The following is a 143,494-nucleotide window of genomic DNA, read 5'->3' on the forward strand; positions in this document are numbered from 1 at the left end:
ACATCACCAAGACATTTTCACCCGGAGAACTGCCGCTCGCTGGATATTCTCTCCGTTGTAGACAATTCTCTGTAAATCTCAGACGTACTCGGATCATCTTGTACTAAAAACCATAAGATCGCTTAAATTGCGCATCTTCCAAATTCAATGCTCATTTTGAACTTCAGCAGGTCATCTTGACCATCTCTACACTCCTGAATGCATATAAATAACCTTTAATGCCAAACAACTGCTTCCCCTCTGACTCAACCATTCACAGAAAGCTAAGCAGATAATATAAACGCTGGATGGATTTATTTCCTTGTAGATTTCCTGATACCACACACTGAACCGCACATCAGCACACAGTTGAAGGTTTCATATTTGAAATATGTGGTATGTTTTTGGTGGAATCAAAACATTTCTGTATCACCACTTTAGTTACTTTAACTGTAACTTTGACACCAGTGTTTCTAATTTCTTTGAGAGTGTGCTGAAAGGTTTGCCCATATCAGGATTACTTAAATATTGGGGATTAGCCAAACAAACAGGGGAAAAAAAGCGTAAATCCTGCTCTCTTTTGTGTGTACATACAAGGAGCACATGCAATATAAGAGTGAAGAAGGGCTTGAAACCGCCGAAGTGTGGCGAAGTGTTTTCTTGCAGGACTGTGCAGCTCCCTGGAGAGTCCTGTCTGAAGCACATGCTGTTGAAAACATCCTGCCATCAGGCCCAGCTGCTCTGCAATAGAAAAGATCCGAGTTCAGTGAACACTTGCTTGCAAAGATTGATATTCTACACTTTCATCTGGGAAGCATCTAAAGACAAAAATATGTGTGTGGTAAAGTTAAAATGTAAAAATGTGTATATCGTGTCTCCTAGAGCATCTCTTCCCATTACCCCTCACTCCCAAATCCCTTAGCTTGCACTTTGTATGAGCGTGTATATGCGGGTGTGTATGTGAAATTGTCTCAGTGTCAGCAGTATGGGCGGGGGGTTGAAAACTCCCCACGCCAGCGGGTTCCAGTGCGCCCTCCGCCCGTCCTGCTCCACAAATTTGGGCTTATCCCCACAAAAGGGGGGATAACAGTTACACAGTTGCTGTAGGGAGGAGGGGGTAATCCACAACATAATGGGGCACACCAGCAGTCCTCCTCCCCACCTGCCCAACCAGTTCATTCTGGACTCACTCTGCTAGATTTGAAGGCTTTTGATGCTTGGAGGTATCAGGAAAATCAGATTGGACTCCAAACATTTAGATACTCTAAATGAAAAACAACTAAAAAAAAATAACATGTTAGAAAAAGAAAGAAAGAAAGAAAACAAGCGTCAGAGAGGTGATTAATCTGAGTTTTGACGTAAACCAAAGAATTCTGTCTGCTTTGGTGTGTGTTTCATATCAAAGAGCGAAAATGAAAAGAGTGCATAGACGCAGCATCTCAATAGGTTCTATGGCAACAGCATCATGAAAGGGTTTGTCCCCATGGTGATCAGAGCGGTACCTCACAAGTAGTATGTAGAGAAGGGGGAAAAAACCCTGAGCCTGCCGACATCAAATCTGAGATCTTTGGGTAAAGTGTCAACAAAACAGCAGGCATTTGTTTGCACCTTTAACCTGTAAGTATGCTGCTGCATAAGATGGAAAGAGTCCCTCTGCTTCACATTGGAGCCTGTTGAAACCCAAATTTCCTTCCAGGAGGAAAAGCTTTTATCACATATTTATCCACTGAACAAATGCAGTACATACACCAACAGCCTAAGGTTTTGGTGTTTTCTTGGTGCTCTTGTCACTAATTGGCTCTTTCTATAACTGATATAAAGGCTGAACGTCTGTTTTTCAGGTGCTCAGAACACGCTAACGCAGGTCATCCAACAGGAGAAAGCAGGAACAAAAACAACTTTATCCTGTGGTAATTTTTCCACTGTTGAATGTATCTGTCATGCTGTTGCACAAATGTAATTTAATAAGGAAACAGCCATACCAGCCAGCCCTTTTAAAATGTGCTTTGTAAAAGGAGCGCTAATGTTAGCATGCTGAGATGGTGACAGTGACAATGGTACCATGGTCATCGTAACAGAAATGGCTCTTTTCTAATTATCATAAACACATAATAATGATGTCAGTGTTTTTACTTTCAAGATAAATATAAAACACACAAATATTTAAATTTATAAGCTAGATATAGGTTTCAGGTGTGAAAGGTGTAGCCAAGTGAGTTCCTCAAATGGCCAGCAGGGGGCAACTCTGGTTACAAAAAGAAGTCTGGTTGTATAAAAGTAATTTTTACAGATAAAACAGCCTTTCATTTCTGTTGTCCATATCCTTAGTAAATACCTTAACAATGTCTTTTTAGGTCTCAGGAGTTAGTTTCAAGTCTTACATGATGCAACATGAAGTTTATTTAGAAAGCTGCAGCTCTGAGTAAGGAAGCAGGTCGTGCTTTCAGGTGGGATTCACAATTTGCCTGTGAGCAAAACAAACCAACTAATAAACCAGCGAATAGATTTGCTTACAGGCTTTTTGGAAAACCCACAGCCTATGGGATTAAAAACATTTCCTGGCACTAGAGGGGTTGGGAATCATCAGTTAAATATCTGTGCCAGAGGATTCGGCTTTTGATCCCATAACTCTGTGAATTTGTGGCCTGCCTAGTCTGCAGGTCAACATTACATTAATATTGTCCATAAATCAATACATGACAAAAAAAAAAAGAAAGTGGTCACAAATTTATGATTTATTTCTCATACTGTTTATAATATATAATTTTTTTTTTCATTGAATGGTTTCAACCTTTCACATTCACTTTATAGTGTCATTAAAGTTTGGAGAACTAAAAATGAACAGTATTTTACTTTATGATTAAACTAATTTTCAAAACTGAATGATTCGTTTTTAATAATTTATTGATAAATATTTAATACTTTCCTGCAAAACTTTCACTCTGCTGTGAATCCAGTGGACTGGATTGGGACTGTTTGCAGGTTTGTTATGGCCCTCCGGTCCGATTTTTACCACCTCTGTTTTGCACTTTTCATGGTATATGTCCATAATAAAGAAACATGTGACTTAAATAGACTTAAAGTTTAGTTCAATTTGTCTTCAGGACTATTAATTTTTTTCCCCCTGTCTTTGAAGGCAATCTAGCCTCCTGGGTCTGCATTTCATGTTAAGATATAAACTGAATATAAATGGGTTGCCACAGCAGGTAGCACTGCATGTTTGATTTGACAGCTTTCTTATGCCAGGCATCTGGGTCTCCTCCTGGGATCAAACCAGTGGGTCTTTTGCCTTCTAAACCACTACACGATACATGAACTAGCTGTGAATGTGAGTTATCTGGAAACTGTCCTCTCTATACTGGCCAAAGTGACTCCAGTTAGAAAATCCATGAAATGCTTCTCATAGTTCTTTGAAGATTTTTTTTACAGTAGTGAAGGTCAGTGAATGTTTAGGAGTAAAGTATGCAAATGGACTGATGTGTGTGAATTACTTGATAACGCCTGATGTGCACTAGAAGGAGAGGGCGAGGAGGAGAGAGAGAGAGAGAGGGAGGAGGCTGTTCTCATCAAAGGACCTCTCGCACACTCAGGTTAATCAGGGAGGTAGCAGGAACCTTGAAGTCCTCAGAGACCACCAGTTACACAGAGACACACAGAGAGACCGACCACCAGAAAACTGCCTGAATAAACCTACTTGTTGGGTTTGAAATGACGTGGCGTGAGGTAAGCATGTTAGGTTAATGTATTAATGTTTAAATGTGTTATAATTTACATGGGATGGAGTTTAAATCTTGTCTATTTTAGTAAAAAATGTCTCTTTATTATTAGGCTTTGCGTACAGAATATTAACATTTAAATATAATCAGTAATTTTATAACTAAATGGATTAAAACAACATTAAGCTGGTTACGTTGAGAGTGTTTTTAAGACATATTTTGAAAGAAAAATATGGATAAATATCATTTGCAGCATAGAGATTACATGTTCATCATGCTCTGATGATTAAAATCTTTATTTATTTATTTATTTATTTATTTATTTACCTGTGTTCTGCTTTTATTTACCTAAAAATGTAACAATATATTTAGAGGAGTAGCTAAAGCCCAACTTGTTTACATCCCTTTTCTATGAGGAGCTACGTAGTCGGCAATTCTGGCACGCCATGCTGGCAGAGCTCCTCGGCACCCTGGTGTTGGTGAGCGCTGTGCTGGGTGCCTCTGTGCCAGGCCCTGGAGATGCCCCTGGAGGACCCCTGTATCCAGCGGTGGCAGTGGGTGTGGTGATTGTAGCACTGGGACACTGTTTTGGAGAAATAAGTGGGGCACAGGTAATTATGTCATTTTAACATGTTGTTTTTCATTTTTCTTTCTGAACTGAACTTGACAGAAACGCTTTCAAAGTACTTCAAAGTAGTTCATTTAAGTGAATAGAAGTACGAATGCGACAATGTAAAAAAATGCTTCAAGTAAAAGTCCTGCATTTAAACATCCTCATTTCGAAATTGCTCATTTGTTAAAAAATGTACTCATAATTAGTTAATTATATAATTATATATACTATTAGGTAGTTTTAGTTCAGCGGTTTCAACCTCGGGGGTTGTCTCCTCTCCAAAGGGACATTTGATAAATGTAAGAGAGTATAAATGTTACAAGAAAGGAAAAAACAACCCTGCATAAATTCATATTTCCTTTTTGCACTTTAACGTTTGGCGATCATTGATTTGATCTATTACAATAAACATTAAAGTAGAGAACCGTGAGACCACCGAGCTGTTTATGATTTCTATAGTTTTATATGCCAGTGTGTGCTTGTGTTCCTGCTCAGGTGAACCCTGCTGTGACTCTGGCTCTGTTGGCCACACGGCGGCTTGATGTTCTCCGGGCCCTCGTTTATATCATCGCTCAGTGTTTGGGGGCCTCCTTAGGAGCTGGGGCCCTGTACCTGGCCCTGCCGTTTAAAACCACAGCAGAGCACTTTGTCAACAGGGTCAGTTCCTAGAACGTATGTGTGCCATTTAAAAAAATTCTAACAATCATTTGCATCTTTCTAGAATATGTTTTTACTCTTCTCGCACCTCACCCAGGTACCTTTAGAGCTGAATGCAGCCAAGGCTCTGGGCATTGAGGTCTTGTGCACCTTCCAGATGGTCTTCACCGTCTTCTCGGTGGAGGACCAGCGAAGGAGGGAGAGCCCAGAACCAGGAAACCTGGCCATTGGACTAGCACACACTGCTGGTGTGCTGATAGGGGTGAGATGAGCTTCTTTTATGCCTATAGTGTATTATTTGTATTATTCCCCCCCCCCCCCCCCCCACTGCTACAGCCACTGTGGGTTGCATTTCTCAATATACATAATCTGGAGCTTTTGTTGCTTTCTGTCACACTGACACAGAAAAAAGATCTCCCAGTTAAATATGTGAGTGGAACTAGTTTTACAGGAAGTGTGATCAATTTTAAAGAAGAGCAACAAAAAACAACCAAACCAGAGAAAAACGGAACTAAAATATAATCGACACGAGGAAGTGTGCTTTTAAATCAACATTTGATTTTATTTAAGGTGTTAAATAAAGAATCCATTGCACTTTTTACCAACTTATACATTAAATAACTTCAGAAGTGTTTTTTATGTTATTTAAAATCACTTTTATTTAAGCAAAAGACCTGAGTGGTTGTTGTGTTCCTTTTGCCATAACATTTTTTAAACTTTAATTATTATGATATATGTCTTTAAATCTTAAAGCTACATTATCCTCATGTAGAAAAACAAAAAGCCTTATTGTGATGTTGTTTGTTTTTATTCAGGCTCGGTTCTCTGGCGCGAGTATGAATCCCGCCCGCTCGCTGGGTCCGGCCATCATCACAGGCTTCTGGGAAGACCACTGGGTGAGACAGAAATCCAAAATCCAAATCTTTTTTTTAAACACAGATTTTTGGTCAGTGTACAAAAGTTATGAAGACATGATTTTTAGTGCAACATAAGTAAAGTCAACAAAATTTACATTCACATGGGTTCATTTTGAAGAACTTATTTTCTGATTTTGATTTTTTGCTACACTATAAAGACAAATATTTAACTTCTTACTATTGATTGCTATTGTTATTTTTTTCTTTTCAGATTAAGCTCTTATAACATGGTCACATATTTTAAAAGGTTTTTGTTTGTAATAAAGAATGGTGACATTTCATGTGTCTTTAAGTTGTTTCATAGGAGATATTTTTGTTTTTAAACATCATAAGATAAAAATTAGACATTTAAAGAAAGAAAGGAACATTTGCAGAATTTTATTGTATTTTTTAAAAAAAAATTTCTTCTGTTAATCAGCTCAGCATATTTAAGATCTATCTTGTGATGAGACCAAACTACAGGGTGGATAAAACAGCTAAAAGTAGCTCAAACTTAATCAACTACAACAATGAACTGATCCATGGAACTCAGGGCGGTCCCCATCTCTGGTCCTCATGCAGACGTGTCAAAAACTTTCGGAGTAATCTTTTTAAAAACAGACAAACAAGCCAGATCAATCACATAACCTCACTGGTGGAGGTGATAATGTCAAATCTAACAGTACTTCAGTTTAATGGATTCCTCTATTTGTCTTAGATCATTTAGTTACCATGAAAACTCACATACCTCACTTTTGCCCACCTGCAGGTTTACTGGATCGGGCCGGTGCTCGGCGCCATACTGGCAGGGATGTCCCATGACTTCTTCTTTGCACGCAGCGCCTCTCGTCAGAAGCTGGTGGCCTGTTTGACCTGTAAGGACATCGAGATCGTGGAGACGGCAAGCATGACCGGATCGTCGCTGTCTACAGTCACGCAGAATGCCATGAGAGCCAAGCAGGCCAGCAAGCAGGAAAACAACTGAAGAGACATGTACCAAAAAAGCGCACTCTGTGCAACAGCGATTTTTTAAAAGATGCACTGGTGTACACACCATCAAAGTAAATGGTGATGGGGACAAAAGAAAAGAAAGAAGGTGTGTGAAAGGATGTAATTTATCTCACATGACATGCTGTAATATACAAAAGCAGACAGGAGTGCTCGACCATTTAGAGTTTAATGTCATCTAATAGCAATCGTAACATCCTGATAAAGAAGCAGTTTAACTCACGAATTGCAGTTTGACTGTGGCTATACAGAGACCCGTCTATTAACTGCAAGACTGATGGCTTAATACCCAGGTTGTGAGTGTTGGTGCACCAAAATGCACCACAATGGGATATAATTACTATTTACTTTCACAAATAGTCACTTTTATTTATTTATTTTTAATATTTATATGTCTGATATTGTTTGACCTTCTGTCTAAACAATTTTTAAAACTAGCAGGTCTACATGTACAACCTAACAAAAATAAAAAGCAAAAACAAGCAGTGATTACTCGCAAGTTTCAACACAATAAAAGAAAAATGAGGCCCTATCTCTATCATTATACGGTAAAATGTGTATCATTACAATTAAAAGTACTTTAAAAAATTCAATTGTATCAGCTAAAACATACTCAACAAGTATCGAAAATAAAAACACTAATATTTGAGAAACTCTCCCATAAATAACAAAAAAATCATGTAATATAATACGATATAGTATTAGTATAATCGTTCTGCTTTTAGTAAATATTTTGGAAGATTTCTGCACAAAAACACATCATTTTTTGGAATCAGGTTAGCAAACAGTTCAACAACAACTGTCATAAAACGGTACGAAGCACAAAGCACAGTATTTCTCTCTTAGTGTAGGATAATAAAACATCCTCAACCAAAAATGCCCAGAAAATGAATTTCAATGAGATACTTCACTGTTCGGATTTCTGGGAAAACTGAATTTTCAGCTGAAAGATCTCATCCTAAGTACGCTTGTTTTTTGGAGGTTCGTGTTATATTTGGTCAATTCTTGTTTTACGAGCTGGCCAAAGACTAAGTTAGCTACAGTTACAAGATTAATTTGATTTTGAACGAAGACCTAGCACAAGATGGAAATTAACTGCAGCTTAAAACATGTACTTGGACTTTTTACTGAATAGCAGTCGCTAAATTTGATTCACAGAGAATTATCACATAAATGTGCAGCTCTCCTTACATTTGAAGAGCTTCAGTTTCCAGTCATTCTGGGGCTAATTTCATGAAGGTGATTCAAAAATATAAATATTGGAAATATTCCAATCTTTCCATGTTACAAATGAGCGTACAAATGTACGATTTATACATTCAAATGCCAAATTTTATTCTAAAGAAGATCATCTTAATGTACAAGTCACAGTTTGAAGTTTATGGAAGCTTGTTTACGCCACACTTTGGGGTATTATCTCAAAGTGTTTAGTTGGGTATGTAAAACTTTTGACTTACTCAGAAGTAAGTTTTTCATATTTATTTTGTCTAATTTCACAAAATAGGACTCTGATTTCTCCCTTTTGTCACAGGAGAGAGCTGTTTGCAGATTTACAAAGCAAAATGCTCTAGAAACCTTACAAACTATCTTAAAAACAGCAATCAGGCACAGATAGCGACTCACTAATTCACACAATGGAGTGCTTAGTTAGCAGATATATCCCCTCATAAGTTAATGGAGACCAAAAACAGAGACAAAAGAGAATGATTGTTAGACTTAGACTTACCAGAAAGACAGAAATATGACCCCCAGATGTGTACATGTTAAAGTTATGCATTTACTGTATAAAAGATGATGAAATCTCAGTGTTCACAACTTGTTTCCAATGCTCAGAGTACGTGAAAAAAACTTTATTGCAGGCCTCATGGCACAAAACAGAAATGTCTTAAAGTTGCAGTGACGCAGTAAAATTAGGTAAAAATACAATCTTATTCCTAAATTTGAGAACACTAGCAGTAGTAATACTAACAAAAAGCTATAAGACATGAGTGGGATGGAGAAAAAAGCCCAGACTGTGTGATATGGAGATAAAACCCAGCTTTTCTTTTGTAAATGGCAAAACTTCCCATTTCCTCTTCAGAGTAACACAGTTTTTGGGACGTATGCAGCTAATGTTTTATGTTTTCAAAGAACCAAAGCTAATAAAAAACCCACATGTGATAATGAGGCAACAAAGGGAGGGTTGCAATTCTCACCTTCTGCTGGTGCATTACAAGCACACGATAATTTTTATTTTTCCCACTTTTATCAATGCGCGTGGGGGAGAATTTCATGTAGAAGCTGAATTTTAAAAGGAGTGGATGTGACCTTTGAGGTCCTTGTTGTCTGTCATTAGTGTATGCAAAAGTGTAGCCAATACTGTGAGATTCAGTATTCACTTTCACATTTGCATGTCATTATAATTCTAACAGAGACTCATTGAAATCCTGCTGAAAACACCCTTATGTTTCAGTTGCATCTTGTGTTTGCGAATGCTTTGAAATGCTAAAGAGGTCCTTAGCCTGCACCGTGGGTTCAATGACGCTCTCATCCAGCATCTCTCTCATGTCTGTGCCTGTTAGCGTCTATCTCTTCTCTGAGGTCTCCTATTCACAATCAAATGGACCTTCATTCCTCTGTAATGGCTCTACAGAAAGAACACCTTCAGTCACAACACGCTTTGTAATTTGAAATGGAAACGCTGAGCATACGCGTGTATGTGGGTGAGAGACAATACTTTGATGAAACCTTTAAACATATTTGTGCGTGGGTGTACGCGCCTTTATTTTTGCCTCGCATTAAAATGTGTTTTACGTGTTTGCAGTTTAAATGTTCAGTTGAAATAGAAAAAAGTTGCTCTTTACTGATAATTTGCTTTAGTTTGTCTTAAGTCACAGGCATTGTACAATCAACAACAAATTATATGTAAAGAATTTGGATGAACTAACCCTTTAAAATTGATATTAAATAAAAAAATCGAACCATTTATTGTATACTTTCTGTGTTGATGTGTGTAATTTTCATACACATGCACACACACTCTTAAATTTGCATGCAGCATGCGCACATACACTCGCAGACACACATACAGCATGCACAATAGCTATAACTGCCACTGTGCTGCCAGCATTTTGCATTGTGTGTGTTCTTTCTAACATGTATAAAAGGGAGTTAAAACGGCAAGCTCAGCTATCTGCATTCATCACGCCCCAGCTACACACACACACATGCGCACGCATACACACTCCTCCACCAGTGATGTCGCTCGGCTGGTCGGCGTGACGCCCCGGTGCTGCACAGTAACCCCATCGTTCCCCCGCATCCCCGCTGCCCTTCTCCCCTTTTCCCAACCTCGCGCACACACTGAGAACGTTCAGGGCTTTGGTCGTACGTCCTCCTGCATCACAGCCTCACATACTGCTAACCTCTGCTAAGCACCTCCTCGAAGCTCCTGTCACAACAGAAGGCACAATCTGCTGCGTTGTGTGAATTATTGTTGGTTTGCTGCTTGATTCACTGTTTTCTCTCTGCATTGCTGCTTTCGCCCCTTCTTTGCACACATCAGCCAGATTAACATGTTTCTCCAATATTTTCTAGCGCCACCAAATGGCGCTGGTTGTGGGGCGGTGTCAGTGCACACTGAACCCTGAGGCGGTGTCAAGTTCAGGTTAAAGTGCTCACACTTCCAGGCCTCTGCAATGCTTAATGCCAATTAAAGATCACTGATTCTCACAGGCAGGATTAATTATGTGCACGCCAATAAACAGAAGCTGCAAATTTAAACATGCATTTTGGCACTAAGCTTTGCAAATTTGAGAAAATGCTTTGCCAGCTGTTGTTACTTGTGCTTCAGTTTAATATGTATTTTTGTCTTATCTCTGTCCATATGTAGCCCAGATGCTTGTTACAGACAATGGTTTCACAGGGTCAGGCATTTCAGTGTATCGGTCAGGCCAGCACTGTTAGCTTTGGGCACTTCCGTCCGGGGGCCCCAACTGTATTATTTGAATGTGTGCATGTGTGTTTTTGTGCATACATGTGTGTGTTTTCTGCCCTAATCTATCAGCATGCGTGTCCCCTGATAATGAAAGTTATGATACATCAACAGATGACATACTCCCGAAAGAAAACTCAGCATAACCTGCTCTTCACTGCAACTCTTTCCTCTGTCATTTTTGACTCCTTCTAAAGATGAATACACTCTCTTGTGACTTTTTTCCTGCAAAATGTTACTACCTCACTCTAAAAAAGAATAATTTCTCACTCATTTTCACTTCATATTTTTTTCCTCTTAGATATGCTACATCTCTTTTGGCCATACGCTGTTATGTGGGGGGAGACAGAGGGGTTAAGTTTGTTTGATTTAGGATGTCCAGCACTGCTGCCCCCCGCCCTTGGCCCTACAGGGGGATTATGGCGTCACCTGGGGCCCCTGGGGGGGTATTATAAAGCGCCCGTCTGGCCCTCTCCCCTCCGTCAGAGAGGCTAAAAGGTCCACTGGACGCTATCTATCCCCGTCTCTTTTTAGAAACACCCCTTTAGCATTGATGCCCACCTCTTCTTGACATCCCATTCCACCTGAGATCTCCTCCCACACTCCCACATTATCTCACACCTATGTCTTTGGACAGGTGGACAGAGGTGGCAAGCGAATGCAGCTGAGTTGACTTTACCAACCCAGTCTGGTAAAAGATCTGTTGAGTGGATTCGTCTGTTGACGTTCTGAAATCCTGTTTTGTCTTTAAACTGACTTTCCAGCTGTGTTTGGTCAGCTTAGTGAGCTGACTACAAAAGGGAGACTCTTTTTTAAAGTTTTTGATATCTGAAGAGGATTGAAAAGGTACACATTTGACCTTTTCTAGATTTATTTTTGAAGAATCCTCTTCATCTGGTGGAGAGCCTCAACCGTCACCATGTGGGAGTTCCGGTCTATGAATTTTTGGCGGGCAGTTTTTGCCGAGTTCTTCGGGACCATGTTTTTTGTGTTCTTTGGCATGGGCGCTGCCCTGCGCTGGACCACTGGGCCTCATCATGTCCTTCACGTGGCCCTGTGCTTTGGGCTGGCAGCCGCTACCCTCATCCAGTCCATCGGCCACATCAGCGGCGGCCACATCAACCCTGCCGTCACTTTTGCCTACCTTGTCGGCTCACAGATGTCTCTTTTCCGAGCCATTTTCTACATTGCTGCCCAGTGCCTGGGTGCTGTAGCCGGGGCTGCTGTGCTGTATGGGGTCACACCAGGCAACATGAGAGGCAACATGGCAATGAACACGGTAAAGACCAAAGAGGGATGTTTCAGGAAATAAGTGTAGCAATGTTGGGAAATCCTTTTTGGTTTAGAGTTTGTACTACCAATTCAGGTTTAATGTGGTAAGATATGAAACCATGGTTGGATTCAAATGAAATGCATTCATTCACTGCACCTCTCGGCCCAAATATCACCTTTTATCATATTTGTGTATTTCCAGCTGCAGCCTGGCATCAGCCTGGGGATGGCCACCACTGTGGAGGTCTTCCTCACCATGCAGCTTGTCATCTGCATCTTCGCCGTGACTGATGAGAGGAGAAACGGACGTCTCGGATCTGCTGCCCTCTCCATTGGCTTCTCTGTTACCATCGGACATCTCATGGGGGTAAAGACACACGGTCTTAGCATATAATCTAGTGTTAAATGCATGCATACGGAAGTGTAAATATTAGAAACGTGCTTCTTGTGTTTCAGATGTACTACACGGGTGCTGGAATGAACCCTGCCAGGTCCTTTGCCCCTGCTGTGATCTTCAGAAACTTTATCAACCACTGGGTAAGACCTGAAACGATCGATCTTCCCTCACCTTCCTTCTGTTTTAAGAGGTCTCATAAGTGACTCAACCGCTGATAAATATTAACTTTGCTGCTTACAGGTGTACTGGGTCGGGCCTATGATAGGAGGTGCCATGGGGGCCCTCCTGTATGATTTCATGCTGTTCCCACGCATGAGGGGTCTGTCCGAGCGTCTGGCCACACTGAAGGGCAGTCGACCTCCCGAGAACGAGACCCAGCAGGACACCCGCGGGGAGCCCATCGAGCTCAAGACACAAGCCCTATAAACCTGCCCCTTCTCCCCTTCTCTGACTGGGGCCGAGGGATGAGGGACAAGGCCCTGAGCTACACCAACCCCACCTCCACTGCCCCCACCCAGTGCCTTCACATACACACACACAGACACAAAACTAACCCAGACAACTCACGTGTAGACTAACACCTAACAACATTTTCCGGTGCCACTCTAAAAACATGCAGGTCAATCACCTTTAACCTCAACACACAACAACACTCCTCTACACCCAGTCATCTCTCTGTATTCTGAACTGGACTTTGTGTTTTCATAAATGGTGACCAGAGATTGAACCAGTAGCCGCCCCGTCTCTTCCTGCCCGCCTCTTTCCTCCTCCCAGGCAGGCTTTTGATCTGCAATGCAGAAACGTGTGGAAACCCCTTAAATCCAGCAGAGAAATTTGAGGAGGGGAGGAGACTGGGGGGTAGGACGGAGGTGAGGCGGGGATGTGGGAATGATATGTGAAAGGGATAAGAGAGCATGGGGCAGGTGGGGGTGGAGTAGAGGGGTGGATAGAGAGGGCAGCACTTCTGGGTTTGTGGTCGTTTCAAGTTGGGTTAGACCAGTGAAGATGGGCATGCTTTTCATTATTCACAAGAATTCTTTTTTCTTTCTTTCTCCATTTTAGTTTATTTTTTGTTTTGTTTTCTGCACTTCCCACACAAGACGTGGATGTATGATACCATTAGATTTAACCAGGGTTTCATTATTTTCAATCACTACAATTTATCTGTGGGTTTGTGTTTGTGTGTGCGCGCAAGTGTGTGCGTGAGAGTGAGTGTGTGCCTTTGTGTGCGCCTGCGCCTGTACGTTTGGGTGTATTTGCAAGTGAGTGCGTTTATGTGTGTACGTGTGCGACCGAGATCGCACATACAGTACTTTTTATTTCGTTTTACCGCTCTCATGTTTCGTAACCACTGATTGTGCTCATTTTTTGTCCCCACTTTTTAAGACATTACCATTTCTCCTCCGCCTTCACTGTGCTATTTGGTATGATATTCATTTTTACATAAACCATCTGCTTTTTTGTTCTGAATCAGCGCAATCCAAAGCAAATGTTGTATCCCAGACTTCAAGAGTAGGTCTGCTGATCGGCTGTGCGAGTTTTACATTGAGTCTCCTTTTATTATTTGATCCTTAACTGGGAGCACAAAGCGTTTCAATAAGAATTTCAATGAAAATAAACATAAAAAAAACTTGATACGAGGGTCGGCTCATCTTTGCTTTTTTCGCCTTTAAATGTTATGAATGCAATTTAAATGAATGCAAGAGGAAGTGTGAGTTGTAATAAATAATCTTGGCCAGAAGAGGGCATAAAGAGCACATGGGATAGTCTCACATCTAAAATTAGACTCATAGACTCAAAATCATAAACGACAAACATTCAGAGTGGGCTCTCGTTTTGTGTGGGTGTGGCTTGAGTGACATATTGCTTTAGATTAAGGGAGTGTCTTTTGGGTAAGACAGGATCAACCCCACATCAGGACTATTGCTTGAGTTTGATAAGAAACATGGTTAAAGCTTTTATTGTAGATTACAGCTGATAAACTACAGTATTTACAGACTCAACCTTTTTCAGAGATTTGACACTTTATTAAGCCGCATCACTACAGTGAGCAGTCCCTTCTTTAAGAAGAACTGCTGCACACACAACATACTAAATCCTGCTGCTGGAGTGATAAAAGGAAATCCCCCAATTTAACATTTAATCTAAATAAATCCATCCATCCTCTAGAGTTGTCCTCGCTGTCATGGAGTGAGAGGTGGGGTACTCCATGGAGCTGAGTTAGCTTACTGTTTATAGATGGAGAATTAAGTATGGATATTTTCTTAAGAATGTCAAGTCAATGTCTTCAAAAAAGGGCACTGATATGTCATTGATATGTCTCTTTGAGAATATTATTTTATTATTTTTCTTTTGCAATGGCAAAGAATGCCACCAAATATTCCTTGATCCTGGATTTACCTCCTGATCACCTTCAAGTCAAGACCCACCTCTTGTAAAATATAATTCTCTTACTGTAATTCTTACATTGCTTTTTAAAAAGGTTATTTTCAGAGTAAACATACCAGATCCACAACCTCCTTGACCACCTTAATAGTATCAATCATTAACAATACAGCAAATCATACAAGTTAAAGTTTAGTGAAGTAAAAGTCAGAAATTCCTCTTTGCTTTCTCGACTGAAGTCACATTATATTCATTTTATTCCATATTTTCTGCTCTGTGTGCCACAGTTTGAGAACCACTGGTCTTTTGGATCATTAAACAAAACACATCAGTGCTGTGCAGTAAATATAAAGTAAATGCTTAGTTTAACACTGAGAACCAAAGAAGGAGAAAAAGGCAGGCTTTCTTGAGGCCAAATGTAGCTAAACAAGCAAGACATAATGTGTTGTTTAGTGGCTCTACTGGCTGTGATTGGCTGGTCAAGGTTGATGATTTTTCATTGTAAGAAAGGCAATTAACATATTTGTAAAATCTATTGCCTTCAGCGGGTTTCCAGTTCACCAGTGTAAAGCAGCTCAATGACATAATGAAATGTAAATTTTCCATGCTGCTGGTGTATGTACTGTCCAGAAGTACTCAGATTTGACCTGCTTAAGAAAAAGATAGCACATCTCATTTAGAAATATTCATTTTATTTTTGCATATTTGTTTAAGATGTGATGTATGGCTTGTTTTAAGACTACTAAGATGATGCGGCGGCACCAGGAAACTGCAGTATCACGACTAAAGAATCTCTCTGATTTCTGCATTCGAGGAAAAAACAAAAACAAAGAAACAACTCTGATCAGTACAAGAGGCTAGAAAAGAAGCTCAGACCTGACACCAGCATATACTGCATTATACCGTATGTCTCTCACTCGCTGACACTCACAGAGACCAAACATGGACATACACACACTTTTGGACATCCACATCCAAATACATTTACCTGATCTGTATTGACACCTAAGTAACTGAATAAAGACCGACTCCGAGGATGCTTTTGCTGCAAAAGTTGAGAAAGCCTACAAAGCAGCTACAGGAACTTCATGTGATGGCTAATATGCTTGAAGTGTTAAGAAAGTCGATCTCAGAGTGACAATCTAGCAGTAGCATTACACAAAAATATTACACCAGTGTTGTCTACCTTATTAATGTTCCACCTCTGTCATTAATATTGCATATTCTGTGGTAATTACTACATAACAAATTGCCAGCAGTGGAGAAAACGAACAAAAGGGAACACAATAAACATTTTGTTTGTTTCACATGTGAGACTAATAAAAATGACAAAATGAACTAAGTACAGAGACAGATCTCTAAGGCCATAGACAGAAAGTTAACCTTGAAGAGGAGGTAATTGGAGCTGTGTTTCTGAAGGAGGAACTGACTCCCAGCTTGGCTAGAGCCCAGCATTCAGCTCAGTACCTTTGGAAAAACTGCAGCCACAGCATCATGTCAAACATATTTTCTCGTTGTCTTTACCCCGAAGTCAGACTGCCTCCGAACTCAGCAGCAAGAGAAACATCCAGAAAATTACCAGTCGTCTAATTCCAGTCTCTGAGTGCTGCCACTGATGAAAAACATTCAGAGTGTATGCTGATGACAATAGTAATAGAACGTTTTCTTTAACTATTACAACAACAATAATAATAAAAAAACAGGAACTAGAGTGCTCTTGAGAAGCCCTTTTGATTATATCACACTCTCTTCCACTTCTAGTCTCATCCTGATGATGTCACGAGTCAACAGTCACGCTGTTTCGAATCATCAAGTCAGCAGCTGCAGCCATGCTCAGAGCTGCTCACTGCATGCGGTCTGGCTGGTGCAGAGGGTAGTGGAGGAAGGCCTGCGGTGCAGCAGACACAGCAGTGAGTGCAGCTAGGGGAGGATGGATGGCAGCCGGAGGGGTTGGTGATGCTGTGATAGTGGGCGCTGGCGTACTGGGGGAGAAGGTGTAGCTGAGGTAGCCAGCGGAGGGTGATGGCGATGGGGTGTAGGGGTACTGCTCCAGTCCTGTGGAGGCATAGGGCGTGTAGGCGGGGCTGTAGTCTAGGTAAGGGGAGGTGAGAGCCGCTGCTGTCGGGCTGAGGTGAGAATGGAGCAGCAGGCTGGGCTGGAGGAACGTCTGGGGGTAGACGTACTGCTGAGTGAGCCTGGAGGGACACAGAAACACATGTTTGGTTAGCAAATATTAAGTAATTCATTATCTGGTTTTTACAAAACGGTAATTAAATTACTAATTATTGCAACTCTATTACCATTTCAATTATTTATCATATAAATATTAATTTTTTAGTCAAGAAATCAATTACCATATTGTTCTATAGTAAAAACAGAAATATACACTTAATATGCTTAACACTAAAGCACACATAATAAAATAAACGTGGGACTTCTCGTTTTTAATGTGTTTATATATAAACATATAATATGTTACACACATTTTCTCATGATCTTTCAGTAAATTCTTTAAACTCAATCACTGAAATCATTAAAAAAATTACACTGACTGAAGCACAACTGTTACAAGGATAGGTCTGTAGGACTTTGTTGAAAATTGTCATATCATTTGTAAATGTAACTGATGAGTCTTTATTTATTGTTTCATTATCGTTTATTGTTAAGATCACTCATACCTGTTTAACAGCATCTTTTGGGGTTTAAGAGTTTTGGGGAACTCTTTGGGAGTCATGTGAAAAAGCAAGTTTTTATGGAATTTTGCAGCCTTACTGCTTTCATAGTAGATAAGAGGGAGAGTATGTGCCAGGTGCGTGTAATTAAGTGCATTTGATCAATAAATCAATCATCAATAAATGTGAGAAACTCTTAAAAAGCAGAATTTTGGGTAGTTTGCTAGTCTGCAGCATTCAGCTGTATGTCAACCAAATGCCACAATCTTCCCAGGAGTGGATGTCCCATCAAATTCACTCCAAAGTCTGACGATACAGTGCAGTCAGTCAGGCTCTACAGGCATCGGTTAGCATGTTAAATGTTAAATGTTAAAGTTAATGATAGCACAATCAGATAAAGACTGAATAAGTATTATTTGTTTGACTGACTCTGCCAAGAGAAAGCCTCTTCTCCCCATAAAGTACACGGCAGCAAAGTTGCTTCTGAACAAAGCAGAAGAGTTTTGGAAAGACAAGACCAAAGTGAAGATGTTTGGCCATAATGCACACCACCATATTTGAAGCAAACCAAACACAGCATATCAGCACCGCCCTGTGTTCATATCAACACCTCATTTCAACTGTCAAGCACACCACGGTGGTGGTGGGGGTGATGGTTTGGGTTGTTTGCACTCACAGCACCTGTACACCACGTTGTCATTGAGTCGAACACGATCTCTTCTGTATACCGAAGTATTCTAGACTCAAATGTAGGATCATCTGCCTGAAAGCTAAAGCTTGGTCCAAATTGGGTCATACAACAGGACAATGATCCCAAACACTGGCAAATCTACAACAGCATGGCTGAAAAAGAAAAGAATCAATGGCCCAGTGAAAGCTCATATCTCAGCCTGGTTTCCTCTGTACGCCACAGTAGGTGCTAGAAAAGAAACTTAAATGACATTTTAAGAACTATTGTCCTCAGTTTCTGCGTTGGAAATTATAATTATTTCGGCTTCTACTGTAAATCAGTTGATATTAGCATGTTAGCATGCTAAAATGCTAAACCTTGCTAATGCTAAAAATTAAATAATCCAGCATGTTTTTCATTGCTACTGTAAATACATTAGCATCACGTACTACAAACACATGCTAACTTATGTAATTTGTATGCAAGTCAGTGTGTGGTCTGACATGTAGCTTTGCTTGGCGTTAAGTCTTATTTATTATATCTTTTTAAATGTATATCCTACAAGTTGCACTTGATGTTAGTGCAGATGTCTCAAATTAGCCTATAACGTTATAGTTTCTGGGTCTTTTCTGCCAATTTTAAAACCTTTTTTCATGCAACAAACAAACAAACATACAAATAACCAAAAAAACCATTAAGATATAGAGAAAAACAATAAAAATAATGTAGGTCAGTACATGTTTTGTATGGGCAGAGTGGTTAGCAAAGACAAAAGATGAAGCTGAAATTCCTCTTGAGACTTAAAAGATTGTCGTAAAAATCACACACACAGGCCTGACAACATCCATTTCTGTCTGAATATCCAATGGCAACATCAGGGAAATATGTGTGCAGAGCTGCCACTCTGTATATCACTGAGAGGTCTGATTTTTAAAGCGATGGTAATACGAGATGCTCTACGTTCACAGTTTCTTTAGCAAATGCTCATTTTCTCTATACCCCAAATACTGAGTCCTACAAAAGGTTCTCCTCCTCCTTAAAAAGCAATTATCAGTTCTGCTCCCTTAAAATAGATCGCCTCCCTTGTGTTTAAGTTTAATTAGCACACTGCCTGAAAAAGGTTTAAAAAAAAAAAAAGACGCTTTGATCCTAATGAAACATTTAGGTAAGAAACACTAAATTGCAATAAACTATTCTTATCGGGATTGGCTTATGTTTCAAAAAATCTGTTTTGCTTCCAAAATATGATTTCTGGATTTGACACCTGTGCACACACACACACACACACACACACACACACACACACACACACACACACACACACACACACACACACACACACACACACAAGCTGCCACAATAGATGCATGGTATGAGATTGTCTGCACTTGGAGCCACAACAATAATGAGAGAAAAAAGCGCTCCACTGTCCTCTTGTATTCAATCATGTCCTTGCCTGAGGCTGCCCACTTAACCTGAACATCCTCAGTTACATCTGGCAAAAGCAACAGCGATCATATCAAAGGAACTAGGTTATGCTACGCTGCTTAAGTAAAAACAACAGAACATGACAGTGTTTAACACTACAGCCTGCAGTCAGAGTCATTAACCTGACAGTAACCTTGTCACTGCGTCTGAGCAGGTGATCGGAGCAGTGAGAGGCGGTCTGCCGCTGCTCCTGCTTACCCCTAAACAGAGAGAGCGAGCAGGGATCAGGTGTGATTACACAACAAACACTGAGTCTGCACACAGCCACTGTGCTGTATACACAACACACAGACACACGCCAGTATGTGCAGGATAGCTGCCAGTATAAATACAGCATCCATATATTCATTTTAAGCATTAATCAAATTGAACTCTTCTTTTGAACTTATTTTAACTTATCGTGCCCTCTGATTGGTCACGCTAAACAAAATCCACAAACCTGTTTCCCCCTCATCACCAGAGCTCTAATGCTAGATAGCTGCAGGCTTAGTCTGATTGGCTGGTGTAGGCAATAGAAAGAAAATTTGATATTTTTTTTTCAACTACTGCTGATTCATGATTTCTGAAAGTTGTTTTTGTTTTTTATTTAACTAGTTGTGCGACTGAACTGGACAAAAGGACCAAAAGAAGAACGATGGGTAAATAAAATACCACTAAAATACCACTAAAGGCAGTATAAGTGAAACTGATTCTGAGGTCTGTAATTCAGTTGCTTCTTGAGACTACGAGACTGTCCATGACCATTTTCATGGTTTTGGATTTGTTAGTTTTCCATCCTTCCCTCCCTTATTATTAGTCTCATCTGCGCTGTCTTTCACAGGTATTTCAAATTAACCAGCCACCCTCTTCAGTGTATATCCTTCCTGTGTTCCACCTGTGGCTTTTCAGATTTCCTGTGGGGTTTTGGGTTGTTTTTTTCTTTTCTTGTGTTCATTGGTACTTTCCCACAGATGACCTTTTGCCAGTTTTTGGACCTTGCCTTCGCTGTTTGTCCTCACTGGCAGCCTTTAAGTTTAAGGCCACTGCCTGTTTTTGAAGTTGGTCTTTTGGCTTTTATTCCTGCTTCCTGGTGTCATGCATACACAGGCAGTGTTAAAACATTAACCACAAAAATGTGGGATATTTTCTTATCAGGTGTATTTATAAATTGCAAATATGTGACTCCTCTACTCTGTTGCTTCTTTAAAACCCCTGAAAACCATTCCTTTTCTTCTATAATATTAAAAACTCATTACTAAATTAAAAAGAAAAAAATGAGTTTATAATTTATTAAATATCATTAAAGTTTGATTTGAGTCTTACAAAATTCTGATTTGGTAACTTTTTACAAACTTTACTCAATTTTTTAAAAAAAAAGGAAGGAAGGAAGGGCCAACAAAATTGCTGAAGTTCTGGCTGGCACGACGAAGATCATCATCTGCACGGTTTCAACAACATATAAAGTCAAAACAAAGCTGAAGCTAGCAGCATCCTGCCTCCTCGACCCCTCTCTATCCCATTTCGTATCCCCCCGGAGCAGAAGTGCAGTGTCATTCCCACGGCTGTGTGCCGCTGCCTGCCTGCACCGGCCTGACTGATCCAATGTGACAGTGGCATCGTACGAGTGGGAGCTGTGCCTCGCCTCTCTTCTCCCCGTGCCTGGCATCATCGCATCACTGTCAAACACACATTTATACATGCGCACAAACACGCACAAACTCAAAGGGGACGTAGACAGGCACGCAAACTCTAAATTACAGCGCGCACATTGAATCACACAGTCGAATACGCCACATCCCGAAGAAGTGAACACGCAGGAAACGTAATATATGCACACACTTAACAGGTTGTGTGTAGTTAGTTAAGCAGCTTAGAAGAGTGTGTGTGTCGTGGGGGGAGGGGGGGGGTTCAAGCATGGCAGGACTAATTGGCGCAGCTGCATGGGTGTGCACTCACTAACAGACCCATGAGAGCAGAATAACCTCCACCGACTCTGCTCTCCCTCCCCTCTCTGGGTTCGCTCCCTCACAGCCATCTTCCACGTCTGCACTCCCCCTCGCTGTCCTTTCTCAAAACCAGGCAGCGCCATGAAAGAGAGAGGATGCACTGACCAAAGAGAATAAAAACCCAAACATCCATAAAGGGGTTTATTTGTTTTTTGAGGGTTTTTTTTGTTGTTGCTGAGGTTCAAGGTCGGGACTCCTTAGACGAGGAACGAGCGATGCTGAGAGGTGAAGGATCAGCCATCATGTCCCTCATGCCTTAGGACAGCCTCGCTTATAATAGTACAGATGAGAGAAGTGAGGAGAGTGAGTCAGTCAAAGACACAAACACACACTCATGGAGAGACACACGCATGACCCTCCGTCCTCTGTCGATAAACACACACGCAGCTCGAGGGGGGGTGAGTGATAGAAAGGCCAACATCAGCGCCGGACACTCAGCTCACATGTCAGCAAGCAAGCAAGACATTTAAATCTGATTCATTCAAATAAGGCTGACACGGAGAAGAAAATGTCAAAAAAAGGAAACGTCTCCTGACTTCAACCCATCTCACGCCTGAGTTTTAATCCTGCACATGTCAGTCTAATGAACGCCATCTCACTTCCATCTGACGTTCACTTGTTGCACGAATAAAAAAAACATTCAAAATATCCTGTTCCGGACCTGCATTTATATACTTTAACGGCTTTAACTTTTTCCAGGTTTAAAGCTTTCATTTGAAGTTATTTGTCAGCTTCCTAATGACATCAAATATAATCATCAAGTAAATAAGGAGCTTTCAGCTTTTGATTTCAAGATTTCAAAGGATGTTACATCAGTTTTTTTTTGCCTTCAAGCCATGGCTTCTTTCAAAGTAAGCCCAAATTCATCCATAAAGAAAAGAAAATGTTCAGAACTGTCAAAATGATGTAAAAATTTTACTTCAAACACACATCCAATGAATTGTTCAGAATTTTAATGTGAATGTACCCATTTGTAAGGGTTATAAAGAAGATATCGAAGATATTTAACTCAAAATACATGTTTATAACTTTTCCTTTATAGATTACTCTGTGTTGATACATGTAGCTGGTTCTCAGTGTAATACTGAGAAAACCTGTTATGAATGAAACTGCTCGCTGTTAAGTTATGTGTAGTCCCTAATCTTGCTTCCTCAGGCCAGTGTCTGCAGATGTGTGCACATAAAGTGATTGACATTCATCATGTTGATAAATGAGAGAGTACAGACCATTTGTGGTTGCTCTCTAATGTTGACACAGAGCTAAAAATGAACTGTGGAGACACACTTAAGCAACTGTTGACAATCATATTCAGGTAGGCCGTGGAAGTAAAGCTTTTAACCTATGTGGCCGATGTGTGCCGAGAAAAAATCCCCAGCAGCAGCAGCCTGAACCGTTGATACAAGGCAGCATGGATCCATGACTCTACCTTCTGAATGTGACAGCAGAAACTGAGATTCATCAGACGAGGAAGCATTTTTTCCATTCTAGCTGACAGGAGCGGCACATGGTATGGTCTTCTGCAGCTTCATGTGCAGTTCACTCAAGAGATGGTCTTCTGCACACTTTGGTTACAGTGCTTGTTTATTTGAGTTACTGTCCAGAGATGTGGCCATTTTCCTCTGACATCTAGCATCAACAAGGGATTTTTTAGCTGGAGAACTGCCGCTCACTGGATATTTTCTCTTTTTCAGAAAAACCTAAAGATGTTTGTGTAGGAAAATACCCGCAGACCAGCAGTTTGTGAAATACTCAGACCATCCTGTCTGTCGCCAACAACCTTTGTCATTCTGATGCTCAGATTGAACTTGAGCATGTCGTCTCTTCATAGCCGCATGGCTAAATGCACTGAGCACATGATTGGCTGATTAGATATTTGCATTAATGAGCAGTTAAATGGGTATACCTAATGAAGTGAGCATATTTTGAATATTTTAAATAGTTGTTTATAGCAGCTGGAGCTTCACAACCATAATTGGGAACTTCACTGAGAACAACGTTTGCTATTTTTCTGCTTTTTCTGCTCTGATTAAGACTTAAACCAATAGTTATTTTCATCAATTTCCTAGAATAACCTTCTGGGTGAGTACAATCCCCATTAAAGTCTTCACAGTGGTTTGTTTTAAATTGTTTGCATGTTCAGTTTACCCCTATGTAAACCACAGAGAAGCAGCAAATCCTCACAACTAAGTGGAAGTAATTTACAATGAATCAATATCAGTGGATGGCTAATCAGTTAATTGTCTGACGGTGGCAGCTGTAGCTCTGAGCAGTCATAGGATTACTTTACATGATGCAAACACAAGACATGCCTTTCTCTTGTCACATTTCTGGCAGGTTGGCAGGTTTTTGCTGTGAGGCGCCTGTAGGAACACAGAAGTGTTGATTTAGCCTGAAATGCGAAGTCACTGCTCATTAAAAACTGGCCTCGATCTATATTTTATGCACTTTATTTGTCAGCATCAAGGCATCAGTGGGAGACAGAGGATGGGAAGATGACTTTAGTACTTAAATGCACATCAGAAGAAAAAAAAAAACATAACCCGATGTGGAAGAAGTGGAAAAAGATGCAATCAGAGATCAAAATGTGTCATCTTTTAACAGACAACTGTGCTCTGTGTGCTCTGAAAAGCTTGCAACACCATCTCTTTACATTTTTTGTTAAATGAGGCTTTTCATCCAACAGAGGTGTCGCTCCTAATTGGGTCCCTGGGTAAGAAAAATATCCACCTGAGGGTTCGCCGTCTACCTAAACCCCCCTTCAGAGAAAGAGTGATGACTGCAGACTGAGAGGAAAGAGAAAGAAGGATTATTTAAAGGGGGAAGAAGACAAGAGGAAGAATGGGAAAAGAAAATCAGACAGGGAGAGATACGGAGTTACGGATGTGAACATATTAAACAAGTCGACACGTTGGCGCCCGCTGAGGCCGTTCACTGATTTCCTGATGTTTCATTGAGGAGCGTTTTATAATAAACGCACATCACACGACCCTGAAGCTTCACTGAACCCAGCCACAACTTCATCCACCCACAGGTGTGCTTTAAGTCTATCACCCCCTCCTCCCATCCTCTACTGCTCTGTTCCACTGCTTCAACAGGAAGTCCCCCCTCCCTTCCCCCACGCCTCCACCTTAAATAGACTCACCGCACATCCATCTCCCTCACCCTCCTTTATTTTCACTTAAAAGAAATTAACGAGCAGAAAAAAAAAGAATCTCACTTCTGCCAAGCAACCGCATCGATGTTGCTGCAGCTTCTGGGTGCTGAAGGCAGACAGCAGGCGGCTATGGGCGACAGACGCCTGCCCTCCTCCCTCATATGAGAACATGCTCCCCCACAGCCCTCCACCCTAACTCAGCTGTACCTCAAAGCCACATTTGGCATCAGTCTGTCCTCTGTCCTCTAAAAACTTAAAGCAAATATGCCAAAGCAGCAGACAGCGAGTTGCGCTTTGTTTGAGTTTATTTTTGATATTTGCTGTTTACTGTGTGAGTTTGTGTGAGCAGACAAAGGAAGAAAGCCCACTGGGAGCCCCACAGTGATGATGGTGAAGTGGGAACAGGGGGCAGCAAAAGGCATGGGGATATATTTAGACGAATCTTATGTCTAGTAGTTTGACGTTTGGGAAAAACATGTTTGTTTGCTTTTCTCACACTGAGTTAGATGAGAAGAATTTCATATCTGTCCCTTAAATATGAAATGACGGCCAGCCGCTGATTAACTTTAAAATTCACCCACTAGCTCCTCTAAAGCTCGTAATTATCATGCTAGAACTTGTTTAAGTTACTGCTCTGAGCCAAGAAATAGTCTGATTTGAAACACACCTGGTAGGTTTTTATCACTGGAAGGGAGCTGTCATTCTGGCACATAGATCCTTGTTTTTGCTTTTACAGAATTTTTAATTAGTGACATTTAAAAGTGCTTATAGGTGGACTTTGTTGACAAACCCCCACTTACCACTTAAAATGATAAGAATAACCTTTCTGCTAAAGGAATATGCATAATTTCTTATCACTGAAGCCTCCTTGACTCACTGGTTATTTGTTTTAATAAATCACAATAATTCACCATTTTTTTCAAATTCTAATGAAAGTGCATTCAAAAATAAATTATAAACTACATTTTATCACAATTACAATCAAAGTTGGAGCAGATTTGTCTGTTGCACAAGCATGAGCGCAAAACATTTGAAAATCTTCTATTGTCCAATTTTGGTGAATTGTGGTCTCAGTTTCCAGTTCTTAGCTGATGAGCTAGCTGACTTGGTGATATGCATTTAAAGATTCTCTCCTGCCTTCCCATCAGCTTGAAGCTGTCTAGCCATTCTCCTCTGACCTCTTTCATCAACACGACATTTTCACCCAGAGAACTGGTGCTCACTGGATATATTTTCTCTTTTTTTGGACCATTCTCTGTAAACCCTGGAGATGTTTGTGTGGTAAAATCCCAGCAGATCAGCAGTTTCTGAAATACTCAGAGCAGCCTGTCTGACACCAACCAATATGCCACGTTCAAAGTCACTTAAATAACCTTTGTTTTTTTCTCATTTTGATCCGATGTTTGAACTTCAAGCAGCTTGTCTTGTCCATGTCTACTTGCCTCAATGCACCGATTCGCTGCCATATGATTGGCTGATTATCAACTAGTTGAATGGGTGGAACTAACAAAGTGTATATTTGCATACACAAATGCAAAAATGCAGAATAAAAAAGAAACTGTGACAACGGCAACATCTTACACACACAAAAAAGATCCCAATCAGTTCAATAAATTTAAATATGAAGATCATTAGTTAGGGAAAACAAGTCCTAGATTTATAATCAGAGAGAAAAGACACCCTCAGTTAAAGTGAAAAACGGTGAATGCCCAACTATCTTGTGATTAAAGACTGGAAAAGCTACTGTTCTTTCTCAACAGCATGACCCTGTTTAAACTTTGGACTATTTCTTTTAGTTGAGCCTAAAATAAAAGTCCTTCATGCAGCCAAGAAATGTTTGAAACTGACTGCAGTCATACTGATCATGTCACAGACACATCGAGCCTCGGAGCACAGAGATCTGAGCTGGGACAGATGTGCCCTTTGCACGTAAGAAACTGAAAAATCTAGACATTACTCAGGCTGCAAGGTTTATTTATCCCCAGTTTAAACATGTAATTTCTGTCAAAACTGCTCTCCAGATTAAACAACTTCTCTCACATTTGTTTAAAGAGTCAATATTAGCTCAAGTCTCCTTCTGTCTGCTTGTTTCACTGTGGTGGATTCAGAACAGTAGCAGTGGTATCCTACATTCATCAGAACGCCCTCCTCAAACAGCAGATTTGATTTCTTATCTGCACCAAAGAGATAAAAATCGACGTTAGCAGTAATAGCAGTAATTCAAAAATAGACAGTTTCCTGTTGAGAAAAAGGCAGTAACCTGCAGCTGTGGTGCACTGAGACCTCCTGAGGTTAACGCTGTGGCAGACACTGGTATTGCTTCTTCTTTTGCAACAGATTTTTCCCTAAACACACCCTCGAACAATGAAACTCAACTTTGTTTACAGTGTCGGAGAGGAAAAAACAGAGGGGAATGCTCAAAACGAATGTATTTGTTTCACTTTTTTTCAGCACTGACATGCACACAGTTGTTGCACACATGAGATTAAAAAAACCTGCGTGGTTGAAATCAAAGCAGAACAGGCTGAGATATCTTAAACCAAACCAACAATATTAGTCAGAAATTAGTCATCTTTGTCAGCTATGACACAAAAACAGCCCAGCATTTGCTAGTTTCAGTTCTCAATTGTGACAATTTGCTTTTTAATAGCAACTCTTCAAAATAAAAGCCCACAGCTGGAGTATCATCCGGTCGTCGGTTTGAGTATACCCTCATTCAAATCTAATGCTTTAAATAGAAAAAAACTATAAAATATAAGCGGCTCATAGCAGGTCTTAAAATTAGTAAATACAATCTAAGATTAACTGTAAAATATTAAATATTAAACTGCTATTATATGACATAATGTGAAAAACTAAGTACACCCTTACTGGTTTCATAGCAATTACAAGACGGACGTAAGAGCGGCTTAACAATTTGACAGTCTGGAGTGTTCAGATGTGCGTTAACACAATGCCAAGGAGTAAAGGCATCATCAGTGATCTTAAAGAAGCAGTTGTTGCTGCCCTCTAAAAGTCCATCATTCTACAGTGGAAAAGATTATTCACAAGTGGCAAACATTCAAGGCTGCTGCCAGTTTTCCAGGGTCTGGACATTCCAGCAAATTCGCCATCTCTATTAAAGCAAAGGTTTAGGCAATTTGCTGGTCTGGAGCATTCAGATGTGTGTTAACATAATGTGCCAATAATCTTCCCAGGAGTGAACGTAACAACAAATCCAACTGTGAAATGCTCAGAGAAACTGCAAAAAAACTAAGATTTACATCTCAGACTCTACATGCCTCAGTCATGCCTGGCGAAAGTCCATTTTCTCTATATAGAATCTGGCAACACAGCTTAGGTTTTCAAAGTTGAATCGGAAAACAACACAATAGGAACAATGTCCTTTGAACAGACGAGACCAAAGATGCCATGATGCACACTGTCACATTTAGAGACCGGGGGGGATCTTGGCTTGTTATGCAGCCACAGGACTTGTGAACATTTCAGCCACCTTTCAGTTGACCATGAACTCTTGTATGGTATTCTAGAGTCAAACGTGAGGGGATCTGTTCAACACCTAAACATTGGTCTGTGTGATGGCGACAGGAAAATGATCCCAAACACACCAAAAACTCTAGAATAGCCCAGTCAAAGTCTGCAAATCTCCATAAAGTGATGCAACAGACAGTTATGCTGATAAAGGTGGCTCTATCTATTTAATCATGGAGTGCTTTGTTTGTTTTTCACACACTGCTTCTGCATTTTTGGTTTAGTTTGTGTTGAATAAATAATGACACAATCTAGTATGACATGTTGTTGTTCTTCACAGGCTGCACTTACCTAATTTTAAGAGATGCCAAGGGCCAGATGATGTTTTATGTCCTGATATGTAAGATGACTTTACCTTGACTGTGTTTTAGTATTTTACACCACAGTGTGAAATAAAAAGTATAATTCGATAATTAGGTTTAAAATTACCTGTTGGTGGATTTTGTTAACAGACCAAACAAATGTGCTTTTTAATCCAATGTTTCAGTTCATACTGACAGAAAACAGAAAGTGTTCTTGCTTCACCTCATATGTCTCATTTATTTTCTTCACAGATGTCCCAATAGTTTCTCAGCAAATTAAACCGCCACCTGCAAAACACACACGCATTACACACTGCCTGAATTTGGAGGTGTTTTAACCCTAACAAACAAAGTGCCACCTGTGGTTTGTGTTTGCCTTTGGGCTGTGCCAGGTGATGTTTTCAGCTGTTTTTCTTCAGTCTGAGGTGTCAAACTGTGACTCTTCCTGCAAGCAGAGATTAACAAAAGACTCCCTCTGCGTCAAATCTCCTCTCGCACTCTGGGAGACTTTCTATCAACCCCTCATCACTCATTCATAGACTCATCTGGGTCAGCCTCAATTCCCTCATCACTCATTCAGAAATTGAGGACTGCAATATTAATAGCACTCAGAACAGTTGAGGTTTTTAATGGACTTTTCTGTAGCCGCAGGATCGGAACTTGTCAGCCTTCAGAAAATCAGAGCGAAGAGATCATTTCCAAAACGCTACATCCTGTAAATTCCTTAAAATACCTCTAAAATATAGAAGATCCCATCGCTAAAACTTCAGATTTGTGACAGCCAAAGACCAAAATAGCAGCTATTTGATTTTGAAATGAAGCTCAAAAAGTCAATAGCAGCGCCAGACACACAAAACAAAATCAACAACTGTGACAGTTGGTAACATCTTCTCCTAAGATCACCTCCTCACCGGCGATACACCAAACATCTGAGTCAAGACTAAGTAGGTGTTGACAGAAGAAGAAGAAGAGTCATCCATCCAGTCATCAACAACAACACATCAGCTGGGTTCAACCTGCACCGTCTCTCTACTGTCTGCAGCAGTCTATGATATGAGTCACCCCCCTTGTTTTACTCAGGAACTGAGTCATTAAGATTTCCTTTCTTGTTCACACTGAAACTCTGGGACACTGAATGAGAACGTCTGTCACCCGTGAATTACACAAACCCAGAAAGGTTTGATTCTTTCCAAGAAACCAGCACCAGCTCACCAGCACGATACATCTGTTGCCATTCATCTCTTTAGTAATTTGGCATTAAATCCTTTGTACTCTGATACATGAGATATTGACATACACCGTGACGTTGGAAACCAGTTGCAAAACAGGCCTTTTTCCTGACTTAGTGAAAGTGTACAATATTTCATAAGAAACAACACCTCTGATCAGGTGCAGGGCTGAAGCATCAGTGTGCAAACATCCACACAGATTATAAACTACTTAAAGGGAAATTAAAGTGAAACCGAGTGTTAAAAATACTTAAAAGTGTTTAGTGCAGCTGCTGGCTGTACTTATCATACTGTATTTTCCCCATCTTTTTAACGCTTCTCCTATTCCTGTCCTGGGGTAGCATGTTTGTGTTGGTTAAAAACTCTTTCAGTAGGCAAATACCTAAATGGACACAATTGCAGTGGCATCATTTAATCATTATTTGCAAGATGTGTGAATTTTGAGAGAGTAATCTTGTCAAACATGGAAAGTTCTGTAATAATGTTTGCAGCGTTTGATTATGGTAGTTGCGCTAACTGTTGCATGTTATCTAGGGTTGTGCCACAGCGTACCATCCACAATAATTCCAGCACAATGTTTCAGCATAAAAAGTGTCATCTCATGATACCAATGGTATAGCAATGCCATAGATTAAACATCCCTAACACGCACAAAAGCAAAGCCCAGACATGTCTGAGAGGGAGAGCAGGAGTGCTTAAAAAGGGAGCTACCTAAATTTTTGGAAGTGGAAGGTGGAAGTGGAAACAGCAAACTTGTTTCAACATTTGAGGCAAACATAAACCATTAAATAAAACCAGATTATGAAGGGCTAGGGTTATGAGGACATGTTAGCGGTTTGTGTTGTGCAAGCCAAAAGTAAACAACTCAACCGAGCATCGCTGGAGCGCTTGCTAGCTTCACTCCATATGACAGGAAGACCAAATAGTGTTGAGCAGTTGTGTTACACTTAAAACTTCAGGGAAAACACTGCCTAGGCTACATTTGTGCTTACATTTGACTCACGCTGTGTCACTGGATATTTTATTGTGTCACTACTATTGCGCTATAATGCTGCTGTCTTGTCACCTTGTGGCAATAAATTCACACTTCAAATAAAGGCAGTCTGTCATCAGCGTCAGAATCACGGTGGAAAAAAGGGATGCAAACTGCCCTTCATGTTGTTTGCAGTAATAAATGCTGCTGCCTACAAGCTTGCTGTATTAAATAGACACCAAATAACATAACAACACATAAAATATCTCTGCCTCCATTAACTAGAAGGCACTGGTGTTGCTATATGTAGTGATGACAGACACTTGCCTTTCTCCTACATCGAGGGTCAGCATAACAACCAAGATTAAACTTTTATTGATTGTTATGGGTATCCATATACACAGCTAACTGCAGTGAGCACAGTAAACATGTTAGCACCTGCATGTTTATAGACTCTTGTTTTTCCGGTTTCCTGCCACAGTCTCTATCTTGCAGCCAGTTGGGATCATGTTCAGGGTTTTTAAAGGGTGTTAAAAACACCACTTTCTATTACACAACTACACAGTGACTCATGAGTGGCACTACGGTGATGCAATGAGAGGAAGGAATGTGAGGAAGCGTGTGTGTGTGTGTGTGTGTGTGTGTGTGTGTGTGTGTGTGGAAGTGGGAGAAAAAGAAGGGATGGGGGAAGTTTGACTAAAAAGCTTGTTGCCTCAGTGAAGCCCAACTCATGCATGAGTGAAATTCGGAATTGAGCTTCTCATGGGTTTAATGGACCAGAAAGAGAGAGAGAGACAACAGAAGACATCAAAAGCCAGTGCACCGATATAGAAACGGGCACAGGGTCGAATACATTCTGGAGGCGCTGCAGAGTGCCAGCGACTACCGAGACCCAAGTGCAGAAAAGGAGCGAGTGCTCACAAATGTCAAGGGCGGAGGAGTGAAATGTATTGTGTTGAGGAGGAGGAGGCAGGTAAGAGAGAGTGAGAGAGAGAGTGTTGGAAACAGTGGTATTGATTCTTCCCCGTCTTACCCATACTGCCTCTGAGCCCACGTAGGATGGACTTGCTGAACTCCAACAGAAAGACCTGCAGACAGAGACAAAGACAAAGAGAGAGGCAGCGGTAAGGCGGGATATTTTAGCTACTGGCTATACAAACAACAGAAGAGACGGGCAGACAAGGACAGAGCTGCTCTCTCCCTCTCTGTCTGTTTTTTTCTCTCTCAGAGGTTAGCATGTATACGGGAGTATCACAGACCGACTGTTATTCCCCCAGCATACACACTCATACAAATAATGATGCACTCTATTGCTCACAAACATCTGTGACCTCCCTGCCTCCAGACTTCATCGGGAATCAGCTGAGACTGAGTAAGAAAGGAGAAATGTATCCTCCTCCTCCTCCTCTCTGCACCTCCTCTGACTTCATCTTTACATTCCTGCAGCTATTTATTCCTTCCCATTCCTCGTTTTTACTGTACTGACATGACTTCATCAGCCCTCCTCCTTCGCCAGGACAAAGAGGAGACAGGCACACTGTTATTTGTTGCTCTTAACAGTCCCGTCCCCTTCTTGCTCTTTTTCGCCTTCTCCCCGCTCTCCTATTCTCTCGCTACTCTCGCACACAATAACAAAATACCAAGCGCTGCCATCTCCCATCAGCTGCATGCTTGGGGAGTTGCGTCGCAGCCCTCGCCCAGAAATAAGGACACACAGTCAGTTGTTGTTGGCACCGCTGTTTGTCAATCACACCTACACTCTATGGCATTTCAGCCAGCACGCTTTAAACGGAGTAGTGAGGGAGAGCTGCTGTCAAGGTCTGGTGTGCACCCAGATGTTGAAGGGGAAGCACAAAACATGTGCGGTGGTGGTTATCTCTGAAAAAGCCCAGCAGCGCAAAAGCTTGTGCGTAAACTCAAGCACACAAGGAGCGAATGTATGGTGGGAATAAGCAGCTGGCTGGGGCGACGAGCATGCCAGTGGTCGTCCATGATTTATCCAACTAATGTCACATTTAAGCATATATTTATATTTTTTGTGATTTCTCTTGTCCTCCACAAAGCTCTGGGTCAACATCCCTTTCAGTAAAATGTAAATATGTAGAGATTTGAAGCCTGCTTGAGAGCATTTGCTGCCTTTGTTCATTCAACAACGTAGAAGGCCTTTAGCTGGTTAGAAGCACACTTACTGTAAATCAGTCTGATCCTATTCAGAATGTGCTGTTTACATGGGACACAAGAAGACTTCATATTTCAACAGTATCCAGATTTTTGATTGTCTACCTGCAGCTTTTTTACATTTCACACGACAAACAGTGTGCTGGATTCAGTTTCTCAGTAAAGGAAACTAAAAGTAACAGTACACTTTAAGGCTTACAATATTCTGCTTCCTTTATACTTCCCTATTATGTTTTTTTTATTTTAATGTAGTTGCTAACTACAAGCTGTGACAGAATGAGGTAAAACCTGAATAACATGTTTATAACATGCAGTTTCCCAATCTGCCAACACGTACCCTGGACATGTGATCATAACCAGGGTCTTCATGCAAATAAGTGTTATTCCAAGCCTTCCGTGCAGACTATCACAGGCTGCGATATTCACCTTCATGATCTATCATATTCACATTATTCTTTCAGTAACGTCCGTGTTCGTCAACATCCACAGAACGGTGGCTTGTGAATGAATTTATTCAGCTGGCACCTGGTACCCAAGCATTGAGTGCCAGCTGCTTGTCTTCAGCTGGCACTCAAGGCTTCGACTGATAAACAGTGTCTGCTCTTGAAGTGATGCCCAATTTATGCTTCAGCGGGAAATCTAAGTCGTAACCTACGACGTAACCAAAACCTCCAACGTAGCCTGACGCGCACCTCCCGAGTAACATAACTACATGTCGTGTTGAATCAGCCCGCAGCTACTGTGATTGGCCTGTTCAGCATTGTAGACGCCTCCTGTAGATTTCTGGCTACTTTTTTCTCCAATTTTTGAAAGTTTTTATTCACTGAGAGAATAACAATCATCATCTCAGTATGAGAATTAATAACCACAGCGTTGGTATAAGGACTTACGAATGTTGGCAAATTCCTAGAGAAAGATTCCTGAAAGTAACAGAATGGATATGGGGGAACGTTTGTCTCTGGGAAAAAAACAAAAAAGAGCAGAGACTGCATATGAAACACCGTCAGCCACTTACATGGGCTTCAGAAAGGTTCCCCTGTGCTACTGTCACTGACTAATTCTGCCCCCACCCCCATATAATCTAGAAAACTAAGTATTTGTTGTGGCTTACTATACTGTAAATCTCAAACATGTTATCTCTTCCACGTTGAAGTCTTTAGAAGCCACTGCCTGTCAATTTGCTACATTATATCCCTTTTTTCCACTTATCCAATTCAAGGTCAAAGGCTGTAGGAGAGGGTACATCCGAGACAGGTCGCCAGTCTGTCACAGAGCCACCACAGGGTGACAGACAACCATTCACGCCTACGGTGAATCACCAATTAACCCAACATGCATATCTTTGTACTGTGGGAGGATGCTGGAGAACAGAGAGATCATGCAGGCCTCAGCAGGCTGGTTGCTATGAGGTGATGGTCTTCACCTACACGCGACCATACTGTCCTCAAATTACTAAATTATATTTTTTAAATAAGCCTAGTGATAGTGCACTGTGGAAACCTCATATACCTTATTTGGTGCCATAAATCCTTAAAAACATTCAAGAAGTTTTTAAGCCAGTAGTGAATCTCAGATGCGCAAATACAAGTGGTCCAAACTGCACTTCCACAAAGCAATATTTTCTACTTTTTTAAGCAGCAGCACTCAAAGTCATCCAGAGGTGCCAAATTTAAATCAACTAAGATTTTTGTTTCTCGTGGTTGCAGGACCCCTGCTCTAAATAAGCATTTTTTAAAACTTTTTGTGCCATTCCCAACTTGAAACGTCAAGAAAGTCACGTCTAACCTCCACAATTTTTATCAATCTTTACCAATAAAAAAGTATCGAATTAGAATTTCACACTGGCATCAGCAAATTAGTTTTTTGTTTTTTAAAAAAATGTTAAAAAAACACACTTATTCAAATGAGTTTCACTTCACGTTTTTTATTGGTTGTCCTTCCCCTGCCGGTGGTTGCATGCACCAGTTGTGGGAACCACTGCTCTAAATACTCACCAAACCACCAAAACCACTCACTTAAAGCTCACCTTTTCAAACCTTCAAATAGCATTTGATTAAAAAGAAGCTCGGTGCTACCTCTTGTTTGATGAGTTTTTGAAGAAAGAAAATAGACGCAGATTAACGATGCTTACTTGACTGTGAGCTGCGAGGTTTCGCCCCCAGGTACGCCAGGTTCACATTGGCCTTCCTGCCGTCGATGATGGGGTTTGCGTCTTTGCACGCACGCTCTGCCGCCCCCCTGTCCACCATGGTCACCTGTAGACAGCGTCACAGCATTGCACATTAAGACCACTCATGTAATCTCTTAAACCGACAAAACTGCAACGCATGAAAGCTTCTCTACAGTCTGGATGCCAGCATGAGCACTCGGATGAAGCAACACAGAGGGGTGACCCTGAGGATGCTTCTGTCCTCGTCTCCTTAATCTTTTTTTTCTTCCTTTTTTTGCAGGACAGGACACTGACTCCACTACATGAAAGGAGAAATGAGTGTGTTTTAAAGCTGCCAGTGGAGCTTCAGCTGTGTTGGTGTGGGTTGAAGTGTAGGAGGCAGACTTTTTTTCCTTCACCCTGGCCTGCCAAGGATGAAATGCTAGAATCTACCTTGAGGGACTGAGTTGAGGAGTGGGCAGAAAGAAACTGGGAAGGGGTGATACAGGTTAACACACACACACAGAGTGCAGTTACACCACAATGCAGAACCACAGCTGCAGGCTCCACTGCCAGTAAGTGGAACAGTGAAAGTAAAACAGCTATGCTTGCTTTCATTTTACAGCATCAGACTCTGGACTTTTATGCAAACATAAAGCAGTGAATGGTTTTTAGATCGCTGTGGTTCAAGAATTAAGACCTCTAAAGAGACGTCAAGTATGAAATGAGCACGCTGCTACCCAACTCTCAAAAAAGGGAGGGGGGGAGCTCAACACATGGCTGCTTCAGCTGATCAGCTCATTGGCTGCGCAGTAGGTAGAGATAATCTGAAGTTCAATACACATTAACTCAAAGTCACTCAGACAAACAACCAAAACCCAACCTGGCAGAGGGGGGAAGGGCTGTGAGGGAGGAAGTCAACATGAAACTGCTGCAGCCTTATCTTGCAGAGCCAACTGACATGTCACACCTCCGAGTCCAGGGACCCCCGTCTCCCCACCCTACACACACACACACACACACACTCTCACACACAAACACAAACACACAGACGACACAGACATCTGCCCACAGCTGCAGCAGCTTATTACCAACTCAAGTGTATCTGTGTGGGTGTGTGTGTCCTTGTTTTGTGTCTGTTCGAGCTTCCATTTGTACTTGGGGAGAGTGGAGATAATTGATGACACACTTATAAGTTATAACCTGCTTCTCATGCTTCTGGCATGTGACTGTCACCACCAGACACGCTGCACATGGCTCCTGCTTGAACAAAGTGGCAGTGTCTGCAGCGTGCAAGCCCGAGACACACACATTAAAAAAAGGTTCCGATGAAAAACATAAGAATAATGTAATTAACTATTAAGATAAAGTCACTTTAAACTGATTAGCAGCTACAACAGACGTGGGCTACTGTGCTTTAAGCGCCCTCCGTTTAATTAGATTGGAAGTTGCTGATAAAACCTTAATTAAACGCTCTTTTTTGCTTTGTTTATTCACTCTACATGCGTTGAGTTGCTCTCTGATTCTAGCAGAGAAAAGGCAGATGAACTTAGATTGACTCACAAAGCCGTATCCTCTGGATTTTCCCGTCTGTTTGTCCGTGATCACCACTGCCTCGTCGATGTCCCCGAAAGTCTCGAAATATTTCCGAAGTGAAGCGTCGTTGGTGTGATAAGGAAGCCCGCCGACGAAAATCTTGGTGTAAGTTGTGTCTTTTTCCATGGTGGGGTGCATTATCTCTAACGGAACCCCGACCAGCTGACCTAAAAACAGCGGTGAACTCATGCGGCTTGAAGATAAAGAAAAAAAAAACGCAACACAAAGGAAAAAACAAAAAACACAACACGACAGTAGCGGAAACTTTACGCTCTGTGGTCACCGACAGCCTATAATAACGCCAACAGCGCGTCCATGGCTTGACTCGCAGCCCCCGGTTGCCTCACATATACCGCTTTTAGATGTGTACTTGTCTTGGACCCTCTTGTCTCCCGTCCCTGGAAAAAAAAGGCAAAGTCTCCAGGCTTGGACAGGCGGTTACATGCGCCCACTCTGTTTCTGGTCCAATAGACGAGCGGTGCGTCTTTTCCTATCCGCGCATCCCTCCTCCTGCTCCACCCTACCCCCTGCCGCCACACACACACACACACACACACACACACACACACACACACACACACACACACACACACACAGGAAACCCCCAACTTGGTCAGTGAAATGATGAAACGGAACAGCCGGATAATTTGGGGACCAAATGTCTCCAGGAAAAACCGGATCGTGTGCGCGCCTGAGAATGCGTTTGACTTGAAGCTTCGGAGAAAGTTGGTGCGAGGAAAACAGTGATGAGAATGACAATTAACCAAAAATACACATAAAACCGGCAGTTTGTAAAAAACTTTGGACTTTTTCGTATGGCAAGATTCCCACAGCATGGCTTTAAGGAAGAATTATTTTGAACTAAAGTTCGCAATTAAGGTTTTAACAAAACCAGCCTCCGCGAGTGAAGCAGCCAAAAATGGTGCTACTGTATAATTTACAAGAGATAAAATACTATTAAGGAAATTTGTTCTCGATTAAGCTAAAATATGCCAAGTTCCTCACCCACTACAAAAGCTCTAACTGTCCTGACTGTTTGAACCAAACTAACACTCCACAGAAGTGCTGGCGGCGCTGTGAAGCAATTCACTGCACCCAATAGTTCCCCATTCTGAGTAACTTCATTAACATGCATGCGCTGGAAGTCATCCCCTGAAAATCATTAACCGGTGGACGAAGTTTCATAAAGAGTAGAGGAGACCTTCACATCTCCAACCTGCTGATCACCCATTTCTCCAACTGAAACACTGCGTATTTATTTAACCCTCTGAGGTCTGAATCATCAGAAGTAGTATATTTTGCAGAAAGGCAAAAAGGACCTCGCTGTAAAAACTGTAAATATTCTATGGAGTTTTTAAGGAGTTAGAATGATTTTTTCCTTTGTTCATAGATCGATAAGAAGTGGGAGAATAATCTAATAAAAACAAAACTTACATATTGTAAATGGCTATTGGTTACAGATGGCGTGATTGTGTGATGATTCAGAGCTACGAGGGATAAATAAAATCCCTCGTAGCTCTGATTGATTGTTACGTTACCTTAAAACTGAAGGGAAACGTTAAAAAATGCTTTGCATTTCAGACTTGCAGTTGTTGGAGAATTTAAAAGGGTGAATGAGTCACCCCACAGCAGCAAGTCAATCAAGTGAAAGTTATTTAAAGCTCTAAAAGGCGGATAGAGTCTTTTAAAGTATCTGTACAGTAACAGAAGCTGCAGCACTCGTGGGGATCGGATGGCCTTGCCTGATGTGTGTGTGTGATCCTTTCATTAGAGGGTGGGGGTGGATAATTAAGATGAGGGAAGAAAGCGGGATGATACATGACAAAAGCTCACACGTTTGAGAGAGCGGCGGGGCTCTTGCAGGAAACATCCCTGCAGATGAAAGCGAGACGTAAATGAGAAGAAGCTCTCGTCTTTTGTTTTAGAGGAATGGCCACCCAAACGCCCGAACCCCCTACTACATGTTGATAGCTCTCATCCACACAAAGACACACTCACCTTCCCTCCTCCACACAGACTCACGTCTCATTAATACTTGGACCAGAAGAACGTCTGCTTGTAACATACACTTGTAGCTCCTGAAAGGCTCAGATACTGCAGCAGAAACACAGTTTCAGCGCTTTCTGTAAGTCTGGATTGTTGCTGCAGGGCGTGAAGACTGATGAGTCGTGCACAAAAGCAAACACAGCAGAGCCACTGTAATGTTTAAATATAAATTTGTATTTACATCAATATTAACATCAAGAAACAAGGTAAGAAAAATGCAACAGTATTTTACATCCTGTATTAATGACTGTATGATTCCCAGATGTGTTTTCTCTTTTCTTTAAGCTCCAATGAAGCACTGAGAGGAGTTCCTTTCCGTTAAAGCAGAAACACAGATGTTTTGTTTGAAATGTTTGTGGATAAGTCTTTCATATTCTTCATCGAGAGACAAGGGTTTTAGAAAAAAAGAAATCCAGGCTATTATTCTGAGACATAAATGACATCAATCATGAATGAAGCCTCCCTTTCCCAGCTTAAAAACATTCTCCTGTGTGAAATTTGCAGCACCACGATTCAACTGGCCATAAGGTCTACAGAAAGGAAGAAACGATCACAAACAAAAACCGAAAGCACCTCAGCAGAACCAGACTCATGTCTACTCTATTTCATACAGATGGGGGATATAATATATGCAATTAAACATATTCAGCTCAATGTATATTATAGGTAATGTGCAACAGTAAAAGCACACATGAGTACTTGCACAATCTACATCAGGAACTGTGTCTACGCACTGCAGAATGACAAACAGAAATCTTTGGGTTGAGCGTGTTTTCAAAGGTAGATTTCTCAACAGAAAGTTCCACAGGAAACACATCAGAAATAAAGTTCAAAACTTGAATGTAAAATTAAAAAACACCCTGCCAAGACAGAGGCAGATAATCAGGGGATTTAAATCTCCTTCCTTCTGTTTGTTGCTTTCGTCATGATTAAATATCTGCGGACAAACCGCACAGGCTTACGGACACAGCGGGACTGATTTCCAAAGTCTCGTATATGAGGCTGAACGAAACTGAAAGCACAGAAACCTCAGGAGGGGAAAACAAGTCAGAAATGGAAGCTTGAGGTTAAGTACAGAGAATACACACCTCACATACCGGTAAGACATCTGGGCCTCTTGAAGCCTAACACAATCATGTGTCAACTCTTTTTATATAGGCAATTGTTTTGTTTTAATTAAAAGAAATATAATTTACTTAAAAAAAAAAAAAGTTAACCCACTAGCACCTCTTTAGCTAAGACTATGTCCTCGGAAAAATAAAGAGAAATTCTTGATTCGGAAATCACAAAATAAAAATAAAGGTGCGTTCTGAGAGAGGGAAAGTGGCAGTATGAAAGAAAGTCACACGTACTGCTTACAAAAAGAGGCCCTTCCTTTCCAAACCGATGGTTAAAGTATTGAAAATAAAAGCCGAGCCATGACAGAATAAGAAAATTACACTTTTAAATATCAAGCCTTACAAGCTGTGCAAAAAACAGTATGTGACCTACAAAAGCATATATATATTTATATATAGTACATTTGAAGCATATTTACAATTCATTTTCACAGACGAAAGGAAAAGAAAAGCTCCTAACAAGACACCATGTCTAATACTGCAGTACCGTCGCTTTGAGTAAACAATGCTTCAGCTTTGTCCTCAGAGGAAAACCAGGAGGAAGGATTATTGCTAGAAATATGCACACCTACACTCAAATCTAACACTTTCTTTTAAAATGTTAGGTAATCTAGGCATAATTTCATAACTGGCAATCCATTTTTGATTTACTTACTAGTAGCACTGAAAACGGGTGCAAGGTAACCAAAATATCTGAATCACTTTGAGCTAAAAATCACCTCCTCAATGTAAATGATCACCTTATGACTCTGTAGAAATATAAGTGGAGTGTTTGAATTTTAATAGAAGACTCTTTGTTCCAAGAGTGACTTTAAAGTGGCTTAAAAATTGTCATATTAATAAATCCGCACACTATATACGAGTGTATTGGATCAAATCTGTGCTTACTGCCTTTCTACTGGTTCCCACTAATGAACAAAGAGCATCAAGGTTACCCATTTCCAATCAACAGCGCCTTTTCTTAGATAGGAAACCCTGAAGAACAACGCACACAAAAATAAACAGAAGATGTCTGCTGCTATGCGTTAATTCTCGGGTAAAGGCCTCTATATTGCCACAATCCTTTTGATGTTGGCTTTTCCTTAAAGTGCAATCAGCCAACAAGGAATTCAGTCGTACTTTAGCCCAGGGGCGTCCCAGGGAATGAAACAATGTGCTACTGCTTAATCACATTCGTGTGAGTGTCACAATCTGACGGCTCGTCATCTAGAACCGCTTTGACAGAGATCCTCCAGGAGCAGCAGAAAGACGGCGGATTAAAAAAAGTCCCGAAGAGTTCAGAAACGAGAGAGCAATCTTTTCAGATCTGAATACAGCTTCATGGTACATTCGACAAAGGAGAGGATGTCACAACACGTTTGTCCACGTGGTTTCACTCGAGCGTCCGTCCACCTTCACCGCTTGGTCCGGCGAGTGCGTTCGGCGTGGGCACGCACACACTGCTCACAAAGAGGGGGATATTATACTAAGGTCCGTTAGAGGAATCGCAAAGGTGTCTGTATGACCATCGTTATGTATCTGTGTGTAAAGAAGTCACAGTGTTTCTGATTTTTTTATGTTTTTTATGATCGCTGTGTGTTTTCATGTATGTGACAGAGTCTGTGTTTCCGCAGGTTGCCAGACTGACGGTACTGGCCACGAGTCCAAAGGGAAGTTCACGCCCCCACCTGGTGGGAGTACAGCACAGCACAGACTAACATCGCCCAGTCTGCCCAACACACCCGGTGCTGCAGCCGTCTGCCGTCTCTGAATGGTGATCACAGTGAGGCAAAGGAGTCTGCCACGATGTTCAGCAGTATTTCTAAACGTACAGCAGAGGCAGAGAAGAGAGAAAATGAGACAGGGAAGTGCAATCAACAAGTTTTCCACAAAACACCTGCTAGAAAGAGACACGACAGGTTTAGTCAAGTCTGTCCTAAAAAATACTTACATACTTATATATAGTCATTGGTGTCTGTCATTTAAAGTGGCCGTTTATTAATTTCTGCCCTGTTGAAATTGTGAATAATGAATAAATAAAGGTAATTCTGGACTGTGACTCTTACAGAGCAAAGGTATTCTAAGACTTGACAATATAATGTTTTTCTAGTATGTGAGATACAAGAGCGGAGGTAAGAAGCCCGTTTTGACAAATATGCAACAAAGAGGACCGTCACACCTTTTCATATAAAGTGCAAAGGACTCTGGGATTTATTTGTGTTACAGAAACAAGAAGGTGGAGGCATGCATCTTGATCAAGTTAGCTTAGCTTAAGAAATCTGCACAAAGATAAGATTTTGGGCTCAGTTTGCTTCTCGGGACTTCTAGTTGGATCTTCAAAGAAACTGTAGCAGTCAGTCAGATCTGCAGGTACTTATAAGAGTTTGAGAACCATAAGTGACGACATTAATGTTTCTATACGTTTAAAATAAGCTTATAGTTTAAGCTTCACTTCCCTGTGCTGTAAAAACTATGTATACTATGAATAAGAGGACTTCTTTAGTCAGCAGTTAATAAGCCTTTAACACATATGAGCCTGTTCTTTAGCTTCTCACACCCTCTGAACATACCTGATCAGGCCCCATCGGCATTCGTCCCATCACCATTGGGTTCATACCCATTTGCCCCATGTGACCTCCTCCTCCACTAGGCGGCATGCCCCCGTTCATCATCATGCCTCCATACTGCCCTGGATTCCCCTGCTGGCCAAACTGCTGTTGCCCTGGAGGTCCCTGCTGCGCAAACTGTTGCTGAGGGTACGAACTGGTGACAGAAGGAAGAAGAGTTAAACTGTTCCTCTTCAACAAGAGAAGAACAGAAACTATGCCCATCCCTCTCCCCTCCTCCTGACAGCGAGATGTAGGGGAGTAAATGTGTCGTACCTGTTGCGACCCATGCCTCCCTGTGACCAGCCTTTCATATCAGCACCTTGGTACATGGGGCCACCCTGTGGGTGCTGTTGCATCATGGGATTTTGAGGCCCCAGGCGGCCAGGCATCATGGCATTAGGAGGACTTCCACCTGAGGGGCCAAAAGAGGGGTCTCCTTGCTGGCCTATCCCTGTGGGGAAATCATCAAGCTTCAACTTCTCTCCACTATTGTTTAGGTACCAGTAATGTTCAAGGCACAGTTGATAAATACAGTACCAGCACTCACCACCAGGGAGCAGCAGTATTCTGCCTAGAAAGCAGTTAATTAGACTCACCATAGTTGCCACCATAGCCAAACTGCTGGGGGCCCGGCTGGCCCATGGTTGGCCCTCCCATAGGGTTGTCCATACCGCCAGGAGCTGTAACGTTGGGAGGAGGGCTGAACCCTCCAGCAGCCGCAGCAGCTGCCGCCGCTGCCTGCTGTTGCTGTTGCTGCTGCATCAGCATCATCATGCGTTGCCTCCTCATCTGCATGGTGACCATCTCCCTGCTTCGTTGAGCCATCATCTGAGCGTTCAAGAAGCTCGGCTGGAGAAAATAAATAGATAATCACATTTCCAGAGGAGAACTGTCACCTGCTGTAGTCATATTTAGACCTTTCTGAAAATATGTGATGAAGAATGTGTTAAAACTGATGGGAAAATGGACACGGTGTAATAATATTTTCCTAAATTTTACTAAACTACAACAGCCAATTACACTATTAAAGATGTAGCACTTGAAAACTGCAACAATGCTTCAATAATAGACTGGGTCTAAAATTGCTGCAACTCATCAGAGGTCACTGTAATACTTTTTTTCAACCCCAAATTAAGGCTGAAAGTCTGCACGCGGCTAAATTAACAAAATTTGTGTCGATGGTTAAGAAGAAAAAGATGCAAAAAGGGTGATTTATTATAACACAGTGCCACATTTAAAAAACTGTGCACACACAAAAGGTCTGAGCTTGCACACAGTAACTCTACAGCTACTGCGTCAGCCGTTATATCTATTTGCTTGGTACATAAACACCTTTTTGTGTGTTTATTTAGTCATTAATAAAAGTATGACAGGTAACTGCAGTCACATTAAATCCATTTTCACTTAGATGTAACCAAACAGGTTTTTGACATCTACCTGTCCTCCCATGCCAGGTTGCATGCCAGGCCTCATGCCAGGGTTTCCTCCTGGGTTCTCCATTTTCAAGGCCATGCCCTGCCGTGTCTGATTCATGAACTTCAGGAAAAAACAAAAATCCAGGATGACAAGATGACAAAAGCAAATATTAACACAGAGCTCCAACACAGAGAGACAGACTTAATATTTACATCTATGGCCAACTTTTGGTTACCAGTTAACCTAACAAGCATGTCTTTGGCCTGCAGGGGGAAGCTGCAAGAGCGAGGAAGCTCCAAATTTCAAAATGGACAAAACTATCCACAACAAATACAGGTTTCCAATTTTCCAAGGTAAGACCACCACTGACTTTATTTGCATAATGGTACACTTGCGTTTGTCGTTCTAATTTAAACATACTGCATATCCTGTTTGTATCACAAAAACTACAATACTGGGACAAATCTGACCCAAGTTAATTTGCCTGTAAAACAAATCATGATGGTCTTGTGGTCACACCTGTTGTCCCTGCAGTCTCTGTTGCAGCTGGAGTCTCATTGGTTTGTTTGCACTCATCATCCTGGGTCGCATCATGTTGGCACGAGGGTGGCCCATGCCCACCATTCCACCCATAGCGGGGAAACTGCCGCCTTGGCCCATTTGTGAGAGCATGGGCCCAAATCCCCCCTGCTGGGCCTGACCCTGCATAGGGTTCCCTCCATAGCCAGGCTGCATAGGCATAGTAGGAGGTCCAGGATAGCCCTGCCCATAGAGAGGCTTCTGGTCCACTACCATGGACGGATCCTGCCCTGGAAAAGGTTCTAGCTGCTGCTCTGCTCCCTGTGTCTGGAGGAGATAGGACAAGAGGACAGAAAGAGAAGTCTGTCAAACTTCCAATTGGTTTCCAATTGGTTTGCTCTGTAATTATCTTTTTCTAAGTGCACAGACTGATCCCTCTGGGCTCATCTGTTACCTTTCAGTAAGGGAACAGATTGAACAGGGTGAGTCACGACTGAAATATCAAATGCAAAGATGAATGCTACACTCGCATGCAAGCAATGATATTTTTCTCCTTTTACATCACATATTGAGAGGTCTGGAAGAGCACATGGGTGAACATGTTGTCCTTTTATTGTTTTCTAACCTGGCTGACGAGGTCTGGGATGCCCAGAGCTCTGTCTATCTCCTCCAAAGCGATGCCATCTGTATTGTTCAGCAGGGAGTCTAGCTGGTCCAAAAGCGCCCGTTCATCGCTCTGACCCTCACTCGTGGTGGGAGGCACCAGAAGATCATCTAAGGTGTTGCCAAACTGCCGCCTGCAACAAACGCAGAAAAAGAGAAACTCAGCACAAGGTTCAGGATAAAACATAAGAACATAAGAATTCAATGGAGACCCAGAGGGGTGTTGCACTGACCTGCTTCCCTCCATGCCCATCATTGTGTCCGGCCAGGAGGGCGACTGGTTCGGTTGGCCCTGCTGGCTGAAGGGGCTCATACCCATGCCCATATCAGCAGAACCTCCTAAACCAGCAAGACATGGGTATAGTTATATAGCCAGTCAGCTGCTTAACTGCTAATAAGGTTTCTAGCAGGAAACATTCACATTCCCCCAAGAAATGTAATTACTTTACTTTTCATCTCACACTATCATTCAAACAAAAAGTTAAGTTTCATTTATTCATAGTTAAGTTAAACTATGAATATACATTACAGATACTGAACACAGTATAAATATACCTGCCAATCTCCTTGGCTTGTATTTCTAAAATTTCACCCTTCTGTCTGTGCTTGTAAACATTTCCCTACCACCATCGGCGCCTGGGCCCCGTATGACAGACGTACCCATATCCATGAGCTGTTGCTGCAACATCGACCTTGTGGCTGGTACGCTGTTGGAGCGGCTGACTATGGGCCCTGACATTACGCCCTTGCCGTTGTTGTTGTACTCCATGCCCGGGCGCATGATGGGTGGATATCCTGCTGAGCCCACAGGACTGGCACTGGTGCGGGGCATGCCCCACTCACCTGAACTACCCATGGGGGATCTCTGAGGACCCATCCCTCTATTCATTGGTCCTGGCAACACATAAACACCACATGCATGTGTCAGTATCAGTATCAGTATACACAGAGCAGTTTAGCCCAGTCTTAGTCCTCAATATTATCCATTTAAATTGTGATACAGTCAAGGGCAGAAACTGGTGAACACATACAAAAAAAAACAAACCAAAAACTGAGAGGCAGAGAAAGAGTGAGAGGAAATGTGCGGAGTAAATAAATTCTGAGCTCCATAAACACATAACCACACACCCATGTTTCCTGGATAGCTGTCTGGGCTGCCCATCATGTTTTCCTGCTTGACAAGCATGGGGCGTCTGCCTCCTCCAGGCCCACCAGGAGGCTTTGCATCCATGGACATGGCCCTCTGGAAGGGCACCCGGGGTCCTGAACCCATACCTGGACTCCCTGTACAAGCAGCATAAAAAGATTTCGGTGCTTTATAAAAATGTAAATGTATGACATGAGAAAAAACAGCTCCTATAATAACATATTTGTCTTGAAAAGTATTGATATCCCATTGTTGCACAAGCTTTCTTTTTATGGATTCATAAATGAATAAATGAGAAAATAATGAAAATAAAGAGAAACCCAACAGAAAATCAAATAGAATCGAATGACTAAAATTAAGCTATTTTCCCCCTGCTCCGTTACTCACAGCGGGCTGCCACAGCGGGTAGCTCCACATATTTGATTTGACTGCTGCTTTCAGTTTTTATGCCAGATGCCCTTCCCGATGCAACCCCAAAGGGATTTGTGTCTCCTCCTGGGATCAAACCGGGGATCTTCTGCAAATGTATAAACCACTACACTATGGAGCCACTAACCACTAAAAAATACAGGGACTTAATAAAATAATGCAGTTAATATTGAAAGTATTAAAAATTAAACAGGCTCCAGTCACCTTCAACCCGAAACTGGACAAGCGGTTGAGAAAGTGGACGGATGTTTTACTCTTTCTTCTTTTTAAGACAACTTTTGTAACACTTTTAGAGATTTAGACTCACTCACATTTTATTAATCGTCATTTATTCAGCGAGCGAGGATATACAAGCTTTTTTCACAGGATTCAAAAACAGCAGCTATGACATATAAAACATTTTAACAGCTTATTAAAGTCAGATGCTGCGTGTGAATACAAATCTCTATATGGTCTAAACTAAACTCCAGTGAGAGAGATTATAGTGTTCGCTTCACTTTTGTATTTTTTGGCTTTGAAACTGAAGTTGTACTCTTTGCTACTGTTTTGTCAAAGGATCAGTGTTGCAACATGCAAAATGCTGCAAAGGAGGAGCCCTCTTCAGTACAGCTGAAGAGAAGTGTTTGGGAAACAGCCACACAGACGTTAAGAGTTCAAGAAAACTCTGAATGACAGCATGAGATGCTCAGATGCTATTTCAGTGGCATTTTATCCTGATATCATCACATATGATATCATAACGCCTGCTCTGCGTCTGTCACTTCTCATAAGCTTTGATCTGTAAACCACTCACCCTGCAGGCTGTCGTCAAGGCAACCCGGGGGTTTGCTTCCTGTGTCGTTGGCCCCTCCACCTCCAGCCTGATCGGGGTAAAAGTCAGAGCTTGAACTCCTCAGATCTCCCAGGATAGATTCCAGGTTGTGCAACTAAAAAAAGAAATAAAATAAAAATAGTTACCCAATAAGTCAACAAGACAAGATCAAACATTAATCTTCATGGAAAGCTAAATGTCAGGTCACGACAATAGTACAGTACAGTCAATCTTACATCATCAGGTGGTTCTGACTTGATCTTGCTCTCGGGATGTTCAGGTACAGGGCCGGGCCCAGATCCAGGGATACTCCGTGGTGGGCCGCCAGCAGCCCCCACAGGTCCCTTCCCGTCTAGCTCTTCGAGTTTGGGCTTAACATCCGCTGGCTCTTTGGAATCATCCTTGTTGAGGAGATAATGGAGGAGGGCATGGGTCTTCTCCTTCTTGGGACTATGCTGCTCCTGTTTGGGATCTGTGATCAACCCAGGGCCCGACCCGGCCCCTGAGCCTCCTGTTCCAACCTCAGCGCCCTCCTGGCCCCCGAGAGACACCTTGCCTGTAGCCTCAGCTGTGATCTTAGCCACTTCATCTGGCGTATTGCCGTTCTGCAGCAGCTTGTGGAGGATCTTGTGCTTCTCTTGCAGCGAGCCAGTATAGTGGGCTGATGACATTGATGCTGACACGCCCCCTGGTCCTGTCGCTTGGCCTGAATTTCCACTGGCCGAAGAGGATGAGGTAACCCCAGTTGATGAGGGGCTAGTCATGCCTCCCGTCGCATCCTTACTGTCTGAGCCCGCAGGAGTGTTACTGCTGGTCGGAGGGGGCGGTACAGGGGGCCCCGTTGGCCCACTGCCACCTATTCCCAGCTCCTCTGTAGGAGACGTCAGCAACTGCAGCAGCTTCTTATGTCCCTTACTGTCTGGCACTCTGCGAGGAGGTTCGGAGTTAGCCGCTCCCGCTTCATTGCTTCCGTCTCCAGAGTCTTTAGTCGCTGTTGCTGCCTGGCTATCTGGTCGGTCTCCGGAACTCTCAGCCTGAGGATGCTGATGATGGTGGTGATGGTGCATGGGGTGGTGATGGTCGCTGGGTCCAGGTGCTAAGCCCCCGGCTGGGCTTTTGGAGCCATCCTGGCCTGGTTTGGCTGCCTGACTGGGCTGAGAAGAAGAGGAGGAGGAGTGGATGCTGGGAGAGCTGTCTGGTTTGTGGGCCGGAGAAGGAGATGTTAGGGTAGAGGGGAGTGAGCTCCCTACTCCTTCACTGATGGCTTGTAGGGCATTTAAGGAGCTGCTGGAGAAGGTGGTGGTGCTGCCCCCACTTCCACCATTACTGCCAATGCCACTCATAGGAGAGTGCAACCCTGGAACAGAAAGAGGAGTCACACATTAACTGGATTCAACAATGAATTCAGTAAATTAAAATATGCTGAACACTTGACGCTAACAGACTTACCTCCAGGTGAGAACTGGTTGGAGCCCATTTTTGGGCTTCCCCGGTTCCGAGGTGACATCAGGAGACCCTGCTGAGGAACGCCCATTCTCGGGCTCCCCGAGGGACTGTTCATGCCACTGAGGCCAAAGCCGCCACTGCTCTGAAACGGGGGCTGCTGTTGGTGCTGCGGCATGCCTTGGCCTGGGTGATTCATAGGACCCATCTGATTCATGTGCCCCATCTGATTCATCTGCATCATGCGGTTACCCATGCCTCCTCCTCCTCCACTTCCTCCTCCGCCATTTCCTCCATACATCGAGCCGCCGCCCATCGGACCCATGTGACCCTGCTCATTCATGCCGAAGCCCCTGTTCATGCCCCCCATGCCCCCCATACCCATTCCGCCACCGGTGTTCATTTGGGCATTCGGGTTGGGGCCTCCCATGCCCTGCTGTCGCATCGTGTTTGGCATCATGCTCCCACCCGGTGCTGAGCGGTAACCATTCGGCTCCCTGTGTGGAAGTAGAATAAAAACTAGCACAAGCTTTGAAAAAAAGCACATACCTTGAAAGTGCACTGTCTCCCACAATAACCTCTCAGACTGTAGACTTGAGATAAATGCATATAAAATACTCGCTCCTCTGCGGATTCTTTTCACTGTTCACAGGATGTCGGTGTATATAAAAGCTACTTCAGCTCCCACTTGAGCTATTTATGTGGCATGAATACCTTGGCTGCCTTGCATAGACATGCTTGAAGTGCTCCTTTTTGTTAGTACAATAAATGAAATGCACTTTGCCGAGTATGAATGCAGTGTGTGTATTTTCAGTTTTCTGACCTCTGTAGTAGGTGCGTGGAGATGAAGCCTTGCGGCTCGTTGCTCATAGGGTGACGGTACAGCTTACTCTTGGTCTGGGCTGTGACTGGAGTGCCGTCAGAGAGGGAGAAGCGGTACAAGGGCGTCTCTGCGTGACCCTGCAGAAAGGCTGCACAGACAGATAGAGTAAGATGACCTAAGTCACAACACAGGTCATCAATCACTTCCTATATGATGAAACCGTCTGTTCAAGAGATCAGTACTGGGATGGTAATGCAGGAGGTGTTTGTGTTTAAATAAGTAAGAGTCTTCTTTCTAAAAAGATAAGTAGTAACAATAAACTAAAAACAAAGCCAAAACCAAGATAAATAAATATACAGTTAATTAAATAAAGCCTTTTTAATGTGGATTTCACTGAGATGAATTCACTAAGTCCTTATACGTGCGTTACCCACCCTCATGATAGTGGCGTTTGTGTGACCAGGGCTGCCCATCGCTGTGCTGAAGGAACATCTGAATGCAACGCCTCAACAAATCCTCCCAGCCCGGACGCATCGACGCTCGCAGGGAGTTCTGGTCGATCTGAATCAGTTTACCTGCCAAGCAGGACAGAAGGAGGGCACGCGGAGGGAGGAAGCAAGAAGACGCAAGAAGAAAGAGTCAAACCTGTTCGTGGGTAAAGAAAGACCATCGCGGCCTGTTTGAGCTTCTGTGTTTGTTTAGTGAGTACGCAGCTCCTCACCTGAGAGTTCATGCCTGGTGTTAAAACTCTCCGTCCTCTCCATGGCTGTCACTCGACGGGCCACGCAGATCATACATGACTGAAGGTCTGCAGGCGAAAGGAGATCAGCCTTGACGATACTTCATATTCACTCTGTGCGTTTGAGGCCGATTATTCAGTATTGGTATTTAACATTAATTTTCACCTTTTATTGTTTTATTTATGTTCTGTATTATTCATTTACTTATATCTGATTTTCCACTTTCTTTTAGAGATCCTCTTACAAAAACACAAAATAAGGGATAAGATGTGTCTCATTGAAAAATATATGAATAGACTGTAAATGTGCATGTGAGCCTCTAAATTTGTGAGGTTTCTACAAAACAGTGGATGTTGAGACAAAAACTAAGAAAAACACATTTCTGTGTAGAGACACTATTGTGAATATACTGGCTCCTCCTACCTTCGCCCTCCTCGATCATGGCCTTGGGTTGGGTAAGAGCAAAACATTGCATGGTCTCGTAGCGTGGCCCTCCAGGCCCCTCCTCCATGGGGCCGTGGGCATGGCCAAATTTGACCAGCATCCGGCAAGTAAAGGTGTGACTCTTCTGTCGGGCTGCCTCGCTTCCCCACGACACCCCATTTACTAAAAAAAGGAACACAAACAAAAAGGCGTTTACTCTTGGGAGTAAAATGGAATGAGCCTGACGCTCGTGGGACTGAAAACCACACACAGCTATGAATGGATTGCCTGTCATCAAATATCACAAACAGCTCACACCCTATCCTGCCACAGATCCACACAGACACACAAAGGACGACAAAGGAAGCAAAAAAAATAAATAAAAAATGGCACTGCAACATGTATTGTCCTTCTTTAATTGAGAAGCAGAAGCTCCCGCTGCTGTTCGGATCCCTGGCTAAATGGACCATGGGATTAATCTAGCCAAGGTGTCGATTTCCAATATCTCTCCCTCCCAGTCTGCTCTGCAGTGGGCAGAGGCCAGGGACACTCAGCCATCTATCCTCATTTAGACCCTGACTTCTTATCACGGCATGCACGCACACATTTAGAAGGGGTCACCTTCACAGGGAGATGAAGAAAGAAAGAGGCACAAGGAAATGAAACTTCAGAGAGAGATCCGACTGTTCGCCAAGGTCTGAGTGAAGCCTTATCGGAGCCTTGAGCTGGCCGGAGGTTTCTGTCTGGTAGGTGTGCAGAGGATACAAGAGAGGACCCGGGAGAGCGAGGCACGTCGGGGAGGTAAGCAAGGCAGTGGTGGGGAGGGGCTGTGTGATAGTGAGAGGTGATTTAACAAGGCCTTAGGTTTCTCTCTGAAAAAAACAAACAAACAAAAAAACAGAAAGAAAGAAACACCAGCAGTCACCGGGGCTGACGCCTCCCCTCAGACGCAATTAGCCAACAGCGAGGGAGGACAGAGGGGTCAAAAGCACACCGGCTAACAATGAAAGCTCACTTCATGTTCTGGGGACGAGCGTGTGTGTCTGTTTTTGTTGGTGTATGTGTGTTTCTTGGGTGCTTGTGTGGTGTGTGTGTGTGTATTTAACTGTAGCTGGCACGGTCAGCGGTCATCCCGCAGGAATGTGCAGCGAGAGCGCATTTCATTCACGGCTTCTAAAGATAATGAAGGGGCAGAGCAGCAGAGCGAGACACAATGAGGGGTGGGAGAGCAGAAAGGGAAGCCGGTTGAGAAACAGACAACCACAATATTCGTCTTAGTAGGCAGCCATATTAAGTATGAATGAGGCTGAGAAAGAGCGAGTTGAGGGAGGCACCAGGGACGCTGAGAGGAAAAGTAGATAAAGATGAGTGTTAAAAGATAAAGAGAGCAAGTGAATAAAGGAGCGTGCAGGGGAAGAGGCAGAATAAGTGGGAGAACGTGTCAGTGACATGTCGGAGCCGCCGCCACCACTGCTGCTCGGAGGTTGCTGCTGCTTAGTTAATCGAGTAGCAGGTTCAGTCGAGCACACATATCCATAATTAATCAGCTTTATAAATAGTTCTCCACGCACATGCTCACATACGCGCGCGCGCACACACACACACGGCACCCTGACGAGTGGATTACTGACATAGACGTGTGAAAATACACAATAAGCAGTCGGAGAAAGCAACATTTGCTCGAGTACTGCGCTTAACTCTTTCCTGTTTAGCTATTTCTTGGAGACACGCTCTCAAACGTGGTGATGTGATGCTTTATTTGAGTTTATTTTTTAATAATTTTGAGCCACCGAGTCTGAAAGCGCCACTTATCGTGACGATCACTTCTTATCATTTTTAGAATTTTTTTAGATAACAACACCAAAATAACCAGGAGATGAATTCATAATAGGAGCAATCATCATTTGCACTCCGGTATTAAAGAATTAGCCTCACCTCATCCAACTACACAACAATAAAATGATACTTAGCCCTAACAGAGGGTACTTACATTACTCTGGTTGTACACAAATACTAAAAGTAGAAAGATTTCCCATACTTCGAATGGAGTATTTTTAGGGTGTGGTGGTACTACTTTTAGCTGAGTATAAGTTTTGAGTGCTTGCTCCACAACTGACAATAAGACACACATACGTGCATGCAAACACAGTGAATTAAGTAGAGGAAAGTGAGGAGGTGCATTATTCAGCAGTACGTAGTTTCCAGATGGCTGCCATGGGATCTGAATAGAGCTCGGGCCTGTTTTACACTGTCTGGACCACTGAGTGTGACTGACAGCCGCGCTACGCTCTGCCTGCTTAGCACCGAGTGGGTGGGTGCTCCTGTGCACATGTATGTTTTGTCAGGTGTGTGTGTGTGTGTGTATGCGTGCATGTGTTTCTGAATTGCTCCTATGCACATGAACACGCTTCCCAGGAGCTCCTCATTATAACAGGAGATGGAGTAAAGACCGGAGGTGCAAGAATAAATAACTTTGAGAGTTTACGTTGACGTGTGCGGAGAGTTGTTGTAACCTCTCAAAGTTAGTTTTATACCTCGGCCCTGTGGAAGATGTCAAGCAGGGTTTGCTTTTGAGCAGATGTGTAGCTTTGCAGTGTGTGTGTGTATTGAGATGTGTAGGCTTGTGTGTGTGCGTGTTCCTCACTGTTGGTCTTGGGCAGGTTCTTGTGAAACTCCTCCCTGTCGTCCTCGTGAAGAATGTTGTACACGCTGGTGTTGATGAGCTCCTCCTGTTTGTACTGCAGGTACTGCGTCACGTTGTCCGACACGAACACGATGCTGCCCTCCCGGTTTACCACGAACAGGAAGCCATCCAGAGCCTGGAGCAGAGCGGCCGGAAGTTACCAACGGCCAGGTGGCCAATCGTAAGCATTGATAAAAAGCACGTGATTGACAGGGGAGGAGAGCTGGGCTCACCTGCAGCAGAAGTGGACCCAGGTGGTCCTTGTCGATGACCCCCTGACCAGTTGAGGACACGTCTGACTTTTGAACGTCGTCATCGTTGGATGAAGCTTTACCTGGAGGAGAGGAAATGAATCACAACAAGAAATAAATAAATCGATGACATCACACACAGTCAGTTCAAACCCAGCTGTTTTCAAAGAAGAAAAAAAAAGAGCAAAGGAGAAACAAGGTGAGAGCTATGTTACCTGAGAAGAAGCAGCCAGTCCATCACTACCCAATCTGCATCAGCAGGGGGCAGCGTTTCTCAAGTTTCACTTTTTTTTTTTTTTTTTAATTTAAAAATACAGGTGAGGAGGGAGACGGATAGAGGCAGGTTTCTCTGAGGAGCCCGTCAGGAGGAGAGGAGGGCTGGGTGCATGTGGAGCAGGTAGCTGCCGTCCTCATGCTTTATATTCAGTGTCAGACTGTGAGGGACTGGCTGGTAGGCTGGGGCTGAGAGAGAGAGCGAGCGGGAGAGAGCTAGAGAGGATCTGGAAGCTGTAATGGTGCAGGGGTAGGAGCTAAGACACCTGAATTAATGGAGGTGCTGAGGCTGAGAGCGGGAAACACAGACGGAGAGAAAGATGGAGATGGGGAGGTCCGGGGCTGAGACAGAGAGATGTGGATGGGAAAAATGGATTGTGTTGGCTCGTTGTATTAATGCAGAGCTCGGTCTGAGAAAGAGGCGGGGGCTGCTTGGCTACAGGAATCATTCTATCTGATTAGCTCCCAAGGGGCACTGATACCCACACAAAGAAAAAAAAAAAGCCATTGCTGCCTGCAGCCGGGCGCTGCGAAGTTAGGAAGAGAAGGACGAAAAGAAATGAGGGAAAGGAAGAGGAGAGAGAATGAAACAGAAAGAGAGAGGCTGCGCTCTATCAGTTCATTCAATATCTTAAGATGCTGGGAGCAAACCTGAAGATGCTGCAACTCATTGTGCTGCAATACAGATGAGACATGAGGAGGGAAGAAAAAAAAAGCAGGAGAGCAGAAGTGAAGCAAAAGCAGGGAATCTTACATCCAAGTGAGATGAGAAAACGGGAATGATTGATGGAGAAAAGAGCAAAATGAAGACTGGCAGTAAGACCAACTGAAAGTGAGAAGAGGAGAAGAGGAACAGGTAGAAAGCGAGAGACGAGTCTAAACACCCGTGTCATTTCTGTCTTCACTTCCTGTAACTATGGCAACCTGTCAGCAGCCAGTCAGGGCCAGCTGTAGCCTCTTCCCCTTCCTGTCGAGGTGGCAGACACTGACTGAGCCGAGCAGAAACAAGAAGGAACAAAATTTCACCACCGGCTCTTCCCCCTGATCTCCCTGAAGTTCACCTTGGAAGGAAAAATTGATCCTGACACACGTCCGATTCCAGGAGTTTAAATCTGTCAGTCTGTGCACTGATGGTGCCTCTGCAAGGCAAACGCTTCAGCCTGCAGCTTTCTAGATGGTTTGCTGCAGAAATGACCGCCGCATCACGGAGATGAAACTATGACAACTATGACAAGAGCAGATGTAACTGAACTAATAATTTGGCAGTTCAGCAGAACGGATGGGCATGTGATTACCTGCAAACGTCCAATTAAACAGCCCCTGGCAAGGCCAGCACACAGCTGTGCATGGCAATATTACACACACACAGACACACACACACTCGGAAATGACAGGTTCACAAAGCATTGCCAGTGTTTCCTCCCAAACATAAACAGTCGGGGCTGTGAAATTTGTGGGAGATGAATGACTGATCTGTCCTTGCACCTGGGCTCAGAAGAGGCACGCGTGTGCATGTGCGTGCGTACATGCTAACCCTGCAGCTGTCCATACCGCCGCTATAGCACCATAACACCTTTCCCAGTGTTTCCTACAGACACTTCCTCGCAGTCTACCTAACTTTCAGGGCACCTGTCCGTTTACTGCCCCTCAGTAGCCTTCAGATCACCGTGCCCACTCACCCTGCTCTTTGATCTGGCGGATCTGGCGCACCGTCTCTTTGAGGATGGCACATTTGTCTGGTTTGACATTGAAGCTGTCGATGTCGCTTAGGTTGGCGGAGATCAGCTCCGCCAGTTCCTCTATGTATTTGCTCTCCTGCTCCCGCCGCTTCCTCTCACACCTGCAGGGGGGCAATAAACAAAGATTAAAGCTAAACTACAGCGATGCACTTTTCTCAAAGTGTGATCAAAGTGCTGTTTCTATGTCAGAAAACAATGCAGAGTGGCTGCGAGGTAGATGGCAAGCAGTTTATTTGTGAGACCGATGTCTTCTTTGTGCCGCAAAAAATGACTAGTTGAAATGTCAGCAGTGGTTGTATTGAAGGTTGAGAACAATGGCTATCTTACGAGTTAGTCATTTGCTGATACGGCTAACTGGACATTACTTTCTTTCTTTTTTTAAAAAGCTTGCAGTACGGTCACCTTTCCCGGCAAGACTTAGAAGAGTAGATCAATACCACTTCTAGTATTTTTGGATCATATTTGCCTTTATTTTTCAGCTGCAGTGGAGACAGAGACAGAAAATGTGGAGAAAGATCATCAAACGTAGGGTGAAAGGCCAGTGGAAATAAGCATCAATAACACAAAATTGAGTCTACACACATTAACGTGGCAATGGTCAATTTAATGTGTTTGTCCTGATGAAGACCTAACTGGAATAAAAACACATGACTAAAACAAAGTTAGTACACAGGCACTTTTTATTTCTTGCGTTCCAACCAGGTGAAAATGGCTTTACCTTCTAATTTTCAGAGCGTAAAGTACAAAGAGGAAATAAAATAATTTTTCCAATCAAAACTACTAAAATTTTTTTTGCAGGGTTTCACTGTTACTCATCACGGCAGACATCGACATAATAGCTGTACAGCCAGAGCTCAAGAAGACATTGACCCAGTAGCCCACTTTCCTGCATTTCCCCTCTTGTTTGCTGATCCCACACACTCACCCCATACCAGGCGTGTCACAAGTGGAAAGCTTGCGTTTCCGGTTTTCCGAGCTCAGAGGCTCCATGGAGTTTTCCCCCAGCCCGCTCATCGTGAACACATATCAGCACCTGATAGAAAAAGAGCATAAAAACACACACACACACACAGAGGTGTAAATAAAACTTTAATGCATTGAGTGAAGTGATTACACAGTCCCCTCTTAGCCTTTTAGCTCTCATTATAAAGGTAATTGTGAAGGCAGGAAGGCATGGCAAGCATCCTTTTGAACTCAGCAAAAATAATAAAGGCAGGTTGTAAATGAATAAAGTGCAAAACAGTACACAAGCAGGCTAAAATATGCTTATATCATGCAAATCGTATTCTCCTTGCAGAGACTGACAAACATAAACATGTCTCGTCGGCCGCCTCCTCCTCCTCCTCTTCTTATTTGGAGAATATGAGCGTAAGCATCTGAGGCTGTGTGTGTGTGTGCGTGTGTGTGCGTATGTGTGCGTGTGTGTGTGTGTGTGTGTGTGGCTGTGCATGTATGAGTTCATCAGCTCGCATGGAGTATCCACACGGGCATGCACACACATACACACAAAGACACAGGATTAGCAGTGTCTCTGATGATAAGCCACGCAACACAACTAACCCCGTTAGACAGCCGTCTGTCTCCCATAATGCATCACATTTCGTCTCCAGGAAGTGAGCTGATAAAGGTTGCGGGGATGAGAGGCAGATGGGCCGAAGAGGAGGAGGAGGAGGAGGCTGAGGAGGAGGAGGAAGAGAAGGGAATAGAGGGAAGGAAAGGAAGAAATGAGGAAGGGAGGGAGAAGCCGGTGCAGTGATGTGAGCTCTGATTGGTCATTTTCTTTGCCACAGTGACAGCAGCTGACACTGGGGAAAGGTAGGAGGGAGGGAGGGGAAAGGAGGATAGAGGGAGGGAAGAGAGGAAAGTAAATGAAGGGGAGAGAGAGCACAAATATAGTGGGAGACAGAGGAATTGCAGAGGAAGGAAAAAAAAACAAGGATGAGGGGGGGGAGAAATCAGAGCAAAAAGAGGTGGCGGCAGTAGGAGGGAGCGAGCTGAGAGAAAGAGAGATAAAGGCATGTCAAAGAAAGACAGGAGGGAAGGGGAACAGGTGAAAGGAGGAGGATTCAGTAACATTCAGACAGTCTGGAGTGTGTTTTGAATGCATGTGTGGCACACAGAGTGGGCTGAAAACCGCCTGTACCCCTCTTAACCTTCACAGCCAGAGCAGCTTTTTCATTCCATTGATTACATGGTTATCCTCTGACCAGAGCACTGCCTCTCCTGCATAGAAAATCAGGCCAGCGGCAGGGGAGAGACGCCGGCCTGTTATTTAATCATCATGCGCCATGATCTCTGGTGGGATCGGAGCAAAAGCATCTGATTGTGTTGCCTTTTTATTTTTCGGTTTCAGGACAGAGAAGGTCCCAGTCTTCAGTCGTGTGAACTTGGCTTGCGAGAACGAGAACACACCTTCCTACTGAGACAGAATCAATATGAGGACTGCTTTCACGCATGTCTGCAAGACCAGGTGAACCACAAGTGTATTCTCTTGCAAGACAACAACTGGGAATACTCTCCTAAAAGCATGAGATGCTCTGAAATCTCACAGATACTCTTGCTCAATCCTTCCCTCTTTCAAATTTCTCTTTTAATCTCTCCCTCGAGTCCCTCCCGTCTAACTGACTGACTGTCTGCCTTAGTGCCTTTGTCTGCTTGCCTACCTCTTCTTGCCTATCCTACGATCTGCCTCCCTGCGTGCCCGTCTACCTGCCTCCCCGTCTGCTGCTCTTCGTTAGACAAAACCCCCGCTTGCTGTTGTCTGATGAAACCTACCACGAGGGAGATGAGGAGCAGAAGAAGCTAAAAGCAGCGAGAGGGGGAAGTACAAAGTAAGGAGGTTTCAGAACTCAAAGAGCCAAGACAAAGTGTTCGGGTGAAACTCCTTCTTTGCTCCTACACCAACCAAACCCGCCCGTCCGCCTGCCTGACTGCCAGCCTATTGATGGAGTTCTCAAAGGGGGAGTTGCTCTAATTGCAGAGTGAATGAGGCAGCCCCAGAGAATAGTTGATTAGGAGCCTGCTGAATGCCCCAGGGAAATGGGTCACCTCCAGCCTGGCGCGGGCCGCCCGCTTTTCCAGTGCGGGGAGAAAGTCAATTACACGCCACAGGCAGTGTGGGGCCTGGTGGCAGAGAGGCAGCGGGGCTGCGGTGGGTACAATACAGCAGCAGGGGGCAGTGGGAATGAGCCACGTAAAGAAGGAAATGGAGGGTGATGGCGTTATTGAGGGCAGCAAGAGGGAATGGAGAGATGGGCATGAAGACGGCAATTTGAAGGAGACGTAGGGATACTGGAGATGTGAAAGGGAGTGTGCAGAGCAAAAAACATACTGCAAACTAGCTTCCCTGCACCTGGGTTAATGTGCAGTTTGAATGAGAGTATTAGAGAAACTGGAACAAAAACTGTGGAAATTAAGAGGATATTGTTTTGGGAAATGAAAGAGAAATTTTGGCAGGAAAAACCCCAAAACACACAGTCGCAAAGCACATTTGTTAGTAAAACTTACAAATGTTCAAAAAACTAACAATAGTCAAATCATCCATACTAGGATCTTATAATCTTATCTTAAGAAGACACGATTGAGTCGGTCGAGTTGTGGCAGAAAACAGCACTGGTCATTTACACTCACAGCGAGTGTACAATAACCACATTTCACAAATCAACTGCTTCATGCATGCAGGCAATTATTTAAAGCCCGATTCACAGTCACAGAAATGCATTTAAATGCAATCTCCCCCAAAAAACTAAAAGAAACCAAAAGAAATTGGTTAAAAAGTTGGTTTGAAAAGGAAAGGAAACCGCAACAGAGGTTACGACTAGGATAAAGAAGTTAGGAAAAAAGTAGAGACAGAATCACAACAAACAGCAGGTGTCAACAGTTGGTTTTACTCCAATGTTATAAGTTCCAACTCCTCGGCAGTAGGTGCTAACACTGTCTTTTGACACTGCCTCCAGGTGACAGTGCACAGGTACAACATGTAGACAGGGGCATGCAAAGCTCAGCGTACGGACTACCCAACACAAAATCATGCTGGGATCTTTGTTCCTAATCCAGGTGTGACTTGTGTCCTACGATACTACAATGCGCTCATGTTAGAGGTGTTAAGAGACTGGCATACTCCTTTAGAAATTTTTGTAGGATGGTCGAACAGCTTCAGAAAGCCCCCACCAATTTCCGGTATCATCAATGAGAATTTATGTAACACAAGATCTGACACTTTACACCCACTTCGTCCAGCCACTGTCCAACTGTGCAAAAAAAAAGCAGTCAACATCTTTCTTCTGCCTCAAGCCCCATTTTTTCCATTTCTTATTTTCACTTGTGAATCTCACTCTATAAATCGACTATATCCAAAACAAAGGCATACGTGTGGTAGCCGTTGCTCTCTGATGTGACTGGACAGCATACTGTACATTTCTTTTCTAACCATACATCCGCTGTTTAGCCCCCTAAAGCCTGAATCATGAGCAAATTCATAAAGAATTCTAATTTTTCGAAAGTGGAGTGTTTATTGAGCTTTTTGGTGTGTCTAAAAAAGAAATTAAGTATCAGTTTGTATGTATAAGTTTTAATTTGTCCGGGATTGTTGTGTAATTTGCACCGGTGATCTAGAGGTCTCAAAAAGTCAAACATTCTACGCTTGGAGTTACAGGGTTAGAGAAACAGTAACACAAATGTATTCTTATATACCTCAAATGATGAGGTTAAAGGACACTGGGAAGTAAAATAAGAGCAGAAATCCAAGTTAGACTTCATAAGAAATTTGTATGTTCTCACTATGCCTGCAGAGAGGTTATGAAACAGCACTGGCTTTAGTTCCCATCTGACTGGTCATGGGAAAGTCTCCTCGTTTGATGACAGGTGAAGGTTAGAGGACTCATGCAGGCAAGCAGCTCTGAACTTTGATATTAAGTTTGACCTGATACTCAACCCTGATCTTGAACTGAGTGATTCCAAGAGGCCATCACCTTCATGCTGACAGCTGACCCATATATTATTTGGGTCAATGGGCGAATGAGGCAGGAGGATCGTTCAGGTCAGCTGTGGTGTCACTTAGGGTGAAGCTAAACTTCTGAGGTCTGCTAAAGGACAGTAGCATGCCAATGACCCTGGATCCCGGAGCCCAGTGGGAGCACGACTCACCAGGAACCACAAAGTTTATGGCTTTATGGCAAAACCAGAGGAAATGGCTCACCTCATAAAACAGAAAGCATACAGTCCTGTTGACTAGTGAGGGATCTAATTCACACACAATGTTGCTTTCAAAATATCCCCCTTAACTTTGGAAAAGACCTAAAGAACAGATTTTTTAGTCTTGGCAGGAAGAAAGAAATACATTATTCATTATGGAGAAAATACAGACACCGCACTGACTGATGGGTAAGCTACAATCAAAGCAGTATTGCTAGGCAACTGTCAAAATCCCACGATGAACACGTTCCTACTCATTCTCATGAGTTCTGAACACAAATTGACATTAATGAGAGTTTACTAGATTTTTTTTTAACGCAAGCCCTGCAGAAAAGAGAAAAAAAGATGGATGATGGACAAGAAACTCCACGGAGAAATGGAGTCGTTCTATTACGGTGATGGACCAAATACTAGGTGGAACAAATTTACTTCTGCAGTTTGTGGGCTTTATACATCCTTTAGAGGCACCTTTTGGGGTTCTTTGTTGTTGCTACTATTTTTATCTCTTGCACATATGATGCCAATGTCATAATCTTAGTTAGGATGGTAGGCAGAGACTGGATCAGAAGACAAACAAAAACCACATACTGCTTTTGTCTCCTGGCTATAAAAGCAGACAGTAGAGGATTTACTAATGAACTGACACAAGATGTTCATGGCGCCCAGAGGGAGAATCAAGTCAGAGCATAAGGACAGGGCATTAATCTATTTCATGTGTCCTCACACTTTGTGGTTAAGAGGAGGGGTGGTGCCTGGAAGGAAGCTGCCTGATGTGATGGTGCTTTCTCACAAGCAACCTCTATCAGGTAAGGTATAAGCAAGTTCAGGGCTACGGTGAAGCACGATGTGATTTCCCCGTGCTTTGTGTTGCTCCTAGTAAATCATGACAACGTTGGTCCACATTGCAACTGACCAATCCTGTTGTCTCTGCATTCAGTTAGCATTAGCCAAGAAGTTAGCAAACAGTATTAAAAACTATCACAAGGAAACCAACACAAGCAACCTAAATTTGGCAAACAGCAAATATTACCATTCCAATTTGTTCCAGAAGCTGGCCATGATACGAATCTCTCATACGTACATCATGTTTTGATTTGAGCTACGGAGATGATACTTTTAGTATTGTATTGTATTGTACTTGTAGTATTGGCTATATGAATAATAAAAACCAAACATGTTTTAAACTTTTGTCTAAACATTTTCTTTAATCCAATGACAAAAAGCTCTGAGGTAAACAAATAAGACTGCAAAAGTAATGTAACTCGGCTTTAGATATGAACATTTCAAACTGCTATAACATTTACTTTGAAGACACACGTCTGAAAAGCACAGATTCTAGACAATTATTGAGCACAATCATGGTTTCCACAGATGAATCACCTTAATTTTTAAGACCCAATGGCAGCTGCGGCTCAGGGCTCAGGTTGTCTAATAATTGGACTGTCGTGCTTCCATCCCTGACTACCCTGATCTGCATGTGGAAATACTGAGCCTCTAATTGCCCTCCACGCAAGATACCAAGATACAGTTGTGGTCAGAAGTTAACATAGGCTTTTTCAACGTCTGGAAGAAGACCCAATTTTGTCATCCTCAGATAAAAAGGGAACTGATTAAGATGTTCAGGAAGAACCCAAGAACCACCCAGCATGAAGGGAGTTTTACGCTGCCATGGACTGAGAGGGTGCCGACCAAGAAAAAACTCCCTGCTCCAAAATCGACACCTACATGGGCAAGCCAAATGCCTTCTGGAGAGAAATCTTCACATGAGACAAAGATTGAGTTACTTGTCACAATCACAAGAAGTTTGGTGGACTAAAAGTGAGGCTTTGCATGGTGGTGGTAGCATCACTGGTGTACTGCACAAAGTGAATGAAATGATGAAGAAGGAGGACTACCTCAAAATTCTTCAATCTTTCCTCAAATCAAAAGCTTCAGTTGAAAGTGGGATATAATTGAGTGTTCAAAGGGGACAATGATCCCAAACACACATCAAAACTGGTTTTGGAATAGATAAAGCAAGCTAACATTAAACTTTTAGAATAGCCTTCCCGAAGTCCTGAACTTAAACCTGCAGAAAATTTGTGGACTACTCTTAAAAGCTGGATCTCCGCAAGGAACAACCAATTTAAAGGAACTCTACTAATTCTGCCAAGAAAGGCGATTCAGCCACAATCATGGCAGAAGCTTGTTGATGGTGACCAACTTGCTCCGGGACATTTAACCAACTATCAGTGGTGGTGTATGCACATATTTGAATCTGCATGTGTACTTTTGACCCTGTGTTTATTAGAGAAAATCCAAAATAAATTCAAACTTGCGCACACAATTCTTGTTTTTTTTTATTACAGTTTTTCTCGATTGCTTAAACACTATAACCAGGCCTCTAAACTAAAATTTCAAAACCGTAACGCTATTGTTCAAAAAGCTCACCCATTTCCCTGAACTATAAACACTATTCCCTGCTTTGACACATGACTCAAATTTGGTGAACTGTTACTGCAAAACTCTACACACAAATCCCTACATTTTACAGTGCTTACACCATGTAGTCATTTAGAAAGCACTAGCATGCAATAATGTTAACTTAAGTCAGCATAGCTTGAGCTCAATTAGCACACAATTAACCAGGTGGAAACACTAGGAGTCAAAATTTAGCACACACCAATCAGAACCTGCGATGGATAGATAAAAGGGCCAAAGTCAGCTCATTCAGGTTTGAAACAATGGATCCAAAGAGATGCAAAGGAAGAGGACGTGGTGGAGAAAGAGGACATGGTGAAAGAGGAGGATGTGGTGGAAGAGGAGGAGGAGGTGGTGAAGGAGGAGGACGTGGTGGAGGAAGAGGACATGGTGAAAGAGGAGGACGTGGTGAAAGAGGAGGAGGAGGTGGTCTAGGACAACAGGGAGGAGGGAGAGGTGGAGGAGGACGTGGTGAAGGAGGTGGAGAACGACGGCGACAAGGAAGGGGAAGAGCAAGGGCAAGAAGACAGTCAGTCTCGGATGAAATTCGAGCCACTTTAGTTGACCATGTCCTTGTCCATGGGATGACTATGAGGGAGGCTGGGCAACGAGTACAACCAAATTTGAGTCGCTTCACTGTTGCCTCCATCATCAGAACCTTCAGGGAGGAAAACAGGTAGGTGTACTTGCAGTAAGACTGCTTTGTACAGTAACGTTTAAGTTACTGAACTTATGTGTCTTGAGTTTCAGTATGTTTCCATTATTTGCCTGTAAAATGACTGTGTGACAGTTACAGTAATGAGTGCTTCTATTTTTGTAGGACACAGAGACGACCACCTGGTGGAGGCAGGTTAAGGCTTTTGTCGGAGGAGCAAGAGAGGGAACTTGTAAACATGGTAATTGCAAATAATGTAATCCGCCTGCGAGAGATTCAAAGGAGAGTGATTGAGGATGATCATCTTTTTCGAGGCATACATGCCATCAGCCTCTCCACAATTGACCGCATCCTCCGAAAGAATCAATTCCGGATGAAACAGGCATACCGAGTCCCTTTCGAACGAAACTCTGACAGAGTGAAAAACCAACGTGTGGAATATGTTCAGGTATGAGTTTTGATACTGTATAAAGTATTGTGTACCATCACAGCATGGCAGTTTATGCTGCCATTTCAGCACTCTTGAACTGTGGTTCAGGGTACCGATTGACTCTACTGTGTTATGTGTTTTGCAGAGAATCTTTGAGATTGAAGGACGGCCTGTTCCCCATGAAATAATCTTTGTGGATGAGGCAGGTTTTAACCTGACCAAAAGAAGGAAAAGGGGGAGGAACATAATTGGCCATCGGGCTATTGTAAATGTCCCTGATCAGCGTGGGGGGAATGTCACTATGTGCGCAGCCATCAGCCAACGAGGGGTACTCCACCGCCATGCCGTACTAGGACCCTATAACACTATGCTTCTCCTTGCTTTTCTTGATGGTTTAAGACAACATATGTTCCAGCTGGACTACAGGGAACCAGCACAGCCAGAGCAGCCTCACTACGTTGTTGTGTGGGATAACGTCAGCTTCCATCGCGCTGCTCTGGTTCGTGACTGGTTTACCAATAACCCAAGGTTTTCTAATATCTTTCTGCCTGCATACTCTCCCTTTCTAAACTCGATAGAGGAGTTATTTTCGGCATGGCGGTGGAAAGTGACCGAGAACCTTATGTCCATGTTCACCTCCTTCAGGCCATGGAAGAGGCCTGCCTAGACATATCAAGTTTTTCCTTATGCTACCTTAATTCTTGCATGCCAGGGGTGGATCAGGCATGCAAGAGGATTTTACCCCCGCTGCCTGGCTGGGGCCAATATAGCCTGTGATGTGGATGAGATTCTCTGGCCTGACCCAGACCAAAGACAAGATGCTGAGGTGGGATAATGTTTCTGGTGTGTGTTGTACTGTATAGTACATGAATGACAATGTGCCACTGTACATACATTGGTTGCGTCTTTTGTGTTTATCATGTGACAAGGGTTTTGAAGGGGAGAACCATAAGCAACCTATTTGTTTTGGAACTATTGTTTTGAATTAATTGTACCAGTGTGCAAAACTCTGTTGTAGTGTGTGTGTTTTTGAGGGCTTGTGTTTGATGTCTGTGGGCAAAGTTTGGTTTTTCAGCAGGAGTGAATAGTTTTGGGTGTAGAGCTTCATTTTGACCTGGAAATAGGATGTTTGGGAAATTGAGTGAGATGTTATGGATTTGTGTTTACTGTTGTGAGGATATGAGGCGTAGTTTCAGGAAATGTGTTTTAGCAATCGAGAAAAACTGTAATCAAGGATTCATGCTGTACTGTGATTCCACCCTGGAAAAAGAACAGTTCAAAGAAATAATTAAAAGCCTAAAATCACAGTGACAGTCACGCCCATGATGATGACTGTATGCAAACTTCTGACCACAACTGTAGATGCACAGAATGAAGTGTTGTATGTATATGTGTGAATGTGGTGTAGTGTTCAAGTGCTTAAAGTGGTCAGTAAGACTAAACAGTATCTCATCCATCCATCCCTCAATAACTACACTAACCAAACACTGCTCCCGCTCAGTCACATTTTTGGACTGCGTGAGTGTGTGTTCTTGCAATAAAATTATTTCCAATAAGATGAGCATCACTTCAATATTACTGATGAGTAACACTCGCTGACGCCAGATTAAAATGGATGAACAGCAGAGAAAAACTGAATTAGGTTTGGGAAAATAGCAAACAAAGTGGAGAGTCGACAGACCTCCCACAACACAATGAGTCACAGCAGTGGGGGGAAAAAAGGTGCAACAAACAAGAATGAGTCGGAAAGAGTTAGTGGGGGTAGGCGGCAAGCGAATGGGAAAAGATTAGCAACAGCAAATACAACCTCAATCTATCACCAATCTGTGTTGTACATCATCTGTAGACAGGTGGGATTATTCCCATCTAAACATCATAATAAATATCTTGGGTTTCCCCTGTGTGGATTCAGTCAACGTGCAGGCTCCATTAGAAACTTTTATTGTTTGCTGTGCACAAAAAGCCTCATGGTTAATCTTTCAGTTTATCTAGAAACTAATTCATTTGTCATCTCTCAAATGAGATAACAGATCTGTGGCGCTGCCTGCTATCAAGCTTTCCTTGAGTTTGTTTGAACATCTCTCTTTCCATTTTTTCCTGATTGGAGGCGATAAGACCGTGGCGACAGGGCGGTCTAGCCAGAGTGCTTGTTGCTGGCGACAAAAGGGTGGAGCAGACAGGAAGGGACAGAGAAAAGGGAGAGAGAAGGTGACAGAGTTAGAGGAGCAGGCATGCTCAGCCTGGGTGATGCAAATAGCCCTGCTGTCACCTCCCCCGCCTGCCAGTCTTTCATAATCTCTGTTGACAAAACAGAGGTACACGGCCCATGTCTGGCCGTGTAAACTCACACCAGCAGCACGACAAGCTGCTTCAACTACTCGCACAAGTTGCAAAGACTGTCTTCTGGTTTATCCTAATAATAAAAAAGACCTGGTCCTTAAATGACACAGTGTAAGTTATTTAACAAAAACTAAGACAAAATACTGAAGCATTGTGTGAAAAACTACATACACCTTTAAACCTGGATTATACTTGGTTGTGGACATGGACAACCGAGTAGTCATGCCTGTTATACTTCCTTAAAGTTTGCTTGAAGTCTGCTCTCACGTGCATGCATAGTTGGTGCATTATAATGTAATTTCTCTACAAACAAGTCCTTGTGATCACAAGAAACAGAGCGGTGTGCAGACTTTTGCGTGGACCCTCACACTGACTAGGCAACGGCAAAATTTACATCACAGAGAGCCAAGCGGACTCCCGGATGTGTAAAGTATAAAACCTGCTTTCCTGGTTCCACAGGAATTAAGAGGGTACGTCACAGAAAGGTTATCCACAAGCGGAAAGACAGCTGTCAATCATTTCTTGAGTGGAGGTACCCAAAATTTACAGATCTGTGTGTCTGATCAGGGGCAAGCAGATTCAGAGATACTATGATGATATCAAAGTAGGATATCAAAGGATTGATAAAGATAAATCAAAAAAGTCCAGCACCTCTGCTTAAGAAATTAGCAAATCATTCAATTAATCCTTGAAGTTCTACTGTGTGTGTTACAAACAATTGTACCCACGTGCCTCAACCATGTAATAGTTGAATCTGTTTAATTGTAAAAAAAATGCACATGAAAATGAACCAAAATGGAGCCTCAGCCTAAAAGTACACTGCTGAATGTGTAAATGGGTTTAGATAATACCTTTGTAATTAAAGATCAAGTTTTTTATTTTTATTTTTCTATTGATTCAATGAGTTTTCTGCTCATCCAAAACCCTGAAGTGCCTCAACAACCCATCACCTGACATTTATGCAGAGAAATCAACAAAGCCTTCACCTTAACTCACTGTGGAAGATTCCTGGAAGTATCCTTGCCTCACCTCATTCTTATCCCTCCTATTTTCTTCTGCTTTAGACTGAGTGTCTCCCCTCCTATGGCCTGGACTCTCCTTCCTCCCCTTTCTTACCAACCTCACTCCTCACACAATCACTGCTGCTATAAGTGCAACAGCAGCGAGTTTGCAAAAAAACATGCGTGTGAGAATTCACGTGAACGAAAGAGAGACTGTGGTTTGGTTAAGTGTGGGTACACTTATGTGTTCGCGAGTGGCGGAGTGGCGGCGCGGCAGTAGCACGCAGCGGCCACTCCGGAGCCAAAACTGGTGCTGCATTGTTTATTGTTTACGTTTTTGTGTGTAGCGTGCTTATTTTGCACTATGTATGGATAACGTCGCAACTGGTGTCGGTGTTCGTGCATACAACAGCCAGACACTTTTCAACCTAAATAACCTAGTTGACGACATCCAGGAGGGGCTGCGGGAAACGCTGCGTGAACTCGGCTTGCTCCGCGAACCAGGCCTCGAAGCCTCGGCGTTGCCTGATGCCGGCGGACGGAGGTGGAGACATCGGAAGCGTTGCGCGAGGAAGCGGAAGCGCGGCAAGCGGGCGGGAGTCTGTGCTAGGCTAAAAACAAACCCTAGCCGGCCGGCTCTACCGTCCATCATCTTATCCAATGTCTGCTCCCTGGATAACAAACATCCGACTCCAGCAGGCCACACAGCGTGAGATTAGAGACTGCTGTGTCTTTGTTTTCACGGAAACATGGCTCAGCGAAAGAGTACCGGACGCCGCTATTCAGCTAAACGGGCTGGCCTCGTTTCGCGCCGACAGAAATGCAGCTCTGTGCGGTAAGACTCGCGGTGGCGGCTTGTGTGTTTACATCAACGAGAAATGGTGCAAGAACTCTGTGCTAGTCTCTAGTTATTGCTCATCGCTGGTGGAGTTTGTGACTGTTAGATGCAGACCTTTTTACTTACCACGGGAATTCACCACTGTTTTCATTATCGGAGTGTACATTCCACCTAGCGCTAATGCTAAGGAAGCGCTATGGGAATTGTATACAAAGATCAGTGAACTGCAAAATACACACCCGGATGGACTGTTTATTGTTGCTGGGGACTTCAACCATGCAAATCTCAAGTCAGTGCTTCCTAGATTCCATCAGTATGTGGACTTTGCAACGAGGGGAGAAAACACGCTGGATCTTGTTTACACAAACATCCCCGGCGCATATCGGGCAGAGCCCCGCCCCCACCTCGGCTACTCAGACCACATCTCTGTTATGCTAATTCCAGCATACAGACCACTCGTCAGGCGATCAAAACCGGTTCTGAAGCAGGTGAAAACCTGGCCAGCAGGAGCCATCTCTGCTCTTCAGGACTGTTTTGAGAGCACTGACTGGAACATGTTTAGAGAGGCTGCAACTTACGGCGACTTCACTGACTTGGAGGAGTACACATCATCAGTGTCCAGCTATATCAACAAGTGCACCGATGACGTCACTGTCTCCAAGATCATCATCTCACGACCCAACCAGAAACCGTGGATTACTGCGGAAGTGCGTGCACTTCTAAGGACCCGAGACTCTGCCTTCAAAGAGGGAGATAAGGTGGCGCTTAGAAGAGCGAGGGCTGAACTTTCTCGGGCCATCAGAGAGGCGAAGCGCGCACACGCCCAGAGAATCCACAACCACTTTAAGGACAGCGGCGACACACGACGCATGTGGCAGGGCTTACAAGCCATCGCTAACTACAGGACGACACCACCTGCCTGTGACAGTGACGGCTCCCTCCCAGATGTGCTTAACAACTTCTATGCTCGGTTCGACAGGCAGAACGACGTGGCGGCGAGGAAGACCACCCCTCCTCCGAACGACCAGGTCCTGTGTCTCACTACAGCTGAGGTGAGGAAAACTCTACGCAGAGTCAATCCACGTAAAGCTGCTGGACCAGACAACATCCCAGGCAGAGTGCTCAGAGAATGTGCTGATCAGCTGGCAAATGTTCTCACCGACATCTTCAACATCTCTCTGAGCAGTGCCGTTGTCCCCACGTGCTTCAAGGCCACCACCATCGTCCCCGTGCCCAAGAAGTCTTCTGTGTCCTGTCTCAATGACTACCGCCCTATCGCACTTACACCCACCATCATGAAGTGCTTCGAACGGCTCGTCATGAGACACATCAAGACCCTGCTGCCCCCCTCACTGGACCCAATGCAATTTGCATACCGCCATAACCGCTCAACGGACGACGCCATCTCCACTGCACTCCATCTTGCCCTGACACACTTGGACAAGAAGGACTCACACGTCCGAATGCTGTACATAGATTTCAGCTCAGCATTTAACACGATCATCCCCCAACAACTGATCGGAAAGCTGAGCCTGTTAGGCCTGAACGCCTCCCTCTGCAACTGGATCCTGGACTTTCTGACCGGAAGGCCTCAGTCAGTACGGATCGGGAACTGCACCTCCAGCACCACCACACTGAGCACTGGGGCCCCACAAGGCTGTGTGCTCAGTCCTCTGCTGTTCACACTGCTGACTCATGACTGTGTAGCAACACACAGTTCAAATCACATCATTAAATTCGCTGATGACACGACCGTGGTGGGTCTCATTAGCAAGAACGACGAGTCAGCGTACAGAGAGGAAGTGCAGAGACTAACGGACTGGTGTAAGGACAACAACCTGTCTCTGAATGTTGACAAGACAAAAGAGATGGTTGTTGACTTTAGGAGGACACGAGGCGACCACTCACCGCTGAGCATCAACGGCTCCTCTGTGGAGATCGTTGACAGCACCAAATTCCTGGGTGTACACCTGGAGAAGGACCTCGGCTGGTCCCTCAACACCAGCTCCCTGCACAAGAAAGCCCAACAGCGTCTCTTCTTTCTGAGAAGACTGAGAAAGGCCCGGCTTCCACCACCGATCCTGACCACCTTCTATAGAGGAACTATTGAGAGCATCCTGAGCGGCTGCATCACTGTCTGGTTTGGGAGCTGTGCCATATCAGACCGCAAGACCCTACAGCGGATAGTGGGAACAGCAGAGAAGATCATCGGGGTCTCTCTACCCTCTACTGAGGACATCTACACCACACGCTGCATTCGCAAAGCCACCAGCATTGTGGCTGATCGGACACACCCCTCTCACACACTCTTTACACTCCTGCCATCTGGAAAAAGGTACCGAAGCATTCGGGCACGCACATCCAGACTGTGCAACAGCTTTTTTCCACAAGCCATCCGTCTCCTCAGCAAAAAGGGACTGACTGATAAACACGCACACACACACATACACTAACATTATCACTCAGCTTAACTCAAATACCTCAAAACATTGAGACTGGACTGACTAACCAACACAAAGCGCAAACACACTGACCTACACCACCAAACCATCGCACACACCAACCTGTAAATGCTCTTTTGCACAATATTATTACTAGATATATTATATATTATTATTTTTTTTGCACTAACTTGTCTTGTAGCACCTTGGTTCCTGGAGGAACGTTGTTTCACCTCACTGTGTATTTTTAAACTGTATATGGTTGAAGTGACAATAAAGTTGAACTTGAACTTGAACTTGAGTGTGTGTGTTGTCGTCACCTGCAGACAGGGGTAAAAGATTAATGCTCTCTTTCAGCCTCCGTGGCAGGTAGAGCACAAAGAATAATTTGATTTCTCCTCCTGTCTCCCTGCTGTCTTCCCACTCTTCATTTTCTCATCTCCCTGAAAATCGTTCGCAGCCCTCTTTGTTTCCCTTGTTGCTACCGCCACTACCGGTCTTTTTTCGTAAACTATTCCACCTTCCAAAATTCAACCACACACACACACACGCACTAAAAAAAACAACAAACCCCCCCCCCCACCTCCATAAAATATTTGCCTCAAAAACAGACACACACACACTTTTCTCTGCATTTCAGCGTTCAGGTCAGGAGGATGTTGCAAGAGTGTGGCAACAACAAGAAACTGTCTCTGACAAACCGTTCAACCTGAACTCAGGAGGCCGTTACCATGCCAACCGTGCGGGATGTTAGCTCACCTTTCGACGGCGCCAAGATGATGGACGATCAGGTCCCCCCTCCCCTCGCTTTGGGGGCGCGGTCCTATGTGGGCTGATCAATGGAGTCTGGAGAGAAAAGAAAAAACAAACACACACACACACGCAAAAAAGTTTAACAATCATGCTCAACAGTGCATGTTCATTAGGGCAATATTAATGAATAACAAGCAGCATTATTAATCAGCAGCCTGAAGACACATGCACAGGAAGCACCATTAACGTCTTAATGAGGAGAAGAAACTGCGAGGGAGCCCAGCCTCGCTATGTGCTTTTGTCTTCATTACGGCTGCACACGTACAGAGCAAACACATCATGGCTCCTGTGCATTTGCATTAACATGCAGACCTCTCCCACAACCTGACCAAATACACACACACACACACACACACACACACACACACACACACACACACACACACACACACACACACACACACACACACACACAAAAAGGGATGTTGAGACACAAGTTTTACAGGAAGCCAAAGAGCTGAAACCTGAAAGTGAAGACAGCATGTGATCCACAATTCAGCCACCCAAGTTTTTTTTTTAAAAAAGAAGACAAAGTGAAGTGCTTCCACATCTTTCCCTCTGAATGAATACTTCAAAAACACAACTGGATATAAACACCAAGCCTTTATTGGCAAATATCCACTGTGGCGTAGGGACTTGGAGTAAGAGCACAAAAACAGACTATTAGGCTAAAATCACTGCGCTAATCCCAAAAGCACATAATAGGCTAATTTGTGTCCATTTAGATCCTGATAAGAAACACTGTGTGTGTGTCTGTGTGTGTTCTTTGGCCATGAGTTGTTGTAGAAGCTCAAGTGTTCAGCGTCTGAACAATCCAAGAAGAGTATCCCGTAGGGGTAAACAGTGCGTAACCATGGGGAACGCTGAGCGTTTCCATGACACCCTGTCATCGGTGAAGCACACCACAAGGCTGGCTCATGTTCTTCTGTCCCTGTACCTCAGCACATGTGTGGGTCTGTGTGTGTGAGAGACAGAAAGTAGGTTTACTTTCATTTTTATTAAATGAATGATGAGAGCGTCACGTCGGAGTCTCTGAGTTCAGTTTGAGTGCGTCTGTGTGATTCTATTGTTAATCTCACGTCTACCAGGCTTTAACTGTTATTTTACCGTTTTTGCCTGCTGTTCTTCTTCCTATAAAACAAATGCAAAAAATGTAACGTATGGTTTATTGCAAGTGTTTCAGTCTTAATATATTGTTAAGTATTTCTACTGTAAATTTCATCAACATTTTATTTTAAAATATAATTACTTTAGATTTATTATCTATAGAGCACTGAACAGCAGCAAAATGAGCTCCCGAATTAATTTTTCTAGTCATCCTTCTATAATAGAAAGTTTTTTTATTGCCATCAAAAGCTGATAAATGCCTTAAAGCAGAGATCGGTGGAATGCACTAACAACAGGCTTTGGAATCGAGAAAAAAAGGTTTTCATGAGCTGTTGTGCTGAAAAACTGAGTCTTTCAGGAGACAAATGTAGATTTAAAAACAGCATATTAGGCAACAGCAAGAAGATTTGCAAAAACCATATGAAATATTTCTTCATGTTACGCAATATTAAGTCAAAGAATCCATCCATCATTTTCTGAACCAGCTAGCCTATCCTAGCTGACACATGCTGGGAACACTATCGACGGGTGGCATGGCAAAAACAGAGAGGCAGGAAACCATTCACCCTTAAATTCACACCTACAGCCAATTTTTAAATGACTAAATAATCTAACATGACATGTTACATGACGTGTAATATGTTTCTGTGGGAGAAAGCCTGTTAGCCATATTTAACTTTCTCAGTTAAATATGGATAACGAAGAAAGTTACGATCAGTGACCTTCATCTATGGTCATCTACAGGTCAACCATCAACATCTACGAAGGTTGGCTCCACTCTGCATACCAAAGTATCCTCGGGTAAGATATGGAACCCTGAGTTGGCCCCAGTGCATTCATCAGATCGTCAGTGTGTGCGTGTTAGATCGCTAACACGCACACACTTTGCATTTTGTTTGCACTTCAGCGTTCTGATGTATATTCCTGCGCTAACTAATTTGTCTTTTTCTTATGTCTGATGGACTGTGTCTCTAAAGCAGGATTTACGGTCCAGCACAGGTAGCGGGTTAGTTGTCCGGGGACGGCCCGTCTGCCTGCAGAGAGTTCTGTTGTCAGATGGAGGCAGTGTAGAAAATATGTGGTGCAAGCAGTCTGTGGACCACTCTTTCTTGCGCTGTGATTGGTCTGTCTGCCAGCCACGCAGAAGAGCGAAGCCATACAGAGTGTTACAAACAATGAAAAGCATCCTCTGCAGTCCGTGCTTGAACTTTATATACTATATTTATTGATCTTTATTTATTGAGTGTTTTTGTCACCTCTCCTTCTCTATTCCAGCCCACTTGTCAACCAATCAACATTAGACAGATGCTTACATCATCTGTTTCTACCGGTGCACAGTCAGGATCTAGGAGAACTGTACGGGACCGTGTCTGGGGTGGGTGAAAATACCTCTCCAGCCCCCGTCCAACTGGAAACGCTCCCGGGCACATTAAAGACCTTAAAGATGTTGTATTAGATAGTGCAACCCCCTCAGGATTATTGATGGACAGATGGTGGCCCCATGCTAGCCACACCTTGAGCAATTATTCAAAACACAACCATCAGAATACTTCTAAATTTAAGATTTTCACTTGAACACTGACTGTTTGCTCACCTTCTTTATGTTGCGTGCTAAATAAGACAGCTGGACTTGATTCAATATAATTTTGTGCAGATGAGTTACGACAGAATCAAAAATTAGGGGAAAAAAAGCACCTCAGAGTAATCAGCTTTTGTACTACTTGGTTATACTCACACAAAAACTGTGAATTGCGGAACAAAATGTAATTTTAAAGCAGTTTGTTACACTGTGTATGTTTACGTGTGTGTTATGTGCCTATATGCCATTCACCATCAGCGACCTGACCGCTGGCTGCACCCATGATTGGGAGCAGATGGAGGCTGTCGGTGTGTGCATGTGTGTTAGCAGGCAGGAGACAGGAGGAGGAGGAGGAGGAGGGGTGAGCGCTCTAGTTTAGGTGATGTATGGACTCTCACGCACCAACAAAGACCCTCCTTCAACCGATGTGTTTCCTATTAATTGAAAGGGGAGAAAAATAGAGCCGGAGAATGACTGCTTAAGCAGGGAGAATTTATAGCTCAGCTGCGACAAAGACTAACTGACTCAATTTTTTTGTGCAAAAAGTTTAGGGGGGGAAGAGTCGTTCTTTGTGCTGTGCACGAGCAGGGACAAGAGAGTCTTCAGTGTGATCATTACTGTTCTTTGTGCTCACTTTGAAACAGCCGTGAAAACCAGAATGAATAAAATGGTAGTTAACTGCATGTAGCGCTGCTCATACTGGCGTAAAGCCTTGAATTTAAAAGCAGTGTGAATGAGCTTAAGATTCAGAGTCAATGAAGAAATGTTGAGCTTAGGCCTTTTTACAGTCTGCTCTCCTCTGAACACGTGTCTGTTTATCTCCTCGCGCTCTTCAATTACTCATCACCACAAAGCTAAACAAGGCTTCAGCCTTGTACTGTCTGAATGTTTGCTTGCTTTGTCTTTCATCAATGCAACCCGAGCGACACAATAAATATCGTATACAGCTGCATCTTCTTCTCGTTAAAGCGACTGCGCTTAAAGATGCAACGAAGATGCAGCCGCAGTTCACAGTTTAAAGGGGATGCTCGCACAAGAGCCGTTGACTTCATGAGCACGACATGCGCAGCGCATCGTGAGTTTTACAGAAGGAGCGGGAATTTACGGCAGAGATTTCGTCTCGGCGGCATTTCTGCATTTCAAAGCCGCAATCAGAGAAGCTGATTTAGCTCAGCGGTCAGGCTGTTGTGACTTTTGAGGTTTCTTCCTCTTTACTTGTTGCATGATACTCCAGAATCCACTGAATCATTGTTTATTGGGCCTCCTCTTTGTTCCTGAAAGTCACCTCATTTGGCCTTGAGCGTAAAAACCAGGTGACTTACAGACCTCTTTAACAGCTGCTAAAAGTGCTGGTATTAAGAAGTGAAACAAAAGTAACACTTTCACTCAAATGTATGCAAATCCGAACAAAACCAAAAATAGTCAAATAAGAATTTACCTTCTCAAGTTTTCAGTTTCTCAGCTCAAACACGCGTCCATGGTGATCTACACTAACATCTTCATCTTAAATCGCAGTGGTCTGCAAGCTGAACCACGACATGCTACACCTCCAACTTAATCTAGTTTAGGATGAAGAAAATATAAAGAAACAGACACTTCCTCATCTGGCGTCTTAATTACGACTGTAAAGCTGCGTGCAACCAATGAGCAGTCAGGATAAGATAAAGATGGTAAAACCGGACACGTGCCTTCATCTGGTACCATCAGCTGAACCAGGAAGAAAACCAGGAACGAGGGCCATGCTGTCATGCAAGAAAGTGAAATAATCCCTCTTGCTAACAAAGTCCATTACAGTGTGGATTTATATGAGACTAATCAGTAAGCGGGTGATCTTTCTTAAGTAGACTCAACGTCTACAGACAAATAAGTACAAATAATATTTCAAAATAAGTTCACTGCAGTAAAAGCACTGGGAATCGGTGGTCTAAAATTGTAGAATGAGGTACTAAAAAGTCCAGTGGAAAAATATGAATCCAGGTACAAAGTGCATGAAGCTGCATTAAGATAAAAGAAACACTGTGACAAAGACCCAATGTACCTTTGCTAGATATGGGACCGACTGGACCCTTTTACAAAAAGAACAAGTACATTTTTAAGCCAGAAAAAAAGCCCTGCGTTGTATAAATGGCACTGAACATTTTCCTGCCCTTTCCTCGCTCCAATGTCAAGAAGTGGCACAAAAATTCGGGTTCCAATGAATAAATAGAAACAAATAATGAATAAACAAATAAATACAACAAACACTGGATTAAATGAAATGTAAACCAACACCGACACAAGGCTGGTCAACAGCACCAGCAGCAGTCATCACAAACCCGGGATGTAACTGATACACTAAATGCCCTTCCTGATGCATCCCTCACCTTTTATCCATGGCTGGCATGTGTACAAACTCTAGCTGTCCAAATGAGATGGACAGTTATAGAAGTGAAATGACTCATTTGAATCATATTCAGTCCACTTGCTGTCATAAAGTCAAACTTGCATCGGGTTACTTATGAAATGTAGGATGAACTAAATAATTTGGCTCATAACATTTGTGAGCAGAAATGGCTTCAGCTGAGAAACACATCTACAGCACTCATATAGTTAATTTTTTGGGGTTTTGTTTAGGGCTGTGCGATATGACCAAAATCTCATAATCCAATATAAGACATCTATCGTCCGATAACGATATAAATCACACAAATGTAACATTTTCTGTAAATTCTGTGAATCTCGGGCAGCTCGACTTGCGGGAAGTGTTTCCAGCTGCGCGTCATGTAGCTGGAGTCGAGTGTTTTAACCGATGGATGAAACGATACATTTTTAGACATAAGTTGTAACGGCCGCTGTTTTCTTTGTGAGTATTTATTACACGGCGTGCTGCGGGGAAAAGCCTGTTCTAACGTTTGAGTCTAAGGTTTATTTTTTAGCACCTGGCGGCTCTTTTTTACTTCTCAACCGTAAATAATCTGCTCTTTCACGTGATTCAATTTATTTAGAAAAGTCTCAACAGGATCTTGAGCTTTATTGTTAAAGGTTTATGTGGAACATAAACAAGCGGACACGCGATGGTGTTTCCGTTGTTGTTGCTAACCACAACGCATAAAAACAGGCGCTTGTCCATCCGTAGTGTGGTTATATAAAATATAAGAGAAAGAGAGAACTTTAAGAAATTAATATAACCACTACAGTGACCATCAGAACGATGAAAAAATATTGCCGTAAACAGTTTATTTTGCGACACCACGAAACAAACGATAGCATAAAATGAAACGATAGATGTTTTTATATCGTCATCTGATATATATCGTTATATTGAACGGCCCTAGTTTTGTTTCTGCCAAACAAAAAACTAAATCCAAAGTGAAACCAGCTATACAATCTTAATTAAATAGGACCTATTATGCTCATTTCCAGCTCCGTATTGTTTATTCTTGGACTCTACTACAGTCTAGATACTGGTTTTAAATGTGCTATAGAAACAAATCTAACATTGACATTTACATGTATGCTGACACCATCCACACATGATGGAAAATAAGAAATATTAAGTCCCTTTTAAGTTTTCCTGGAGTTATTTGACAGCTGAAAATCAGTTTTTTTAAACACGCTTTAAAAATGTTTTTTTTCTTTTAAAAAAATCACGTCCAGACGGATCTTTGTCTTCAGGCGTCTGATGGAGGCACAGAAACTTCAGACTGATCCAGGAGTTGTTTCTGTGTGAGCTTTATTCCTTTCCCCCTCTCTCTTCCCTTCTCCTCACATTTTATAACAGGCTTTTTCTCTCCGTGTGTCTATCTTCTGTAATGGCTGTGAATAAGGGAAATTGTGTGCACTAGCCAGCATACACAACAGCACAGTGAAGACAGCATAAAAGTACATTGTGTGGAAAGTGAGTGTGTGTACTCTGGGTGACTCTGCTTTAGTTTTGCTTCACTCAGTCCCCCTCCAACAAACCCGGCGCTCACACTGGAGCAAAATACGAGCCAAGCCACATCTTGGCACCTTACCTCCCCTTAAACAAATCAGACCACAGAGGCTAATAAAAAAAACTCTGAGTCCAAAGCTCGCCTCCACAGACAATGGGGTACAAAGAGGGGAGCCACTCTCAGCTACCCCACTCCGTCTTAAATTAACCCATACAAGACTCAGAGCTTCTATTCACCCCCAACAGCAATAGTTTCACCACTGTCTCCATCATCTACACCCTCTTTTTGTTGCTTTTAAATGGAGCTTTGATGTTATATTGTTCTCAACAGGCCTTGCTTAAAAAACACTAATTGCCACTAAACTAAGAAGCAATTTGCTTCTAAAGTGAGAGAGAACTTTCCATCTTTAGACCAATTACTGCTATCATAGCGCACAGCCTGCTACTTCAAACTTCACACTTCAGAGAGGGGATAGAGGGGGTGGAGGATGAAGAAAAGCAGAGGGAAGGCGTCTGGCTCGGGGCAGAAATAGGCCAAGCAGGTCTAAAAAATAAAACTCATCCAGCCATCCAGGGTGTGTCTGCTGTAGGCTGCCATCAAACATGCATTTACATATTCAAAAAAAGAAACAGGCGTTTGCATGAGTCATCCTTTCCAAGAAGGTAGAGGAAAACCACACAGCACACTGTATCGTGCTACAGTACAGTAGGAAGTGTGCAAGATTTCGTTAGTTCCAACATTAAACATGAATCTGCAGTTAAGCTGCTAAATGAACTGTTAAAGTGAAGCAAATATAAAAAGAATAAAAGAAAAGTTAGCGTATCAGGTTTTTGCACTTTAAAATGATTTTAAAAACATGAATCTTGTAATAAAAATTCTTTTAGAATTCACTTGATAGAAATGCTCAAGATCAAAAACTAAGGAGATCACTTCACACATGCACAGTCTCCTTTATTTGTGTTTAGTCTCATCTCTCCACATAAATTAATCATTTTCAGACAATGACTAAAAACAGTGACCTCGTGAAGTTTGTCGTTTCCTCTTCTTCCATTTAGGGGTCGCCACAACGGGTCATCTGCCTCCATCTCAACCTATCCCTAGCTTCCTCCTCTGTGACACCAACCCGCCGCATGTCCTCCTTCACTACACCAACGAACTTTCTCAGAGGTCAACCTGAGCTGTCCCTCTGATACGTTCATTCCTAAGCTTGTCCATGAGAATCTCAGCATCTTCACCTCCAGCTTGCACCAGTCCTTTTGTTAATGCCACCGCCTCCAAACCATACATCACAGCAAGTCTCACAGTTAACAACAAAAGCCCTACACTTTCACTATTACTGACTTTCATTTTTTTCTCTCCAGAGCACATCTCCACCTCTCCTCTTTCACTACAGATCAGTGTCATCTGCAAACATCACAGTCCACGGAGAACAAGCTTCACTTTTTCAAGCTTCACCATGGCGATCATGGTCTCAGCACTGTAACTGAAACAGGAGTGATAAAAAAGTGGCACGAGAAAAAGCACCACCCTGCTTTGCATCACAGCATTTAGTTTCATTTGTTCAGTAGCTTCTACTGCCAGGCAACTTTGCAGGGGTTTAACTGACACACACTCATGAGCAAAAATTAAGCAAAGAACAAGTATTCAGAATTGTGTTGAAACTTTTCAGGCCTCCTGTTGTAAATCAAACCTTTTTTATGTTTCTCCATTCATTACTCCAGACTTCTCCCGTAATTTTTCACCCGAGAGCACGTTGGTTGTTTTTCTTTGTTAAAACTACACGAACCTTTAATGAAAGTGTAGTCATTGGCTCCGAGTTCAAAACCTCACAGTGTTCGAGTTGACGCTGTGTTTGTGTGCACAGTAAATTAGCAAGTGACAGACGAGAGCCCAAGTTACTTCCAAGAACACGAGCTGCACAGTATCACCATAAATCATTGACGATATGTGTCATTAAAAAAAACTACTTTGCTGAACTGTAATTGTGCATTAATGTCAACAGGGATTGTTGTCAACACCTGAACCTTGCCACGAGCTGAACACATGTGGACAGAGGAGAGTGTGAGACTGGCTAAATAACTACATTAAAGTGCCGATGCATTCTTGCTCATCAGTAATGGCACAGAGCCACAAAGAGTCCTGATAAGATAAGGACAGTAAAACCTCACATGTCCTCATTTGGCACGTTAGGGCTGAGCCGTGAAGAAAACTTGCAGCCACACGGTGACGAACTCTGTGAATGAGCGTGTCGTAAAGACACCTCAGGGTCAAAACATGTTTGGAGCACCAAGTCTGACACGTGCCTACACAGTCAAACACAGTACAGGGTTAAATAAAACACCTCACTGGGAGCCATTAATTATGCAGGGACTATGCATTATCATAACATAGAGGTCTGTTACTGTGAGTTAATTAACAATGAACCAAGAGGCATGGCTGTCATATCAAAGAACGATGAATGACTGGAGCTTTGGTAAATACTTAAAACACTGTTGTCATCACAGAGCATAAATTACCTAGTTACAAGCCTCATGGGGTACAGAAAGAAAAATGCAGGGAAACTGCAGAGAAAACACTCACCTGCTTTCCTTTTGGTGATTGTAAAATGAATTAAAAATGAGGGGAAAAAAATAAGGGCTTTCAATATCGCTGTTAGTGTATGATCTAATTAGTGTGACAGGTCAGTCAATAAGTCACTCCTCTCCATATCTAAACACACCCTTAATTGTTCACCTGCTGCCAACTTCTCACAGCAGAATCCAACTGGAATTAAAAACTGCAGTTTCCACATGACCTAAAAATCATTTATTGTAAGGCAGCAATGTAGGTTTCAATAAAAACTGAAACATGTAACTCTAAAACAAAAGGTTGGCTCAGACTGAAATAATCGTAGATAGGTGTAGCAAATAAAATGCCTTCTCTGCTTCTATAAAGTAAGAAAAAGACCCTAACACACTGCTCAATAAATAAATACATTTGAAAACACATCATACCTCAATGGAAAAAAAAAAATCATGCTGGACATCTATACTGATATGGACAGGGTAATGTGTAAATCAATAGTTTGTGTGCCCTCCACATGCTTGTATGCATGCCTGACAACATTGGGCATTGGGTTTCCAATGAGATGATGGATGTTGTCCTGGGGGATCTCAGATCTGAACCAGGGCATCACTGACCTCCTGGCCAGATTGAGGTGCAGCCTGGTGGATGGACCAAAACGTGATGTCCCAGGGGTGTTCTACTGGATGTAGGTATGGCGAGTCTGTCAGTGGTATCAATTTCTTCAACCCCTAGGAACTGCCTGCAAACTCTCGCCACATGAGGCCGCGCATTATTGCGCACCAGGAAGAACCCAGCACCCACTACTCCAAGGATTTCAAAGACTGCCCTGACTACCTCATGGCCTAGCCTGTAGAGGTCTGTGTATCCGTGGATACGCCTCCAGGACCCACCACCAAATCAGTCATGCTGAACAATGTTACAGGCAGCATAATGATCTCCTTGACTTCTTCATACCTTTAACCATTGTCACATGAGAGCAGGTTCACCCTGAGCACATCTGTGAAAGCACATGGCAAATGCCAGTTGGGCTCCACAATGCCGGCTAGTGAAGTGAGATAATTTTGTATGAGTCTTGCATCCTGTTCCACCTTGCACAAAGGAGCAGATACCAATCCTGCTGATGGATTAACGACCCTCTACAGCCCTGTCCAGCTCTCTTAAGAGTACCTGCCTGTCTACTGGAATCGCCATTGGTCATGGGACTGTACTTGGAGACGTAGCAAACCTTTTGGCTATATATTGGAGGATTTGGACTCGGGTCCAGGTGACCCTGACCGTAGCCAAATGCCAAACTAGTGAAAAAGAGGAAACGATGAGAAGTGGAAAAAATGTCTCCAGTGGCCTCCACCTGTAAAACCATTCCTTTTATGGGGGGTTTCTCATTGTTGCCCCACTAGTGCACTTGTTGTTCATTTCATTAACACTAAAGCAGCTGAAACTGATTAACAACCCCCTTTGCTACTTAGCAGAGCAGATCAATATCCCAGACGTTTAATTGACTTGATGCTATACTCTGATTAAAAAGAGTTATTTTAATTTTTTGAGCAGTATATTATGTGTGTATTACCACCAGCAATAAACACTAGTAGGTTCATCTTTGTAGACTCTCTTCTCAGTTCTCTTTTCTTTAAAAGTCGTTGTGCTTGATAAATAAGAAAAAGGCAAGAGAGAAATAAAGAAAGAGAAATATATCCTGGACATGCACTGCATTGTTCTGTGGGGCTACTGACACTGCTGCTGTTGAGGAGATAACCATCTCTGCATGTACTTCAAATGCATACTTCCTGGATGGCTGAGGCCGCAGACAAATGAGTCCATAAAAAAGCGTTTAGTTGAGATCGCCATTCAAATTTTACCATTTAAATTATCCAAATAGTTTATGCCGTAAAACTGAGCTGGAGAAATAAGCATAATGTCTTCTTGTTGTGATCATTTAAAAGTAAATGTACGTGTATACTGTCGCAGGTGCAAAGGATGTCAGGTAAAAGTACAGGCTGTCAAATACACAATGCTATGAACAGCTCTGATCCACAGCTCTGCACTGATATCACTCATTCAGTGCAGTGTCCTAAAATAAACCTTTGTTTGAGGCTGGTGTGAGCTGGCTCTGCAATCCTGCATCTGAACTCAGATTAACCTGAGTCTTCATGATCCTCTGCTTTGATACGAGAGGCTAAACAAAGTTTTCTCTTACAGATTACTGCAGAGCAGCAGTTGGTTTACTGAATGTCTTCCGCAGCAGATGTCAGGAAGATTTACATGAACCTTTTATGAGGTGACCAACTACATGAAAAATCACATAATACCATCACGCTGAATCTTCACTGTAAAAAACGTTCAAGATGACGACCATGTAAAATAAATCTGATGTATAATTCTTTGAGTCTAGGACAGGATACGAGCTTCCGAGGCAGTGGAAAGCACATTTGTGGAGTAAATGTACTTTGAGACATTTTTTTTAATTTTTAGACACAAATGTCACACCTTGCCACCCGATGCCATACTGTCATATTTATTTAACATATTATTTAACTATTTTATTTATCAGTACAATAACATTTTCATAGTTAACATCAGCAGGCTACTACAATAAAATGCAAAATACTGCCAACTAGAGCGGGGCTATATGGCCCAAAAATATTTATCACGATATATATTTGAAAATTTGCGATAACGGTGTAACTGACGATAATTGATGCGAGACAAAATACAACTCCACAACTTTACTAGCGCAAAAAAAACCCCATCCATTTATTTTCACTTAAACAAGCAGCTGTTTTTTATGCATTTTGTGTATTAAAGATACATAAAAATTTAACAGTGCAAATGCAAATTCCTTGCTGAAAGTTTAACCAAAAGGCATTTCCAGTAGAAATGGGCTGACATATCCTGAGCATAACCATGTATAATATCCACTGAAGTTAAAAAGAGGTGCTTTGCAACATTAAACTGCAGTGTGCAGTATGTATTTTTCGGACCATAAGGTGCACGGGATTATAAGACACATTAAGCGAAACAAAGCAGTCAGAGAAATCAAACTTTATTCAACTCATTCTTCTTGCTTCCTTCACTTCTGTACCATTGATTCATTAATGCTGTATTCTATCACAGCTGCTCTATTCCCATGTTGTTGCAGTATATTAATGACTAACCTTGTATTGTGGATGGATTATTTCAATTGTTCTCATGACTGAAGTTTGGTCCGTTTACAGCATCCTGCCATGCGACTGCATTTGTCCCTAACTATCAGGAACCTTCACGTTAACTTTTATCAAGTGGAAAAGTGTTAGCGTTCATCCTCCAGCTTCACTGTGTTTATGTTATGCTAACATAGCTGTGTAACTAGCGATCACATAGCACATTATTACATACCACCTAGCCCAACTTCAGTAACCTTACAAACGTCTCTGCTGTTTAGTTTTCTGTCTTCATTTATGTTGGAAGTGTTAGCAGAGCTGTACGTTTGAATTTTTTCAGGAATCTCTCAGTCAGAACATGCTATATAATGTTTAGGTAACTAGCGAAACCATCGAGCTAACTTCCGCTAACTTCCTGCGAAATAGACCCAGATTACTCCCAGATTTACGAGCACCTTAGTCTGACAAATACGGCACCATTTTTACAAACCAATTCTGGTTCATTTGTTTTACTCAACGATCTGCCAACGATCTCATTTTCTTATCGTTGCCCAACATTGTACCGGTATTACCGTGAACAGTATAATATGGCCCAGCCCTACTGCCTGTGCTACCCCTCGGCCTCCTAGTCGATGCATGCACGGCATGAGTATCCCAGGCGACTTCCTTGAGTTCTTGACTTATAGCATTCACAAGATTTTCAGAGAACGTGATCTGTGACCTTGTCTTTGAGTTCATGGTCACTGAGATTCAAACTTGTCCAAGATTTTTGGTAGATGCCCCTATGGTATGAATTTCCCCTGCCTGAGCCTGGTTCTCACAGAGGGTTCTTCCTGTTAGAAGGGAGTTTTTCCTTCCCACTGTCATCAAAAGTGCATGCTCAAAGGGGGTTATCTGAGTGTTGGGGTTCTCTCTGCATTATTGTAGGGTCTTTACCTTACAATATAAAGCACCTTGAGGCAACTGTTATTATAATTTGCCACTGTCCAAATAAAATTGAATTGAGGAAAGTTTTCACTGAAGCTTTTCACTAAAGCAGACAGTAACATGTAAAGGAGCGTTACTGCATTGCCACTTTTACTCAACTAAAGGATCAAAAGTTGGAAGCAGACCCAAGTCTCATGTTTCAAATGCAGGTTTCCATGTGCAAGTGTTCTGAGACTTAGAGCTCGATACAAAAAGATAAACTTGGCCAAGTGGAAAAAGATTAAAAACAGGAGGGTGGGGTTTGTGTGAAAAAAAAAACAGTATGTCACTGGAAAGGTGTTTTGTTTTTTTCTTTTATTTCCTCACAAAATAATTGCATGCAGGGAAAACTCAAACTCTTCCGCTGCTTAAGCTGCCAACAGTGAGAACACTTCATCTGCTGATGCATGCATGTGATGATAAGTTTAAGTGTGTGTGTAAGTGAATAAGCTGCGCGACTTTGTTAGTGTCAGTGGGACATAATTGGCTCACAATAAATCATCAGTGCAGCCTTAGTGAGAGAACACCATCTTCTCCTCCACCTCTACCTTCCTCTCGCCTCCCCTTCTCGCGCTCGCGCTCTCCTTGGTGACAGCGAGGGAGCAGCAGATTCACCACATAAACACCCTGCTCCCTCTATTTATTTGCTCCGAGTCCAAAAACTGCACAGCATAAGGAAAAAATGATAGCGGGTGGGAGGGGTGCAGGAAGAAGAGTGAAAGAGAGGAGAAGAGGGAGGTAGACAGACAAACACACACGTACACTGCAGATTTGGCTGCACACACGTGGACAGGGCGCGCACACATGCACGCGCAGCACTGCACACACTCCTGGTTGAGCATCTAAATCACATTAGCTGCCTGCCTTCAATCCATCACTCCCACAGACAAAAGCACATGGTGGAGAGACAGGGAAACTGCATGGCAACATGCATAACCACCCACAAACAAACAAACAAGCAAGCAAGCACACAATCAGTCACAGAGCAGCTGACACACCTTGAATCCAGACAACAGCAATAAAGGTGAAACCACTCCTTCCTAAGAAAAACAAAACAAAACAAAACTCCCCGATCACAAATCAGCCTGCATTCACTTCCATGCACATCACTGTCAGTGCATAACAGCTGCACATTCAGGGATACACTCATTTGGCTCTGCTGCTGCTGCTCTGTAAAAAGTTGCACTTCTGTCAAAGAAAACCAACAACTCCATAAAACCACGGTTGCTTTAAATATTTAAAGAGGAAGGAGCTAAGCACGGGCAGAACGACATCTTGAGAAATCTTTCTTTTCTGTCTGTATCAATCTTCCTTCCCATTAGAGGGGGGTGGGGTCCTTATCTAAGCGTGTTTGTGTTTGTGTGTCCGTGTAGAGCCAAATGTTTGTTAGAGGTGCCTCTGATCTTGAAGACAGTGCGGGCTAGGTGCTCCTTACCTAATGGGATGCATAGCAAGCGTGCATGCAGGGTTGTGTGCACCCTTTTTTTGTGTGTGTGTTTTCTCTAATGGCCTATCTCTTGGGTAAGGTAATTGGCTGGTAAGGCAAATGAGAGCTGATGGAAGAGAAGAGAAGAGATTTAGGGAGCAGCACAGATTCAGTGTGTGCTCTGTATATTATAAGAACATATGGTGCCCACTGTGCAGCAGGAGCAGGCAGAGCACCACAGCGCAGCCCTCATCCACTCGTCTAGCGAGTCGCTCTCTCAGCTCCCACTGTTCTCCCTCCCTCTCAGTCCCCGGCTCTGTCTGGTTAACTCAATAACATCCACAGCCTCCTTTTCTTAGTTTGCTGTCTTTCACTAGCAGAGAAAGAATTTTTCTCTTTAAAAAAAAGAAAGAAGAGGAAAATCATCTCATCCTTTTTTCTCCTCCTTCATCTCTTCCCAGATGACCGGCTCAGGCTCGCGTCTCCTCCACGTCTTTCTTCACTACAGTTATGCCCACTCAACTCATCGCAGAGCTTAATCTAAACCAAAAGGGATTACTTCAATCGCATTAAAATCTGAAAACTGACAGCGCCATCTCTGCTGTGACTGGCATTTAGGCTGTGTTTACACATGCACGTGTGCAGCACAAGACACACGCTGGAAGAACTCCCTCACCAGACTGTCTACATGTGAACAGAAGCAACAATTAGACAGTAGTACTCCGCCGCACAGTGCGGTTACGAAACTGCTAGTGACCGAATATGCAGCTGCAAGCCCGTGTGTGTGCGTGCGTGCACGCGGCATCAAAGCAGCGAGCGAGTGGGCTGCTCTTTTAGTTGGCTCATAAAATCATTTAAAAATCGGCCCGCTGCACACAAACACACACGCAGATGCACGCACCCCCAGCCGTTTGATGTGTAATGAGAGAAACCATTAGCAATAAAAATGGGCTCTCCCCACCCTGCTGCTCAGCAGATCTTACTCAGAGCCACAGTTACGTGTCTATTTATACATTCACTCTTCTTGAGATTTTCTTCCTCTCTAACAGGGAGCAGTTTGTGCAGCTTACACCCAATAAGGCTGCATATCTGCTGCCCTTCCTCTCCCCATGTCTTCTTCTTCTGCTGCTTCTGCTTCTCTACCTCTGTCTCCTGTTCCCATCCCCCCTCTCTCTCTGGCTGTCTCCTCCCTCCTCCATACCCTTCCCCCAGCTCTTTTCTGCTCTGTGCCTCCCTGCCTCTCTCCCTCCCCACCTCTCATCAGGCTATATGCAGCAGGGCACAAATTCATTGGGGGGGGGGCAGACAGTGAAGGGGAGCCTGAGATAAAGGGAAAGATGGGGGGGTTCAGAAAAGGAGAGATGGTTTGAACAGAAAGAAGGGAAAGATAGAGCGAGTGAGAGACTCGCTTGGAAAGAAAGGAGGAAGGGGGTGAGGCAAATAGAAAGTGTGAGAGAAAGCGTGAGGGGGAGGAAGAGGGAAGGGAGCGTTGTTGGGAGAGAAGTGCTGAGGAAGAGGAGGAGGAGTAGGAGGGGGAAGCTCGCTCTTGTTACAGCAATGGGCGTTCCTCTCCTCGATTCCTGCGAGGTCAAAAGTTTACCGTGGTTTTAATTTCACCTTTCCGCAGCCAATCAGAACGCGTCTCCGGCTGCTGGGGGAACTTTGACCCATTCTGAGAATTTGACTGTAAAGATCTACAGCTCGCCTCTGCTCCTACGGTTTTTCCACTTTATACTTCTGTTTTTTTCCTCACCTTTTATTATTTGTTCCCACCTTTTCCAAGCACACCTCCCCCTCCATGTTTCTTTGAAACTCCTTGATCACAGAGGAGCAAAAAAACAAAAAAAACCCTAGTGTTATTGTTGTTTATCTAAGGGCATAGAAGAGAAGAGAGGGGAGGAGAGAAAAAGGGGACTTTTTTCCTTTCTTTCTTTCTTTCTTTTTTTTTTGCATTTCATTTCAGTACTTTTCCTCTGCTTTCCAAATGAGATGCCACATAGGCTGCTAGGGAGTCGCGAAACCACAAGATCAACAGCTTCTCCCCCTCAAAATGAACAATGAACACCACATTCCTCGTTAATGTCACTTAAATACTCAACAGAGGAGACACGCCGCGCTCGGTGTGACCGAGTAGTAGGCTTGCGCGTGCATGTGTGTGTGTATGCATAGGCATGTGAGCATGGAGAAAGTGTAAGTGTGTATCTGTGAAGGGGGAGGAGGCTGCAGTTAGATCACAGCATCAGAGAGGGGAGGGGCAGCTCTGCAAATAGAGCAAGCAGAGAATCAGCTTGACTGGCGATGGTAAGCAGAATGGCTTCGAGCCTCTCGTTAGAAGAAGAGGCCTGGCGTGCTTGTGTGTTTTTCTATTGCTTGCTCGTCTGTGTGCGTGTGTGTATATGTGCATATTTGATTAATTAACGGTCACCGTCAGTGATGAAGCTCCCCGTTGCTGTATTCTCCCCACCTTGGCTGCACAATTGCCTCCACCCTAGTCCTCCATCCACCCGACTGCGATAATAAGGCACATGCACACGCGCAAACGCAGGTCCTCGGGAAAGCAGCGGGCTGTAAAACCCCGCAAATGTGTGCGGATGAAATAGCAGACGTGATAAGATGTACAGTCACCTTCCACCTGTAGCTGACTTGGATGCTGCCTTTCCATCCTGTTCTCCACCCGCTAAAAATGAATAAATAAATGTACTTGATTCTGTTACTTGATGTAAAGGACGTGTGGTGTTATTCTGCATTGTTTTGTACAGACAATGAATTCCAATAAGAGACTAAAAGCAAACATAAATTAGCCTGTTATCAAGTTTTATTTCCACCTTATATTAGAGCTCACTGTTGAAGTTTTTGTAAATGAGCCACACTTTCGTACTGATGACTTTCCTTAATTTTGATGACACTGCTTTTAACTTTGGAAAAGAAAAATGTTCATATATTTATTAAAGGGGCCTTTAACAAATATAGTTAAATATTGCCGGTGTTCTCTTTCTTTTCTTTATTCCCGGAGACTACGCAACCTATATGTCTTGTAAAGGTTGGGAGTTGAGCGCACTATTGCGCTGTATACTGCTTTTAATTTTCTCATCAATCTCATGAGCACCATGCTGATTCCATGACTGCTTAACAAACGAACTATTTACTCACACCAAAGCCTTTTAAAATGATAAACAGATGTTTATAAACAATTAATAACATTACATCTTCTATGGGAATTCACAGGTTTGGATCTGAGAGCAACAACTAACAGTACACTGCTGGTTTGGTCTAAAGCTCCACTCTATCAGTAAATAACACAGGCTTTTTCTGTTTATTGTTAAATTCTGAAGCTTTACTAACACTAGAAGTAGTGGAAAACGTTTTCTATGAGCTTTGCAGCGGATGTGACAGAGAATTTTCCAAACAACTTTCCTTTGACCTTGTTAAGGCTGTGGGTTATTAGATGGAAGATGTTTTAACACTCAAGGAAAACTGCAATGGAGCAATTAGGAAGTTGAGAAAATATCTGAGTTATTATGACATGAAATTGCAAAATGGGCATGTTTTGTTAAGGAAATTATTTGGTTATTCATGCCTCCTCAAGCTTAATGTTTCTTGCAGTAAAGGAAAAAATGATGAGATACACGTCTTCAATTGCCTGTTAATGCAAATATCTAATCAGCCAATCACATGGCAGCAACTCCATGCATTTAGGCATGTAGGTGTATCAGAATAGGGAAGTGAGGTGATATAAAGTAACATAGTAAGTGGTGCCAGATGGGCTTTAAACTGCTGATCTACTGAGATTTTTCCACATAATAATTTCTGGGTTTATCCAATGTGCAAGATTTCTCTTGGTGCAACTGCCTTGTTGAGGTTAGAGGCGAATAACCAGAGTGCACTGAGCTGATAGGAATGCAATAGTAACTCAAATAACCACTCTTTACAACCATGGTAGTAGGGCTGCACAATTAATCGTTAGAAAATCGCGATCTCGATTCATACTTATGTGCGATCTCATTTCCAAATGACAACGATTTAAAAAAACAAAACAAAAAAAACCACGACGACAATTGTACCACATTTTGATCCGGGACGTAATCTGCATGAAAACAAGCGCTCACTCTTCCTGCTCAACAAATGACAAGGGCGGAGCCTTATACGACGTGATACAGAAGCTGTGCCGTGTGATGCTAAAATTAGCAGGGAAAAAACAACGGCGAGCACGTCAGCGATGACGAGAAAGTGACAGGAGAAAATCCGTCCCGGTCAACCACCCAAACATCAATAACGGGAACCTTATACAGCGCTTCCCTATACCCGTCGAACTCCCGCAGGCACAAAGAAATTACGGAGGCTATCACTTATCACCTGACCAAAGATATGGCTCCCATCAACACTGTGCAAAACGAGGGATTTAGGAGAATGATCAACACCCTAGACAAACGCTACACAGTGCCGTCCCGCAACTATTTTTCTATTGTTGCACTACCTGCTCTATACACGCAGTGTCAAGCAACGGTGGAGACGGAATTTCAAGCAGTACAACATTTTGCGGCAACAACAAAACGTGAGACATTTGTTGTTTTTATGTTTATTTATTGTTTTTATGTTCAGTCTCAACTGTTACGAAGTTGATGTGCAGTTAATAAGTGCAATAAATATTTATACTGGAAAAGAAAATCGTGAGAGAATCGTGATCTCAATTCTAAGCCAAAAAATCGTGATTCTCATTTTATGCAAAATCGTGCAGCCCTACATGGTAGGCAAAAGAGCATCTTTGAAAACACAAGCAGAGGACCACACCAGGTGCCCTTCGTGTCGGCTACAATTTACACGGGCTCACCAAAACAATAGAAGATTGCAAAAACATTGTCTGGTTTGAGGAGTCGAGAACATTCAGATGGTAGGGTCATGGATCCATAATGTCTTGCATCAAAGGTTCAGGCTGCTGCTGCTGGTGGTGCTGTGGGCTCCTTAATACCAAATGAGTGTTGTTTTTACCATGCCCATTTCTTTATAACTACAGTGCACCCATCTTCTGATTCTGATCTCAGATCATCTCACCCTGGTTTCTTGAACATGACAGTAAGTTCTTTGTACTCAAAAGCCCTCTACAGTCACCTGACCTCAATGCAATAGAGCACCTTTGGGATGCGGTGGGATGAAAGATTCACATCACGAATGTGCATCCATCAAATCTGCAGCTGCTGTGCAGATACTCAACAAGGTGTTTCCAGCACCTTGTTGAGTCTGTGACACAAATAATTAAGGCTGTTCTGAATGCAAAAGGGGGCCTGACAAATACTAACAAGCTGTACCTAATATAGTGACCAGTGAGTGTATATTCAAATTCCAATTGCACAACAAAGAATAGAAACGGGAAAACGTTTGGCCTTTTTTCCCCCCTCATAAATGATTTAAATACTACATGAGAAATGCACTGAATCACACAAATTTTTAACTACATCGCTATTTAGGTCACTTATACATAACAAACAAACATATGTGTATATATAACTAACTTAAAATAATTTGAGGCATGCTGAGTTTTTGATCGACATGAATTTGTGGGAGCTTTTTGTCAACAGAAAGCTACAACGTTTGAAGGATGTGCAGAGGAACCTCAACTTTATAAACCACTTCTGGAGTCTCGAGTAGACAGATTACATTACATCTCATCTCGACTTCCAGCAAGCTCTTTCATTCTTTTCTGTTTGACCGTTTCTAATAAGTTCTTAGGTCACACGGAGGTGCTGTGGGCTGTTTTGTGTCATGCTATGGAGGGCTGACAAGAACTGTTAATGTGCGTGTAATGTATTTCAAACATGAAAAGTTATTAGTTTCCAGTTTTAAATGCCACTATTACATTAAACACATACTTTTAGTCTATTCAAAACTCTTGCAAAAAGACACACACAAAAAAATGTTAAGTATTCCAGAAGGAGTACAAACACAAACACTTATACTGGTCTAACTGCAGTAGTAAGGTCTATAGCACCTTGCCTGAGGGTGAGAGGCCTCAGTGTTACCCAAGGGTTTAGGGTTACACAGTAAATGGACTGTTTGAAAAACACTTGAAATTTAACAATGTCAACTGCATTGCCTATTCTTCTTCTGCTTCAAATCCCTAACCCCCCTGTGGCACTAAAACCAAAAGTCTTTCCCACTCTCCCCCCGTCCTCCTCGCCTTCTTTCTGTCTATTTTTTGTGCAGGAGAAGTAAAACGAAAATGTGAGGCCTTGTGGAAAATTTAGCGTCACTGTGTCCCTTACCCAAGACCTCACAGTTTGTTTTGTTGGTAAATACAAACCACACAAGCTCTGATAACGCGCACACACACACACACACACACACACACACACACACACACACACACACACACACACACACACACACACACACACACACACACACACACACACAGTATTTGTCATAGCACCACAATCACACAGCAACAAGTTGGCCGACAACCCCCCCTTTAACTCCTCCGGCTATTTTTCTGTTCTTTTGTGCAGCTAAGTGTGTCAGGACAAAGGTTAAATGCAGAACAGCAACAAATTAGTCCAGACTAGACAGAGCTGAATATATGTACGTGTTCATGAGTACAATGGTGTCAAAAGGACACGTAAAGCATCAGAAGACATGAAACAGGCCGCATGGCAAGGGACACACAAAAAAATCTGTGGTAATAAATAGCCTGTCAACTAGTTTCCTGGCTTGGGAACAAATGTCGTCCAGCCAAACTGTTCTGTGAAAACTGATCTCAAGGTAATGGAAGAAGCTCTCCACCGTAGACTCGGAAAGGATTATTATTATTATTTTTATTTGGAGCAAAAATACTTTTGGACACAGGAAACAATATTCAGTCTAACAGATACACTGAGAGTTCTGTTTCTTCAGGATAGTCATTTGCTAAGCACATTTTTGCTTGTTAATGTTTTGAAATGCTAAACTGAACTGGAAGTGCAGCAAGCCGAAGCAACAAATTTGGTAAATAATCGTTTAATAAGACACTGTGAGACTAAAATGTCAAACGCCCATCTTAAGCCATTTTCACATCAGCTTTGCACCATTTCAGGAGAACCAGGTTGTGAAACTCAGCAGACACACTCCTACACAACTTCACTGGTTTCAAAAGAGGATACCTGTAAGGATACACTCAGCAAAGGGTGTGTAGTCATATGTACTTGTTGCTGCAAATAAATATAAAGAAGAAGAAGAAAAACACCTGAAGTGAAATGAAGAGATAATCTGAACGAAGATGATTAGTGAATAAACAGGAACTTTCCAAGTAGTCATCACTTGTTGTGACATAACCACCTGAAAGTTGTATGTGATTAATAAATGTGCTCACACTTGCCTGCAGTTTTCCCGCAGGCTACATTTTACTCAGGCTGGTGGGTAGCTGTAAGTTCCTGATGATCCTGAACACCTTACATCGAGAGCATTCTCAAGCGTAAGCCTAAAATTTTGGCCAACTCAAACGAGCCACTTTGAACTCAACGCTGCACATCCTCGGGCCCCCAGCACCACACCTGCGAAATGTGGATGAACTGGATAAGGGAAGGAGATACCGCCAGACACACAAGCATATAAAGTTCACAAGTTTCATTCTGAATGTGAGCATCTGTAAAGGATCTGTCTGCCTACAATTTGAAAAGTTTAAGGTGGTCGTTGTTGTTAACTGCTCTGCTGAGGTATCGCAGTGGCACGCACTCCACAACAATAAGTAGGCAACGGTCCTTCGTCATTGGACATCGAAGTATATTTGAAAACGTATGTTTTCATTTTAGATTTTTACTTTTTCCATCCGTCCAAGAGAAGAGCACCATCTGTGGTCACTTTGTTAATTCCTTTGCTCTTGTTTTTAAAGTTCAGCCGCCGTTCACCATCTAGCTCCAGGCTTTCCCATCTCATCGGCGAGTCTGACACACTCCAACTCCGCTGTATTGGGCGACAGCTGACGATTGCAGTCCTTCGTCTGCTCTGGAGAACAACTGTGAGCTGGAGGGCCACTCTAACTAGAACCTGCAGCAGGTGGAGAACTGCTTCATTATCCGCTATGCCGAACTCAGCGGCTCTGCAGAGCAGAACAAGGACTACCGTCGCCAGCTGGCGTCCACGACAGCGGCTTTGGAGTTCATCTGTAGGATAACTGACTCACTGAGGAAAAAGTTGTTTATTGTTACTTTATTCTGCATAAAATAAACGGCAAATAAAATATTTGCAGAGGAGAAAGTCGACTACATTAAGGAAGATTATGTGCGTGCAGATCTGTGGAAAACAATCCAACTCCAACTTGGTCCGAGTGGACTAGGACATAGAAGTAAGAACTAGTCATTTGCAGTCTCTGCATTAGTCCATGTGCACATCCACAAACAAATATTATGTCAGCAAAAGGTAGAATGCATTTAGATTTTTTTTTCCCTTGAAGGAGTCTGCAGTGTCAGAGACAGGCCAAAGTAACTACCTAAAAAGAAATCATGAATGAAGAAGGTGTTTTGTACAGTTCAACATCACAATCCAAAATAGAACTGGCAACAGCAACACATCTCTACCTACAGAGCAACACGGGAACAAAAACATTACACTGTGTACTCCTGTCATTTCTTAGAAACGTTCTTAGAAAGCCGAACTAAATTAAAGGGTGAATTACTTTGTAATGTGATTGGGGAGAGATTCGTTTTTGTCACATGTCCCCAGCACTGTAAAATCTTTAAAGTGCTTTGCAGTGCTTGGCACTTCCTGAAATCATGAATCTTTTACTTTAACTGGTCTTCCCGGATAATTTTTCATCTTCTCACTGCTACATTTTTTAAAAATAGCTGAGCTATTTTTGAGTCTGAAATCCCACTACCTGAGTACGCTTGACCACTGCCCACAGGTGCAAACCTCCAGTCTGTACATCAGCAGTCAGATCACGAGAAGAGTTTCCCTTCCTCGCACTACACAACACTCAGCCCAGCATTTTGTTACTGTGCACCACTGACCAGAAATAAAGGTCGAACTCGAAGTGTCCCGCAGGTAAATTATTAATGGCTTGTTTTCTTTTCCTTCCCGCACCCTTGCTCTGCCTCTATTCATCTCCTCTCCCCTTTTTCTCGTGCCTTGATTGTTGTTTTCTCACCATCGTCCTGCCATCCCCACCTTCTCCTCCTTCTGCCGCTCTCTCTGCGTCCTCCCTCCCTCTTTTTCTCTTTCGAAGTCTAGCGTAGATATGGTGCTATTTTTAGCCTTTGTAAGATAGGGAGAGAGATCGTACTTAGCTAACACGTACTCTCCACAAGGCCTTTATTGGAGACCTGTCATAGACGTGTGAGAGACAACGGTTTTCAGTTAACACATAAGAGGGTGTCGCGTGTCTCCACTGCGCGTATGTATGTGTGTTTACTGTAGTACCACATAAATATAGCTAAGCTACTCTCCTTCCGGTAGACAGGAACGTCCTCCGTGGCATGGACATTTGTTACAGATACAATCTTTGATTCAAATAAAAATAAAGAGTGCCACCACAACAAAAATTCAAAGCACATTACAAACTAAATTATACAGTTATGATGGGTTAACATTTGTGTGTGTCTAAAATTAACAGTCGCTGCCAATAATTTCCATGGCAAAATTCGGAAGGTGAGAAAATACACAAATGAACTAACAACTGTTTTAATATTAACCTTCATGTTAAGTAAATCGCCTTTAGCTCACAGCTGGAAATAGTCTGCTTTAGGTGGGTTCAGACTACAGGAAGTACTCTGTGGTTTAGGTAAGCTGCCCAGATACAATGTGCAGAAGATGACACACACAATGCCCTTCCATTGGCAGTAAACTACCACCTGCACTATTCTCACGTCGGCTTAATTCACACATCACACGGACTGTTAAATGATGTCACGGCAGAGCTTAGACATTTGCGTTATTTGGCTGTTAATGTCTTTAAATTCAAGGCTGCAGTGGATCTACGAAAAAGGGCATTAGACTCTGGGAGACCTGTGAAGGTGTCCTGTGGCTTTTGGCACCAATACCAGAAGTTCCTGTGAGTCGCAAGTTACGTGCTCCAACGCATTTACCAACATCCTGTTGCTGGGTCGTGGCTGGTCCTTAGAACACTGTGGTGCTCAAAACGGCTAACTGGGAGCCAGCTAACTGTCTGGAGATCCAGTGCTTATCAAAGTTCCAACATTAAACATTTTAATTAGAATAAAATCTAAATATCGAGTTTTCCAATTCCATTTCGCTTTTTTTTTTTCTCAGAAAACTGGAGGAGTCTTACCAGCTCAATAACCATTAACAGCCCCTTGAATCCGTAGACAAGCCGAGCCTGAATACCTGATGGTTACCTGAGCAGGTAGCAGAGTCCAAGAGGAGATGATATTTCATCCTAGGGATCCTATATAGCGCTGATCTGTCACAGACAGCAGCATGTTTACACAGTGTGCTTAAACAAAATCAAAGCCTTCTTTTGGGTAAAGTCTGATGTGCTCGACAACAGCTAAAAATACACAATCAACAGCTATAAAAAGCATCTAAAAGCGGAGCATGAGAGGAATAGGACATTTTATCTCACTTTGCATCAAATCAATATTTAAATTCTGGCCCCTTTCCCTCCACAGAGAGCCTGCGAATGTCACCGCCTGTTTACTACGACTCGGATCTCGCAGGACTAACAGACTCATTGGAAGTGAGAGAAAGAAAATGAGAGGGGTGGATAAGGTTTAAAAAGCAAAACCTGATTTAACTAAAGACACTCCCCCTGCCTGAACTGAGCTTGAGCACACGGAGGGACTTCTTTCTGCTTCCTAGCTTGGCCGAAACATGTGCATAGCTATATTTAAGCTGATATCGTATTTATTTTTATTATTTCGTTCCAATGTACAGCACTTTGTGTCAGCTGTGGTTGTTTTAAAGTACTTTATAAATAAAGATGGATGGATGGATGGATGGATGATAAGTCCAGCAGTGAACAAGTTAACAAATTAAGTGCAGTTTTTTTTTCCTGCAACCGATCGACTGGTTAAAGAGCGTCAACTGTGTTTCACTGCAGCCTGCGTGTAAAAGTAAGCTGACGGAGGTTTGCACAAAAAAGCCTTTGTGACATCATAACAACAACAATGTGACCTCAGAGGGTAACCGGAGGGGCAGCCAATATAACGTAGCACACCCGGCCAGTGTGCTGCTCAACACTGCTGTGGTGAGGTGGGGGGTTACAAGCTTTGGGAGTGCTCCACCACTACCCCGAGTTGAGCGATGCTGCTGGTGACACGGGGAAAAAGGAGCTAGTGATGTGTGTTTATGTGTGTGTATACATATATGTGAGTGTGGTGTGGGGGTCGGTGTGGCATTTAAGGGAAAGGAGTGAATTAAGTTGACGAGGTGGTCACATAACAGCCGGGTTCAGGCAGAGTTGAAGCCACTTGCTTGCTACGCTGCAGCTGGTAACATTTACCTCATCCTCTACCCCATAAATGTATGTGTGTGTGTGTGTGTGTGTGTGTGTGTGTGTGTGTGTGTGTGTGTGTGTGTGTGTGTGTGTGTGTGTGTGTGTGTGTGTAAAACTCTAAAACACATAAACTAGGTCTGGATTTTACAATGGAAAATAAGTAAAAAAACAGAACTCCCCTTGTTAGAGACACACACACACACACCCCTCTGAGGACCCCTTTAACAGGCATCTGTTAACTAAGAGCAAAGAGAAAGGTGAACCTAACCTCCTCCCGACCCAAAAGTCCGACTCTCCTTTTGATTGGGGCTCACAGAAAGGTCACCGATTGTGTTTTTCTAACTTTTAAACAGCCATCCACACACTATGCTACACTATAACGTCACCGACCACAAAAAGCGATTCTTCCCTGCGCTTCACCGAAAATGTTTGACTTTGTCAAAAAAATCCAGCTAAACTCTGCGTGCACCCAGAAAAAGAAGAGAGGCAGGAGAGGAAAATCTAAAAGTTTGCCACACTTTAGATTTGAATTCATTCTGTGACCTCAACAGCTGAGATAATATAGAAACAGACTATGCTGACACTTTAAACCTGACGATCCGTGTCATTATTAAACTTCAGGGGTGGCGTTTTATTATAAAGTGACTACATTTGATTAATTTGCCAATTTATTCATATGATCTCTGAATCAATACAGCAAAGCACACACAAAAATAAGCGATCGACCGCATTACGTGTCTCATCTTGTGGTGACTGCAGCTGCTAGATGAGGGCGCATGTGGCCTCACATGTGTCATGTACCCACTCAGCTCTTTTCCTCTTCACTGTAATTTTTTTTGTGCCGTCCTAATAAACTCACTGTCACTTGTGTCCGCTGTATGGCACAAGTGTGTGTCAACACAACCAAATACTGTTAATATCATTCTAACACAAATCTTTAAAGCATAACAGTGCATGGCCCAAGTCTATTGAGGACATGTCCTTGCTCACCCACATTTGTCTTCTGACAGCGATACAAAGACGTGAACAACAACTGGACCCCTCAGGATGAATTTTAATCAAACTGGTGATGTTTTCACATTTTCTCTACAAGCAATTTGTCCTCTTTTTTTTTTTAAACTTTACGACAAAAACAAGCCGAAACCTCAATTACATCCTCAGCCTCAGGTGCAGTCGCTTATTAGGAAAATGAAACCATTATGACGAACACACTAAACATTATAACTGCGAAACGTCAGCACTGTCGTTATGTACAAGCACGCCGGCGACAACGTCGTAAGCTGTAGAGCTGCGATTCAGCGGGCATTCATCACACAGTGCCTCGCTATTAATATCATCCAACAAAGATTACTGTTAGACTCAATTTCCTACAATGTGTCGTGCGATGAAGCGCCGTGATTCCTCGGTGCGCGGGATTGTTTAGTGCACACTGTGTGCTGCGCCGAGTCTAGTCAGCGCCTGCAAACATGCAGCAGAGCCCCCCAAGGGATGCTGCTGCAGCCCTCTGAGGGGAGAGGAGAGAAAGTGAGAGAGGAGAGGAGGTGGGAGAAGCCCCAGGTAGCCTCACAGCAATGCACCATTAGAGAAAGGAAAACACAAAGCCAAGCTCTGCTGCTCTCTTCTTCTCCAGCCACCGTGCCCCCCTCTCTCTGTCTCTCTCTTGCACTGACCAGCTAAATATTTTATCAGCTGGCAAAAGAACCTACAAGCCCCAAGGCCAGGGGCTTCTTTTTTGTTTGTTTCTTTATTGAGGAAAGTAACTGTGTGTGTGCGTGCGTGCGCGTGTGTGTCAGAGACGAGGTGGAGGCAGGGCCGAGTTTGTTCACCGACCACAGCGTCACTGAAGTGCTTTTGATTGGTCACTTTGAAGTAGTTCTTCTGTTCTCTCTCTTTCTGCCTGTCTTTCCCTCCCTCTCTCCTGCTTTCTCTCTCTCTCCTCCTCTCTCCCTCCGTACATCCTATGTGCAGCATGCTGCTCGGTTCAGAGCTGGATGAACGACCTTGAGCAGGCGCACAGGGCTGTGTTGCCATGGCAACGAAGCCTCGCACAACCAGTAACAGCTGGATGCAACAGCACTCCCTGAATTTTAGCGGGAGTCGCCACGTTAATAACGACTCTCTATGTCTCCTCCCCCCTCGTCTACTCTTCGCTCTCCCCTATGTATCCACCCCCCCCCTCCCAGCCTAACACTACCATCCACCCACCCACACGCACACACGCACACACACACACAATAAAGAGCTACTATCGTAAGAATACAGTCTTTCAGATTTTAACACATAAACTTATTTAGTTAAAGTGCAATGACCCAGACATCAGAAAAAGTTAAAAAGAAAAAGTCTCAGCCAGGAGACAAAAACACACTCAAGAAGACAAAGGTTGAGGTGAACCGGGGCGAGAAGAGAAGACAGAAATCAAGAGTGAACCACAAGTAAGAAAACAAAAGACAGAACACGGAGAAGCGCACTGAGATAGGCACTTGACATTCTTCTCACAGAAGAAATAGCTCTCAGAAAAATAAAGCGGCAGAGGACATGAGCTGCACCGAGGCATTCTGGAGAAAGAAAGGAAACAGAAACCAAGGATACACTCTGACAGTCCATCAGATCATCCCTCTCCCTCTGTGTGTCTCGCTATCTATCATCGCTCCAACTATGTTTGATATTTAGTGATTCTATTATCACATAAACAGTTTTTCAGCTACCTGCTTTTACACAAAATTAATTTTTCTACTGGCTCAATTACACAGCTGACTCCAGATCAGTGTTAAAAGACATGCAGTAAGTGTGGTTAAATTATTGGTCATTCTAAATTGCTCATAGGTGTGAATGTGAGTATGAAGGGTTGTCTGTTTCTCTGTGTTGGCCCTGCATCCGGTGGTAGCTGCGAAAGGCACCAGGGCGCTCATGACCCTGGAAGACTGAATGGATGAATGGATGGATATTAACATGTTAATTTTCCCCAATAAAGAAATTATGTAACTGGTCACTGCTTAACTCTTACTAGTCAATGATATTAAAAAGCCAAAAGCAAAAGTTCAACAAATGAGGTCTGTTTTCCAGCGTTAGGTTTGACAGTGCTCGCCTTTGACACACGACAAAAGGAACTATATAAACAGGTGTTTATATAAATGTTAAGGTCAAAGTTATAAAACAATTGACGTAACCATGACAGATCCTCACGGCCTTGGCTTTAGAGGGCCGACCTTGAACTGAACACCCTCTGCCACTCCCTGTGCCGCTCCCACTCATTAGTTTTGCTCACGTTAGCAATAAGAATAACATATTTCAAAAATACCAAAAGCTCTTGTATTTAAATCCACTCATTAAAACGAAACATTTTAAGTCAGTATTCTTTAGTATAGAACGTTGCTTTTTGGGTAAGAATTTGATTTTCAGTTTCAGTTTTATTAGTCTTTTTTAAAAATTTGCATTTAGTGTCACAACTTGGGTCACTTTTCTTATGTAAGAGCTCTCCTCTGAAAAGGAAGTACGCCTCTTTCTAGACTGTTCAGCGAGCTGCAGCATCCAGGTGCCATGTGAGAAAAAAAAGAAAAAAGAATAAGTAAGAGACATTGTGTTTCTTTCAGTGTTTTCTAATGTTCTAGGCTACATAAAGCCCTCTTGCGCTTAGTAGTAAATTAGTTATTTGCACACACACTCACAAAAAAGTGTGACTTGCACTTGGAAGTGTGTCAGTCTCCAAAGTAACTGGCAAACAAGCTGTTTCATCGTCCTGCAGACAAAAGATCAAAACTTGCACTGAACTTGTATTTGGTTGGGATTTGATTTAAAATCCACAGAGGTACAGTTAAAAAAATGTTATAACTGTCCAAATACTCAAGACGTTACCAAACTGTGTGTGTGTGTATATATATATATATATATATATATATATATATATATATATATATATATATTTTTTTTTTTTTTTTTTTTTTGGGGAGGCGTTATGTGTCGCACCATATTTGGAAAATAATGATCAATGATACTGCAGCTTGACACCGAGAAATCAGAGAAATCTGTGTCGCCATGATTTCTTCTTGTATCGTCTTTAATCATGGAAGCACAACAGCTTCCTTCACATTGACTGTGGGTAGAATTTCTGATTTAAAACTGTTAGCTTGAAGATAAAATATAACATATTTGGTACCAAACATAAATCCCTTGTCTACCTCCAATTTGTCATCAGATGAATAGCTGTAGTATGTGACTCTTGATAACTTGCTGGTTTCTGACTCAGAAGGAGATCCATACTGACTAGAACTATGTGCTTGTTTGAGATCAGTAACTGCATTTATGCAGCACTTTTTTAGTGCATTACACTACAAGCCACATTTTAGCTTTTCACATATTAAGATAGCTATTTACTTATTTTACTAAAACACTTTTCTATGCTCATGCTGTCCTGTGTTTGGTAGTGTAGAGCAAAATGTGTCTGTAGCACCACCTGCCAGATGTAAGTTTATATCTAAATGTTTGGATTGACAATCTTGTTAGAACTGGCCGTCCACTAAACCGCTGATCTCACTGTTGGCCAAGACGTTTTGTACTGAAAACACACAAGTGGAACAAATGAATGAATCTGTGTGTGTTATCGGCAGTGCCACATGTGATTTTAATCATCTTTCTGTAATGCAGTAATGTAACGCATTACTGTCCTATATCGAGTAATCAGATTACAATTATGTAATTATTTGTGTTATAAAAGGTTCTTTAATTATCTGCACAATGGGTGAAAAAAACAAAACAAAAATACAAATTTTCATTTTCCTGCTTCTTTTTTCTTGCACAACAAACAGCACATTTCAGTTTGTGTGCAGGTAGGAGGAAAATGGTGGAGATATGGACATTACTTTTATTGCAAAAAAGCACAAGAGCCTGACAAAAGTAAAGTGCAAACTCCATCCAGGATAGAAACAACTATCCACTACTGCTAATACAACACTGGGTCTACACAGAAGGATCTCCATGACAGAACCCAGAGTGACTTTACAGCTGAGGGTACGCAGATCCCAGCCCAGCAGCCAGAACCTGATCTTCAACAGGCTCTGGCTGCCTGTCGTTGGCTGTGATGAGTTTGTGTAAGTGTATGGGACTGTAGCCCATGGTTTATACTGTTAACTGGTAATTATGTGACAATGCATTTCAGGGCACGCAAAAGTAATTATGAATAGTTTCAAAAATTACTTTCTCCAGGAAGTAATTAAGTAACATCATAGATTACTTTAGAAAAAAAGTAATGAGTAATGTGAAGGTTTTTTTTTTAACTTTTTCTGACTAGTGATCCAAACAGAGGTTCCTACCCATATGGAAAAGAAATAGTAAAAACTTATATGATTTACTCATGAAAGTGGCCACTTTCTCATTACTTTCATATATTGTTTTAGTAAGTATCCAAAACATACAAGTTTCATTTTTCAAGGGATCTTACATCTGTTTTCACTCTTGTATGCTTTTCATATAAGTTTCACACAAGACAGATACAAACTTTATAAGATTTATATATATCTTTTCCATATGGGGAGATACAGCATTGAAGCACGTCAATAATTACATTAAGCCCCTGTCACACGGGCCAAGATCAGTCAGTGAAGCCCTGGCAGCTTCCAGCTAGGGAAAAACCTGTAGTCTCTGACAGCTGGTGAGTGGTTGTGTGAAGCTGATTTTTCTTACTACATGGAACTGGTTCACAAAGAGGTATATAGTGCTTCATTTGCAATTGCTTTGGTTGCTAGCAGATTATCGTGGTTGTCTATAGTTTGTATGGAAGAAGCTAACATGTCTCCAAATACCAATTACTCGCTAAGTGGCGCAACATGAGAGTTGCCTTAAGGTGCTTTATATTGCAAAGCGAATACCCTACATTAATAGAGAAAACCCCCAACAATCAGATGATCCCCTATAAGTAAGAACTTGGCAACAGTGGGAAGGAAAAACTCCCTTTTAACAGGAAGAAATCTCAGCAGCCAACTCCTGTGAAAGGAACAGAGAACGTTCTGGTTCACTGGTTTCTAGTCTTTTGGTTTCTTTGTTAATGTTCTGGTTTCTGTCTGTGTTTCTTAGTTGCTTTGTCTCCCCTGTCTGCTGTGTCCCCTTGTCAAGTCCATGTCTGTGTTACGTTTCCTGTTTTACTTTGAAAGTCCTTGTCTCATGTTAATGTACCTGGTTTTGCTTCCCTTGTCTCGTTAGCCCTGATTTGCCTCAGCTGTGTTTCCCTCCTGTCTCTCATTCCCTGCTTGCTCCCTCTGTGTATTTAAGCCTTGTGTTTCTCTGTGTCAGTGTCGCAATCTACCATCTTATTATGCTGTGTGTTCTGCCTGTCAGCTTTTGTAGTTTTCAGTTTTGTTTTATAATAAATCTAAGTTTGAGTTTATCTTCCATCTCTGTAAGTCTGCACTTTGGGTCCTCTTTACCACCGCTCCCGCCTGCACACGGCCTACACATGACAAAAGTTGCTACTTCTGTAACGTGTACGGTGGTGTAGGCACAGCTTTTACTTTGAAAGTAAACATTTTCCATTTCTTGTTTGCATCATGCTTTTATAAGTTAAACTCCTGCTCGGTGGTTAGTTAGCAGCTGGGATAACAAGCAAAAGATTCCGGTGCGATTCCAGAAGGAGTGACCCCTTGTAATGATGAAACCAAAAGTACTTTTTGCAGAAAAGATGAAAACTTTGGTGACTGTAGCAATCTACAAACAACGAGAGCAATCACAAGGTTTTCAGTGCAGCTCTCTCTTTGCAACTGATGCCGCACAGCATCAGCCAGGAACTGCACGCCAACCAATCAAGGAGGGTCAATTTCTCTAAAAATCTTCGGTTTCTAGGGAGAGTCACCAAATGGTCTCCAGGTCTCAGGTTTAGGTCTTGGTCTGAAGGCTTGCAGGTAGCATCATGTGTATTTAAAGATGCACTATGTGCACATCATGCAACCATCATCCATTAGGTATCTGGCTTCTACTGAATTCAAAATAATTTTCAAATTATGAATTATTAAGAAATCTTGGAAACATTGTGTATTTATTGAAAATGTAACTGATCTTTTTAATGAAGAATCACTCTTAAACTATATCACAATGAATATAATTTAAGTCACATTACGCAAAGGCACTGAACTAAAGATGCAGCATCATGATGGGGAGTAGATTTGGGCTTTTAGTGAAGGGCAAACATGCAGCAGAGTAGTCATTTAAACTTAACTGTCCAGGGTTACTCATTGGTAAAAGCCAGAGTTGGAACTGAAAATTAAATTTGATGAACTGTCGAGCCCTAGAGCGCCCCGTTTTATAACATAAATATGCAAGTAGCCCAGTAGGTTTATGTGTAATAAGAGTATGATTATAAATATTTCTTCATCACACAACACAAGCATTATTTAGCTCAGTAATCCAACTTGAAAACAAGTCTTTTTAAATTCTACTAAAGGGTTATTGAGGAAAAATATATTTCTATACCCGATTGTAAAGTAGATTTTTGTATGCTTATTGAAACTTAAAATACTTTATTGTCAGTGAGGTCAAAATATTATTTGGGAAAAAAAACCCTGCAAATCAGATGCCCCAGTATTCATCGCTGGAGTGTTGATGTTTAAGTAAAAGACAGGTGGACAAAAATGAGTGAGATTTAAATATGAGCACCCGCTCCTCTACAGAGTGAAATCAATGAGAGCTGGTGAAGATTATTTCCTGTTTAACACATACTGACATGTCAGAGAGGGGCCCCAGCAACAACAGGACAACAGTTAGCTCACTACTCTGGAGCTGGGGGAGGCAAGGGGACAGCGAGAGACATGCCACAGAGAGAAGAAAGAAAATGGCAAAGAATGTGAACAATCTGAGGCAGAAAACTTCCTGAGTCCACAATAGAGGTGGAAAACACACACACACACACACACACACACACACACACACACACACACACACACACACACACACACACACCCAGAAACAAGCGAGCAAAGTCGAGGTGGGTAAAAACGAGATTGACCAAAGACCAGGACGCAGACAAAAGATGAGAAATACCAGGTGGAATTCCAGCAAGAGGTTCCACCTGAGCCCCTCCCCTTTCGGTACACACCCCCTCCTTCCTCCTCTACACACACACTCACAGATTCCCAAGCTCCCAGGCTGTGATGTCCTGCTTCTCTGCTTCAGCCTCACGAGCCCTGCCCCCAGTGCCTGACCCAGTCACCAGCATCCCCTGCTAACCTCTGTCCCCTTTTTCCCCATTCAGCAAACATAATGCATCACTGTCACCCTCCTCCTCCTTGTCAATGCATTCATCCCGCCATGCGCTTGGCAAAAACCCCTCATGAGTCCTGGCGGCTCGCTCACAGCACCTCCCTGTTCCCATTGCCTTCGGTTCCTTGTGAGCAGGTTGTAGGCGTGTGTGCGACAGCACGTGTGCAGAGACTTGGTCCACAGAGTTGACTGTAAATCTGTCAGAAGATGGGTGCCGTGCAACGAGACAACGGCTCCTTGCTGCGACACCCAACCCCCCCCCCCCCCCCCCCCCCCCCCCCCACTTGGGCAACAGACGCATTTGGGGCACAGAGCTGAAACAATTACTGTTAATAATAAATTCCTGATTAAAACCCCGTCACGAGCAGCAGCCAGACAGTTCGGAGAGCATTTGACTAACTATACATCAATTAAATTAGGAGAATAGAGCTTTCAGTAAGTGGCTTAACAGGACTGAATATGAAACATCAGTAAGATAAACAGAAGAAGCTAACTGGCCTGAAAGTGTTTATTTTAGTTGTCCTGTCATCCGTTATTTACTAAATAATTTTTTTTCTGTAAAAATAAAGTCCACCTCTGTTTGCCAAAGCCCAATGTCACAAATTTAACTGCCCCAAAACCCAAGTTTACTACCATTGCCAAACAAGAAACCAGCAGCTGCTCACAATTTAGAACTGGCAATCCTAATGGATCAAATATGATGTCCATCATATTTTTTTCATATTTTTTTAACTAACAAGGACACCCTCAGCTGAACATTAAAGTAAGTTATGGTGCAAAGTGTCTACCACTGAGCTACTTACAAGTTGCAAATGAAAAGCAATGTTTGAAGTCAAAGAATGATAGGCAAATGTTTCCCTACAGAGTTTGCATGCTATTCTCTCGGAGTCATGCCCTTCCTCTCGAAATGATCCCACACTTTGGACTTCCTGCCTGATGTGTGTAATTACTATCTAACTATAACGTCTGTTTGCAACTCAGTTTTCTTCCCCTTAATCGACCAACAAACGAACCAACATCTGATCAACAAACTCTTCCCATTGGCTAATATTTAGTTGACTGTTAGTTTGTTGTATAACTGAATATTTCAGCCAATTAAAATAGTTCAGATTGTTATAGTAGCTGAAACTTGAACCCATTTTTATTTTCATGTAAACCTTTGGGGGGGGGGGGGGGGGGGGAAGGGGCCATCAACAATAACATTAGACATTATAATGTCATGCATCACTAAATAAGCACGGGGAATTCTCTGGTTGCAGCATTTCATCTGTGACTCGCTGCAAATTGACATCTTTTGAGAAGGACATCTGTGAGTGTTGAGCTGTCACTGTCTTTAACCTTTAAATATTTTATATCTTATAAAAGAGACTAATGAAAACCATCTTTGTTAGCTGCAGCCACGTTTGGACACGCATCTAAATTTAGACAGCGACTTCAATATAATCAACTCAGCCTCACATCCCTCACCTGCAGCATCACTCCGATTCAACCTCTGTTTACACACACTGAACTGTAAGGCTGCTATTATCCAGTGTGAGCTGGGGCTCTGGTGTCATGCTCAAGGACACAGCGCTTTCCGGCGTACGCACACACACACTTACACCACCGGCTGGCTGTTTCAGGGATCAAACCGTGCACCTTCATAATTGCAGAGCAGCGGGTACGCACAGGGCCACGTTGCTGCCCCCTGCAGATATACAGTTAGAGACATTACTGAGGATGAAGCAGATGGCAGGAGGGGTTATGAAGGACCTAACAGGAAAAAGACACCATCACGACGAGCATTCACCGTATCACCTCACACATTTTAAGGCAATGCATGACCCCTTCGTGCACTGCTGACGTGCACACTGGAGACACACGCCGTAGACCGGCTGCACTTTATTTATTTGAATTTAATCGGTCTTGCAGGCTGGCTGAGCGGCTGGTTGACTGACGGACGGTCACCGTCGTCTGCCTCCTTCCTGCAGCGCACGTTTGTTGTAAAGCGACCAGTAGCAATACAGCGGGAGCCGCTTTCACATACAGTACGCAGCCGAGTGTGTTTGCACGCTCCTGCTCATCAAACATCCCGGTCCAAATTCCCTCACGTTGCGACAGCACCGGGCTCAGCTGTTTCCCACCGACTGTCGCGGACAGCGAGCATCAACCGGTTTAAAACAAACAAAAAAAATAAATCACCCCGTGATTTTGCGTTCAAGCGCGAGCGTGCGAGCCCAAAGCATGTGCTGTCCCAAAACTTATTCATGTTCTGCAGCAAATCTACTGGAGGCACTATTGCGATCCAGCGGCTCGTGCGTAAACTGGCGAGCTTGTGCGATCAAGTTAAGTTTATGAAATGTGCCAAACGTTCAGCCGTGCTGCAAATAAGCATGGCACCGAAACACGCACCGCATCACCGTTACAAACCGAGGGCAAATGTTTTCTGTCATTTACTTTTTTAAAAATAATAAAATAAAATATGTATTCTGTGCCCTCCGCACCGCGCCGATGCCAATATTGTGTGCGCACTGCCGCTGGAAACCCAAGTCAAGACATTTCCGTCCTCTATTGAAATGCAAACCAAACGCAAAGTCTGGTCAAACTGACTGAATAGGAGCGCGCGTGCTGCACGTACTTACCTCGTGGACGTGACTCTCTCCCGAATCGATAATTTCTTCTTTACACCATTAACTCTCCGCCATCTTCGGCTCTGTTTGTTTAAATGGGAAACACTCCCGAAGCCCAAGAAGCCAGTTCTGTAAGTTGAGGCGTCGCTGGGACTTGTGGGTAAACGAGTTCTTTCTAGACGAGCCCCGCGCTTCCGGATGGCTCGTCCAACCCGGATACGGACTACAGGCAGACTCCACCACCACACGGGGGAAGGAGGAGGAGTGGAAGGTAGAGGTGGAGGTGGAGGAGCAGGCACCGTCTGTCTAGCAGCGTACAGACGGATGTGAGCGACGAGAGGGAAGATGCCACAGTGTGTGTTATCAGTTAACCTCACTGCACGAAAAGCAAACAGCTGACTTGTTTGTGTTGATGGGAGGAGCTACAGGCTGCAAATATCGAGACTTTTTTTTTTTTTTTAGCCAAAAGAGGGCGTTTGGATTGAAGGGGAGATAGAAAAGAGCGAACTTGAGAGCAAATAAGGACGCAGAAGTCCTGTCCTTGCCTTGTGCAAAAAAAAAGTTCACTTGGATAAATAAAAGCCGCCTCTGTGTGGTCCTCATTGAAAGAGTTTGGAACAGTTTAACATTTGTTTTGCATATTTAACCACACCACTTCCTATAATTGTGCTTTTCTGTTTTGAATATGATACTCAAATTTAGTTTGTTTCTTTTTTTTTTTTAAACGTTGTGTTCATTGATTTGAAGAAACAAAGAAAGCGATATTGCTAAATAAATAATTCCATAGAAACATATTGTCAATAACTAGTGAAAACTTTATGCATTTAGTTACTATTTTATGGACTTGTCGCCATTGTTTTTGCACTTGCACCGATTTCATCTGGATCCTTCCTAACTGATCTCAATGAACATCAAGTCTGCACTTGTTGTTGGTAGTTGATGTCAGGTGTCATCGGAGGGATTGCGGTATAGTATACTTAAAATAGGAGCAAGTTTCAGTAATCTGCTTGACGTTCATGCCCTCATGCAAACTAAAGCCATCTACAATGTTGTATAAATACTGAGCCTATCCCATCTACGGAGGGCGGGAGGCGGGGCACACCCTGGGCAGCTCTCCAGTCTGACGTTCAACCATTAAAACTTTTTTTGGTGTTGTTTCTTCAGGATAACAAGTAAATAACTGCAACTTTATCAATAATAATAAAAAATAAAGCAGTATATTTGAAAATGGATTATATTTTAGCATTAGAATATAATTCCGTTTAAAGAACTTCTTGCAGAAACATAAAATAATAAATAAATGTACAAACTTTACTTTGGCTATATATACAACTTTATACAACTTTTTTATGCAAGGTGTCCTAACAGTATTATGGCTTGTGACTTTAATATGAAACTAAGCTAACATAAGATTGTTCATTCTCCTATCACAGTCTCTCAGCTCTGTCTTATGACTCTTTTTTTGAGGGGGGGGGGCAGTGATTTATCAACAGCTGTTAAAGAATTTGTCAGATTTATGAACCACAAAGTTTTGTCTTCATGAGATCATGATAACCTCTCATAAGTTATGATATTTGTATTTTTCTCATTTTGGGATCAAACGTGGTAGCCTAACATTTATTACACATGCTTTTTATTTACTTTGGCCATAGAGACATCTGTCCAATTTTAAAATCTAAACCAGGTGTGTGCTTTTCTTTGTGGACCAGCTGGTAACAACTAGCAGAAAATAATTCCCAGAGAAAGGAAGTAAAACTGTCAAAGTGTGCTCACTTTAGGGCTTAATAGATATTAGTGAGATTGATGTGTTTATTAGTATTGGTGAAAATGTGAGTAGACAGATGAAAAAAAAGAATAAACAGCTAAGCTGCAGCAGAAACGTGCCAAAGATATATTCAAGTTCAAGATAACCTAGGGAGTGACCCAGTACGCAGTTTGTAGATTTCCTGCACAGTGTATAATGTTGTCGTGATTCTTAAGCATTTAAAAGAAAAGATATTTATTTAAACTCCCAAATATCTGTGTCACTAAGATGTTAGTTTTAGCTCGCACATCTATAAAACATTGACATTTCTAAAAGTTACCTCCCAGTTTTACTTTTTTCACAGAACAAGTAAAGTGCGGAGTTGCTGTGAGTTGCGACACGTGAGCACCAGCTCATTTTGTTCTGATGCCTGTGTTTGTGATATACATTCATTTTAACTTCACATGCAGATATTAACAGCATACTGAGGAATTAAGTTTTCTGGGACTTGACCTGAGAATGACCGACTGACTGAAAAAAAATTAAAACACGTGTCCACGGCTGAAGCCAGAAAAGGTACGCTTTTCTGATGTTGTTTCACAGGACTTACAGATAAGAGGGAGTTCAAAAGGAGAAGAAGAAGAAGAAGAAGAAGAAGAAGGAAGATGTAAGTGGATGTTTACATGTTTCAATGCCAAAAAATTACATCCAATGAGGATGACAGGGCATCAGTGTCAGGGTTGTTTAATGGATTTTGTCAGTAGTGAATTATATCAAAATAAATTATTAAGACTTTCTGTGTGGAGCTTGCAGGCTCTGCCTGTGCCTGAGTGGGTCTCCTCCCACAATCCAAAAACATCTATGCTAGGTTATTTGGTGATTCGTAATTGCTTTACATGTGTATTAAAGTGTGTGGTTATCTGTCTGTGTGTGTTTGCCCTGTGGTGGACTATGACGTGATCAGCCTATACCTTTTTGCCCAAGGTCAGCTGGGATGGACTCCAAACTCTACGCTGGATAAGCAGCCATGGGAAGCGGTGGATTGATTGTTATAATATACTAAAGATTTTTTCTTTTACCATTTCCCAGAGAGATCTGAGGCAGTTCTAAAAAGTTTTTCCAAGAAAACATTTATAAAAAATTAATAATTTGTGGACAAAACAACCATACACATGGGTTGAGCACGGCAACTAAATCTCTCATCATAAACCATTGAGTTTCTGTCAATCAAGATTATTTCAGTTATTTTTCAGTCCTAATTTTCCAGAACTAACCAGCAAAACAACCCCTGAGCCCAATTATTTCCAAAATAATAGCATCTTTTGTATAATAGCGTGTACAGGTCTGAGTAATATGTAATGTGAGAGTATGAGTAATCATAGTATCTCACGTGGTAATGTGTATGTCATCGGTTCATGTAACATATTGCAGATCCTGGATTTTTTTACTCAAATTTCTGTGTGAATAGATTAATCATTAGATCAAATGATATATTCTAATATTAGCTCACAGGGTTAATGCTAATAAAAGTATTAACTCTGCTCTGCTTGCTGTAAATAATGCATTATGTTAGGAAAACTTATTTACCCCATTTCTGATTTCTTTGTTTGTTGCTTATTTGTCACACTTGAATGTTTCAGGTCATCAGACCAAATTTAAATTTTAGACAAAGATAACCCAAGTGAATACAAAAGGCAGTTTTAAATGATGATGTCATTTATTAAGAGGGAAAAATATGTTCTTTTTCTGAAATGCTGTGCTAGTTTTACATCAAATGTAACAGAACACAAACCAGACCACAAAATATTTTCCTAAATGTCTTCGGGATTATCACAATGTTTTTTGCCAGTCTCTTTCTTATTGTTGAAGCATCAACTCTGAACTTAACTGAGGTAATCCTGCAGTTCTTTAGATGCAGTTCTGACCTCCTGGATGAGTCGTCGATGCACTCTTGAAGTAACCTTTGAAGGCTGGCCTCTCCTAGAAAGGTTCACCACTGTTCCAAGTTTTCTCAATTTGTGGATTATGGCACTGGAGACCCGAAGCCTCAGAAGTGGCTCTGTTTGTGGGTTTCTTTAGATTTTGGCTTGATCTGTTGCTTCTTCGGATCTTTTGCCTGCTTCACTTTGTCAGACAGGCTCTGTGTAAGTGATTTCATGATTCAACAAGTCTGGCAGTAATCAAACCTAATATTCATGATTTAACAAAGGCGGGCTATTATTTTTTCATATAAGACCAGGTAGAATTGAATGCCTTTTGCCCTTAATAAACAAAATCAATATTTAAAAACAGCATTTTGTATGTCCTCAGGGTATCTTTGACTAATATTAAAATTTGTTTGTTGATCCCAAATGTGTGAAAAATGTGCCAAAAAAAGAGAAAAAGAAATCAGAAAGCAGGCAAATACTTTTTCACAGCACTCTGTATGTGTTACAGATTGTTGTAGTATCCTGTAAACAAATGCTGAAATGTCACTTTACATCCTACGGCCCCTTTGGAAGAGCTGGCCTCCATGAACTGGGTTTGCGTCGCTGGAGGGACTGCAGCTCCTTCAGGGCACCTATTTCTTATAGATGAGGCCCCATATGCAGGCTCCATATGCGAGCTGGCAGGGTCAGTGCGGACATCTGATCCGGGTGGCCTATGAACTGGGACATGTCAACACAGCACCCCGACTGCTGCCAAGATAGACAATTCAGGCACAGATAGCACCAAAATCCGTCATCATGATAATACTAGGCAGACAAGACCACACACACACACACACACACACACACACACACACACACACACACACACACACACACACACACACACACACACACACACACACACTAACACTAAGTGTCACTGACAGTGTGAATGGAAGGGGTAGAAGAGAGGAAGGTGAGAGAGAAGTGAGCCAAGATGATGAGATAGTAGAGTTTAGTTTAAGGAAGTTTAAGGAGACAGAGAGACAAGTTCACAGATAATGATGAATGGTCCATATTGCCTGGAGGGAAGGATAGCTAGAAAACCTAAAGGTGTAAAACACACACAAAGTAGAAAAAGACAGTGTGGCGGATGGAGGAGAGGAAGTGTTGAAGCGCAAAGAATCGTCGAGGGAGTGAAAATAAGGTGGAACTACAATGGTTTGACTGGGATGAGTGAAGAAGGGTGAGCATACATGGAGGAAAATAAGAAAATGGTGAGATGTGTTATTATCATAGCATCATTTATTAGGAAAAGCTACCCATTCTACCCACAAATCAGCTGCCCATCACATAAAAACTGTCAAATAAATGTGTGCGCTTCACATCTATTCACTCCTAGAGCGACACACACACACACACACACACACACACACACACACACACACACACACACACGCACGCACGCACACACACACACGCACACACACACACACACAGAAACTTAAGCCTCTTTTTTTTATTTAGTAAAAGTTAGACTTGGTGCTGGCGTAAAAATTAAAGCAGTTAAGAGGTTGAATAGAAAAAAAAACTACATAAGCTATTTAAAAACTACAAACAGAGGTTAAAGCAAAAAAAAAAAATTAGCACTATCATCATCATTACCTTCCATACCACATGCAATAATAATTTTAATTGTGTTTTTTCAGTCATACTAGAGATTGACCAGTGATTGCATGGATTTTTTTTCACTGTCAATCAATTGGAAATACAGGGAGTGCAGAATTATTAGGCAAATGAGTATTTTGTCCACTTCATCCTCTTCATGTTGTCTTGCTCCAAGCTGTATAGGCTCGAAAGCCTACTACCAATTAAGCATATTAGGTGATGTGCATCTCTGTAATGAGAAGGGGTGTGGTCTAATGACATCAACACCCTATATCAGGTGTGCATAATTATTAGGCAACGTCCTTTCCTTTGGCAAAATGGGTCAAAAGAAGGACTTGACAGGCTCAGAAAAGTCAAAAATAGTGAGATATCTTGCAGAGGGATGCAGCAGTCTCAAAATTGCAAAGCTTCTGAAGCTTGATCACCGAACAATCAAGCGTTTCATTCAAAATAGTCAACAGGGTCGCAAGAAGCGTGTGGAAAAACCAAGGCGCAAACTAACTGCCCATGAACTGAGAAAAGTCAAGCGTGCAGCTGCCAAGATGCCACTTGCCACCAGTTTGGCCATATTTCAGAGCTGCAACATCACTGGAGTGTCCAAAAGCACAAGGTGTGCAATACTCAGAGACATGGCCAAGGTAAGAAAGGCTGAAAGACGACCACCACTGAACAAGACACACAAGCTGAAATGTCAAGACTGGGCCAAGAAATATCTCAAGACTGGTTTTTCTAAGGTTTTATGGACTGATGAAATGAGAGTGAGTCTTGATGGGCCAGATTGATGGGCCCGTGGCTGGATTGGTAAAGGGCAGAGAGCTCCAGTCCGACTCAGACGCCAGCAAGGTGGAGGTGGAGTACTGGTTTGGGCTGGTATCATCAAAGATGAGCTTGTGGGGCCTTTTCGGGTTGAGGATGGAGTCAAGCTCAACTCCCAGTCCTACTGCCAGTTTCTGGAAGACACCTTCTTCAAGCAGTGGTACAGGAAGAAGTCTGCATCCTTCAAGAAAAACCTGATTTTCATGCAGGACAATGCTCCATCACACGCGTCCAAGTACTCCACAGCGTGGCTGGCAAGAAAGGGTATAAAAGAAGAAAAACTAATGACATGGCCACCTTGTTCACCTGATCTGAACCCCATTGAGAACCTGTGGTCCATCATCAAATGTGAGATTTACAAGGAGGGAAAACAGTACACCTCTCTGAACAGTGTCTGGGAGGCTGTGGTTGCTGCTGCACGCAATGTTGATGGTGAACAGATCAAAACACTGACAGAATCCATGGATGGCAGGCTTTTGAGTGTCCTTGCAAAGAAAGGTGGCTATATTGGTCGCTGATTTGTTTTTGTTTTGTTTTTGAATGTCAGAAATGTATATTTGTGAATGTGGAGATGTTATATTGGTGTCACTGGTAAAAATAAATAATTGAAATGGGTATATATTTGTTTTTTGTTAAGTTGCCTAATAATTATGCACAGTAATAGTCACCTGCACACACAGATATCCCCCTAAAATAGCTAAAACTAAAAACAAACTAAAAGCTACTTCCAAAAACATTCAGCTTTGATATTAATGAGTTTTTTGGGTTCATTGAGAACATGATTGTTGTTCAATAATAAAATTATTCCTCAAAAATACAACTTGCCTAATAATTCTGCACTCCCTGTAGTTGCAGCCACCGCTTTCAACTGCAAGGCAATTGCAAAAGGCAACCTGTTTCTAAGCAAGCACTGCCCAACTTGGAATGACTGCAGTCACTCTCAGACAGATTGGCAAAGATTGCTGAGTAATTTATAAATGCAGACAGATTGCCAAACATGTTGTAATTAATCAGTCATTCTGCATTGATGAGTGCAACGCATCTTTTTGCAGTCGGGAACTCGACTCAATTGGTTGTTATCTGGTTTTATTCCCGTATGAAACCAAGGTGCAATGAAATCGCCACCTGACAGCAGCTACATCACTGCTTGTTAGAATTTCCATTTCAAATCTATGAGGTTTTGGCTGGATTCTGAATGCTAATGTGAATTTCTGTGTATGTAGATGGCACCAGATTTGCAACAGATGGCAACAGATTGGTGATTTTTAATGATTTATAACAGTTAATTCCTGCATTATCACAAACAGATTGCAATTTTAATTGTCATCTTGACATCGTTCAATCGAAAACTCATATCAAACTGACTCTGTCTTATTGCTGCTTTGTTGCCATTTTGATGCACCAAAGTCACTTTAAGGATGGCAACTGACTGGGAGTGATGGCAGACATGCTCCTCATCTTAGAAGCAAAAAATTTAGAGGAAATGAGATCATGAGGTCATTGCACAGTTGTGCATAATGTTTGATAAAATTATTGCCCACTGTTAAACTGGATACAATTCAGACACATGTCTGAAACTTCATCTTGCAGAAGGAGAAATAACTCAACAGAAGTCCCCACCCCAGCCAAACGTGTACTACAACTTTACTCTGAAGCCTTTTTCACTATTAATCTTCCAAAACACGGTCTTTATAAACACTTTTTTGACTGAGAAATCAAGATTTCACAAATATTGACCTAATTTGTTTAATATCTCTAGAGTTAATGGCTCGTCATTAGATATGGCTTAAATCCACGTCAGTATGAGCTGTAATCACATCGGTGCTTGGTCAAAGCTTCATCTGGTGCTGCTGGTGTTTTCAATTTTTATTTGGTCAGTATCATTCCTACAAAACTTCAGCTTTATTTTGAAATTAGTGCTAATTAGCTGTCACATTAAACTAAAATGGCGAACATGATACCTGCTATCATAGCTGCATTTTAGCGTTGTCACTGTGAGCTTCTTAATGTGTTGCCACAGAGCTGCTCTCTTGTATTAAAATCCATTGTGAAGCTTTTAGAACCTTTACATACACACACTCAGTGGATAATAATTTCATAATGAATTGTATTTTTAAGGATTGATACTTTGTAAACTTTTTTAGTTGGTTAAAAGAATAACAATGTTCTTGTTACTGTCTCTCAAACTACAAATAGCAAGATTTTATTCAATGGGCCAATTTTGGCTTCCTGAAGGTAGGAAATATACAAAAAAAAACTACTGTGCACTCTAGATAATGGGGAGCAGAAATATTAAGAAAAGGGCTAAAGCAGAGAAATCCACTGATATAATTCATCCAACCATCCATCCATCCTCCTCCGCTTGTCAAATGTATTGTGAATAAGCATCTGTTTGAAAATGTCAAACTTAATGGGCTTTAACAGAACAACTGTTGGACACACACACACACACACACACACACACACACACACACACACACACACACACACACACCAGCAGCAGCAGCAGCACCATAATGTTGAACTGACTCTTACTATGAGACTTGACCTCCTTGAATCTTCGAAGATAATAAAACATACTTAGTGCACAGTAGCACTCCATTAGATGGTTAAAACATGGGCTGAAGATGATAATGCTTTATTTACTGGCATGCAGATTATTATGGAGACATTTTCTCCGAGAGAATTTAAAAGACTGCAGAGAGAGTTGTGGGAAGGTGAGAGCAACAGGGAAGCTGTTTAAAATTCCAAACAGGTAGGGACGAGGCTTCAGGAGGGTAGTGGAACAGCTCCCAGCGCGCGCGCACACACACACACACACACACACACACACACACACACACACACACACACACACACACACACACACACACCCTCCAGAGAGAGGGAAAAGAGACAATCCATATGCAGAAAATACTGTTACATTTGTATGTGGCACTAAAGCAGCTGGTCGATTAATTGACTTCTCATGTCTATCAACAGACTTAGTTTCAAGCTGTTAAGACAAAAAAAGGGTTTTTGAAGCCATCAACTTGATCTAGGCATTGTCTTTATGTATTTAAAGATTATTCAAGAAAGTAGCTCAGCAACGTGGTCCAGTGATGAGCACCGTCATCTCACAGGAAGATGGTTCACAGCTGGAGCCTGCAGGAGTTTGCAGACATGCCAGAAAGCTGCAGTTGGACTTACCTCACCTCTATATTGCCACTCAAATGACAGCAGTATATGTAATGTATTGAAATGTATTCAACACATTGGGGGTTTAGATCTGGGACATGGAAAAAGAGGAGATGAGAAGATCTGTCAGCAAATGCAGCAGAGAAGCTAAAGGTGGAGCTGTGCTAAATAATTAGTTTGTCATACCACCATATGGCCAAATCCCCTGTAGCTATTACCCTCTGTGTCCACTTCTGTTTGTGAAATATAGCTCAGCGTCATACAATGCAAAATCAATACAACACAACTGAACAGACAGAGCAAAAAAGGAGGGAATTGTTGGATCACTAGCTTGAAAGCCTCGAGGGACAGTGAAGTTGCTGTTTCGAAAAACAAAATCCCAGGTTTTTGTTTTTTGTTTTTTTACCACAGTTGTACCTAAATTGGGCATTACAGAGAGGGGTCAAGAAATGAAGGAATACGTGTCCCTGCTAGTGCTGTCAGCCGTCCCATTTGCCTCCTGGGCATGCACACACATGCAGATTTATAGGGATTCATGTTCCAGATGTGCAGTTTGTTGATTCCAAGCTTCATGCGCACACAATCTGTAGAGTGCATTTATAAATCATACTCACATTGCCCCTGGTACTCCCACTGCCTGTCGTTGTGCACAGTAGTACAAACTGGCCATGTTTAGCATAGTTTATTAGCTACAAAATTATTAGGTAAGCCTACAAGAAATCAAAATGTCAGGTTTGAGAGAATACGCGCGTAGATTTGGAAGTGTGCAATAAGTCTAATGCACAAAAATCCTTAGTGCACTCACCATGCACTCTCCAAATTTTCCCCTGCAGTGTTGACAGGGTCTGAACTTTGGGGAACCTGAGGAGAAGAAAAAGATTTTTGGATATATTTAAGATAAGATAAGATAAGATAAGATAACCTTTATTAGTCCCACACGTGGGAAATTTGTTTTGTCACAGCAGGAAGTGGACAGTGCAAAAGTTATGAGGCAAAAATTAGAATACAATAAGAATAAATACAGTACACAACTGTACAGAATAGAATAAAATAAAATACTATATACAGTAGAATAAAATAAAATAAATATACAATAAGATAAAAATAGAATACAAATACAAATACTATATACAACTGAGTAAAAATACAACGATGACAGAAAGGATTATTGCACTTAGTATTATTGCATATGTATGGATGTGTGTGTTTGATCAGTTAAAGTCTTTATTATGGAGTCTGACAGCAGTGGGGAGGAAAGACCTGCGAAATCTCTCCGTCCCACACCGTGGGTGCCGCAGTCTCCCACTGAAGGAGCTGCTCAGTGCTGTCACAGTCTGCTGCATGGGGTGGGAGACGTTGTCCAACAGGGATGACAGCTTAGCCGCCGTTCTCCTGTCACTCACCACCTCCACTGGGTCCGGAGGGCATCCTAGAACAGAGCTGGCCCTTCGGATCACCCTGTTCAGTCTCTTCCTGTCCCCAGCAGAGATGCTGCCGCCCCAGCAGACCACGCCATAAAAGATAGCAGAAGCCACAACAGAGTCATAGAATTTCTTCAGGAGTGGGCCCTCCACTCCAAACGACCTGAGTCTCCGCAGCAGGTACAGCCTGCTCTGCCCTTTCCTGTAGAGGGCGTCTGAGTTATGAGTCCAGTCCAGTCTATTGTTCAGATGAACACCAAGGTACCTGTAGCTGTCCACAGCCTCAATGTCCATACCCTGGATGTTCAGTGGTTGCAGTGGAGAATGCTTGTGCCTGCGGAAGTCTACCACCAGTTCCTTGGTTTTACTGGCGTTGATCTGGAGGTAGTTCAGCTGGCACCAGTCCACAAAGTCTTGGGTCAGACCTCTGTACTCCTTGTCGTCCCCATCAGTGATGAGGCCGACTATTGCAGAGTCATCAGAGAACTTCTGCAGGAAGCACTGGGTGGAATTGTGGGAGAAGTCTGCAGTGTAGATGGTGAAGAGGAACGGAGCCAGAACCGTTCCCTGTGGGGCCCCCGTAAGTATTTGGACTTACTGTTGGCGCACATCTGTTAGGTCATTAACAAATGCATGCAACATTCATCTGGACAAATTTTTAGAAAATTCACAGTGCTGCTGAAGCCCTGTTTTAGTCGGTGACCTGCTCAGTCAGTCAATTCTAATAGCTCTCTCATCATTACTGAAAAGGTTTTGAAGTGCAGTCAAAGCTACCTAGCTTGTTTGTTCCGTTTTAAAATGAGAAAATAAGTTCATAGTGTTTATTTAAAAGCCTGACAACATTGTTTGCACAATGTTGCCCTTTTGTGGAGAACTTTATTGTTTAATGCTGATAAGCTACAGTAGCTTGCTTTTCATTGGACTTCTTCTATTTCCACAAGGCCAGCTCTGTCGAGAAGGCTTAAGTGTGGTTAAGTAGCTGTGCAAAATTTTATGTCCAGCTTCACCAAAGTTGAGTTAGACATTGCTTTATTCTGGTGAGTAAACCCATTGAGAGAATCTGATATAAATACAAACTTCTGGTTCTAAATGTGAATGTGTCTGGGCCACGTTATGCCCAGGATCTTACCTAATTGTCATGAACCGAAGTTCCGAGCGCAGGCAGGACCCAGTAGCAGAACACACACACTAGGGTAGGAGGGAATAAAGAAAGTAATTTTTATTGCAACTAAAGGTGTCCCGTGAGGGTAGCCAGAAAAACAACGTATGAAACCAGAAGAAACCGAGGGACCGCACAGGGAACGCCGAGAGCGGGGCTGTGAGAGGGGTGATAGCCGGGCCGAGTGAACCAGAGGGGGGTGGAGCTCCAAAAGGGGTCGAGACGGCGAAGCTGAATGTGAACCAAATCTCAGGCGGACAGGTGGACAGGCAGGTGGCTCGAAAACAAAAACACGCCGAGTTGTGATCGCTGAGAGGCGACTACGGACTGGTGTGGAGCAGCAGGTAGGGCAGGATTAAATAGTCCACCTGGTGATCGCCTGGGATGGGATGCAGGTGTGGGGTTAGCAGCCACGCTCGTGGGCGTGGACATCCCAGCAGCACCCCGGACGCCGGGCCGCGGACCATGACAGTACCCCCCCCTCAAGGGTCGCCCCCAGGCGACCGGCCGGGACCCCGCCTGCGGAGAGAAGCACGGAAAGCAGAGATGAGACGAGGGTCCAGAATGAAGGAGCGCGGGACCCAGAGGCGGTCCTCGGGGCCGTACCCCTCCCAATCCACAAGATACTGCCAGCCGCGCCCGCGCCGGCGCGCATCCAGGATCCGCCGGACCGCATAGGCCGGATGGCCGCCGACGAGCCGGGCGGGAGGAGGGGGCTCGGAAGGAGGGCACAGGGGGCTGAGGCGGACCGGCTTAAGTTGAGATACATGGAACGTGGGATGCACACGCCGAGAGGCCGGAAGCCGGAGCCTGACTGCCACCGGGTTGATGACTCGGTCCACTTCGTACGGCCCGATGAAACGGGGAGCCAGTTTGCGGGACGTGCCCCGGAGCGGGATGTTCCCAGCAGCCAACCAAACCTTCTGTCCCGGCTGGTAGTCAGGGGCTGGGGCGCGGCGACGATCGGCGTAGTGCGCCTGTCGTTCCTTTGCGCGCAGGAGGGCGCGGCGAGCGCAGCGCCACACACGTTGGCAGCGCCGGAGGTGATGAGGGGCCGACGGGACGGAGAGGGACAGGTCCTCTTCCGGGAAGAGCGGAGGCTGATACCCGAGGGACGCTTCGAAAGGAGAGAAGCCGGTGGAGGACGAGGTGTGAGTATTGTGGGCGTACTCCACCCAGGGCAGGTAAGTAACCCAGGAGGAGGGGTTTTGACTGGCTACGCACCTCAGCATAGTCTCCAGCTCCTGATTAAGGCGTTCAGTTTGCCCATTGGATTGCGGGTGGAAACCGGAACTCAAACTGACCTTGGCGCCGAGAATGGAGCAGAAGGTCCTCCACACTTGTGAGGTGAACTGGGGACCGCGATCGGAGACAATGTCCAGGGGAATTCCGTGGAGCCTGAAGACTTCCGTGACTAACGCTTGGGCAGTCTCAGCAGCCGAGGGCAGCTTGGCTAGCGGGACGAAGTGGGCGGCCTTAGAAAACCGATCCACAACGGTGAGGATGACACATTTTCCAGAAGAGGTGGGGAGACCGGTAACAAAGTCGAGCGAGATGTGAGACCAGGGCCGGTGGGGAGTAGTGAGTGGGTGGAGCTGGCCCATGGGATGTTTCGTGGATGATTTATTACGAGCGCAGACGGCACAGGCAGACACGTAGTCCCTCACGTCCCGTAGTAGCGATTTCCACCAGAAGTGTCTGCTGAGGAGGCGCGCCGTTCTGCTCACGCCCGGGTGGCACGCGAATCGTGCTGTGTGGATCCAGTGGATGACTGCTCCCCGGGCGGCGGCGGGAACGAAGCGCCGTCCTGGCGGTCCAGTCCCTGGGTCAGGGTCCCCCGGGAGCGCTTGGCGAATGGTCTCCTCAATCTCCCAGGTGAGAGCACCCACCACGCAGGAGGCAGGCAGGATGGTGGCGGGGGGGCGGGGGGGGGGGGCGCCTCGCTGTCGGGGGAATACAGACGGGAGAGCGCATCGGGTTTGATGTTTCGTGACCCGGGACGATAGGAGAGTGTGAAGTTGAAGCGGGCGAAGAATAGGGACCAGCGAGCTTGACGGGGATTTAACCTCTTGGCGGTTCTAAGGTACAGTAGATTTTTATGATCCGTCCATATAACGAAGGGCTGTTCGGTCCCCTCCAGCCAGTGACGCCATTCCTCCAATGCGAGTTTTACCGCTAGGAGTTCCCTGTCGCCGATGTCGTAATTCCTCTCCGCGGGGGTGAGTCGGCGTGAGAAAAAGGCGCACGGCCGGAGTTTGTTCAGGGGCCCAGACCGCTGGGAAAGAACCGCCCCGACTCCCGCATCAGATGCGTCGACCTCAACAACAAACTGTTTAGAAGAGTCAGGATGGGTCAGAATGGGTGTGGACGTGAATAATCGCTTCAATTTAGCGAAGGCTGCGTGGGCCTCAGGGGACCATGTGAAAGACACCTTGGGTGAGGTGAGTTGGGTGAGAGGCGCGGCCACCTGGCTGTAGTTTCGAATGAAACGGCGATAAAAATTCGCAAACCCCAAGAAGCTCTGAAGCTTCTTTCGTGTCTCCGGAACCGGCCATTCCAATATTGCTTTGATCTTCACCGGGTCGGTCTTCACCTGCCCACCAGCGAGGATGTAGCCCAAGAAGGAAATGGATGAGGCGTGGAACTCACACTTTTCCGCTTTTACGTACAGTCTATTTTCGAGCAGCCGTTGTAGCACGCTCCTCACATGGATGCGATGGTCCTCGAGCGTCTTGGAGAAAATCAAAATATCATCCAGGTAAACAAAAACAAACACGTTCAGGAAATCCCGTAACACGTCGTTGACTAGGGCTTGAAAAACCGCCGGGGCGTTCGTTAACCCGAACGGCATCACTAGATATTCAAAATGCCCTAGTGGGGTATTGAAGGCGGTCTTCCACTCGTCGCCTTCACGTATCCGTACCAGGTGGTAGGCGTTCCGCAGATCTAGTTTGGTGAAGACCGTAGCTCCCTGGAGTGAGTTAAAAATAGAACTAATGAGTGGGAGGGGATATTTGTTTTTGACGGTGACGTCATTCAGCCCCCTGTAATCGATGCACGGGCGGAGCGTCCCGTCTTTCTTTCCCACGAAGAAAAAACCCGCAGCCACGGGAGAGGATGACGGCCTAATACGTCCTGCAGTTAGCGACTCCTGGATGTAATTCTCCATGGTTTCTCTTTCGGGGCGAGACAGGTTGTATAATCTGCTAGAGGGCAGCGATGCACCCGGGAGCAGATCGATAGCACAGTCATATGGACAGTGAGGCGGGAGTGAGAGCGCCTCATCTTTACTGAACACCTGCTGGAGATCGTGATAGTCGGGGGGCACGGAAGAGAGGTCCGGCGCGGGTGGCGGGGCGGGCCTCCGTTCCGTTGAGGCGGAGGGAACGGCTGACCTCAGGCAGTTCGCCAGACAAAACACACTCCAGCTCGCGATACTTTTTCCGGCCCAATCTATGTGTGGGTTATGTCTCTGTAACCAGGGGTAGCCTAGGATAAGCGGGGTGTCAGGAGCAGGAAAAGTGAAAAAGGACAGCTGCTCTTGGTGGTTACCTGATGTGATTAACCGTACAGGCGCGGTTTGGTGAGTTATGTATGCAAACACTTGGTTGTTTAATGTAGACGCAGGGATGGGCGGTTCGAGTGGAGTAAGAGACACAGCTAGCCTCTTAGCCAGCTTCTCATCCATAAGGTTCTGTTCCGTCCCGGAGTCCACTAACGCGGGGCATGTAAAAGTCTGATTAGAAGTCACGATAGTAACGGACAGTAACAATCGGGGTCTAGTAGTGCTTAGAGTGCTGCCCACCCGTATCCCCGGGCTCACCGGTGGGCCGGGTCGTTTGGGCGGACCGGGCAAACAGCGATGCGGTGACCGGGCCTCCCACAGTACAGACATTCTCCAGCCCGAAATCGGCGTTCCCTCTCCTCCGGAGAAAGCCGAGAGCGTCCGATCTGCATGGGTTCAGGCGGGGGCGGCGACGGAGAGCGCGCACACGCAGCTGGGGGCGGGGGCGGAGAAACGCGAAACCCGGGACGCAATACGGAGCCCATAGGCTTAGCCCGCCGCTCGGCATCCCTCTCCCGCAAGCGTCTGTCAATCCTACGGGAGAGGGAGGCCAATTCATCAAAGGATCTGGTCTCCTCGTGAAAAGCTAGTTGGTCCTTCATCTGGCCATTTAACGACCGTAAAAAAACCCCACGAAGAGCCGAATCGGGCCAACCCACGGCGACCGCTCGAGTACGGAATTCAACTAGGTACTCCGCAATACTGCGCCGCCCCTGACGGAGCCCCAGCAACTTCTGCGCGGCATCGTCCTCCGATACCGGAGGGGAAAACGTAGCCTGGAACTCCTCCAGGAAGTCATCGTAATCGCAATCACGAATGGGGTGAGAATTTAAGTAGGCTTCAGCCCATGCTAGAGCACGCCCCCGTAACAATCCCACGAAGTGGGAGATCTTAGCAGTATCCGTGGGGAACGCGTGAGGCGTGCGACTGAAAAACAAGGAGCACTGGAAAAGGAACCCCCCACACAGGTCCAGCTCCCCGTGGAAGGGTTCCAGCGGCGGAGGCGACACGCCGCGGTGCACGGGGTCGGACGGCCTAGTTTGTAATTTATTCTGAGTGTCACTGAGCTCTTGACAACGGTCTTGGAGAGACTGGAGCTTCTGATCGTGGCGACCGAGGATAGCGCCCTGTTTATTAATAGCGGAGCGGAGTGGATCTGCTGGGTCCATACAGGCCAGTCCGTACTGTCATGAACCGAAGTTCCGAGCGCAGGCAGGACCCAGTAGCAGAACACACACACTAGGGTAGGAGCGAATAAAGAAAGTAATTTTTATTGCAACTAAAGGTGTCCCGTGAGGGTAGCCAGAAAAACAACGTATGAAACCAGAAGAAACCGAGGGACCGCACAGGGAACGCCGAGAGCGGGGCTGTGAGAGGGGTGATAGCCGGGCCGAGTGAACCAGAGGGGGGTGGAGCTCCAAAAGGGGTCGAGACGGCGAAGCTGAATGTGAACCAAATCTCAGGCGGACAGGTGGACAGGCAGGTGGCTCGAAAACAAAAACACGCCGAGTTGTGATCGCTGAGAGGCGACTACGGACTGGTGTGGAGCAGCAGGTAGGGCAGGATTAAATAGTCCACCTGGTGATCGCCTGGGATGGGATGCAGGTGTGGGGTTAGCAGCCACGCTCGTGGGCGTGGACATCCCAGCAGCACCCCGGACGCCGGGCCGCGGACCATGACACTAATAGTCAGCTTGAGAATGGTTCGAGTGTGCAACAGAATACCAAGACTACCAGTTAGACTATTTGGTATTTTGATATTATCAGATCAAATTATCTCTGAACCTGCTTGCAACTGATCAGAGATACAGATCTGTAAAAGAAGAAGAAGAAGAAGGAAGAAGAAGAAGTAAAGTACCCCCCCTTTCCAAAGAAATAATAATGTACTTCAATTCAATTTAAATTGTCACCTCAACGCACTTGATATTGTAAGGTAGACCCTACAATAATACATACAGAGAAAAGTGTGTGTGTTACACTGTCTCATTATTTATTTAAGAAAAAACAAAATGGAAAAGCAGTGTCTAAAAAACTAACACCCCATGATTCAGTAGCTTGTAGAACCACCTTTAACAGCAAGAACTTGAAGCAATCATTTTCTGTATGACCTCATTAGTCTGTCACATCATTGTGGAGGAATTTTGGCCCATTTTTCGTTATGACGTTGTTTCAGTTCATTGAGGTTGGCAGTTGTTTGTTGATTCTGCTGTGGCACTTCATTCAGGTTGAGATCTGGACTTTGGATCATTGCAGCACTTTTCTTTCTTTCTCAGCCATTCTGATGGAGATTTGCTGCTGCTGTTTGGGATCATTGTCCTGTTGCATGACCCAATTTCAGCCAAGCCAAGTATCCAATCCAGTGTCTGCAAAACAAACCCAAATTATTACCCGTCCACCACTGTGCTTGACAGTTGATATGAGGTGTTTGTGCTGATATGTCATGTTTGGTTTGCTCTGATGGCCCTGATCTCCTGGATCTATCCCTCTCTGCCTCTGGCTCCTGGGGGACATTATTGCAGCTTCCCACTCTTCTACTTCTGTCCTTTTATTATATTTTCTCCTATTTTCATTTTACTATTATGAATTGTTGGAAGGTCTTGTAAGATCACTGCTACTAAGGGGCCGAAACTCGTGATGCAGGAGAAATATCTCTGTGGTTATCACTTGTTTTTAACTTGTAGTCATGCAACTTACAATATATATTTAGAATGTTAGGTCACTGAAAGCAGAAGCTACTTTCTCACAGAAAAAGATCCTTAGATTTACAAAAAACAAACAAAAAAGTAACAATAAAACTTACTTAATTTATTAAAAAATAGAAAGAAAAAAATACTACCAATCCACTGCCCACTGAAACTTTTTGCACTGGTGCTTCTTCAGATCTTCACTTGATAACTGATTTCCATGTACAAGTAATTTCTTCCACTCCCTTTCCCTCATTTTTGCCATTAATGAACTTCTCTACACAAGCAGTAATGTTTAGACTTATAGCTCTTTAATGTTTTTGTGGTTTTGTTTGGCTTTCTGCATTTCAATTTCACATTAAGAAGGCTTTCACTAAATCATTATTTCTTCTAAACAGACTCGCCTGATTAAAGCAACAACAGACACTGTCACACATAAAATACACAAACATACACTTAATAGCTGCTCATGTTGGACAAAGAGTCTTTGCATGAAAATAAACAGTACTGTGCAAAATCTTGAGCCACCGTTCATTTCTTCATCTTTTGCCTTCAAAGAGTTACACTTTATTCTAATTTTGCAGGCTTGAGGAATATTTTTCTGGACTTTCTGAAGGTCTTTCAAAGTTTTCCTTTGGACATAGGCTGCTTTTTTTGAACACAGCCAGTTGAGGTGTTTTGAGCATCTGACAAGGATGTCTCCTGGACTCCTCCCAGGTGAGGTATTTTGGGGATGTCCTAGGAGGCCCCAAGACAGACCAAGGACTTGCTGGAGAGATTACATGTCTTGGGTGAATTGTAAACGAATCAGCGCCCACCTGGAAGAGCTGGAAGAAGTGGCCAGGGTGAAGAAAGTGCTTCTCTAAATCTGGATAAGCAGTAGAAAATGGATGTATGGATGGGCTATTTTTTTTTGTTCCCATTTCTTTAGTTAGACCTACAAAAACAATAAAGACAACACAGTTTGAGACAAATAAAATAGCATTCTTGCTGCAATCATTTGATTCCCAAAGAGGCATTGGCTGAAAGCTTGACATATTTCAGCATGGTGTGCAGTGTGTCCATAAAATATTGGAAAAACTGAATAAACTCAGGATAAAAGAAAAGATAGCAGGCACAGAAAAAACTATCTATAGCAGATGAAAAGTATCTGAAAGTAATTTCCATGATAGGTTGGGGAAAAACACAGCAAAGACCTCACACAGGACCAGAGAGATGCTTCAGGCCTTTTAGTTTATCCATCTGTGCCCCATCAGAAATGGGCTCAGTGGAAGGGCAGCTGTCAAGAAGCCATTTTTAAGGAAGGGAAATAAGGAGGCTGATGCCAAAATACACAAGAACTGGACTGAAAATTAGTGGCAATAGTTAGGACAATAGATCCCAAACATACTGTCAATGCAGCAAAAGCACACCTAGATAGAAAAACACAATGGAACATGATCAATCATGGATTGGCCTTCCCAGAGCTCAGACCTCAACATTACTGATGCAGTCTGAGATCGTGCTGACAAATAGGGAACAAAAGGCAGTCAACATTTAATGTCCTTCAAGAAGCCTGGAGAACTGTTCCTGAAGACAACTTAAAGAAATTACAAGCAAGCTTGGCAAAGACAGTTCTGGCTGTGCTGAGGAATAAAGGTGACTGACTTTCAAGCTTATTAGAAATAAACTGTTTGTTTCACTTTTCCTCGGCTCATCTGGAAAATCTAGGACAATTCTCAAACTTGTATTTGGTCCCTCGAATGGCCACTGTACTGAAAATCATAGCACTGATCTCTTTCCCCCTTACAGTTCTGTCTCTGCTCCCATTTGCTTTACATTCCTACCTCTCAGATCCCTCCAGATGTTTCCACCCCATCTACATTCTGTCCTTCATCGGTCTACATATGCTCGTTTACTCACCTCACCCACAAGTAACAATGAGGTCATGAGTTTCTTAGATCTCCACCGAGCAAAACCGAACTGGTAGAGCAGCTGCTGCCCAATTTTGCTCATTTTAGACAATCAATGAAAATAACACTGAAGGAACACAATGCTTGCAAGAGATTACCCCACACACACACGTGCACACACACACACACACATGCTCCTGTCCTGCTAATTGTTGGCAATTAGTCTGCAAGTCTGGGATTACATGTCTTATTAAATACAGAATTTCAAATGAGCTTCGTTAAATAAGAAAGTACTCCCATTTTAATGAAGCTAATTTATATGGAAATTACACATAATACTGACGATTCAGTGACAGATTTAACCTCATTGGGTGAAGGGAAGGAAATAAAAAAAAGAGGGGGATAGTGATTTTTATTCCTCGTCTTAGCTGGACCTTACAGCTGGACTCTTTCTGCAAGTCTGCTTTTAAAGCACAACCTCAGAAAGTTCAGGTCATGTATTTGTGCTGGAGATACAGCCATCAGTGTGCGTATGTGCATGATGGAGAGCATGTGAGTGAACTCCTGTCCTTGTGCTGACCCTGCAGAGCTCCAGCACTACCTCTCTGGTTCCCACTGATCCATCATGCTGTCTGATTGTCCAGAGAAAACCCATTAGTCTGACACAACACAACACATTAGCAGTGAGCTGCAGGTGTCTCTTTCCCGTGTCATGCTCATTCTTTACCAACCATGGATGTAAATATTAATTGACCGTGTAGTGGTGGACATGCAAAACATGAGCTGTTTGGATAAACAAATGTGCGATCTGCGGTTTGATTCCATCAAAGTCTGACTTAAATGGTTTGTAGTACATATTGTGTGAGAAGCCTGTGTCTGTCCTTCTTATTCTTACTGGTGATTTATTAATGCAGGTCTGTGTGCAGCCACATCCCAGCAGACCGTTCCTGTCCCTCGGGCTAAAAGCTCAGCATTGCCCCCTTGTGGTAATTAGCCAAGGAGTACGATTTGGTCAATATTTCCTCATATCTGCTGACACCGTCCCCAACGGATAGTGTGAATTAAAAAGGTTTAATTTTAAACAGGCCCACAAATATATCCTTAAGTGCAATAGGTGGAAAGATGTAATGAGCAGGAGGTGAGATAATGAAAGTGCACTATCATTGCTCTATGAAGGACATTTTCCTTTGCTGTTTCACCTCTGATAAGGATAATTATCTGTAGCGCTCATAATTTATAGGGCACTTTAAAACGGCAGTATAGTTTGCATGTCTTTTTCATAAGGTTTCCATGGAGACAGGTCTACTATTTAACCTGCAGGCGGGATGTCAAAAAAAAGTTGTTTGTTTTTTTAACAGGAGCTTTATTGAAAACATGAAATTTAAAAAAAAAAAATTAAAAAAAAGTGGCAAGAAAAATGATCAGAACTCACAAGAATTTGCATAAATATATACCATCAAAGCTGATAACATATTTTAAAAGAAAAAAAAAATTGCAACATCTATAAATAAGCAGCAAAAGAAAAACAAATAAGGACAATGCAAAATGAGTAAAATACAATAAACATAGTGTGGCTTTTCTTTGTAGGTTTTTTCCCCGTTTTCTTTCTTTCTTTTTCCCCTCTTAAAAGCGATTTCATGTCCAAATGCATTAATGATGGTTGCCACCTAGAGGCTATTCATACAGCTTTACATTGTAGTCTTGATTTTCAACAATGGCAAAATGCACTGATTTTTAAGTCCAATTTATAATTCACCAAACAGAATCAATGCAGAAACAGCCTTAAGTGAGCAGTGTTATGGTCCATAATTCATTTTTTGCACAATGATGCAAAAAAAAAAAAAAAAAAAAAAAGCAGCTTATTTCCGTGGGATTATACAAGCTATTATGTCTCAAAGCGAAGGAGCCTTCAACTGCGGTGTGGCTCATGATTCAGGGCCTGATTGTTGCACAGTGAGACATCTGATGAGCAAGAAAAGGCCACAGATGCTTTCACTCTGCACTGCTAGCTTTAAAAACAGGCCTCTTACCTGTCAGAATGACACAAACAAAATGGAGAAAAGAAAAAAATCCTAACGTGTGGATGACATTATGACAGTGTTAAATATGCATGTTGTGAAAGCTGCAATGCATTTCTGCAGCGTAGTGTTATACAACCAAGTTCACTTTGCTCTAGTAAGGCCATGAAGTTATATAAACCATTAGGCTAAGTAAAATTTACACTCATATCACTATGTATACCCACACTAACAGTTCAGCAAACAGTTCTTTAGTATATAAAAACAAACAAAAACAATTCATAACATAGATGCAAATCAAATATTTACGTGTGTACTGAACAGTGAATTTCAACAGTTTCCCCTCTATAAAAATAGCTTAAAAATCTGATACATACATTAGTACAGTGTAGGGTTAAGTCAGTTTTTTTTTTGTATCTTTTACATCTGAGACAGTTTAATAACAGGCTGGTACATAAGTCCTCCGCTCTTCCTTCCCTCCTTTGACACTGCTATACACAGACTACAGGCTTTAAAAGACAGCCCAAGTCCCACTAAGGAGTGCTAAAGGGAGTGCGAAATGAATGGCATCTTCACCTCCTCCCTGCTCTAGACTAAGACTCCAGACTCCAGCTGTGTGCAGACAGTCTTTTCTGTACAGAGCTTCGCATGCACAGTGGTTGAGTAGTAGAGCAGGACTTGGTCCATAAGAGGAAAGAGTTTGACCGGCAATACAATACATGTGCTCCGTAGCAATGTCAGGATCACTGAAAAGGTGAAGAAAGGAGGACAAAAAAAATGTGCCGCATTTGGCAATCAGAGAATCTCTCTCACACAGGATAGAACATCTGAGAGGCGGAGACGTTAAACACATAAGCATTTAGTAACCGAAAGCCTACAGAACATACACCTAACCCACAGCTCGGTGTTTTCGCACACAGAAGGGTGCCGGGAACCGAGAAAGACCCAAAGAGAATCAAAGAACAGGATATTACTGTGAAAATACAACCAAAGGGCAGGAATCAATGAACAGATTGTCAAATTTCATGCTCTGAGACCATCATCAGCATCAACATCATTCAGGCCCTGTTAATTCACAAACATACACAGTAGGCAAAACAATATTGCACGCACACGAGTAAGTGCACAAGCATACAAACTCACAAACATGCCTCCCATTGCTCTCGGATGCAACTTATGGTGTAAGTGGTGAAACGCTTGTCCCCTGATGCCCAAGAACACAAACAAACAAAAGTAAAGAGAGAAAGGCAAACACAACAGAACACAAGCAGTGATATAAACCACCAACATTATAAGGACACTTGAAGAAAGATTGTATTGTTTGGATTAACTAAATGCAGTTTTGCTATGTACCGCAGTGTTTGCTGGTTATAGCTTTTCAAAGCATATAAAATAATAAGTATCTGTAGCTTATGACAAAAATAAATAACTCAAACCTCTTGCAGCAGTTGTAAAAAGGCCACTGAATGCTTGTGTGTGTGTGTGTGTGTTGTGTGTGTGAGAGTGAGAGAGAAATGCAAACTTAACAGCACAGGTAAGAACTAGCCATTAAAGTCTTTAGCCTTAAACCGTCATGCATACATTACCATATAAAAAGACATAAGTGCAGCCTCAAATTGTTGTTCTTTTTCCCCTTCTAACTTCCAGTCATGCCATTGTAAAGATTTAACTGAATGCATACGGTGGCGGCATCACAGGTTACAGTGCAGCTTCCTCTTGGTAAGTCAGTTCACCTGGAAGAACAGCTGTAAAAGCCCATTTCAGACATGTTGGACCATGTTGGCTTCCTGGTGACATTTCTGTAAAAGTCAAGCCAATAACATTTACCCATCACACTTCAAACACCAGTCTAAATGTAATCGCATAGGGACATAGACATGTTTGTGAGCTGCTGCAGCCCAAAAACATCCCAACAGCATGAATATGAATAAAACATGAATACAGGTGACATTTTAGCTCACCAAATCCATTTGTAATCTGCAATAAGATTAGGATTATAACAATGCTCTGTGTTGCATTTTTCCATATTCCCAATCCATCGTACCGTGAGAAACGCCAACAGAAAAGTGACCCCTGTTTGAACGACAGAACGCCATCACTTAAACAGACCGATGAAGCCAGCGAGGTTACATCACCCATGTCTGAAAAGGGCTCAACAGGCCGATCACCAGGGTAGTGATAAAAGCAGTCTAAAATATAACAGTGCCTCAATCCTGCAACGTGTTGGATTTCAATGGCAGGTGCTGTTAAATGATGGCAAGGAGTTAAGTACAAGTTTCACCTTTCTCACTGCAGCTACGCTAAATATGGAAATAGCACAAACATTCCTTTGGAGTGAATAATTTAAGAGATTTTTCCTGACAACGGCAGATTATGAAAGACTCTCTCTCGTAGAGCAAGAAAGGCTTTACATTTTGGAACACGAGCCATAGCCTGTGTTTTTCCCCCCCAAACGGAATAACGGCCCAAACTCTAACTGACACCCTGTACAGCTGATGTGTACGCTAATACTTTATATTAAGTTGCCCTGAAGTGGGTGGCTTTTTAAGGTACTGTGACGTTAACTTGATTCGGTGTCAAATTACCAAAGAGCAACTCAGTTTAAAGTACCCGACAAGCGATCTTAGTGTTACACAAAAGGACACTTGATTAGCTAAATCCATCCTGTTAAAGCATCAAAACCACAACTGCCCTGTCAACATCTCCGGCAAACCCAAATGAATAATAAACACTTCTAGCAGACAGTAACACTGAACTTTGTTGGAAAGGAGTCTCAGCCCCCCAAAAGGGACAGTCATGTAAGGTTTCCTAGCGTGCTTAAACATTTGTTTTGGGGAGTAGTACACATAATTTTAAGCTGTGTAAAGACAAAGTGTCACATTGTCAGAACTCCCTCACTCATTCTCCTCCTCCTCTGTGAAGCTCTATGAGGCTTTAGCTTTCCTTGCCCGTGGTGAGGTTTTATCTTCAGATTTGACAACTCCATTGGCAGCTCCACCTAACAAGACGAAGTAAGTGAAAGAGTCCCGGTCAATTTGATTTCACACTGGCATATTCATCAGCGACCATCACAGAGCAGTAAAGAATCCCAACAATAAAGAGTGCACACTCACCCCTTGTGAGTTCCCTTTTGTGAGGCTTGCTCTTTGGGCTGGCCGCCTTCTTCTTTGAGGCTTGGTTCTGGCTGTGCTCTCGCCACTTCTTCAACTGGAAATTAATGAATTTCCACATCATCCAGGCCTGTGTCAGGCAGATAGCTGCCAGACAAGTCATCCTGAGGGGCAGATGTTGTTAATTTAAGTTTATTGCCGTCTGTATTTTGGCTAGGTGCAATACGCTTCAGATCCCAGCTGGGCCTACCTTATGGTGAGCACATTGAAGTTGCCTTCAGCTAGGGAAAAGCCCTGGTTTTCTGTTCGGGGCAGGCCAAAACCGAATGTCAGAACCGAGAGTGTGAGGGTGAGGAGGCGGGCGATGACAAAAAGTAGCGCCCACAGAGTAAAACTGCAAAGAAAAAAAAAAAGAAAAAAAAAAAAAAAAAAAAAAATAGGCATTAGGTCGTTACCACCCACAAAGTAGTAAATCCTAAATTCAGCACAGAAGCCATACCCTTTTTGCTTGTTCTCATCACTGAAGTAGAAGAGGCGTGAAGCATGGAACAGAAGCTCCACCAGGTAGTGAGGGACCAGCAACACGAGGCCCAGTCGGTGAAGGCTGTATGGGCAGGACACAGAGAAGGGCAGCAGAGCAATGACAGTAATGAGGGTATGATTAAAAAAAAAAAAAAAAGTCACCTACAGATAGCACCTACATAGCTTTCTATAAGAACATGCCTTTTTCATCAGTTCCTCATATTACTTTATTTTTGGATCAATAGTTTTGAAGGAGATGAACAAAGTGAAAAGACTGCAGTTTAAAAGATCTCTTTAAAATATTAAACCTTGTGACTGCAATCCCCTTTGCAGGGGTGAAGAATAAAAGTGTAAAAATGATCAGAGAAAATACTATGGCTGAGTGTAAAGGTTGATAACTGAACAACTATGCACAGTACGTAACTCAAAGAACTTAAAAAACTATGTGACACAGAGCAGTGGATCACTGTAAGATAGGAAGTTAATGTTCTTTATTGGATAATAATGTACTAATTTTACTGTTATGCACTCGAGTGCAACCGCAAATAAAGAACTAACTGATAATTAATTAACTGGTTGACCTTTGTGAGTAACATGCATGCTTCTTCTATATTTCTTCCTCGGGATAAAACTGTTATTGCACTCACTTTAAGACATAGGCACCGGTGATGTGGACAACATAAAGGCAAATGTAATAAAGCTGGCGCGGGATGTCTTCCTGTAAACAATAAAACAGATGAGAGTTTGTTAGCATCAGCAGATAACCATAAAGCAAACAGTTTTCTGTAAAAAAAAAAAAAAAAAAAAAAAAAAAAAAAGGAAGAAGGGGGAAAAAAAAAAAAAGGGAAAGACATCCTTACCTTCCGTACTTTTTGAAAGTACAGCTCAGGAAGTGCGTGGAGCCAATACGCAATTTGGCAAATGTAGAAGAACTTGACCTGAAAACTAAACAAAGGACAGGTTGTGTAGAGGACAAGAAAACCTTTCAGCACGGAGTCAACAGCAGTAGGGCACGCAGATAATTAATTAGGCATTACATCACATTCCCTAACTCAGACTGAAAAACTGAGAAATGTAATAAGTTGTGAGTTTGTCACATTTTATACCCATTAGGAACAATTATAACTACGCCCTTAAAAATGTATGCAAGTCCAATGCTTCTCTCACATGTGAATTGCTGTTTTACCAGTTGGACACAGACAGACAGCAAAGACTTCAGTAGCAGGATTGGAAAACATTTGAAGAAAAAGGTTAAATTCAGCATTTTGAGCATGATGATGTTGTCTTCCTCACATTTCCTCCTGGGGGAACCCAAGTTGTTCCCAAGCCAGACGTGATACAGTCATGTGAAAGGAAAGTTAACCAAGTATAACCTTACTGCTTCTGCAGGAATTAAGAGGGCGAGGAGCAATCACATAATGCTAATCAAATAAACTTAAATTAACTTATTATCACAAACGTGGACACCTCTAGAAATGTTTGGACAGTTGGCTGGTCTGGAACATTCAGCTATACGTTAATGCATGTGTTAAAACTCCATATTACTGTAAGTATTTATGGTAAAGGTGCTTCTACAAGCTTCTGGATCATAGTGTGTACTTACTTTCTCCCCATGACTGCATATAGCCCTATAAAAACCTTTTCATATGACTGAAAGTCAGATAATGATAATGAGCAGGTTCTGGTTTCCTCCCAGTTGAACATGTTCAGAAAACGTACAACGGGGCACTCAGGAGGCATCCTAACCAGATCCCCGAACCACCTCAACTGTCTCCTTTCGATGTCAGGAGGAGGAGTGGTTGGACTCTAAGCTTCCTCTAGATGTCTGAGATCCTCACCCTAGCTGTAAGGCTAAGCCCAGCTACCCTACAGGAAATTCAATTTGGCCGCTCGTATTTGCAACCTTACACTTTTGATGGTGAACCAGTACTCGTGGCGATGTTTTCCATTTAGGATTTCATCTACATTTCAACCCTTTCTTAGGTGGAGCCAGTCCACCTCATGCTCCACCTTCCTTGTGGAAGATGAATAAGACAAGTACAATACTTGATTAATTTTTCATATTATTAAAACAAAAAGGCTGAAAAGTCTCAATGAAAATATCTCATGAAGGTACGTTCTTCTTTAGATTAATCATTCAGCTTTAAATAATGAGTCTATAGTATGTGGAGGAGTGTATAACTACTTACACCATGCGAGTATGTGGGTAACCCTCCCATAAGAAAGTAGGATTTGTTGCAAAGTCCTCCTGCGTGAGAAAGAGAGACACTGCATGAGATGAGGTCTAATGCAGGCTGAGACAATGCACCTCTTGGTTTCTGATGCTGGTACCGCTGTTAGGATGCTGCAGCCCCAGATGAAGGAGAACAGATAGAACGCTGCGAGCTGCCCGGACTCATTGAACTTGCTGTGCTTGGTTTTTGACAGGTGCAACCTCCTGTTCATTTTCTGAAATAAAAGTAAAAACAGACAACCTAATGAACACAATGCCACAGACCTAAGTGTTAAATTAAAAAACAAAATTGGGCTGACACTTTTTAACTCTACCTGGTAAAGACAGGAGTCAGAGTGGGGTGACAAAGTCCCTGCTTCATAAACTTTAAGAGCATTAGGAGTGGTTCTGCTGACAGTCAGGATGAACTGGAGAAACTCTGTGATTTTAAAACCCATTTAAAAATCATGGGCTATTGTTTTAAGAGGTATGAAAATTGCGATTCTATCCTTTAAGAGTAAAGGACCAGAAAAATTTACCCTTCTGTTATATCTGTTACATGTTGTCCAAAAGAGATTTTGAGGTAAAAATACATCTAACAACATTCTTTTCTCCTGCTGAGAACGATTATCAAAGCCATAAGCTGTCAGGAGAAACATGAGCGTTGTTTCAGTCACTGTGCTTTAATGAACGCACAAGCAAGGACGGAAGGATGGAATTTGATCACCAACAAAAAGAATAGGGACATAACGGAGGCGACACATGTGGCAGTGGAGACTCTGCTACGTTGATCCTTTTGAAATGAAACTCTAAAGACCATTGTAAAGTACTGTACGCACGGGTTCCTTCCGCCATTGTGATTTGCTTTAAAAGGGCATGTACACAAGCTGTTAAAGGGGAGACCGAGTTATTGTTAAGCACAGTTCTGGTTTTATTTACGACATCAAAAACAAGCCCGTTTTAAAAGAGGGAGAAAAAAGGTCAGGCATCAAGCCGATGTACTCACGTCGAGAATATATTCTTGTATCAAGGCATGAAGGATGACTCCAATAAGAAGGTAAAAAAACACAGTGGCCACGTCTTTAGGGCCATACTGGTAAAGGTTGACTGGGTCGCTTTTCTCATCTGCAAAGAGGACAAGAAAAGAAAAACAAGAAAAAACATAAATAAGGTGAAGCACTTAAAACCTACAAAGAAGTGTTTCATTTTATTCAGGTAATTTCAGGCTTAACCCTGGTTTTTCAGTACCACACAGGTGGAACACTTCTTACCGGGAAGTGAACCAGCTATGAAGCTAACCTGTTATGGAGCAGGTCAAGTTTCAGTTTAGAGATCAACAGGTATGAAATCACCACCTACTGACTAATGAATTCTCCAGAATGTACTGACTCTGTTCCTGGAAGACGCCTTTGACCTATGTGCTCAGATAGCAGGAGAGTCTAAAGTTTTTTTAACAGCATCTGAAGTCTTTGTGTTTCCCTGAAGCGCATCAGTTTCCGCTCTCAGAGGTAATTTTTTTTGCTCATTGGTGTCAAAAAAAGTAAAACAATTTCATTGTTCTATAAGCATCAACATAAGATCCTAAAATGGAAAAGAACTGATACCAAATTTGCACGTTGCCTAAGCAAAAATCTAAAAACAGAATTCAAATGTATTCATTACACGCAGACTGTTAAACACCATCAAGGCCACAGCTGAAAGAACAAAACTAAAACTCTCTTTTAAACATCATTTTTAACAAAATACTCAATTATAATCCATCGGGTTCTTACCTGTCTTAATGACAGAGCTGTTATATTGATACGCGTGTTAAATTATACAGTCGTTATTCCAGCTTTCTTTCCTGGCTTTGAATGGGCCAAACTTTATTAATAGCGCAGCTGCTTTCTAGTTTTACTGACCAAAGTGCTGATAACACACTTTTACAATGTGAGTCTACAGCGCTTTTCTTCTCACACACTGCTGTTTTTTTTCCCCCCCAGTGTGCATTTTGTGTTCAACCTCTAGTTTCATCTTTCTTTAGAGTGTAAATAAATAAAAGTTTTTGCCAGAACACTTATAAACAGCTGTGATTGGTCAGATGCTGCCAACGTGTGACTGTGCAGGGGAAACCCTGGGTTAACTTAGAGAGTTGATAACTAGCTTTGTGGGACTGCTTAGCCTGGCTTCCAGCGTTAAGCTGAGTTAACCCAGATAACAGAAATGTATCCTGGGTATGTTGAACTCACTTTGTAGCACAGGCCTCAGAACAGTGAAAGGGTGCAATAATAGACAGAATAATATAGGCTCACCAAGAACTTGAGTTACGTTGTACTGAACTGTGATGAACATGATGGCAAACTTTGCTGTGACCTGTAATGACAAGAAAACACTTTGATTATTGATGAATTCATTGGGATGCAATGCAGTAAACTTTACCTCAATCAGAGGTTCACAACTGAATCGCACCAATGCATCTAGCTCACAGTTTTGTTATCAGCAGTGAAAAATGAAGAAATGTGAGGAGTGAGTGCTGCAGAGCAGCTACAGCATGTGGAATTCCACTTATTCTCATAATTGGGGTCTAGAGACCTCCAGGAGCTGCCTGCAGGGGCTCCCAGGGGTCTTCACCACCACTGGCACAATGACTCAGTATAGGTGCATCAGGGAAATTCAGCTAAGATGTTTTTAATTAATAAATCATAAAATTCAATATATTCACACAGAGTATTAAAAAAAAAGTTGATTTGGAAAGTGGAGAGACATTTCCCGTCTGGAAGCAGGGTTTGGGTGTGGACATGTTTGATGAAGGAAATCCATCTTAGTCCTTTCAAATATGGCTAGGTACTAGTCAGCTGTGGCGAATCAAAAGGCTGGTAATCAAATGTGTGGCACGCAGGCAGATATTTCCTGACCATCCTGTTGTCAAAAGCCAGAGAGAGGAAGTGCATTAGTCTAGAGTGGTAGTAAGATGACCTGTTAGCTGTGCCAATGGGCCTCCTTACCATCTTCTTTGGCAATCAGTTAGACACATGAGAAGGTAAGGAGAAAGACACGCTAGCGCCCTGTCACTGGAGTGCTGCTGTCATCCCAGCTAGCGAGAGTTAGCATCAGCTAACATAAATCGACTAAGTACAACAGCTCGTCCAGTCACACTGTACCTCAAACATCAGGCCAAGGAGGATGATCATGGCCAGGCACGACACCATATCGGCGTGATTCTGGATCACAAACTCGTGGCTCAGCACCGGTGGGCTCTTGTTCTTCTTGCGGAAACCCATGGCTCACCGACTCTGCCTGGCTCCGGGCTGCTGTCACTGAGTCTAAGCGGGGTTGGAGCTAGCTTCCCCTGCTGCACTGCTGCTGGCCTCAACAGACGGATGCTCGCTCGCTCTGCTCTGGGACGATCCCTCCGCCGTAGTCCGCAAGCACAGTGAACCGCTGCTCGTGTGTTTAGTAGCAGACATGAAGACGCATCGCACCGAGCCAAACACCACAGCACAACACCCACTTTATTCCTGCTGCCCGCTGAAGTCAGATGACGGGCCCTCCCACTTCGAAACCCCATTCATGAACCGCCCAGTGTCATTGACGTAGAAGGAGAACCCGGGCCCGTGGTGCCTTCACGTTCCCCACGTAAGCGCGCTCCAGGTTTCAGGAAATGCAGGCAGAGAGTTGCTAAATCACCACGTATGGTGATGCATTAAAGACTTACTGTTATTTTAAATGATTGGCGTGTTTGAAAATTATACTGTCTACCAAAATAGCAGCTGGTGATGACTAGTTACACTCCCGGAAGCCAGCAGGGGGTGTGACCAGATTTTTTTTAAGTCAAAGTAGGCCAAAGAATATGTTCCTGTGGACAATTTGACAAATGGTTGCAGAAAACTTTCACACAGTCATTGTGTGGGGCACGTTGTCGGGTTATCTGACAAAATAAATAGGTACAAATTATGCAGGATAGGGATTAAATGCATATTTCTAACTTCTTGAGGGCATAAGTGGAAGCAACAGTGTGCTTTATGGTTTGTGATGATTTTTGTACACTTTTGTTTTGCAGTAAGCGTTAAAGCTATCATCTTCGAGTTTCAATAGGGATGCATACCATGTCATCCTACTCTCTCAATATGTGTATGCAGTTTCAAACGGAGCTGGATACTTACTTTTGAATCATGTAATCATATACAATCAATTATATTCAATCTCTTTCAAGCATTCAACTCTGTCTCAATCATGCTTGGAACTCAGAGTCACAGGGGGATTTTTTTTATTGTTATGTGCCTAACATTATATTTAAAGAAATCCGAATTATTGTGATGCTGTGGAACCCCAAGTAAAAAGCATCTCATTCTGCATTTGCATCTTTAACATATGAAACAATCTGCTGAGTTAAAACCTCTGCACACCTTCAAATGACTGCTAGTCACAGATACAGCAGACACATTTCCTATATGCTGACCTAAATTGTGTCCTATAACTGCACTTATTGTTTGGTGTCCACTATTTTATGTAAACACCAGTAAATTTACATTGTGAATATTGTTTAAATTACAGTTATTTAAAAAAAATTAAATAAATTCCTCTTTTCAAACTGTAGTTGAGGATATGTAAATGTAAAACGCTTTAATATGGTGATGATATGTTATCATATTATATGAATTAATTCATAAGATGATTTATTAAGTAAATAATCCACTATATAAAGGAGTAATGTTGTGGTGAGGACAAATATATTTTAAATACATTTCTTACTTAAATCAAGCTTAAATCATTTTAAGTTTTAAATAGAAATTGTCGGAGAGACCGGAAGTTAAATTTGGTAAACGATGGTATAATCTGAAAAAGGTCAACTAGAGGTAAAGTCGCTTGCCAGGTAGTAAGTCTTTTGATTCTGTATTTAATGTTAAGAATATATTGTTTGTAATTATAATATAATTTCTTCTAATTTCAGAGGGATAATTTTGTGTCAGAGGTTAGCAAACATGTTAACACATGGTCGCTTACATTTGTGACAGCTAACCGTCGACAATTAATTTTAACCTTCATTGATTTTTATTTTTTAATTTAGTTTTTATCGGCGGTGTTATTCGTCTAAAGAAGCAAGTCCCTATATATACACAATTCTATTCGTTTTTTGTTCAAATCCAGGCGCTGTGTGTTTAACACTAACGTGTTTAGACTTGTTAGCTAACTTCCCAACAATTTAAACAGAATTCCACGTTCATTTTATCTCCTTGCATCAGGCACCAGAGGGCAGTATGAGACAGACCGGAGAGAACTGCACGTAGCCGTTCGAGTACAACGTGTGTACAAAAGATATAATGTTTAGTTCAGGTCATTTTCTCTAATTTGGGTGAAATTTCTAAACGGCGATGTGTTTCATCAGCGCCCGGCTAGCTCAGTCGGTAGAGCATGAGACTCTTAATCTCAGGGTCGTGGGTTCGAGCCCCACGTTGGGCGGAAGTCTTTTTTTTCCTTCTGTGTGCTTCACTTCCCCAAATCACAAGAGCACAGGCCTCCATTGTGCTTACACGGAAATCAGAGACAAGTTGATCCGCCGCGAGTCTGCTCTGCTTTATAACTAATCAAAAATTACTTGGCCATAGTTTGTGCAAGTCTTGGTTGTCTTTTCAAATTCATCACCCTACTTTACAATGTTTGAAATGTAAATTAGCCTTACTTGGAGGAGAAAAATGTTGCTGAAAAAAGCCCCCAAAGTGGTTAAAGGAAGTTCAAAAAAGATAATTGAGGTGTAATTTTTAGTGCTTGTAATACCGATAAGCAACATATGGCAATATTTATATATCAGGACATATTTTATGTTTAATTTAATGAAGTCCTATGCATTGAACACATTTTTCTAGTATTCAAATACTGCTTTGAATTCTACATAAGAGTATATAAAAATAGACTTTTCATCACATCAAATTAAAGCCTTACAAATGACCCAAGATCAGACTCAACAAATGAGATAAAGCAAAAAGGAACGTGCATGTGTTCCTCAGAATGAATTGTTATATTGTATTGCCTAATAATCTATATATTTTACTCTTTATCTGGTCATAGATGGGTCTGCTGAAAGTCAGACGGGACCACATCTGGTAACTGATCAAGCTTATCAGGTAATCACTCGTACACAGTATTTTTGCATATGGTTTGTTTAACTGGCCATTATTCATATATACATAATAAAAAGCGAGGGTTAGCTTCTTTAGGATTAAATACAAGTATATCATTTCTTATATAATTTTTTATGGTGTTCTGTTTTTTGATGGCTGAAATGTCCGAATAGAATAACAGCTTTAGCCTCTCTTTTCTTTGGAATAAGCCAAGAGGGAGGAGTTTAAACAAAGGCCCTTTCCACATAAAAAATGGAAGCTTGTGCAGAGAAGCCATGGTGTCCTGCTCTCAACACTACATGCTGCCGTTTCTCCTTCTAAAACCTTCAACTAAGACGGTTGTTTCCTGATTCTGCTGTTGGAAGCTACAAAGCATTGTTCCATGGGTTTGTATGTCAGAAATACTCGCAGTAATCACAATATTTTGTGG

General features: G+C 42.8%; 7 protein-coding genes and 1 non-coding gene across 12 annotated transcripts in view; 5 read left to right on the forward strand and 3 right to left on the reverse strand.

Annotated features, from left to right (window-relative positions):
- Positions 1-3,687: 3,687 nt before the first annotated feature.
- On the forward strand, positions 3,688-6,846 carry LOC146645387 (aquaporin AQPAe.a). 2 transcript variants are annotated; one of them, XM_085394748.1, is made up of 6 exons: positions 3,688-3,702; positions 4,112-4,306; positions 4,804-4,965; positions 5,063-5,227; positions 5,781-5,861; positions 6,631-6,846. In XM_085394748.1, exons 1-6 carry the CDS (start codon positions 3,688-3,690, stop codon positions 6,844-6,846), a joined length of 834 nt encoding a protein of 277 aa, XP_085250874.1. The 2 variants fall into 2 exon arrangements, with proteins under 2 accessions (XP_085250874.1, XP_085250875.1); XM_085394749.1 differs by having other exon boundaries at positions 4,115-4,306.
- Positions 6,847-11,343: 4,497 nt separating this feature from the next.
- Positions 11,344-14,094, forward strand: mipb (major intrinsic protein of lens fiber b). The gene is made up of 4 exons (XM_085393111.1): positions 11,344-12,121; positions 12,317-12,481; positions 12,571-12,651; positions 12,752-14,094. The coding sequence occupies exons 1-4, from the start codon at positions 11,762-11,764 to the stop codon at positions 12,935-12,937; spliced, it is 792 nt and encodes a 263-aa protein (XP_085249237.1). The 5' UTR covers positions 11,344-11,761; the 3' UTR covers positions 12,938-14,094.
- Positions 14,095-15,704: 1,610 nt separating this feature from the next.
- On the reverse strand, positions 15,705-37,300 carry rbm38 (RNA binding motif protein 38). Its single transcript, XM_085393112.1, has 4 exons — positions 36,791-37,300; positions 35,210-35,333; positions 31,934-31,988; positions 15,705-17,091 (listed from the first exon to the last, which is right to left on the reverse strand). Exons 1-4 carry the CDS (start codon positions 37,010-37,012, stop codon positions 16,740-16,742), a joined length of 753 nt encoding a protein of 250 aa, XP_085249238.1. The 5' UTR covers positions 37,013-37,300; the 3' UTR covers positions 15,705-16,739.
- Positions 37,301-39,022: 1,722 nt separating this feature from the next.
- On the reverse strand, positions 39,023-109,404 carry LOC146645390 (nuclear receptor coactivator 3-like). 2 transcript variants are annotated; one of them, XM_085393016.1, is made up of 23 exons: positions 109,082-109,404; positions 72,053-72,139; positions 56,861-56,968; positions 55,876-56,036; positions 53,906-54,006; positions 53,634-53,808; positions 50,990-51,172; positions 50,548-50,634; positions 50,261-50,401; positions 49,827-49,974; positions 49,010-49,500; positions 47,797-48,917; positions 47,543-47,675; positions 46,302-46,457; positions 45,834-46,067; positions 45,407-45,512; positions 45,136-45,307; positions 44,511-44,837; positions 44,013-44,111; positions 43,172-43,424; positions 42,849-43,026; positions 42,537-42,729; positions 39,023-41,788 (listed from the first exon to the last, which is right to left on the reverse strand). In XM_085393016.1, exons 3-23 carry the CDS (start codon positions 56,947-56,949, stop codon positions 41,777-41,779), a joined length of 4,560 nt encoding a protein of 1,519 aa, XP_085249142.1. In that variant the 5' UTR covers positions 56,950-56,968; positions 72,053-72,139; positions 109,082-109,404; the 3' UTR covers positions 39,023-41,776. The 2 variants fall into 2 exon arrangements, with proteins under 2 accessions (XP_085249142.1, XP_085249143.1); XM_085393017.1 differs by lacking the exons at positions 72,053-72,139; positions 109,082-109,404 and adding an exon at positions 70,761-70,872.
- LOC146645391 (uncharacterized) lies at positions 64,061-65,490 on the forward strand. Its single transcript, XM_085394285.1, has 3 exons — positions 64,061-64,264; positions 64,409-64,691; positions 64,819-65,490. Exons 1-3 carry the CDS (start codon positions 64,173-64,175, stop codon positions 65,338-65,340), a joined length of 897 nt encoding a protein of 298 aa, XP_085250411.1. The 5' UTR covers positions 64,061-64,172; the 3' UTR covers positions 65,341-65,490.
- Positions 109,405-130,465: 21,061 nt separating the features above from the next.
- Positions 130,466-140,505, reverse strand: LOC146645392 (translocating chain-associated membrane protein 1-like 1). Its single transcript, XM_085393995.1, has 11 exons — positions 140,107-140,505; positions 139,258-139,318; positions 137,973-138,091; positions 137,086-137,202; positions 136,944-137,002; positions 135,615-135,699; positions 135,402-135,472; positions 134,732-134,836; positions 134,483-134,626; positions 134,236-134,396; positions 130,466-134,120 (listed from the first exon to the last, which is right to left on the reverse strand). Exons 1-11 carry the CDS (start codon positions 140,224-140,226, stop codon positions 134,047-134,049), a joined length of 1,116 nt encoding a protein of 371 aa, XP_085250121.1. The 5' UTR covers positions 140,227-140,505; the 3' UTR covers positions 130,466-134,046.
- Positions 140,506-142,332: 1,827 nt separating this feature from the next.
- On the forward strand, positions 142,333-142,405 carry trnak-cuu (transfer RNA lysine (anticodon CUU)). Its single transcript has one exon. It is a non-coding gene; the product is annotated as a tRNA-Lys (tRNA).
- Positions 142,406-143,293: 888 nt separating this feature from the next.
- The window catches only part of LOC146645394 (MYND-type zinc finger-containing chromatin reader ZMYND8-like), a 15,575-nt gene continuing 15,374 nt past the window's right edge, over positions 143,294-143,494 (forward strand). For 2 of the 3 annotated variants that reach the window (XM_085393103.1, XM_085393109.1), the window contains exon 1: positions 143,294-143,450. The gene's annotated coding sequence lies outside the window, so the exon portion shown is untranslated. Of the gene's footprint in view, positions 143,455-143,494 lie in introns of all 3 variants that reach the window. The other variant, XM_085393104.1, reaches the window with a different exon arrangement.

The sequence above is a fragment of the Rhamphochromis longiceps genome, linkage group LG20 (genome assembly GCF_057381845.1).
Source record: "Rhamphochromis longiceps isolate RC_006_pf linkage group LG20, R_longiceps_female_GT1.1, whole genome shotgun sequence".
Taxonomy (NCBI): domain Eukaryota; kingdom Metazoa; phylum Chordata; class Actinopteri; order Cichliformes; family Cichlidae; genus Rhamphochromis; species Rhamphochromis longiceps.

What these genes read in the sequence shown, in the direction of transcription:
- LOC146645387 (XM_085394748.1), top strand. An exon ending in CTGCTGGTGTGCTGATAGGG is followed by an intron (nt 5,228 to 5,780) that starts GTGAGATGAGCT and finishes GTTTTTATTCAG; the next exon opens with GCTCGGTTCTCTGGCGCGAG. An exon ending in GCTTCTGGGAAGACCACTGG is followed by an intron (nt 5,862 to 6,630) that starts GTGAGACAGAAA and finishes GCCCACCTGCAG; the next exon opens with GTTTACTGGATCGGGCCGGT.
- mipb (XM_085393111.1), top strand. Translation starts at nt 11,762, where the DNA reads ATGTGGGAGTTCCGGTCTATGAATTTTTGGCGGGCAGTTTTTGCCGAG. An exon ending in CCATCGGACATCTCATGGGG is followed by an intron (nt 12,482 to 12,570) that starts GTAAAGACACAC and finishes CTTGTGTTTCAG; the next exon opens with ATGTACTACACGGGTGCTGG. An exon ending in GAAACTTTATCAACCACTGG is followed by an intron (nt 12,652 to 12,751) that starts GTAAGACCTGAA and finishes TGCTGCTTACAG; the next exon opens with GTGTACTGGGTCGGGCCTAT.
- rbm38 (XM_085393112.1), bottom strand. Translation starts at nt 37,012, where the DNA reads ATGAGTTCACCGCTGTTTTTAGGTCAGCTGGTCGGGGTTCCGTTAGAG. An exon ending in AATCCAGAGGATACGGCTTT is followed by an intron (nt 35,334 to 36,790) that starts GTGAGTCAATCT and finishes CGCTGTCTACAG; the next exon opens with GTGACCATGGTGGACAGGGG. An exon ending in TGGGCTCAGAGGCAGTATGG is followed by an intron (nt 17,092 to 31,933) that starts GTAAGACGGGGA and finishes GTGTCCCTCCAG; the next exon opens with GCTCACTCAGCAGTACGTCT.
- LOC146645390 (XM_085393016.1), bottom strand. Translation starts at nt 56,949, where the DNA reads ATGAGCGGGCTGGGGGAAAACTCCATGGAGCCTCTGAGCTCGGAAAAC. An exon ending in CAACCAGTTCTCACCTGGAG is followed by an intron (nt 48,918 to 49,009) that starts GTAAGTCTGTTA and finishes TTTCTGTTCCAG; the next exon opens with GGTTGCACTCTCCTATGAGT. An exon ending in CAGCTATCCAGGAAACATGG is followed by an intron (nt 46,068 to 46,301) that starts GTGTGTGGTTAT and finishes ATGTGTTGCCAG; the next exon opens with GACCAATGAATAGAGGGATG.
- LOC146645391 (XM_085394285.1), top strand. Translation starts at nt 64,173, where the DNA reads ATGACTATGAGGGAGGCTGGGCAACGAGTACAACCAAATTTGAGTCGC. An exon ending in ACCTTCAGGGAGGAAAACAG is followed by an intron (nt 64,265 to 64,408) that starts GTAGGTGTACTT and finishes CTATTTTTGTAG; the next exon opens with GACACAGAGACGACCACCTG. An exon ending in AACGTGTGGAATATGTTCAG is followed by an intron (nt 64,692 to 64,818) that starts GTATGAGTTTTG and finishes TGTGTTTTGCAG; the next exon opens with AGAATCTTTGAGATTGAAGG.
- LOC146645392 (XM_085393995.1), bottom strand. Translation starts at nt 140,226, where the DNA reads ATGGGTTTCCGCAAGAAGAACAAGAGCCCACCGGTGCTGAGCCACGAG. An exon ending in CAACGTAACTCAAGTTCTTG is followed by an intron (nt 138,092 to 139,257) that starts GTGAGCCTATAT and finishes TCCTCTTTGCAG; the next exon opens with ATGAGAAAAGCGACCCAGTC. An exon ending in GATGAGAACAAGCAAAAAGG is followed by an intron (nt 134,627 to 134,731) that starts GTATGGCTTCTG and finishes TTTTCTTTGCAG; the next exon opens with TTTTACTCTGTGGGCGCTAC.